This window comes from Diplotaxodon limnothrissa, linkage group LG4 (assembly GCF_057381915.1).
Source record: "Diplotaxodon limnothrissa isolate DT_005_m linkage group LG4, D_limnothrissa_male_GT1.1, whole genome shotgun sequence".
NCBI classification, from domain to species: Eukaryota; Metazoa; Chordata; class Actinopteri; order Cichliformes; family Cichlidae; genus Diplotaxodon; species Diplotaxodon limnothrissa.
Genome location: NC_140599.1, coordinates 14,828,253 through 14,953,474, shown reverse-complemented (window position 1 = coordinate 14,953,474; position 125,222 = coordinate 14,828,253). Strand labels below are relative to the sequence as shown.

Below are 125,222 nucleotides of genomic sequence, written 5' to 3'. Positions count from 1 at the left end.
TTAATGCTGTTTTAAACACTCTTGTAAAATGTTTCACAGGTTCTAAAAACATGTAGATACTTGTTGTTGTATAATAACTTCTTCGTAGTCTTAAGATAACAAAGGTCATTATTGTGAACTCAGATGTGGCCACCCACTCTCATAAGTCATACTTATGCAATACTCCCCTACTTCCTCTTAACTCCCATCTCTCTAATCTTTACCATCTTTTTTCTCTTTCTAACCCTACATTTACAATCAGTCTTGCATCTGTCTATTTCCATCTCCCCTGCAGGCTGCGGTCTGTGTTGGAAACCCTCCTTTGTGTGCTACACTTGTAACCCTCGATGCTGTTGTGGGCCCGGCTGTAGCAGTGCAAAGCTCAAGGTGGCTCACTGACATTTAGCTCAATCTCCCCCAGGGATCAGATTACTGCGCCTCGATCTAAACACTGTGCTCTAATACTAATAAAACACAGCGGTGATAATGCTGCACCGCCTGCGGAGAGGCACACACGCACACACTTGTGTGTGCTTGAACAATGAGAATGGGATTTCTAGAAGACACGTTTAAGATCATTACGTGGAAAGAATGATTAGGCGTGTTTCATGCGTGTAAAATCTTTTTACCCGGCTGTGTTTGTGATGAGATTTTAATTAGAAAGAACATTTTTACTGCAGAGACAGATTACGCAATTTGTTGAGCTATTTTTGGATAACGACTCAACTTGATTACACAAGCACAACTCAGTGGTGTAAATGTAAAATGCAAGCTTTTCTTCCTATTATTTTTTTAAAATAAGATTGAACAATAAGATTTACTTTGGTTGAGTTCACGCTTTCAAGGTGCAAGCACCTACGGGGTTTGAGTGGCACGACTGTTGACTTAAGGATATTTAAGTCCTGCAGCATCACGGACAAACAGGAGGGGCACAGTTCTTCTAAAACAGAATGTCCTTCACTGTCGACCCTTCAGTGCTCCATAGTCTGTTAAAAATCTCACCCCGAGACCTCTGCTGTTATCTCATTTAGCTAAAACAACATTTTAAATATGAAGGTAGTCAAAATGTAAGAGTATAATGATAAAATCAACATTGTATTCATTTAGCAAAAGTTTGCAAATCATGTTACGAGTGTCTGTGATAAAGAAATATAATCAAATCCTCGTGTTTGATGCGCTAGATGCAGTAAATTTGATTTGAGTGCTGTACACCCTGGTGCTAAAGTCATTGTTCAGTGATTCGCAGGTCATACAATATCACGAATATACTGCATTAATACACACTTTGATGCAGAAAACTTCAGAGTGGCTCAAATACCAATTGGTGGGTTGATGGTTCACCCCCCATCTCCTCGGGTCAGCATGTTAAAGTATCCTTGGGCAATATACAGTTGCCCCTGATTGTGTGTGTGTGAATGTTAGATAAGATGCTTTGGTATTGAAAATACTTGTATGAATGTGTGTGTGATTGAGTGTTTGAGGGCTTTGATAAAAAGTGCTTTGAATCCTCTTTAAAAAATTTCATTTTCCTCTCTTAAACATCTGTTTTATTAGCTTGTTTGTTTGTCCTTTCACCTGAAACAGTTACGTGCTTAATGATTTGTAGCTGGGACCGGTACAGTTTAGGTCGTGATGTAACAAGTGTGTGTGAGAGCTCGTTGGCAGGCGGCTCGGTGTGGGAGATGGGCACGTCAGGGCTGCCTGCCTGCATGTGGCTGCTCATCACCATGATACATACAGGAAGCACCAGGGAGGGAGGATGATGAGGGCCAAAAGTAGCAGCAGCAGCAGCAGCAGCAGAGTGTTGTACGTTTGTGTGTGTAGGTACTGCATCGTATTATTAGCTGAGGAAGGGCAGCTGTGGTTTGAAGTGCCTCACTGTAACTGTACCTATAGCAGCAGTTGTGCTGCTCTGGTATAAATAGTGCAGTGGGCATGTGGGCAGGCGGCTGTGACACAATGGCAGAAATTCGGTGTTCTTTCGAAGAGATTTGAGAATGTGACATCTTGCAAGCGAAAATCCCCCGCTCTAGATACTACACTGGAGCTTGAAGGTTGACTCAAGGTGGAGATGAGCGTGAAGCACTTTTTTATGCATTATGTTATTAAATTAATCTGGTAATATTCACTCTTACACCTGTGTAGAAATGGAGATGATGCGGAAAGAAACCAAGCAAATCAAATATTGCAGTGCTGCCTAAAGAACACAAAACGTAGCACCTTTTATAGCGCAGTAATTTGGGATTTTAATAGTTTTTCTTTACGCGTTACACACATAACGCGTCGTTCTTACACAGCTATGGAAGCTTTTTTCCACCACTGAAAAAAATCACCACATCCAATTTTGGGTTATTGTCTCAAAATTTGAAATTGCTAACAAAAACATCCGACAAAGAACCCAAATCTGAAATTGTGAGACATTAAGGAGAAATTTCGATATAATAACCAATAACATCTAAAATCAATTTTTACAACATTTTCAGCTCGTCGATCTCCAACGTTTGAACTTTAGCTTTATATATCAAATACTTTCCACACCTTGAAATCTGAGGCTGTTTGTTTCAAAATGACTCTCCCAAAAACTATTAAAGATAAAAGCCTAAAAAAATTAACTGGTCTTCCTTTACCATCAAAATGAATCAGACTCTGTCACTTTCAGGCCTTTTGTTCACACAATGAGATCTGAGGCAATGTCTGTTTTGTATGTATCTGCCCCAAATGACAGACACTTGAAAACATCAGATAGTGTATATCAAACACTTTTGATATAGCTTCACATATCAAAGTGTTTGATATATGAAGCTATAATAACAGAAACCAGCCCACTGAGTGAACAATGGGCTGTGAGGTCAGTTCCTTGATCATTAATATGCCAATTGTCATGACCATTGAGCATGCATCAAGACACATGAAGTAAAAATTCCACAGCATTCATGATATATGTCTAAACTTTATCATTTTGGACCAAATTCTTATGTAAATTGGAAATGTTTGAGCAGGTACTTCATGCTGATTCGATTTTTTCTCCAGTGGCAGAAACAAGCATCCATGCACAGGATTTTAGGACTTTAACCCAACTTTCCCAGGTGTAAGGCCCTCTGTAATTCATTGCACTATTCCAAGTCTCAATTTTTGTATTTTCACTCATTTTACTTTTTTCTGCATGTGGAGCGAAGTGACCTGTAAGTGCGGGAGCCCTGTTTGCTTTATGATAAGAGTAACACTTTACGATCTCTGGACTGAGGCACAAAACTAGAGACATACCAATGCTATTGTAAAATTAAAATAAAGACAACAACAGACACAATGTTGATTTATTTTTTTAAGCTGCTTCAGCTAAATAAATCAATAACTTGCCCTTCCAAGGCATCGCTAATTTGGCCTAAAATGATAGTTTTTTAATATTTTTTTGGGCCAAACAGTAATCCCGGAGCAGCTGGTCAACGCTTTGTCCAAATTCAAACCAAACAGTGATATCATTTAGAAGACCGACCGCTGTATCCCAGTTCATGATTGTGAATTTGCTTCAAACTCCTGCCATCTCAATAATCTCCAGTCTGTGATTCCTTCCCTCTCCTGCATCCACTTCCTAACTCCTCTGCCACGTGCCCCGAAACCTGTCCCTGGAAGTAACTCAGCGTCAGGCGCTCTCTTAACTGAGTGTGTCCCTGAGAACGTAAAGTGTGGACGCTCTCCAGGCTCTCGTGTTGCTCTCTTATGTCACCAAATCTCCGAGTGAGCCCCTCGTCCTCCCACCTCTTTAGTCCAGGGAGAGAAGGAGCCACTTCCTTCTCAGAAGATCTGTTTGGACTTTGCAGTGAAGCCACATAAACACACACAACCAGACACACTCTCCACTGTGCCTCCAAGATCTGGTTGTGATTTGTTTACAGAGGCCACTCCACTCTTGCATTAGATTTATGGCATCAATTAATAGCTCGGTAGCAGCTACTGCTCTGCTTGTATTACACTTTCAAATCTCCATGACTTATGATTTGATACATCTTCTTACAGCTTGTTTACAACAAATGTAAATTTGATTAAGTCAGAACGGGCAGTGATGCTCTCAGATAACTACAGGATAGTCCATCAGCTCCTCAATCACACAGGGTGAGGCCTTCACTTTGAAGAGAAGCGCTGTTCACGCTTACAGTCGTATTTTAAAATGTAATCAAGATGTCTGGGATTTTCAGCGTAACGCGGCTGTAACACTGAGGTGGCGTTTTTATTAAGCAGTTTTCCTTGTGAAAGTAAGAAAGTGCACTTTCCCCCATGAAGATGACCTCTGTGATTTTAGTGGCCATTTTTGACGACTTTTAGCTGATTTAACCACAATTTGAATAGTTTCTGGGTTTTTCCAAGGGTGGCTGCATAGGCAGAGGCCGCCCTCACTAACCTGGCCTAAAATAAGACAAAAACCAATAAGAAAAGAGCTGAAAGGGCTATCCCCGAATGATCAATAGTATCTGAAAAGTGCATAATCAATTAATTACATTGTGATTTTGCCTTCATGTTAAAAAAAAAGGAAAATATTATAATGAATAAGTGCAGTGAAGCAAAAACGTGGGGAAAAATAAATAAATAAATAATCTATAGAACTGCTTTCTACTTCTCAGTTAATAACAAAGAAATGTTTATCAAATTACTGCTGTTATTATTTTCTTTAATGAGTATGAAGACTTTAAATATTATATCTTAATTTGTGTTTTTTCTACCAGAAGAAGAGAAGAATTTTCTGAATGGGCCTCGGAGCTGTGACTTCAGCTCACACTGCAACAAACAGAAAATGCTTATGCTAATGAGACAATGAGCACATGTGCCCATTGTGTGCCCGTTGGAGCAGTCTGACATTCTTGGAGCTTGGGAGTATATTTAACCCTGTGGCTCCCCGGCCAGGATGGCCCCTCCATATACGGCCCTGAGTGCGGGCAGGCCGAGAATGTCTGTGTGCAAAGGGTTGGAGGAACGGCGGCGATGACAGGGTGACGGATGAGATTTGAGCAAAGATGGAGGGAGCCCGCTGTGAAGGAGCCGAGAAGGAGAGCGAGGACAACAGAGCACGGCGATGTACAGAGTTTAACACTCTCTGCTCATTTTTTATTGAATACCTGTGGCAGACTCATTGTTTCTGCAGAAACAGGGAGAAAGCCACTACGCTGAAGAGTCCTACTGTTTTTTTATTTAATAAAAAATAATAGAATGCACAGACCGCACATTACATGCACTCCCTTAACTATGAAACAAAGACAATCCTGAAAAATGTGTGAAAGAAGCTGTTTGAAGGATGGATGCAGACTGTGATACACATAATACCCCCCAAATGAAACAACAGGCGTGTGAGAGAAGGTATAAATGTGACCTTGCAGACACAAGTGTCAACTTTTCTGAGCATGTCACAGTATGTTCAAGTGTGAGTGAGGCAGACAGACAGACAGAGTGTATGGTATGCACTGGACAAGTGTGCGCACCAAGATGCAATTGCGAGTGCACAAACAAGCGTGTGTGTGTGACAGGTGTTTAGCTGGAATGGTGCTAAGCTTTAAGTACTCTCCCAACCCAAGCCCTATTCCTGGTGTACACAGACACACAGCCACAAAGACACAGGCACAGACACACACACTCTATTAAACTATTCATCAGTTGCACATTATTTTAACTATCCCTGGAAAACAGTCCAGTATGTATAGTATTTTTGTTGAGCTTTGTCTTGTTTATAATCCAACTAACACGATGAAGCTGATCTCTCTCAATCATCCAAGTGAGCTAACACAAATGGGACAATTTCAGTTTCAATATTTCTTGAATGTCTCACAGAAATTCTTTGAATTTGGCATAAAGGATGAACTTCTTAAGTCACCATCGTCTTATCAATCAGGTTTCGGAGATATTTCAATAATTCATACAGTAACAGTAATTACGAAAAAAGATCAGAGATGTGAAAAATTAAGAGCACCCTTACTGTTTCCATGGGAATTAAGAGGGTCAGGGACAGCCAGGTGCTGCTAATCAAATGCACCTGATTAACTGATCATCAGGAAACGCGAGCACCTCTATAAAAGCAGCAGTTTTGGAGAATTCAGGTGTGTTTTAACAAAATTTCAAGGAGGAAAAACATCAGCAATGATCTTGAGAACAGCAGATTTGGCTGCATGTTAATCTGGGATGATTATAAAGCCACTTGTAAATAAACTGAACAACAGTACAATTAGAAAAACACTGAACGAGTATGGCTTGTTAGGAAGCGTTGACAGAAGAAAGCCTCTTCTCTCTAAAAGGAACATAGGGGCTCAGTTTAGGTTAGGATTTGGGTTTGTTGTTTAGCCACAGGATCTTGCAGTCTTTGAGTCATCCGTGAACTTCTCTGTATCCCAAAGTATCCTAGAATCAAATGTGAGGATATCTGTCCGACAGCTAAACTTACTTGTTTATGCCTCACACCCCTCTTGGGATATAAGCAGTCGACAGAAGTCCTCCAAAGTGCTCAGTCTTGAGCCACGACCTTAATCTGAGGCCAAGTGTATCCCAATTTCTCGGTATCCTTTTGGTGGTCTCCCCACTGTGTATGCTTTGGCCTGCCTCCATGGCCTGCTTCCATGTCAGGGTTTGTCTGGTAATCTTGTTGCCTCATTCCTCAGCTTATGTCCTATCCTTTGCCATCTACTTCTTTCTATCTCATCCACCACAGGTACTTGTTTTGGTTTTCCCAGAGGTAGTGATTGCAGATCTTGTACATTTTTCTTAGGCAGCTATTGATGATCTTAGAGATTCTGCACCACAGAGCAACACTGATTTCACACTGGAGCTGAAGATGATCCTCTCGGTGTGTTGCCGACATCTAAAGCTTGACTAAAATTGTGTTGCGCATCAGGACAATGACCCAAAGCACAGCAGCAAATTTATGGCAGAATGGCTGAAAAATAAAAGAATCAGGCTGTTGCAATGACCCGTCAAACTGACTGAAATGCTGCGGTACGACAATTAAAACCATTGACTGCAAACCTCACTGATATAAAGTAATGCTGTGAAGCAGAGTGGACCAACATTCCTCCACAATGATGTGAGAATTTATGCATGGGTTGGTGCTTTTCCACTTTTCTTTACTCTATTTGAGCTCTCAAAGCACTTCCTTGCTACAAGCTTCACTCACACACACATTTATACAAGAGCCTTTTTCTATGCCTAAGCACTTTTAACTTAACATTCACACGTGTGCATTGGTAACAAGGGGTTATGTATCTTCTCCAAGAAGAGGAGCTAGAGACTGAACCAGATTGGTAGATGACCTGCTCTACCTCCTGAGCTACATCCACATAGAAAAGTTTACCTCAAGGCAGTTCTTTTCTGTGATAGTCATCCCAGTTTCAGGAGGATACAGCGTCAAACATTAAAAGTAATCTGGACGTGGGCTTTTAAGCCTATCTGCATGTCACTTGTCTACTGCTCTCATACACCTCAAAGAAATTAAAAGACAGACGACAAATTAAATCAGAACTTTCTCACACGTGGTTTCTTGTCAGCGGTGAACTGCGGCTTATTTACTGTACATGCAGTCAGCACCGGGGAATAGCTGAATGCGGGATCACTGGATGTCGGTGCCGAGGCCTCTAAATCACCTGCAGTATGCGTGGAGCTCAATTACCGCACTGGTGATTGAATCAAAAGAGCCCAGTGATGAAAGATGAGCCAAGTAAATAATATGAGCGTCCCTCTGGAACAGCTCACGATGATGAACAAAATCATAATAATAATAAAACACGTGCCATATTTAAGCATTTTGCAAAATAACTTTTGTTTTTAAAAAAGTGAAACAGGTTATAGGGTCGTTAATAATCTGCATTATTAAGGATGTAATTGACAGTGCAAGGGGTCACCACTACAAAGGACTGCAAAAATAGTTAGCTGAACAGCAGGTCCCATTTCTCCAGAGCCAGTTGACAACACTTCCTATTAATAGTGAGGATTGTCCTTGGGTATTTTTATAAAAGGAGTGTGAGTGTGCGTGCATGAGGAAAGTAAGGCAGAAGGGGATGAGGCTTTCTCGGAGAAGACAGATAGGAAAAAGCTCGTATTACAGCAGCCTTACGCACCGCTCTGCTAATGCGTCAGACTTCGCTCATCCCAAAACCACCTCCTCCTCCATCTTCCTCCACACAGCTAATGTCACTTATTCCATGTAGCTTACTTTTTATCTGTAATTTTCTCCACTGTACTCTCTCTTACACACACACTAAATCCGAGTCTATTTTTAGTGTGCTGTGGGGTTTGAAGGTAGAGTTGTGTTGACCCCTTGTCTCACCCCAGCTCCAGGCCTTACAAGGACCCTCTGGAGGACACGGTTGTCTAGCAACCAGCCTGTGTTTGCACCTAAGCTGTGAAGGTCCACCGCTCAACCCACACCTGCCCTTCATCATCTTAATTATCGCCACCCCCCATTCGTCTTCATATCATCGTCGTTATCTTTATCGCGGTGTGCTAATACAGGAAGAGCGGCGTAAAAGATGTGCTATTATTTCACCGGTTGTTGTGCGGAAATCGGAGAGTTTACAGCTGGCAGCTGGCTTGTAATGATCGCCCGAGGCGCTTGAACGTTTTATGCGCCAGCTGTAAAGATGCATGTAGTGCTCTCTAGTGAAATTAAAATGTGCATCTGGCTGTGAAAAAGGCAGCATCACGAGAAGAAGATAAATTCTTCCAAACACTCTGCTCAGCTCACACTCTGCCTGCAGTACTGCACAATAAACCTCCATGCTTGCATCAGATGTAAGATGCTGCAAATTTTCGTATTGACAAATATTGTCGATACTTTAACTTACAAAGGTTGCTAATGTAAAGGAGAGCAGTGCGTCATGATTTATGAGATGAATCATCATCACTTTGCAGTTTCTGAACACAATTAACCACTAAGTCAAGGTGCTTTTTATTTTCCATAATAATTTGTTAACACAATAAAACACACCTCTCAGCTTTTTTTTGGGAGGGATTTGTGAACTTTGCTTCTGTTGTTTAAATGTACTGTACATTATAAATAAAATGGACCTGACAGTCAACACAAAAAGCTTCAGACATTTTTTATTGCATGTCTGAAGTATATTTTTTTCATTTCCACAAAAAACAACAAAAAAACCCATAATTAACACAACTCACCGGGCAACATACTGAACTATGGGGACAGAAAAAAGTATCAATCCTGTTGCACAAGTACTGATCTGATACCAGGCTTGATATCAATACTATTGATATCTGGATCTATCCGCCCACCTCTAATGCCTGCACTAACCTCAAGACAACATGAACACCAACAGGTTACGCAGCCTTCAGATGCTGGCTTGTAAAATATAAAACATGGATTATAGGAGTGCGGTACACTCAGTTCTTTCCTAGTCCTCGGACTCAACCAGAAGTAACAAAAGACAAGTTATTTATCCGACTCTGCTATTTAGGAACTGAGCGTCTGCGTTTCAGTGCTTCTGGTGCATCTTTGGACAGAGGTGGCAAAACTACACACGGGTGTCAATTAGGTACAAATACAGATACTCTAGAAAGGGTGTCTGTACATTGATTCAGTACTCTATCAAATAAAGGTGAAATTCCTTTAAACAAATATCGTAGCAAAAGTTGAAGTCAAGATTTGACCTTCTTACTCAAGTAAAAATGAAAAAGTAAAACCTCTGAAATGTACTCAGAGTAAAAAGTAGCCGATTGGAGGAGATTCTTACCAGCTATTTTGTACAAAGCTCACTGAAACTCACTGTTAATGTAAATATAAAATGATACTAAAAGAATAGAAAATTTTTTTAAGTTCCATTCTGATTCTAATGAAAACACTCAGCTTCCAACATGGTTATTTAGAATACCAGCAGAGGAAAACAAAGGCAGCTAAAAAACAACAAAACAAATTAAAAACAGCTCTATTTGCTGTTGCATACATTATAGATGGGTGACTTACACTGGGTTTTTTCAGGTGGGGGTCCCACAGCAGCATTAACAGTCCTGAATGTTCATTTCGACTACAGCAGAAAGTTTCTGGTGCCAAAAATCCGTTTTATAACTATTATAAACTTAGCATTAGTAAGAAAAATCCACTGTTTTTGTTGAGAGTGCTATAAAAGATTTGTTTTAAGGTAAACTAGAAACTGCTTACACGTGTATCTGCTTACTGTTTAATATATTATCCTTTGTTTGTTTAATTGACACATACACCAGTCTACGTGCTAATGCTAAGTTAAGCACCTGCTGGCTGCAGTTTCATACAGCGCTATAACTGTCCTCCACTCTCAACACTCACAAATAAAGCGCTCTCTTATTACGATTAGTGTAAACTTTAGCATCAGAGTGGATATCAGATGTCCTTAAATTTAAATTCCTAATTTTTGTTTGCACAATAAAGCTATTTAGTTGCCCCCAAAGGTGAAAGAGTTCTTTAATAGAAAGTTTCACAAACATTATGTGGGTACTCAAAGTATTTCTAGTTAATACGAGCAGAATTCATACTGTCGCTGTAACAATCACCCTTCTGTTTAATCTTAATAGGCAATTATAACAAACATCATCATTATTATTATGTATCTTTACCGAGTCATCATTTTACCTAATTTCACCCTCCATCAGTGTCATGAAGTCCAATTAGGTTAATTGAACCCTAGAGACAGAAAGTGTACAGCTCGGGGTGTGACAGTGAGATGTGATAATGATGGTGGGGTTATAAAGGAAGAGCAGAAAGGTCGAGGCCATTAGTAAGAGACAGCTGCTGGAGACACAGTGACATGATGGAGGGTAGACGAGTGGCTCGGACACCACTCTGCTGTCCCGACTTGTAGGCTATAAAAATCTCAGAAAACTTTATCTGAGGAAATGAGGACACTGAAAGCGTCACACGTATATTTAAAATTGTGTTGTATTTTATTTATGTATTTTTAAAATATGAGTCTTTCTGATTAAATGCCAAAGGCTTGTTTATTCACATTGTACACATGCAATTTTATCTCTACCAGAGTGTACATGTTTATGCAGATGACACTATTTTATATGTTGCTGACTCCTCCATTGATCTAGCTGCTGGGGTTTCAGTATTATATAAACAGTTTACCAGTTATAGATATTTTACACACAATTTTACAAACACTCTCTGGTTCCTAGAGTATTTAAAAATGGTATGCGAGGAACCAGCTTCCAGTTTGGATTCAGGAGACAGACGCTAGCTCTACTTTTAAGATTAGGCTTCAAACTTTTCTTGTTGCTAAAACATCTAGTTAGGGCTGGATCAGGTGACCCTGAATCCTCCCTTAGTAATGCTGCAATAGGTTCAGGCTGCTGGGGGATTCCCATGATGCATTGAGTGTTTCTTCTTCAGTCACCTTTCTCACTCACTGTGTTAATAGACCCTCTGCACTGAATCATACTTGTTATTAAACTCTGTCTCTCTTCCACAGCATGTCTGTTGTCCTGTCTTCCTTCTCTTATCCCAAATGGTTTGCGGCAGATGGTCCCGCCCCTCCCTGAGCCTGGTTCTACTGGAGGTTTCTTCCTGTTAAAAGGGAGTTTTTCCTTCTCACCATCGCCAAAGTGCTTGCTCATAGGGTGTCATATGATTGTAGGGTTTACCTTACAATATAAAGTGCCTTGAGGTGACTGTTGTTGTTCATTCAAAGTGTTGAATTTGTTGAAATTCAACGCTCCTACTGATGAAGTAAGACTTCATCATTAGACTGAAACCCCCCCCAAAATGAACCCTTAAATCAAGGAGAGAAAATTCTTTCAGCAAATGAAAACGAAACCAAGATGATCTTTTACCAGACGATGTGGAGGGGGAAGTAGGAGAGAAACGGCTGATTCAAAGTATACCATAACATGGTGGCGGCATCGTTGTGGCCTGCTGGAGGTCGAGGTCCCAGTCACCGGCGTTTATTCACTCACACACTCTCTCTCACACACACACACACACACACACACACACACACACACAGTGTATAGTACTTTTATTTATTCTCAAAGACCAGGATAACGCTGAGATGATCGACGCATTACAGAATAGAAATCTCTTACTGCTTACACAAACTACAAAAACTCTTCATATAATTCAGTCATTAAAATGATAGCCTTTATCAATACTGGACAAATGCATATAGTTTAAAAGACACGCAGCCACTCCCCTCTTATGAACATCATCCAAATCCTACACAATTATAGCTCTTTACACAGAAATAAGTAAAAAAACAAAACAAAAAACCTCACAATTTCTAATTTCCAATAAAAATATTCAGTATGCTAAAAATGTGAACTGTGTGAGCAGTCATTCACAGTAACAATAATGGTTATACGGGCGGTATAAGTTACACTAATAATATGCTGCAGTTCACATTTTATAAAAGATAACGTGGGTATCGTTGAGTGGCAGGACGACACTGTAGCAAAGGGTTAAAGTTGAGTTCGTTACGGTGTGGATTTAAGTCATATGCGTAAAAAATATACATGATATATGATGTATGTACATATATTATAATAGAACACACTTCAAAATACAGCGATTTCCAGTTTTAAAAGGCATCAGTAAGCATTTCCCAAAATGTAAGAAATAATTAGAGAAGAAAGAGCTCTATGGTGATATCCGCTAAAAGAAAAGAAATCCAGTGAAATTAAGGACATGAAAAGCAGTTCAACTCTGTCTACTGCCAGAGGTTTGCTCCCGAAAACAGAGAGAAATGTATTGATTGTCGCGCTGTTTTATCAGAAGACACTTCAGTGTTTTAAACATTAGTATAAACTTTTAAAAGGCGGATAAGGAATCTTAGCGCTCCTTCTTGGATCCACACAAGCTCAGAAAAACCTACGCCCGCATACACACATGGCCATGGTTGCACATGCAGTTCTCTCTCATTGGCATATGCACTTTTCTTGGTAGTAGGACATTTTATAGCATAATATCTGGGTTATAATAGCATGAAGAGCATAATAAAAGGAATAATTTACCCAAAGGCTGGAACTTTTCTTTAAGATAATAATAATAATTTTTAAAAAATCTGTCTGATTGCTTTGTGTGTGTGTGTGTGTGTGTGTGTGTGTGTGTGTGTGTGTGTGTGTGTCTGTCTCAGGTGAGGCCCTATAGGTTGCTGAAGAGTTCGTTTTTCTTGGTCCAGTCCATGGGCGGGGCTCTCTTGTTGGAGCGTTTCTGGTGGGCGAGCTCTTTGACCTGCTGCAGCGTCAGGTTCAGAGCCGGGATGGTGTCTGTGATTGCTCCCTGTTGAAAGAAAAGCAAGCGAGTAAGAAAACCAGGGAAACTCTAACAAGAGTGAGTGCTGCACTCTGTGTTGTCTTGTGTGGCGTTACCTCAGGCGGGGTGTTCGCGGGCGGGGTTGTGAGCGAGGCGTTAGACGAGGCATTGGACGGGGAGGGGCTGACGGACACCTTCGAATCCCTCGTTGCTTCTTTCGCCACGTTGCCGTTCACCTGCAAACACAAATGCCAGTGAGCATCACTGATGAAGATTTGTAAAATTCCAACTTTTTCCCAACATTCCTGTCAATACCAAACCTCTCCACCAGGAGGCAGCATTGGATTAGTTATTTTTTCCCTTATTAAGAAAAAAGGTACTTTCCGCCTATGAATGACAAACAGGTTGCAGGTTTTTCCAAGACGATTTTCACACATCAAAAATGTTTCATAAAAACAACTAAATACACTTCACAGCTCTGAGGTCCCTTCTTACTGTTAAATGTGTTCAATTTAGTGACACACACAAGATGCTTTTAATACTTCTGGAAATATCTGAGGGCAAAAAGTGTTATCTAATCAGTAAAATCTCAAAGTTAATCTTTGTTTTGATAAGAGTGGTGACAGGTGAAATCTGAGAAATTCTTCCTGGTTAAAGCTTTCAACGCTCCCTCATTTTTCCAGCAGCGTGCAGGAGTTTAAACCCTAACCTTTCCTGCAGTGTAACAGGAAGAATCAGCACTAAGCCTGTAAATCCTGACTGCATTTAGGTTTTTTAGGCCACTAAAAATATCTTTCACCTCCGTGACGATTTCTCTCTGACCTCTTGCTCCCACGCCCCCCCCTCCCTCTCAGCTCTTCGACCTTTTGTTACGCAACAATACGTGGAACATGCAACTTCACCGCAGCACATGTAGATCCTGACTGGCGGGAAGTCCGGGGTCAGGCTTCACTTTGAGCATTTTTGGACAAAGGCCCAAAGTGAAAGGCTGCCGCTTTTAAACACAGTAGCTGCTTTCAGTTTGTGCTCTTCATCCGAACCCGGCCATTATCTCAAGTCATCGCCTGATTTACATAAAAGTCTAAGGTATTCACACGGGAACGAAAGACTCGGTTACTTGAGAGGCCCTCAGAAAGCATTCCTGTGACGCAGCCCCCCCCACACACACACACACACACAAATTTGCTGGAATACTGAAACCACTCATTTACACAGCGGCAAGATCTTTTCTCCGTATTATTGTAGGATCTTTACCTTACAATGAGAAGCCCAACAATCAGACAACCCTTTGAGCAAACACCTGGCAACAGTAGGGAGGAAGAACTCCCTTTCTAAACAGGAAGAAACCAGAACCAGGCTCAGTGAGGGGCAGCCATCTGCCACGACCAGGTGGGGCAGATGGGATGTTTACATGACAAAAGAAATGATGTGAAAAGGAGCCAGAGATAGTAGTTCAGTAAAGCAAGTTGCTGATTAGCTTAGCTTAGCGTAAACACTGAAATCAGGGAAAAAACACCTATCCTGATCTACAGCTGGCAGATCTGGTTTCCTTTAGAGAAAGTCAGGTTAAATGTCTCAACCCAGCAGCAATAAAGCTAATGCCAGAGGTTGAAGCTGGTGCCACCACCCGCTGTAGCGTTTGCCCAGAGAGGTTTTCTATAAAGTGGGAGTAGTTGGTCTGTTTTCAGTGGCTGGAGCAGAAAGACTGGCTCCAAAGAGAATTTTAAGATTTTGCAGAGCTGGCTTGCAAAACCAGTCTTCATAGCGCATGCTCACTCAGATGACACGATGCCCAGCTATCTATGTTTAATAACGTCTTTAATTTCTGAACTTTTGAATATATATAAATATATATAGAATATTTAATATAACATATATACGTATATGTACACACACACACAGTATAAATGGCATTTAAGGTGTCTTGATTGCTTCTCATAACATGAAATGCCACAATCCACCTTAACAGTTGGTACCTGCTAGCTATGTTCAATGGCACCGTGACTTCAAATTTCCTTTATTATTCGTCACAACAGGATTTGAAATTTTTAAACAATAAAAGTTAAAAGACTAAGAACAATGTTCATATTTCCTGCTTCCCATTTCTTATTCCTTGTGGTGGCGCTTAATTACTTTTGATCCGAGGCCGCTCTGTTAAAGATACCATTTATAAAAGACTCAACATTTCCTGTTTCCACTTCAAATTAAAAGCTCTCCAGTGTTTCAGTGGACAGAAACTGTGCGCCTGTGAGGAGTTTGAAAGTTCTTCCTCCTCCTGTGTCATATGTGGGTGGTGTAGATGTTAGATAAATATAAGGCAGGTACAACAAAGAGCTGTGTGAGTAAGCAAACGTGGCTTTCGGTGTAAAGCATAACGTTTTTTCCTGCGGTAACAAAGTGAGTAACGGATTTCTCGTCTAACTGGGAGTGTGTTCGCTCGCCTCCTGCTGTAAACGTCGACTGTTGTGTCTCAGCGGCATTACACCCAAATCCTCCGGCGGGATTTGCAGGAAGCTGCGACATTCTCCACGCCTCAGCCCAAAGTGCGTAGGGAAAAATCCTATTGTCGGATTTTTCTTTTTTACATTACTCTGTCAAACTTTTGCAAATAATTTCAAGTTAATGGCTGACTGGGTGGAGTTTTCTACAGGAACTACACACACAATTACAGGAAAGTGCGATTAATAACTCATTTCAGCAGCCTATCGATTCTCTCGTGTGGCGCAGCACTCCAAAACAAAAGCTGAATGCTGCTTTCCTTGCCTGGCCTTGGCCCGCTGGGTTAAGCAGCACATGAAGAGCAACAGAGCATTTAAAGCAGGAGCACTTCTTGTTTTTGAGTCTGAAAAAAAGACCTTTCCCTGCTAAAGCAAACCTCTAAGTGCTTCTGGTGGGTCTTACCTTCTCCTCCATCCCTCCGTTAACGATGGGCTGTGGCAGCGGACCTGTCAAAAACAAAATGAAGCAACTATTAGTCATCAGCATCAGCTCTCAGGCTCCCTGCCGTGGCACTGTCATGATACCTTCTGTCCTTCAGAGCTCCACTTTCCTAGATCAAGAGTTCCTCTTAAGCTCAACTTTCATCTCGCCAGCACCTGCTCTAGATCATCTATAATTCACCAGTGGGCCATCTCTTCGATGAGATGGTCCTCCTCCGATCAGCTATCTTTCAAAAAGCTCAAGTCAAAAATTTTCCCCATGTTTATTTATTTTTCCCACAAACAAACAAACAAACACATTCCCATCTCTCACCGTTACCTTCCATCCCTCCCTCGGTTTCTCTGCACAGCCAAGAATTGCCTTTTTGTTATTGTAGCTTCTATCAGCTGCTCCTTCAGAGCTAATCTGAGATTTGAGCCCTCAGGTCTTTGCTGTGTGTGAGCGTGTTTGCACCCCTGAGTCTGAATGGAGCCTCTCCAAGTCCTAATACAGATCCAGCTCCAGGCTGAGAGGCCACTTGGAGCTGGCACCTTGGAAACCAAACAAAAGGTGCTGGCCAGCAGGGCTGCAGAGTGTGTGTGTGTGTGTGTGTGTGTGTGTGTGCGCGTGTGAGAAAGAGTGTGAGAGAGTGTGTGAGCGCTGACACGGAGAGTCGGTGTAGGCAGGTGCCCTCTGAGTGGGCAGCATGTGAAGAGAAGTGCAGGCAGTTACCTGGGAAACACCTCACTGGAATGTTTCTCCTGTAGAGCGCTATTATTTTAATCCTGCACTAGGTCTGACTGCAATAAACCAACTACGATTATTTAAGCATTGTGCTAATGTACAAATTTGCCCCTTTATGCTTTTACTCAAGTTCATTTTACAAAGAAACTCAAATAATCATGAGACGTTTAATACAAACATCAAGTACAAAATATATTTAAGTAATAAAACAATCATTTAGGTCATTTTTAGCATAAATATCAAAGACTTGTTTTGGTTTCTCCCTCTTAAATTAAAGTTTTCCTTTTTTGCTGTGATGCACGAAAGTAATCCGAGTATCGTTTGGATTTTGAATCTAGTCAGACTAAACAGAATCTGAAACAAGCTTTGCTTCTACTAAACTAGATGATGTACATTAATCTATAGCAGGTTTGTTGTATATACCAGCAGCTCAGGACCTGGCAACTCAGGACCTTGGCCCTGACAGCTGACCCCCTCCCCACTGAGCGTGCCCAGGCTTTTGCCATGCCAACAGCTGGTGGCATCATGTTAATATGGGGGGGAACTCCTGTGGCAGAGTGGCACTCAGACGCTGCACCACAGCCAGCCACACACCCACACAGAGGACCAGCTGTTGCACCATGGAGGGACCCCGAGTCACAGGCTATGCTAGTGCTCCCCCTGGGGGCTGTGGTGGGTACACCCAGTCCTGAGAAAAGTTAGAAAGTCTTCGAGCAAGGAATTAGAGGCATCTCTCGTGCCTGTAATTATATTTAAATATTATTGCTATTACTCCTCTGATTAAAGACAAAATGTGCTGACTTTTTTTTGGGTGGGGAGGGTCAAACTATCCACTTGTGGTTTATTAATGTGCTGCTTGTTTGGGAAGACGGAAGGAGAAGGCTTGTGTCCATAACATGTCTGATAAAGCAGCTAAATGCACTCATTTGCTCCACCCCTTCTGCACAACTTGTAAAGCCTCACAATGAGCATGAAATTGTGCTCTCACCAGTCAGGTGCTCAGAGGTGGGGGTGACCCGGCACCTCTTGAAGAAGGCGTCTGTTTCGGGGTCCACCACCAGCAGCCGGGTCTCGTGCCCGCCGGCTTTAATGGCAGCAACAACATCTGAATGCGTCTTACCCTCCACCGACATACTGTTCACCTGAAGAAGACAAAAAGAGGAAAAAAGACAGAGAGAGACATTAGACATGAATGAGATATTTAAACTTTGCAAAACCGTCTGCAAACCCTTCAAAACATGACCAAAAAAAGTCCTCATTGTTGCTTTTCGTGGTTGTCCATCTTCATTCCCACACAGAAGTGAACAAACTTCATCACTGTCAGGAATTTTTTTTTTTTTCCTGTATATTATCAGTTTGTTTGCCAAAGGCTCCAGGGCAGGAAATCCTGTGTGTCCACACACAATTGCACACGCACAGACTTAACAAAGAATCCTGAAACTTTCCATTATCTCTCATATATATGTCTGTATACATTTATAAACTCTGTTTCCTACGTCACTGTGACAGTTGCCCTTTAAGTCTGGTATAAGTGTCACGTGTCTCCCAGAAGACCAGCTGACTCCTCTGGTGTAAAATCTCTATGGGAAAGCATGTGAAATATGAAGGGTGTGTGTGTGTGTTTAGGTCACAGGGTGGATCTGCACGTCAAAGCCAGTCCTACAGAGGAAGCCGGACAATAGCTGCTCAGCCAGTAACAGCAGTAACAATGGCTGTCGGCTCCTCACAAAGCCCCGGACCTCAGTGGGTGGTGTGGCTGTCTGGGGCACCTCTCAGGGACTGGAAGCCCCTCTAAAGACTCCCAGCAGACCCTGTAGTCCTTTGAATCCTCTCCTTTATAAATTCTATTCACTTTCAAAGGGAGAGGAGGCGTCCTTCACGTCAGAAGACGATTCTTTGCTCTGATTACGTTTTTAAGTACTGCACAGAAAGAGTCCGTTCACTCGGACCAGATGTTTGTTTGTTTTTCCTGCTTGTCATCTTTTTTTTTTTTTTTTTTTTTTTAATTTATATATATATATATATATATATATATATATATATATATATATATATATATATATATATATATATATATATATATATATATATATATATATATATATATATATATATATATATATATATCTTCCCTCCTAGATAGGTCACATAGGCTCTGGTGGCTCAATAATTGCATAGTTTAAACCCTCCTGACATTAACATCAGCACAAAAAACTGTACTGGGAGCTTCATGGCAAGGGTTTCCACAGCTGAGCAGGCAAAGAGGAAAATGATACTTACAAAGATTGCAACACATATGACAAACATCTTAAATATAAATGAGATAACTTGAATTATTGAATGTGAACAAAGGTCTCCATCTCCAACCAGGCTTTAGGTGAGGCCTGATTACAAGCTACACAATTATTCTCTATTTTTATCCAACTACAAAGAAAAACAGTGGAGGCTGTATAGAGCGGAAGTATGGCAGACTAATCAGGATACAATGCAGGGATATTTTTAGGGAGCTTGAAAGGCTCATAATAAGCTGCTTCTCATGAATAATGAAGCACTTTGTAACTATTTGGCACCTCTTTCAAAAATTTTAAACTTTTCAAACTAGTCAGATAATGTTTTTTGTTCCTAGTAGATAAAAATGTTTTAGGTTACTGAGATCCAGCCCGCACGCTCTCACTTTACCTCTACGATCCTGTCTTTGGGCAGCAGGCCTGCCCTTTCTGCTGGAGAGTCTTCATCCACAGCTCTGATGTACTGTCCCGGCCGCGCCCGCTCACTGTGCAGGTTGAAGCCATATCCGCTGGTGCCTCGCTGGATCACGCAGAGACGTGGCCGCAGTTCAGCGCGCACCTCTTGCTCCTGCAGGGAGAGACATCGGATGTAAACAACATGTATGTGACATGCACAGGGTATAGCAACATGTTTATAAAAATACCTCCACCGTGGGTGTCTGTTCAGCAAGAACAAGAGGCACAAAGATCACAGAGAGCTCCAGTGAGTCGTTAACCATGAATATAGAGCCCAGGTTGAACATGCAGCTGCCTGCTGCATGCTGCTTTGTTGTCCGCTGTGTTTTTGATAATCGAGAGTAAACTACAGCCGCTGTTTCAGCCCACGTGACTCTGTTTGCTCAACAGGAAGGAAAAGGGTCTCGGAGGCATGTGATTGGAGGTCTGCTGGGAAGGTTTTTCGAGAAAAACCGAGAGAGGCAGGGGGGTGGCTCTAAGGAAGGGACCGGTTCCGGTCCACAACCTAACTCATTTCGGGGTCTGCAGGACAATGGAAGCTGGGTGTTGACCTCTGACCGCCTCCCCTCTCTCCCATGTCCTGTCCTGTTTCTGGGATGGCAGGAAGAGTTAGAGCCATATTGTCATTCAGGGGAAAAAAACAAAAACCTGGAGCTCGGTCCCAGAACCTCCCTTCCGCTGTATGGATGAAGCAGTTTCTTTATTTAGCAAAAAGAGAACTTTAAAGGCTTTGTCATCAAAGAGGTCAAAACAGCAACATACAGGAGCACTGGTCAGGGTAATCTTTGTCACCGTGACCAAATCTGACCCGACACTCCCTCCACATCAGAGCGGCTGTGCTGTGCTCCCCTGCCCTTGATCAACTGTACACTGGAAGACAATGAGCCAGCTCCATAAATAAAAATCAGGTATGAATGACTCGCTTTTCTGCAGGAAGTTCTTGCAGAGGCCTTATTGATTAAAATCCCTTTTAAACATCGCTGAACAGTGGACATGATAATAACCGAGGCAGTCTGACTCAACAGTTCCTGTCGTAATAAAACTCCACAACAGAACCGAATGACTTCACTGCATTATATAAACCAATCCTCCGCCACCCCGGCATAAAGCGCCTGAAAAAAGATAAAATCGATTTTCCAGGTGGGAAACATGTTTCATGTCAAGAGACACATGTTTCCTATTAAAACCTAAAGGGAAAAAAAAAAAAAAAAAAAAGGAACTGAATGCATGTAAATTATATACAAAATAGAGGAATTAAAAAGGAAACTATGAACACTGGTGGCTCCAAAACAAGGAACTTCCACATCCTAGAAATCACGTGATCCGACAGCAAACCTCCTGCACCGCACTCGTGTTCATCAGCACAGGACCTTTGCCCACTTCAGGGAAACAGGCGACGAGTACAACAAAGACTTAATGCATCGTCTGAAAAATGAGTTTCATTTGAGGGGGGAGTAATGCATAAAGATGCTCTGCCTCCTGCGAGCTGTTTGTGTACTGAAGCAGAAAAAGGTTCATTTCTGCAGAATTATACCATTTATATTACAGCGCCACGTCTGCCTTGAAAGCACAGCTTAAACTATTAGGGGGAAATGTTCCCTTTTTATTTCCATCATAACATTAGATGAGAAGATTAAGAGAATCTTGTATGCATGTGAGCTGTAAGAGTTTACGATCATAAATAGAAACAATTGGAGCTCAAACTCAATATTTACCACCGGCGTTCCACGTTAAACTAATAGTCTGGCAGTTAGACCCAAACATACATATTTATCATTTCCTTTCCACTCCATTAGTAATCGTTTTGTATACACGTTAAAGGATAATGTTCACTTGAATAATGCAAGAAACTGTCCTCCACAGGATGTGTCTACACTGAGCAACCAAGATACAAGATAGTGCAACAAAAACAGGATACGTCACACCACGCACAGAGTTGCAGATACAGAACGATGTCTTGATTGTGAAGGCACTTCTGTAAACTGCGCTGTCTGTTCTCATCAGTGATGCAGACCGGCCATCTTTGTCTCTTTCGAGAGCCCCATCGTGCAGCAGAACGTGCACGCTACCGATCAAATGTGCTCCCGATAAGAGCAACAGTTTCATCACGCTGCGAACCAATTGCACAAAAAAATTTTCGCGCATTGCTTAACCTTTATCTTCTGGAGTTACACCCAAGCTAAAAGGAAAAGGGAGCCCTCCCTTGCAAGTCCTATAAATTTAACAGAGGCTTTTAAAAGTAGAGACTAAAGGGAAAATTGGAGACAGTGTCTGAATTGGTGGCTCGGCGTTTCTTATTACTGACCTTCCCTCATTCTGAAATCCTGAATAAGAACTCTATGCACTGTTCTTCTGTGCGGTGGTAGAGAGAGGCTTTATCTGTATAAAAAGGCTGGCTCTCACCACAAATGTGATTACAAGTTATCATCTACTGGATGTAAGAGCTCTGAGTCTGTGTGATCCACAGTCACTCAGTTCACCATGTGCCATTTAAAAGAAAAAAAAAAAAAACCCAAAAGTGGGTGAAAATATCGAGTGTCATTCAGACACATCGAAGCGTCAGATGGGCCTGAATCTCATCATCTGGTGCTCTGGCTGACATTAGCAGTTCCTGCTTAGGGAAGAGAGGGTGAGAGAGTCTCTGGCAGGAACAACAAGGGAGGATTTGTATCAGAGAGGAGTGGAGGGCCGAGGAATCTCCACGCGGGTCTGAAATCTGTGGAATCTGCTGAACACACACGAGCCAGGAGGACAACTGAAGATGCCAAGTGTGTGTGTGTGTGTGTGTGTGTGTGAGATTATGCTGCTGCTACGCTTTACTCATATTACTTGTTATCAGTTTCACTACTGATAAAAATCTGATGATCGGTTACAAAATGAGGTGCAGATACGTTGGGCCCACAGGACTTAACATTCATGGCATGTTGTGTAAACTCCCTCACTCTCTCATACCGCTGCTCTTCCTGGTATAACCAACTGAGACTCGTGGTTAAATCAGAGTGATATGCTGAACTGTGAAGTTGTGTCTTCCCCTTCCGGCAGACTCGCTCTTGGCCTGAGCTCAGCTTAGATTAGGAACATCTGTGTAAAACTTTACTCGGATTAGGGCACTTCCCAGTCCAAGCGCATAATATGTGGTAGGAAAAATAAATTAATCCAATCAAAGAGGTGTCAGACATAAAGCCTGCTGGCCAGAATTGGCCCTGTAAAGACTCCAATCTGGCCCACTGCACGGCTTTAGAAAAATGTGAAAGCCGGGATTAATTGAGGACTTTTAACTGTATTTTCACAACTTTAACAGCTTTGCCTACTGTTACAGACCTCCTCCATGACCATTCATACTAAACCAAAGTAAATAAGTAATAGATAAAGAATTAGATGACAGAGAAATTACTGTTTTCTTTTTTACCGTCTACTAGAAAAAGCTTCCAGTAGATGGTGGCATTTCTGTGAATTAACAAACAATTTGTGTTATACCGTAATTACAGGACAGTCTAGCTTTCAGATCTTTCTCTGTAATTTTACATTTGTTTCTTATAACTGAGCCCAAAGTGCTGTAAATGATAGTAGTAAGTGATTACTTTCATTTACTACAGCAGTTTTTCTTTATGAAGTACAGTTTCAAAGGTTCTGAGATGTACTGTTGAAATTGCATTTTTTCCTTATATCAAGATATCTCAGGTTCAAGTTCTTTACACTAAAGGAATGGAGAGTTTCACTATTACAGCCCATTTAAGTAACCTCCATGACAGGAAAATAATGCCTAAGTAAAACAGTCGCTCCAAAAACAAGTCAATCCCAATATACTGAAATGTTAAAACACCCAGTTTCACAGAAAAATCCTCATTTTCAGCTCAAGTGAATAAAAAAAGCAAAACAAAAAGCAAAAGTACTCAGCCTCCTAGTTTTCACAGCTGATGTCCCTGTCGTGACTTTTAAACCTGTTTACACTGAAGTATTAATGGGAGTGTGACAGGTTCATGTCCAGGGTTTGGTTGCACCATCACACAGTGGATGGTGTTTTCTTGTTCAGCATTTGATTAAATCTTTTTCACCTGTTACTTTACAGTCAAGTTTTTCTGTTGTGTAAACAACTTCTCTTTGGATAAAAAAAAAAAAAAAGAAGAAAAAGTTTGTCTCAAGATGAACACACACTCTCCAAGTGACACACACTTTCCCTTCAAGGAGAGAAGTGCCGAACAGGAAATGTTGACACATCTTTCCTCAGTATGCTTCCCCCTGTGCTGCCTTTACTTCTCAGAATGAAACAGAAATGCTACCAGGATGTGCCGCCGTATGCTAATAAATGAAACCGCTTTCATTAAAATGCCCAGAAGAGCCAGTCTGACCTCGTGCTATCTGTGTAGAAGCAACTGGCTGCAGATCCAAACTCTTCAGTCTGCAGTCACGTGTTCCTATGTTCATGTATGATGGCTATGTGGCAATGCAGGCAACTGTGCTTATCCACTGCATCAGTTTGTCACCTGCAGTGTGCACACAGCATAGAAATCAGGAATCATGGAAAAGCTGCACACATATAGGAAGGCTGTGGAAACCATTTCAATAAAAGCCTAATTTTTCTTGTTTGTTTGTCTTTTACTTTATACTTTTACCTGTGCTGAAAAAAGAAGGAAGAAAGGAGGGCAAATAGGAAAACCTGACAAACATGCTAAGTTTGTACAACACAGAGGTGGGACTGATAAATCCCATGATACCAGGGTTATTCACAGCAGCTGTGACGTCGTATTGTGATTTCCAGCAATAAAACACTGACATAATTTCTGATAAGCGATCGAACTGACCATAAGCTGACTTTTAAACGTGATAAAATAACACGTTACTTCACAGAATCTAGTAGTTATTAAACCACTTGTAGCCGCTGTTACTGAAGCAGCATCAACACTCGGTTAAGTAACACTGGGCAGTCCGCACAAAGCCAAACCATTTTTTGTTAGTAGGAAGGTAGTTGAGTAATATTTGTTTGCATCTAGAGAAATCTCTATTGAAAAAAAAAGAAAAAAAAAAGAAAGAAAAAATAAAACCTGCTTCCCAGCTGCTGCCGGCTGGTTTTCACTCTCACACACCTTCTTCCGGGCGACTCGTGTGTGCGAGTGAGCAGCTTCTATCTTGCTTTGAATAACAATAACTCCGAGACAATACGAGGTCCCATTTTAATATTCCAAAACCACACTTCTGAGTCACACGGCTGCCTCACAACGCAGCAGCTTTTAGAGGTTTCTTATTGAGCTTTTTTAACAGATCCCCCAACCCAGATTTGTGTGGCCCTCTTTAAGACTTGTTTCTGTCTTTCCTCAGGAAGCTGTGATAACCATGAGATAAGGCATGATGGCAAAGTTCAACTCACAGGCCTCTGAGTGAACAACAGGCAGCACTTAAAAAAAAAAAAACCAACAAAAAAAAAAAGAAAATCACATGGGGAGGAGATGATGCTGAAAATGAAGCTCTCTTATCTATAAGTTTTATTTAGATATGAAGGAAACTTAAACTGGCACACGAGACAAGGGATGAAACTGCAAACTACCGCAGCAATCTTATGGTTTCGTGCTCATATTTCTGTAGAAGCAAACGTTATATTCGATGTTAGCTGACGTTAAGTAGGCAATAGTTACGTACTCAAGCAGCTTAAAAAAAAAAAAATGACACAAACTGCAGTTCCTTTAATGGCCACTTAAATCCGGCTTAAAACCCCAAAGTTTAAGGTAGAAATAAAAAAAGTTTATAGCCACTGTTTTGCTATCTGAAAGTAATTTTTCACCATAATAATTAAAAAAAGTATATGAAAAGCGCACTTCACTCATATAAAATTAACTCTTTAAAGGTCACTCGCTGGAGCAGTGTGTTATTGGAGGACATTATAAGACTTTTGTTGGTCTTGTACAAACTCCTTGTTATGATTCAAATCGAGCCCTATAATGGGTTTAGGTAAGGGATGACTCACAGGATGACATATACAGTATCACTTTTTGCTGTAATTCTAGTCAGTGTGACAGTAGTGGCTTTAGAGCCCTTTCAATGCTACTATCTTACAAATATTATTGATTGTTGTGACGTTAATAGAGTGCTCACGAGAAGTGTGTGTGTTTTTATGAATGAGGTTTTCATGTTATATTATGCCCCAGTCACACAGGCCGACTAGTTAGTGCCTGGTAACCTTCAATCACTAGGAAAAAAATTAGTATTCCCTGTCTGGCGTTTGCTAGAGTTTAGGTGAAACTGGTTGGAAAGGGGGTGCTGCACCACAAGATGATGATTGCTTATGGTCACCCGTAGCTTGCACGGATGTTGCCGACACTCAGCTAGCCACTGAGCGGTAGTCAAACTTGAAAAAGTGAAATGGAAACGGCACTTTTTCAAGCCAAGTTAGTATCTTCCATGGAAACTACAGGTGACCGCAGCATCCTACTAGTGATCAAGCCAATCACGCTTACCAAGAGGCACTTTATACCTCTTCGCAACCAATTTCATGCCATGACTGCCAGCAACTTTCAGCAGCCACTCAACTAGTCAGGGAATAAATATTATTCCTTAGTAACCATTGGTTGCCAAGTAGTTGCCAATCAGTTTCTAGGACTGTCTAAGCAATGCACTCCTACAGTTCGTGGATGTTCCTTGCTAACCAAGCTTCTCAGCATTAGCCGACACCTTAGCATTCCACCCTCCAGTCCAAATATGGTCGACCTCTTGCTTCAAAACAACAAACAAATAAAAAAAAGCCTGTGAAGCTATAAATCTGCGGTTTGCCTCTGCTACGGTCAGCATATTGTAAAGATGAGTGCGATGGGAACGACATTAGTTTTACAGTGCGTAGCCATAAAAACAAAGCACTGGACAAACAGGAATGTTTACCTGATGATGACATTGGAATAAAAGTCAGGGGATCATCAGAGTCATAACGATTCAACTACTCTTCTTTTTTTGTTTCACATACCCAGGACAACCAAAAAAAAAAAAATAAAAAAAAAATAAAAGAAACCCTTCATGTTGAAATTTCCTATTACATAAACTGTTCTCCTACCCAAAGCAGCTGCTGTCGACTGCTGACGACATCCAATAAAACTCAAGTCCTGCAAATCATCAACTGCAACCTGTCACACTCAGATGGGCTCTGAATGCAGATGTCATTTAAAGCGGTCACTCTTTCATCTTTTTGCCGATTGCTTCATACCCCCTGTCGTTTTACTAAGAGTGGGGGAAGCTCTCCCATGAGTTTGGCCTCTTTGATCAGCATAACTAATAAGCACTAAAATGACACGCTGCCAGGCATCGTGGTTACACAGTGACGCGACAAACTGCTGACCTCCCGGCTCCTTGTGATTGCCATGTGTAGTTTCTAACAGATTAACAGCCTCAAGGGCAGACTTAATTAATGTTTGATGCAAACCTGGTTCCTTTTTAACCACGGCACAAGTTTTGCCCTCTTGAGTGTATGGAGCGCACCACTCTCTCAGGCGGGATAGGGGTGTTGGGTTTCAAGCTGGATCATTAAACCAGCTGGGAGGCAAGCGGAGAGCTGAACAAAGCACCCTACTGTCCCCCCCACTTCCATTTGAGGATGGGACAAACTAGCTGTACAAAAGATAGCAAAGAAAGGTTTTACAGAGGGTTCCCGTTACGATGAACTCTTTGGGGGAAGTCCTGAACACAGAACGGTAATGTCAGTCAACACAGCAGGGGTACACGCACTGATAAGATACCAGAGGGGCCTAGACTTCACTTCAGCGTCTTTGAAAATGTTAAAGTGAAGGTTCTGGCTTTGCTCGAGAGGTTTTTGTTGTTCGTCCACCCTTCAGTCCTTAGTTTTAAACTCACAGTTGCATCAAAACAGCCAGATGGTTTGTTCCATCGCAAATCAACACGGTTTTATCTCCTCAGCCAGTCTTCCTGTCCTTGACCCTCCACCCCTGCGGACCTGAGTGCCGCACGAGCCCAACAAACCAAGTCTGACCTCTCACGTACAAATACGCACACATACACAGCAGTTGATGTGGTTATAAGAAAATGCACCAAGAGGAAGGGAGGAGTAAATATAGAACATGAAAAAGGTGTCAGAGGGCTTTGCTTTTAAATTTGGCTCTCACAAAGCAGAACATGCAGATGTGAGTCGAAGCCATACGATGATGAAATCACCTTATATGGTACATATTGACGACAGCCTGCTAGGGAAAATATTTTGAACTTCATTCTCTCATCTCGTGTATTCAGTGTGTTGTACTTTTGCACACTACTATACAGTCTCACATACAAAAGTCTCAACCCACCACTAATCTCTTTTTATTTTGCTGTAGGAAAATGGGAAATAGGTCCAGTGATTTATTGAAACATGCGCAAACACAACGAGTTTGAAGGTCAACATTTGGCATGACCACCTCTGTTCTTCAACACAAACTCTCTCGTGCAGTTTTGTCATTTTTTAAGCAGTCGTCAGAAATATTTCTCCAAGCTTTTTGAAGAACATTCAAGAAACAGGACATTTTTCCTTTTTCTTAAAGACATGACTTTTAGATGATGTTCTAGGTCTGCCAATTCTTTTTGTTTTGTTGTGTCCTTCTCCAGTGTCCACTTTCCTCAGATTTTTCAAGCACACAATGCACACCCTGCTGAGATATGCCAGGTTTGCAGCTAGGAGCTCTCTTGGAATCACCTCATTGGTGCTAAAATGCTATTTTAAGCCCGTGAAAGTGTGTTATCTTTGATATACATATCAATCGTAGATTGAGCTAAAGAAATGGGAACAAATGATGTGTTTGTGTTACACTTGAATAATGCACAGGTTGTTGTTAAGTGGCTTAATAAATAAATGAATAAATACAACAACAAAAAAATACACACACACACACACACACACACACACACACACACACACACCTGAAAATGGTCAGGTACAAGGACTGGACTGAAAATGAGTGAAAAAGCATCCAATGTATGAAAAACAAAACAAAACAACAAAACCTTTGAAAGACCTTCAGAAAGCCTGCAGAGCTACTGCTCAAGGCCACATAAAAAAGTAAAGAAGAAATTCTGGCTCATTGTTATCACTCAAAACATGCCAAGGGGCTGCGTCACATTATTAAAGCCACACTTAGTTAAGAAAAGCAATCTTCTAAATGCATTTCTCTCCCCTCTTGTCTCTCCCTGACAAGTAAATGTAAGCAAACTTTAAAATTAGCCCAGGAAGGGCTGTCTCTCGTCAGAGCTGCACAGGAAAGGTCTATTGTATTTTTGTCATGTGTGCTAGCCACAGAAACACTATCACCATCATCATCACAAGTAACCAAAATTGACTTTGAGCCTAAAATGTGAAAAACGGTTCAGAAAATTGGAGCCAACTTCTTAAGATGACCTCACCAACAAGATATATTTAGGATTTTATTAATGAAAAAGACAGCGTGAGATTGTTTAAATGGATATTTGTGCTGCTTAAGTGTATTAACGCTCTCTGAGGGTGGCGAGGGTGGAGAGGACCTTGTGCTTTGGGAAGGGGGGTTATTTCAGGGTGCACAACGAGTCATTTCCCCCCCGCCCCCGGCAGGGCGCGGCGCCTCGGCTCATTGTCCGGCCGGGGTGGTGAACCTTCGGCAGAATGGAGAGCGAAATGGAATGTGACATTGTAGAGTCTCCATCCAGTATCCCACGGGACCCAATCGCCAGGCAGCGACCAAACCACCCACACACCCGCGCAGTAAGGGTTCAGGTTCCACCCCTGACCTGGGCCACAGTGGCCTTGGCTGTCGGGGACAGTGGCGTCGTTGTTTGGCTGGTGTCACAAAGGTTTCAGTGAAACAGAGCGCCGTTAATTGCGTGATACACTGACGCCACTGATTATTTATTACCTCCACGATCAATACAACAGTGTGCTGCTGATCCAACTTGACTGCAGACGCTTACACCGGAGTGCTGCCTGACAGTTTTTTCCTTTTACCAGTTCATGATTATCTGACATTTAAACAATGGGGTATATGAACATGTGCTGGCATTAAGAAAGCTAATGTTCATTTACCCTGATGGCCTGTGCGTTAAAAAAACGAAACCGTGGCAATTTCCCAGGTTGAGGAGTACCGACGGGGCCTTTGTTGCACGCCCTCCAATCGCTGCTCTCTACCATCATTTCCTTTCCTTGGGCTGCTGTTTGCTTTCCTCGCCTCACTCTTAAACAGATATTGCAACAAACTGCAATGTGACTGCCTTGCAAAACATTCCTGATACTCTCGTCATCTTGGGCAGCATTATGTGATAAAATACTTTCGAGTTTAATACGATTCCCACCCTTAAATTACACAAAAACAGCGTCTCAAATGAAAGCTTCCTGATAATAGATGAGTGGGTAAAGTGTGCTCAGTGGTAGCGCCCAGCAGCGGTTACTAAAACACTAAATGGATCCATATTGCCATTTTTGGTTATTTGCTTTAACAGTTTTACTTAACATTATAGAGGCAATTAACCAAGATATTAATACTAGAGTGCAGAAATCTGCAGTTCCTTGAATGACCACTGGAGCTCAGCTGCGAAATAAGAGTCGGAAAACATAGAAAGTATGTTTGGTTTTTTTTGCTGTCTGTCTTAAATAAAAAGCTTAAAACGATCAGTTACTCAACTCCCTTAGTTATGCGCTGCAATAGGCTTAAACTGCTGGCGGCTTTCTTTTTAACTCCCTATGTGTTTATATAGGACTCTGCATTTAATCATTACAGTGGAACCCTGACTTACGAAATTAATTCGTTCCCGAGCAGCAATCGCGCCTTTTGAGTGAATGATAGGCTATGGGCTAGTTGCTAACTGCAACAACAATACGTCGTTCAAGTGGAACAGCGAAGCGCAAGTACGAAAGCCAAGGGGGTTGTCACATGATTCGGATTTGTGGGTATTGTGGGCTCAGCCAATCAGAACCAGCGGATTTCGTTACGCGGGCATTTTGCCGTAACAGGGGCAGAAATATTGCCGTTAAGTGCCTTCGTAATTTGAATTTTTCGTTAAATGGGGTATTCGTAAGTCGGGGTTCCACTGTAGTTATTTCTATTAATTATTTATTATTACTGGCTCTCTTCCACAGTGTGTCTTTTTTCCTTTCTTCCTCCCATCACCTCAGATGGCCCCGCCCCTCCCTTAGCCTGGTTCTGCTGGAGGGTTCTTCCTGTTAAAAGGGAGTTTTTCCTTCCCACTGTCGCCAAAGTGCTTGGTCACAGGTGTTTATTGTTGGTGTTTTATCTGTATTATTCCAAGGTCTTTACCTTACAATATAAAGCAATATGAGGCGACTGTTGTTATGATTTGGAGCCATACAAATACAACTGAAGTGAACTGGATTGACTAGATTTGACTCAATGGCTCCTTGGCAACTGCCTGATACAATTCTGTGGAGTGTGGGTCATTTATCTTTATGTAGCTGCTACAGACGACCATAACAGGTCATGAATGTTTCTGCTGCTGTGTCCACATTATTAATGATTTGTTGATATTGCACTTCTAGTTTCGCATAAACAAACACGCAGCGGGAAAGTCGTTAGGCTCACAAATACAGAGATCTCCGAGATGAAACATGATGAAGCGCATGACATCCTCCGCCCCACATATCTAGCAAACAAAAGGGCAGAGAAGGGTGACTCCCGAACTTTCTCACACATGGGCGTGAAAAACCAGCTTGCGCACACACATGAAAGCACCCACACAGAACAAATAGAAACGCAAAGACATGCCCGGGCGCATGAGCAAACGTCAGTCGGTCAGAATGAATCACGGAGAATATCTGATCCTGTCAGACAAACACAATGACGCGCAATTCATTGGCCAAACACAGCCTTGAACAATACCTGGCTTTGTCACAATGATAATCAGACTGACTAACATACAACTTATCAGCTGGACGCACTGTTTACTTAGAACCACAACTCAGTGTCCACCCCTGGGAGATCCCTATTCATCTGGGCTGCATTAGCACTCGTAATGTTGCATGCATTTGCCCTTTTCACTGCCGAGCAATGGTGAGATTGCTTCCCCAGCATTTAGACGACAGTTTACTCTGCACTAAGCTGCTAAGAGTCTTCTTGCTGCCCACGAGGAGGGGGGGGTTTGGGTGGACAGAGGATCACGATGACGAGGTGGTAGAATCTCTCACCAACAACAATGACAGGAAACCAGCACAAACTTCCCAGGAACTGAGCACAGGCCAAGACTCCACTAGACGCCCGCAAGCAGCCAGAATCACAGCCCTAACTACGCTGGCTCAAAGAGCCAGTGTAGGTGTGGCCGTTTCAGCCTCAACTGCATGACAAACGATCACAGCAAGCTGACTACTGATCTATTAAGAGGAAGTTAAATTTACCCAGCATCTGCCTCTGAAGGCGTTACATCACATGTCAGCGAATGAAAGACAAATCACGTCTTTTAAATGAGTATATACAAATCAAAAAACCCTTAGTGGAAGTTCTGCTGCTGAGGGCGGAAGCGAGAGTTTCGTGTCTTTGCTGAAAAAAATCTATTAAAAAAAGAGCTATGCAAATCCAGCACTGCAGGCCACACAGATTAAGTCCTCCCACACAACATGTTATCCTGAGAACTGTGCTTTCTATGTACGGACTGCATTAAAAAACAACACGTATGTTCACGAAAGGTCTTTAATGAGCAGGTTTTATATGAAAGTTCAGATTAGAGGAGAGAGAAGTGACAAACAGCCAGCACATCAATAGACGAGTCCCTCAATTTAGGCTCCTGCAGTCTGCGTGGTTTCTGTCGGCTGTACTTACACACACACACACACACACACACACACACACACACACTTTCCTCTGTATACAATCTCAACTAGGTTCAGTCAATTACATCCGACACTAGCGGTCCTGCCTCTCCCTCTAATTAGTGTTTAAAGTCGGGCTTAAGCAAGCAGCAAGCAGTCAAGTCCTCAAAATATCCCACTCCCGCGCTCTCTCTCCCTGCAGTCCACGTTAGATAAACGTCATCTTAAAACACATTCTTAAAAAAGAAAATCTCATTTTCCCACAGCTCATGATTGTATTCCAGTGAGTAGGAAAAATGACTAAGAACATCAAATTGTCAAAAATACAGCAGGTGCTAATAAATCTTTGTGTTGACTGAGCAAATAACTGGCTGATAGTTTCAGCTCCAGTTTTGATGGCATGTTATACAAACACCTCAATCGCTCAAACTCCGCCAGAAAAAATACACTCATCCCCACAAGTCTTGCAGCAAAAGCTCAGAGAAGAGCGTATCGGGCACACTTCACTGACCTCCACAATAGCAGGGTAAAAGTTTTACTGCCCGGTAAACAAAACGACGACCTTTGGAACGGCTGATGTGTTTTGCTCTCCCCCCCCCCCCCCCGTGTGTTTTGTTCGCCGCTGACGACAGCGGCAGAGCTGATCACTTCGACCTTCATCTCTGCTCATCCAGTTTTTCACACCTCGCTTTCTCACTCTCGCCTACCTCCATCCTCGCACATATATATACACACGCACCAACTTCACACAAACTGCACACAAGCACCATCAGTGTAACCATGGAAACCAGGGCTCCTCAGCTTCCGGGGAGGGCGTTGTTCTTCGAACCCTCTTTTGTGTCGCTTCAAAGATGAAGCCAGACAGGCGGAGTGTCCGTGTGGCCGCTAAACCAACACTGTGTTTTTCAAGGCTGTGTGTGTGTGTGTGTGTGTGTGTGTGTGTGTGTGTTATTGGCTTGGCAACGGGATTCGAGACAGGAATGCCGGACAGGATGTAGGAAGAAAATTCCAGAAACAGTAAAGTCAATGCCAAAAACACCCTGAGGGTGCCTGTGAATGCAACGTAGAAGCAAGCAGACTTTAAACAGCATCCCTCAAGTCCAATTTACACTCTCATACTCTCTACTGTGTCCCCAAGTTACTTCCTCAACCTGTGGTTTGTGCCTTTACACAAAAACAGAAATTCCCAGCTAGGCTCCCTACTCACTCCAGATCCTCCGTATGTTAAACTCTGGGAGACAGCTGGAATAAAAGATCCGAGTGGTGAGAATGAATTTGTTAGGAGTGCTGTCGTTTGTTTCCCGCTGGTTTGCGTGCCAGCGTGCACCGCACTGCCACAGCTCCATTAGGCCATCTGTGGAGACTATCGAGAGTAAACACAGGAACAATCGCTGTATATTCCTAGGACAAACAACATAACTGAGCAGTGCTCGAGTGCTGTGCACAAGCGTAGGCTGTTGCTATTTTCATGTGAGGGAAAAAAAAAAAAAAAAGAAGCTTAAATAAATACCAGAAACATGTTTCCAGAAAAGTCCTGCATGCTCTGGGTATGTGAATGCTGTCATTATACTGCGGGTACAAGAGAAAAAGTTTATATACATACACATGCATTATGATAAATGCAACACTGTGTCAAATGAGCATGAGCGTCAGATTTTTGAGAACAGATGACTAATTTCACTGATTTCATCTAGACAACCGATCGCTTTATGCTCCACTTGGTTTTGTTGCTGCATCTCTTCGGGTTTACTAAGCAGTGTAACTGGACGGCTCTTCTCGTGAAGGCATTTTTACTCATTTACAGAAAAACATGAGCCATCTATAATCAAAATAACATGGTTACCAGATCAGGTTACATATTTTTCCTCTGGTTTTGAGTGCTGTTAATCAGTAAAACAGGTTATTTTTTTTTTAATCACGTAAAAGAAGAAATCTGGCCTTGACGCAAAAGTTATCTTTTATAGCAAAACCTTTCCCGAAGACTAACAGTGCTCCATTCTCATAGCGCTTGAATTAAGTGTGGCATTTGATATAGCAGGCCATAAAGTTTGGTTTGTGAGGCTGCAGCATTGGGATGCAGTGATTTAGCTCATATCTGACCAACTGAATTGGTTTTTTGTTTACACTGGTGACTCTGGAGTCCTTACGGGTCTATTATGGGGCCCATCCTTCTTTCATCCCTTCATTACGTTGATGACAAACCGCTCTATCAACCAATCAAGTCCACAGACTCAACAAACCTCTCTGAACTGAACAACTGTCTAATAAACACCAAGAAATGGACATGAATGCAAATATTATTGACTTTCAACTCAGATAACAGAAATTCTTACTGTTGGTCCAGACAAGTTGTATCCAAGCATCACCATACTACATCAGGTTTAATGGCTCCACTTTAATTTTTGCATTTTAAGTTTATTCCAATTTATTCTTTACTCGAGATTCTTTGTTGAATTTTTCGTTTGTTTATTATGTGTTTTTTAGAAACTGTTTATCACTGGTTCTGATAAGTATTATACAAATAAAGTTTATCATCATCATAATCTACCAACAAAAGACGGGTGGAGCTAGCTAAACTTGCAGTCCACATGCAGTTGGCATCTTCTCACACTGTCACAGCTTCGTCCCTCTGCAGGGCAATATGGTTGGCAAGTGAAGTTTGTTAGCAAGAAACTAGTTCCTACATGAAACTGCTGACAACAGAGTCTGGATTTTTTGCTTTTTTGTTTTGTTTTTGAGTAACCAGGTCATGATTCCTGAAAACAAGCATTTCTGGTTAGTTTCTGAATTTGTTTTTGGTTCCATAAGGTGGAAAAAGAGGCAGACATCGGTACAGCTGTGGCCAACTCACAGCAAAACAACCTAATTTCAGTTTGCAGCGTCATCGCCTGTTTGTTTTATCTTTTAACACCTGTGAAGGAAAAAGAAAGAAGCCGTCTCGCAATTAAGTGTTAATGGAAACATCTTCCAATTAATCAGCACTTAACACTTCACCCGCAGAAGATGATGATTATTATATTAAGGAAAAAATGAAAGCTTAGCCGGTCCCTCTCTGTCTCTTTGCGACGGCTGCTGGCTATTATGACCCTTCTTTCCACCCACAGTTAAGTACGGAGGATGAGCACCGCACACAGACGCAAACAGCCTCAGGGATAAACATCCGAGACGCTGCAGCGAGGGACACAGATGTTCCAGACTGCAGGGACCCTCGTCCTCTTGAGTGCTTACACTCGGGAAACAACAAGTGGCTGACGCAGATTGAGAACATGTCCCTAATTTTTAAAGAGAAAAAGATCAAAGGGTGAAAAAAAAGCACTTAGTGGGCTTCATTTTGTTTCATTTTTTTTTTTTTTAAAGGGGAGTGGGAACTAAACTATTTCCTGGTGATTGTTGTGGATGGCTCACAAATGTAAGTCATTTGTTTTTTGTGGTTTTCTACATTGAGGGTACATTTTTTCCTTTTTTTAAACTGCTCAGCTTCAATGTGTCACTGTCCTCACATTTTCAAGTAAATTCTCTTTAACGCCAGAAAACAAAAAGATGATCAGATTGGTACGAATATCGATCGTTGGTATTGGTATCGTAGCAAAGCTGAAAGGTTTGTTTTTTTGTGTTAGATAACACAACAAAATGAATTGTAGAAAGTAAACATCACAGTGATTTAGTGGTCATGAAATGTCTTCAGACTGATGATGATTCATCTCATGACACACTGCTCTCCCCTACATAAGCTGCCTTTATAGCTTAAAAATATTGGCATTGGCAATATAAGTCCTGTATCTCTCAGCACTGTGAAAAACATTAGGAAATCAGTTATTTGGGAGAAGAAAGGCACAGGTTTGAGGCCCTGTTTTCGTGATCTCAAGCCTTTCACCCACAGCAAATGCCCTGCCAGCAAAGCCTGCCCACAACCTGGCAACACGTGGATGCAGCTGACACAGAGCACCTATTATCTGCATGAAACAGTACCTGGGTAAAAGCAGGGAGCTTTGATGCAGTTATCAGCACTTATATCTAAGTGCCATCATTGGCATAGGCATAGATTGTGGGTGGGGATGCTTGGAATAAAACCACAGAAAGAGGGGCTTTTATTTTGAAAAGTTATGGGGGAAAGTTTTGATCTGTGGGAAACCTGGTGCCTGATTTTATAGTGAAACATTTGCACAACGCAGAAATGGCAAAACTTGGTGCACGAAAATTCTCGTGAAATGCGGGAATTTACCAGTTTCATGTGTCTCACCTTCTCAGAGCTGATGCTCAGCTTCTTCTCCACGTGTCCGTGGATTTGCCCATTAGTCTCTGGGATCGGCGTGGACTCTCTGGGCGTCTCTTCAGGTGTCTCCTCTGGTGTCGTCTCCTCAGGTGTCGTCTCCTCAGGTGTCTCCTCCTGCTTCACCTCCTCCACCACCTCTTCTTCTCGCGGCTCATCTCCGTTTTCTGTCCCGTTCACTTCTCCATCCTCCTGCTTCTCCTCCACCACTACCTCGTCCTCCTCAGTCTTCTCCTCCTCCTCCTCAGTCTTCTCCTCCTCCTCCTCCTCCTCTTCCACCACTACCACCTCCTCCACTTCTTCCTCCTCGAAGGGTAGGGGGACCCCGTCGGTGACAAAAGCTTTCAGGCACTTCAAGTTGTGCTTCTTCAGCAGCTGCTCCGTGTCCGGGTCCACCACTATGAGCTCCAGCCAGCCCACGGTGGCTCGTATCCGGGACACGACCTGCTGGTGGCTCTCGTTCTCCACGTCCTCCCCGTTCACGTACACCAGCCGGTCGCCGGCACGGAGCCCGGAGGTCTCTGCCGGGCTGTCGGGCTCCACTAACCGGATGAACTGGCCCGTCTTACCTTTCTCCCCGTGGAGGTGAAAACCGTAGCCGTTGTCCCCCTTCTCCAGCGTGCACAGCCGGGGGCGCAGATACTGGCTTTTGCTCGGCATGTTCGGCTTCACTCGCATTCACGCTGCTGCTGCTCAACCTGTTGCTGGTTCACTGTGGAAATAACTAGAAAGCCTCCTCAGGATGCTGCCGAGGAAGATTATGTGTGAATGAGAGGAATCCTCTTAAAAAATTAAAAAACACCCACCCCCCGCCCTGCTGTGGAGACCAGTCCGTGAGAAACGCTGCTGCTTTGCTTCTTCCTAATGTGCTCTTTGCAGCGGAGGTGGTCTAAATCCTGAGCGAAGCCCCTGCTCCTGTGCGCACTGAAGGTCCTGACCCGGGGACTGGGCTGAGGCCGATTAAACTCAATCAGCAGACGCTCCCTTTCAGTGTTGCTGCACAAAACAAGTGGAAAATCCACTCAGGAAGAGGGAGGTGCGTTCACTGAACGGCCCAGCTGGCAGCTTCATGCAAACTAGGGGCCAGTGGAGGAGCAAATACAAATCGAAGCGCGATGATTTCCGAAAAACAAGAAGAAGAAGAATTTGAGGAAAACAATACATATAAAAAACACACACAGAGTAATCCTGGGGATTTTAAAATCTGAATCAATTAATTCTTAGTTTTAGCTTTTACCTTTCTGAAGTCACAGGTAAAACATTTGTTTGTCATTAGCATATTCACTCCACACGCTGCTGTAGAAACAGTCATTCCACTAAGGTAGGGGTGGAGCCCATAAATTATGAACTTTTAACTGGATTTTCTTCAGTTTTACAGCTTTTGCTAAATTCATACTACATCAAAGTAATTAAGTAATAGAGGAACAATTAAATCACTGAAAAGTTCCTGTAGAAATTTGTTTGGTCATTGAGCAACTAAATTAATTTTTTCAACTTATTTTCTTTATTTTTTCCAAAGAATCATGCTGACACATTTAATTATTTTTAAATTTGCTTTTAAGTATTTCTATTTTTAATTATTTCTTTATTGTGTAGACAAATCAATACATACTGTTGAAATCACTTTTTTTTTTCTTATATTAGGATATTTCAGGTATTGAATGTTCAGTTAAACTTCTTTACATTGAAGTAGAGGGAGTTTTACTGGTCTGACCCACTTAACATCACATGGGCTGTGTGTGGCCCACACTGAGATGAGTTTGATGTCCCTGCAGGATACCGTATACTGTTTTTAATGAGAGTGTTTGGGGGGTTGATAAAGACTTGCGACCTCAAATTAGTAACCAGACAAGACCTAGTTATGACTTTCTGACTCACCAGATCGGACTTAAGGGGACTTTCCTTTGGCAGACTCAAATAATGAAGTCTGCATATGTGCAGATAGTCCTAGAGAGCAAAGATTGCTCTAAATGCTCAGCTTCAAATATTTTGTTTCCTGCTTTTGTCTCTGTATGACGTCAAAGAGAGTGAATGTACTCCGTATGGTCATCTCATGCACACTGCTCTGTCTGTGAGCACAGATGCCCCACCCACCTGCTGTTTGCGAGGGGCAACCAATCCAAAGAAAGTTAAGTCATGCTAAAGTACCCGAGTGGAATCCAGTAAAAACAGGTGAAGCTGGAGATGACCGTGATTTAAATGATCAATGTGAACAAACTGGGCATTTTAGGAGCCCTGCATCGACTTTCAAGTACTCCTAAAGTCCAACTTCTGGCTATGCGATCGTCTGTCAACAATAATCAGCATCAGTTTTCAACTCCACTGTCACCCCAAACTCATCTCAGAGATATAAGTGACATGGCAGTGAAAATAAATCCTGACAGGAAGCTGCTCAGCTAAAACCTCGGGCAGGATTTGACTTCTTAGCTGAGAATGCTGCCAGCCCTGATAAGAGGACAGACGCAGAAGCTCTCAGCAGTATGGTGACCACGTGCAGCAGTGGGTTCAAGTTGGTGATGGAAAGTCGCTCAAATAATGCACTTTTATTTCCACAAGAAAGGACCGAAAGCCTCAGTGGGTCTGCTAAGTGAGTCATACTGTAGATGGATGTGAGCCGCCTTCAGGTGTACAGTGAATCACGACTGTGTTCTTAAGTATTTCATGTCTTCTCGCATCACCCCAGTGCACTAGTCCATCTAACCTGTGCAACCACACAGATCCTGAGCATCCTTTCGCAAAAAGCTTGCCTACATACAGTAACATCATAAAACACACTCACAAATCCACAGTTATTAACATGTGTACAGTTATCTACCTGATTGATAAAACACTTTATTTTCTCTAGCTGTGCATGTTGGAGAATAAACAGGGCAGCTGCTGCCACACAGTGGCTCATTAACTGCAGCACATCTTGCCGTTTGTCAGCGACTCAAGCACACACACACACACACACACACACACACACACAGACACAGAAATGCAGACGAGCCAGACTTCAATAAAGCAGCAGCACGTACATTACAAAATATATATATATTTTTATAGATCGTATGACAACAAAGCACTTTTTCATGGCACTTTGTGATCACCGTGACAACCTCTCAAGAGAGGACAAATGTGACACAGAGCAAGTCTGACGAGCAAACGTTCATAATGAGCAAAGAACAGCGTACAAAGAAAAGTGATGCACAAATACAGCTTCGCTACAGGCTACACACACCGACATCCACCACCGAAGGGGACACGACAATAGTTGTGTGAGGGGGAGTGCTGTTGCTGTGTGTGAGTGGTGCATGTGGAGGGAACAGTGGAAATAATCCCACTGTCTATAGTTACACATACAGTACTCGGGATGGCGTGTCACTGGCCCTGAATTGAATGTACAGACAGACACAGAGTGGGTAAACGCCCTCCAAACGTTGGCTTTATTCTATCTAACAGCAGTACAGATGTGAACAGATGGGATCATTTTAGCTACAATCTCATCGTGAGACTCAGACTCACTTAAAGATTTAAAAGACTGTAAGGCCAAAAAAGGATTCTGTTCACAGCCTGATATAACTGGGATTAAACAAGCTCAGAGTTGTGCAGCAATGAAATGCTATATCCACGCTGGCAATCGCCGGCACCAGCGGTTGTTTAACCTGTTCATTCGTCCCATCCCTGCAGATGGATATAGCGTTTCAGTCCGCAACTTCTGACTGGTAGCTTTGATACAACTGTCACCACAAAAAAACCCACAAATATCTCTACACGTGACATAAAAGGTAGAAATTCACATTTCAAATAGGGGATGGCAACCAATCCAGATTCACTTTCATTCAGCCGAAAGCTCGGTGGAGCGAAGACGAGGACGTCTGCTTCTCAGGTTTTGGTGCAGGGATTGGCTTTCATAAGAGAGACCAGCCTTTTTTTTTCTTTTCTTTTTTTTTAAACTTTCCCTCCCTCCACATTTCTTTATCTGTATGTGTCTCTCGCTGCCAGATTATCAGCATCAGCTACGGGCCACAACAGCCAGTCTTGTGCTTCTGAGACTCGATGTAGTCGTGTATCTGGAACTTGGGCTCATTTGGCTGCTGCGTCGCTCTGTGCTTCAGCTCCCTGATAGAGAAAGAGAGAGATGCAGGAAGTTAGATGCAGAGGTGGCGGATGTGTGGGATAGAGCACAGACAGGCTGAGCAAATAAAGAATATGAGAAACGAAGAGAAACGTATCAGGATCTCCGTGTTCTGAGATTTTATCAGAATGCCTCAGGCGTGCTATCATTTAATCTGACATCCACTTAAGACTGCCATCACATCAGCATTACAAATCACCGGCATTAGTTTCATTTGCAGGTCTGGAAGCACACGTTATAAGCCGTCATTGCAGACTTCATGTGAACCTTTTGTAGATTTGCTTCCAGTCAGTAACTCATTAAAATACAGCAATCACACACTTATTATTTAGAGTCCAGAGGAAGCCTGACATGCAAAAAGTCTCATACTAATAATAATTATAGACAACAGGAGCAAACAACAAACTAAACAAAAACCAGTGGTTTGCAGTAGTTGAAGAGGAAGGCTTGATTGCATCAATTTAAAGTCTGAGACAGAGAAGAAAAAAACAACAACCACATAACCGAGAGGAGAACATCAGAGTAAACAACAGAGGTCAGGCGTATGCATGGAGCGGATAACAACCCTCATGTGAAATCTCACCGTTCATTATTCCACAAGCATGACCCGAGCTGAAGAGAATTCATTAGTTTGTTACCTTTGTGGACCGAGCACAAAAACATGCAGAATTTAGTGCAATTTATATTCAGTTCGTACTGCAAAGGGTTCTGTCTTTAAAAGGAGAATAGCTTTTGAAGTCTAACATACGAGATGTCATCAGCGATGATTTACCCTGCGACTTCATTTTTTATTCAGAAAAGAGAAGTAAGCCAAATGTTGATTGTGTTTGCAAGGCCAGCATTGGTCGTCCAGCTTTCATGGCCACTAATGATCCTCAACATCAAATCTGGGCCTGTTTTCTTTGTTTTCTTCTCTTTTCTTAGTTTTTGCAAGTTTGAGGTCGGTGGTGAAATTGACAAATAGGCTACTTCCAGGCAAGTGGTGGAAGTGGTGCAGAGGCACACAAGAAGGGGTATAGTTGCAAAATTTAAAGGTATGGTGTGTAAAATCTCACCACTAGATTTCAGTAAGTTCCAGATTGCAGTCAATTGAAGTCTGTTTTCTTACCCCTTCCAATTAAGTGCATATTCCTAGCTACGGTGGCCCCTGTGGGACAAACACCTCTGGCTGGTGTTTATCTGTAGTGAGTGTGTTTACCTCAGGTGTCAATATGCTGGGTGTCCACGTGCATTTACTCTGGTAGCTGTAAAACTTTGTGAAAGGGGTCTGATGCAAGCGAGTGAGTCACTAAAGCTCACTGCTGTCTGATGACAGCAAAACTGAGGTGAGTTTTTGAGGATATCCTGAACTTTTCTGTCTGTAGGCGTTTCTGTTAGCTGCTGTTAGCGAAACAGTCTTCGAAGTGGATCTAACAGTGTCGGCTTTGGACACCCTGACAGACGTTACACATTAATCAGTGTATATTTATGAATACAACATTCTCTTTGTTCCATTAAATAAGCTAAAAAATGACTCATTTTTTTATTTAGGTAATCAAAAGTGTTATCTACAGACTCCCCACATGGCAAAATGAATGAAACAGCTATGAGACCCAGAAATAAAATGTATGACTGATAAATTATAGCTACAAAAGTAAAAACTTTACAATAACTAGATCTACCTTTTTTGCTGATATGTATATTCTGTGCAGTGTCTTTTTAGTTTACTTTTTAGACTGAGTACAAGGTCGTTTTTTAAATAAACCTTTAGTCCATTCTGAGATCAGAATACAACACTAAATACACTAGAAGGCTAAAAGTGTATTGATGCTCAGATATCCTACCCATATGTGGCCATTAAAGATGTTATTCTAAAACTATGGACATTAATAAGCTATTACATGAGCATAGACTCTTCTGGGAATCGATCCCATTAGAGTTTATAAACTGGCTGAAAGGATTCAAATTCAGCCACAAATACCACTGTAGTCTATGATCCAGTTTATCCCAAAGCTACTGGATGAGGTTATGGTTAAACTCACCCCACAACGGCAGCATATTGTTTAAAAAATTAAATGTTGTGGGATTTCTTTTTCCCATATTGCAAACACCCTGTTCCAAAAAAGACAAAGAGCAGCAGACCAAAAGTATTCAAAACATGCATCTCATGCTCATAACTGCAACAGAACTCTGACTTGGTATGTCCAAAACTCCCCATCACCCATTTAATTTATTTGTTGGCTTTGCATTATTTTCTTCTTGGGTTAGGGTTAGTGATCAGTGATTATTTTAGTCAGATTATATTTTTCTTTTAACTGGAAATTAGGTGGAGTTTAGGCTTTTTTACGCATAGTGGGGGAAAATAAAACACAATTATAATATTAACATTAGCATTCGATCATACATCTCTTAAACCTGCATTATTTGCTCCTTTTAAGACTTGAGGATAGCCCGAAAAATTTAAAAAAGAATAACATAATTACCCTACTATGCTACCATGGCAACAAAACTGCCTGTTATCACATTAGGCAGACATATTGGTGCTTTACCTGGTAAGATGATGCTATGTGCATGCTGACAGCCAACTAAATCTTCAAAGCCACATTCTATAAAACCAAAAATTATCAGCTGACCTACACCGAAGTGGGTTCTTCGCTTCGGTCAACTAATTTCCATTACATAATGTAATCTCATCCATTGTGTACACATAGGTATTGATTACAGGAGGTTTAAAACTTACTTTCCTATAGCTTGAAAAGCCAGGTCCACATTGACTCCGGTCTTGGCACTGGTCTCCATGAATGGTACTCCATATTCCTGAGATGGAAAAAACATTAGAAGAGTAAAGACTCTCCTCTGCTGTGGAGAACATAACCACTTGAAAATGTCACGCATTACCTTGGCCAGCTTCTCCCCGTCCTCCGTCTTCACGACCCTCTCTGCAGCCATGTCTGACTGTAAGACAGCAAACGGAAAAACAAGTCATCACAGTGTAGGTGACGGGTCACAGATTCACCATGCCATCCGCTACATCTCGTCAGCCGGCACGTCCTGTCTCTTATCTGGCAGCCGGGCCGCCAGCTGGTGAGCCAGATCTCCTTCAGACTGGTGAAATGTTAGAATCTCCACCTCCAGCAGAAGACCGATGCCACCAGTCCCGCTGCTTTCACAGTAAACAATCTGAGCTGCTGCTACGTGACATCTAAGACCCTTGAGACGAGTGAGTTTTCTCTGAGCCACCAGAGGGAGCTTTTAGATATATTAGCAATGACTGCTGTTGCAGTGAGACAGGAAAATGTCTCTTTTCATCACCAGAAGCGCTTTGCAGGAAATATTCAATGCATCGGCCGCTTGAAGCAAAGCAACAGCAGTTTAGTGAGGCACTGTTTTTGGATGAATGTATCCTTAATAGTCATGATGATGGAATAACACCGGATGATGGATGAAAGCGACAAATTTGAAAACAGGCCGTCTCTGTGTGCACAGGTGTGCACATTAAAAGCACACAAATCAGAGGAGACACACAGCAACACGATCAGGACATCAATTTGTGCGCTTGTAAACGTTATGTTAAGAGATTAAGAGTTTGCATTCGTGCATGTGTGACAAAATGTGACAACGGCGTGTTAAAATTGTGCAAAGGACTTGTTATGCTCCTAATCTTTTATGTAACACTAAACGGAAGCTATGCTCACCTTGTTGCCGAGCAACATGATGACCACATCCTTCTGGGCATGCTCGTGTATTTCAGTCAGCCAAGCCTTCAAAAGTAGAAAAGATAGACAGTCAGAGGAGGAGGAGGATATTGGTCAATTAAAAAAAAAAAAAAGCAAACACCACCAGATGAAGCAAGCGCTCTGCTGTTCCACCTGAGCAGTGCGTTATTACCACCCTCCAATCAATCATGGCGTCACTGAGTCACTCTTGTCCTTGAATGTTTTTATTGCTTTTCATTATTGAAACTGTGTAACCAAGCAAATGATAACATCTTGTCATTCTAAAGAGAGAAGACGCTACGGGCCCCCGCAGTACTTTGCATGTAAATAGAGTTTAACGTTCAGCTTGAGGGGGCTTGGGAGCAGGAAGTGAAAATAAACACAGAGCAGAGAGGAGCAATGAGAGGCAGAGGCAGCGAAAGCACTAGGGGGAAAGTAATCTGAGAAAGTCTTACCCTGATGTTGTCAAATGATGGCTTGCTGGTGATATCATAAAGCAGGAGTAACGCTGTGAGAAAGGAAACATTTAAAAAAGGGCTACTCTTTCATAGGTGAACACACACACTGCTTTGCTTCATTACCTACTCTAGACCTTCCCCCACACGGAGAGCATGAGGAAGTAAAATACATAAAAATGCAAAGGTTACCTTGGGCATCTCTGTAGTAGGCGTGCGTTACACTGCGGAATCTCTCTTGGCCGGCTGTATCCCAGATCTGGGTAACAAAGCACACAGATACATGGTATGCAAACACTGGTGTGCATCCTGATCCACCCTCACGAAATACAAGACAGCTTGTTGTCAGCAGCACGCACTGCGAGCGATAATACCTCTCCACAAAGCTCTAACGCAGTAAAGCGTGAAGATTTGATTCAAATCCAGAATCTGAGTAGTTGAAGTTAGAAGTTAAAGCTTGCTGATAAAGCTAAACTTTGTATTTTTGTAGCTTTTTGCTCACTGGTCACTTCATTAGGTACACCTTGCTATTACCGGATTGGACCCTCAGATCTGCCTCAATTCATGAAGGTGCTGCAAATATTCCTCAGAAGTTTGGATTCATGTTGACATGATAGCATCACACAGTTGCTGCAGATTTGTCGGCTGCATGTCATTGATGTGAGTCTCCCCTTCCACCACATCCCAAAGGTGCTCGGTTGGATTGAGATCTGGTGATTGTGGAGGCCGCTGCACTACAGTCCAGCCCATCTGGCACCAACAAACATACCACGTTCAAAGTCACTTTTAAGCATCTATCTTCCACATTCTGATGCTCGATTTGAGCATGTCGCCCTAACCAACTCTACATGCCTAAATGTTGCTGCCATGTGATTGGATGATTACATATTTGCGTTACAAGAGCAGCTGAACAGGTGTACCTAATGAAGCGGCCCGGGAATATAATTATAATAAATGACCAGCTTGGCCATTTAGCTCATTGTCTTGCAAAATTACTGGCTCTAGTAGAGAAACTGCTAAATTAGTTGGCCTAGTGTAGCAGCTGTTTTCTTGAATACATCCTTAAATAAATCCTGCATTTTTACTATATTTGACTATATTCTAGGCATTTCTCAGCATTTAGTTCAATATCAAATGAAATTAATTTAGTTGTTTGTATATAGACATGTGGTGTTTCTGTTAATTCAGCATGTTGGCAGGTTGTAGGGCTGCTTCTGAACTTCCTGAGCTACTATGTAGGTTAAAATATAATATTAAGCTATATGCTTTTTTTAAAAACCCCAGTGTTTCCAAAACACAAATCAAAGAGCGAAGCACGTCACAAATGATTTGTAATGTCAAATAAATGGTATGAGGAAATGTTGAATACATCCTATCCACCTGCTGCAATTCATCCAGCCCCTTTGAAGTCTCTGAACCTTTCTGAGACTTTAGATTTTCTGCTGTAACTCATTACGTCTATTTTGGGATTAATCACAGGATTTTTTTCCCCTAATGTATAATGCTTGCAAAAGAAGAGAGGCTAAGATAGCAGAGGCGTCTAAATCTGTTGCCTCCCACTCAGTGTTGAATGAACAGGTCATAATGATAGACTGCCATGTTTTGGGGGACTGTGTGCCAACAGCATGCTGCCGGAATAAAACCCCAAATCCCTTTTTACTAACACAATATCTTTAACTGGATATCTTTAACAGTGGTTAAAATCACAGATTTCATTTAAATGGAGAAATCACTTTTTCTTTTCCAGGTAATTTTGGATTCTCTATCATCTCCCACCCTGGATGAACTGAGGTGAACCTAAAGCTGAGGCCATTAAAGCTGCTTGAGGGATGAAAGAGGAGCTGTCATGCGATGAGGTGAAATGCAGGCAGACATCGACAAGGTGCAACGCTCTCACCTGTAGCTTGACTTTCAGGTTGTCGACATCCACCACTTTATTCTAAGAAAACAAGGAGAGTCTGCGTGAGACAAGTCACCATATGTTTAGAGACTGGAGTGCTGCGGAAATGGCACAGAAATGAATGACGAACATCACAGCGGACCAAAAAAGCTCATGGACTCAGCGTGTGACAAAAAGAAACAGGGCGACTAAAAGTGGATTTGAATGCTGGCAGGGAAAGTAATTTGCAACACCCACACAACAGCGAGGTCTTTGGGATAAGAGACTTAATTACACAACAGTGAGAAAGAGGACTGGCAGCAGAACAACGGACTCCCCCGTTAATTTCCTGCCGCCCTGTAGGGGTGCCCTCTGATTTCCTGTTTTTAAAAAAGAAAAGAAAAGATCTGTCTAAAATAGTTTAGGCGACCCGGCTAAAAAAAATAGTGCTGTGATTAAGATGCTGCAAATTTTGGTACTGATCCAATAACGAGTAAATACAGGGCCATTATTGCAGATACCAGTTCCAGTATCGATACTTTTAACCCATAAAGACAGGAGGTGAGAGCAGCGTGTCATGATTTATGACATCAGTCTGGGAACACATTTTAATGAACGCTAATGAGTTTTGTTTTCCACAATAATAGATTGATACAACAAAACACACATTTTACACTTTCATCTATGTGAAATCTGTGAATATAGTGCATCCTTGAAGTTGGAGGTTTATATATATATATATATATATATACATAGTGGTGGTAGACAAACAGAAGAAGACGGCCGTAGTGATCGATGTAGCGGTTCCGAATGACAGCAATATCAGGAAGAAGGAACACGAGAAGCTGGAGAAATACCAAGGGCTCAGAGAAGAGCTCGAGAGGATGTGGAGGGTGAAGGTAACGGTGGTCCCCGTGGTAATCGGAGCACTAGGTGCGGTGACTCCCAAGCTAGGCGAGTGGCTCCAGCAGATCCCGGGAATAACATCGGAGATCTCTGTCCAGAAGAGCGCAGTCCTGGGAACAGCTAAGATACTGCGCAGGACCCTCAAGCTCCCAGGCCTCTGGTAGAGGACCCGAGCTTGAAGGATAAACCGCCCGCAGGGGCGTGCTGGGTGTTGTTTTATATATATATATATATATATATATATATATATATATATATATATATATATATATATATATATATATATATATATATATATATAAATTAATTATTTAAATAAAATTCAGAGGTTTTAATACTGAACTGAGGCTAGAAACAAAATATGGATATATCGATCCTGTTGCACTAGTATCGATCCAATACCAGTACCAACATTCGTATCGATACTATCGATGTTTGGATGATCTGGCCACCTTCGCTAAAACAAACAACAACAAAAAAAGACTACAGATTTTTGAAATCTGTAGAAAATCTGTTGAAAACAGATTTTTGGGAAGGGTGCAAAAGAGGAGCAAACAACAAGAGTTCTGCAGTGCGTTGCATCATGGGGGTAAAGGGAGAGTTTGAGGGGGGTTTTCATGCCACCGTGACCTGCAGGACGAAACCAGGTCATATGCATATTTCAAGCATGTACTGCAAAAACCACCACGACACGAAGGAAGTATGACTCGCGAGTGCACTTCCTTAATCAGTCTGAAACTTCATATCAGTGACAGGTCATCTCAAACGCTCCCTGCCTTTCCTGCAAAAGCACGGAAGTACGCACGTCAAAAAGAAAAAGAAAAAAGACAGAAAAACATAACACAAACGCCGCACAGAAACACAAATAACGAAACCTCTATGACGTGTGCAAGGCTGTCACTGGCAGCAACGAGCTGCCACCTGCTGAATCGTCTGCTTTTGGCGGAATGGACATGGTTCAACCCCTGCATTAGTTGCCATGGGTTTCCATTTTCTCGCCCCCACAAAATTATGACGTGAGAGGAGCCCGCATGCTGAGTAACTGCTACAAGAAAGCATGCCGAAAATAGACCGGCCATGTTACAAGCTACAACAACACACTGCCTGTCTGCCTGTGCATGCGTATGAGACAACCTTTTCACCTTTCTCCCAAATGTGACAGCAAAAGGTGACTCTCTGCCAGGCCCTCAGTCTGACACTACAAACGAATGCAAGTGTTGATCGGTGTTGATGCATTTTATGAATTGGCTGCAGCACTTGTTGCTGAGCGAGGGGAGGCAGAGTGAGAGATGCTGATGCGTCGTGTACCTGTCAGACATCCATTACGCTCCTTCGTGTCTGCACCTCTATCCAGAGAAGACAATACATCACTTTGGCTAATGCAGCACAATTTCCTCCTCGAACCACCCCCACCCACCTACCCATCCAACCCCCTACTTGACTTGCCATTAGTGAGAGTGCTTTGCTCTGATTGGAGGATAACTCGGATGCTGAGGGTGAGCCTGTCCACTCGGTCCGAGCAGCACATTTGCCCGTTTGCATCAAATCCAGCACTGTGTGGGTTGTGTGTGTGTGCGCGCACACGAGGTGTGTGTGAATAAGAGCTCGTCTGTCAGCATGGTGACTCCTCCAGGACTGAGCTGAGCTGCAGCCAATCTTTCCAGGAGACAGGGACGTGGGCAGGCATCTGCCAAGACATTTATGAAGCAGTCCGCAGCCTAACAGCACAAGTGGTCTGTGAACTCCACTGATATTTTTTTGTACATTTGGTGCTATCAACGCAGAATGACGAAGTGTTCCTCGCAGAAACTGCAGGGTGATAATTGGGTCGATGTCGCTCGTTAACAGACAGATTACTGTTGTTTTTGTTGCTTTGCGGATAGTATTAGGTTGTTTTTGCACACGTAAGTTATTGCTTCATATGATTAACAAGAATACTGACACACACACACACACACCCACACACACACACACACACGGAAAGGCTCATAGAGAAATTGAGCATCATTATGGTTTATTGGGTGACTTCTACAGAATCTCACCCTAAAGTCTATTCCAACGGTGGCTATAAAGTTGCCTCCCAGAAATGCCCCATCTTTGAAGCGCACCAAGAGGCATGTCTTCCCCACGGCCGAATCTCCCAGCAACATCACCTAGAGCAAACCCACCACCAAAGAAGAAGAAGAGGGGACAACAGGTTACAGCTGATCAAAACAAACAAACAAAACAAAAACCCATTGACACAAAAATAAACCGACAGATGTGCGTTGCATTAAACACACTGCATGAACATTTCACAGCTGGAATCATACAGTTTGACACCCACGACCACGCTGTGCAGTATATCATGTATCAAGCCACAGTACACTACAGTGTTGACTTAGCCGCCACCAGGATGTGACACTTTGCAAGTACTGGGGGGGTTAAGATGTGATCAGCCAACTCTGTAATTTTACTCTCGTCATTTTTTTTTTTCATTTTCTTTCCAGCAGGCACCCCTTTCCAATCAATATTGGAATTACAACAACGGGGGTGCGTAATTGTACAATCAATCCAGCAGCATGAAGGTGAAAATATTACGCATTGCTTACACCGAGTCATGGCTGCTTCAATAAAAGAAAAAGCACGCCATGCAAATGCGCACGGGCTAACAGAGTTGCACTTGAATGCAAGTTTTGCTGCCGTCTCTGTGAGTTGATGGAACAGTGTGAAAAACCTGGGCGGCTCTCATTCAGCAGAAGCTGTGAGGAGCAACAAGTACACCCTCTGCAAACATCTGGGCGGACGAGGATTTAGAGCCTCCTCAAAGAAAGGCTTATTCAGCACCAAACCGGGTGGATGACTTGTCTGCTATGCTGTCATTATGCAAACTGTAAAAAAAAATAATGGCCTGCTAAAAGGCAGAGCCTTCAGATTGCATTTCTTTTCTCTCTCTCGCTTGTGATCACCAGTGAGCGCTGCACATGTGAAAAGTCAATAGTCGTGTCGCTGCTGCTGAAGGTACACCCAGCTGTCACAGTGCAATAAATGTACACACCTGTTCCAACTGTAGCACCACAAAAAAGGCAAAACAAGCCCCCCCCCGAACACAGACACAACAAGACGGAAATACACACCTTGAAGGCAATATCGTAATACTCGTTAATAGACGCGCATCTCTCCAAGACATATTTTGATGTGCCGTTTTTTGCCTGCTTCTCCGTCAACGATGCCTTTCTCGTGGACATCGCAGTGCCAAGGGAAAGAGCGCAGGCTAAAGAGCCTTCCCCCCTTCCAAAATTAAAAATTAAAAACCCCAAACAGTTCCGATCTCCGAAGGTGTCCAAGAAAACAAAACAAAAACAAAAAACAGGAAGAAAGACGCGCAAAGAGCCTCCAGCGAGATCTCCGCCAACTCAGTCCCAGTGTCCGCCAACCTCCACCTCTGCTCGCATACTGCGTGTGGCCACGAAAGGATCACCTTCCCAAGTGAAGAAAGGAGGAGAAAAAAATCACACCTCAACTCGCGCACTGTGAGAAGACGCGGAAGAAGACGGTCAAAACTTAAACATCAGCTGCAGCGGCGCCATCCAGCAGTCAAGGAGAAGGCAGTGATGACAAGCAGGCGGAAACATTAGTGTGATTGTTCAGAGCAGAGCGGTGCATCGTGGCGTGGGCAGATCATTAACTGAGCAGCTATGCGAGGACGTCGACGGCGGCTCCGCGGACGATGGTGTGTCTTTCACGCTGACATTGGAGCCGCGGGGGTCAGACGCGCTGACGGCTGACTCATCTGCCACAGGTGGTGGTGCTCGATCGAGAGGATCACCCCCCCCCCCCCCCCGCCACACCCCACTCCATCCACACGCACACGCACAGGTGAGAGGTGGACGGACTACTAGTTTAAAGATCCACAAATCATACTTGGCTGTTCATTTACACCACCATCAACATCCCTGCGCACACACCAAAACCTAATATGTGCCCAATTTTTACAAACATCTTTTTTTGTTATCCTGGGACATTCTATCGAGTCTTGTTAAACTGGTTTGAGTCTTTTGTTATTCTTGCGCCTTCTTGATCGACCAGTTGTCCTCCCAGTTTCCAGCTACAGCAGCAGACAGTGTTTGTCTCCACCTGCCGTTCGGAGAGGAGACTCTCCGCGCTCAGACGGGACTAAAGGCGGCACGGTCACAGATCATTTATGTTACGTAACTGACATGCGATCTGCCGCTCACACATATGAGCTCATGAGTCCCCGTCAGCGGCAGCAGCGTCTCCCCCTCTTGCATTAACATAATGAGAAAACATGGAGCTGGGCATGTCGTGGTTTTGTGGTTGGCATCCTAGCCGTCTGTGTCCGCATTTGTTTCCTGTTTTACTTCCGAGTTTCTTTTTAAAATGGAGATTTAATTCATTTTTTGGGGGGGGGAAGCGACCCCAATCTTCGTGGCTGCGTGTGATCCTTTGTTAAATCATGAGTTAACTGTGGTTAACCACATTGTTTTTTCTTGGAGAGCTGAAAGCCACACCCAGGCCTGATTACTGCCAGACATGTTGGATAAAGAAATCAATGAAACAGAAGCTGTCTGACAAACTGAAGCAGGCTAAAAGATTTCAAAACGCAATATGTCTGTCTGGTTTGTCAGTCATCCAGGTCACAGGACTCTAAGGAGCTTGGAAAGAAAAGCAAAAAGTCCAGTCACTTTCCTTTCCAGGCTCCTTAGATGATGCAACAGATTTCTAAAAGGAACAGCTGAAAAACAAAGTCACTGACATGTATCAGTCTGTAAAGGGTTACAAAGATATTTCTAAGGCTTTGGGACTCCAGTGAACCACAAAGGGGGAAAACTTATATTGAATCTTCCCATAAATTTCTTGCCAACAAAAACGGACTGCAGGAGCGCATCAGCGATTCATTCAGGTCACAAAGAACCCAGAACAACATCTAAAGAACTGCAGGCCTCATTTGCCTCAGTTAAATTCAGAGTTCATGATTCAACAATACAAAAGCGACTGGGATCTATGGAGAAAACCACTGCTGACCAAAAAAACACAAAGTTAAACAACTTGTTGCAAATGTTGGAACAATGAATTCTGCTCTCTACTAGAAAATCCTGAAGGATATTTTCTGACCATGAGTTTGTCCCCTGAAGCTGAAAGGCCCTTGAGTTCTGGAGCAAGACAATGATGTCTTAAATGTCTTAAAATGTCTTAAAAACATCAAAATTAAGCTTTTGGATTGGCCTAGTCAAAGTCATGACCTTAAATAGGCTGTTCGTGCTTGAAAACCCTCCAGTGTGGCTGAATTAAAACAAATCTGGGCCAAAATTCCTTCTATTGTGTGAAAGATTCACTGTCAGTTATCACAAACACTTGATTGCAGTTCTTGCTACTAAGAGTGGCACAGCCAGTTATTAGGTTTAGAGGGCAATTACTTTTTCACACAAGGCCAGGTAAGTTTGGATAACTTTTTTTTCCCCTCCACCAATTAAATCACCATTAAAAAAAAACTTGTTTGATGATCTGAAACATTTAAGTTTGGCAAATGTACAAAAAAAGCTAAGAAATCAGGTAGGTGGCAAATACTTTCACAGCTCTGTGCAAGTCTTCTTTTTTTTTTTTTTACCTCGTGCCACTTTTGTCGTGTTGCTTTATTTGCTCAGTTATAGTAATTTAAATCAAACCTGCACAGTTCTCATCAAAGAACTCGCGTCTCTCACTCTCAACAAATTACTCCACGTGGAAAAAACACTCACTAACTGACATGACGGAGCCGTGTCAGAGCAGCACGTTGGAGGTGCAGCTGAGGAAAATGAGTCAATTTAACATTTCAGATCGTATCAGATAAACTGTCAGTTACCAGTTCCTGCGTGCCCGTTTTCCCCCCCGGTTCACTGCTTTACGGCTTATGAAGAGAAGACATGTCTAAAATATCTGAACGCAGAGACTGAAAAAGCTTTAAATCTCAATTTGTTCCGGCCAGCTCAGCACAACTGCCTGAATTTCCACCTTGCTGATCATCTCAGCCAGGTCCTTTCAAAGTGTCGCCTGCAGACACCCAATGAAAGGCACTTTTTGCACACCCTGTCTCACCCCTGACTTTAATCCAGCACACTTACGCTTCCAGGAGATTTATTTATTTATCTATTTATTTTTGTAGTGCATCTTTCTGCAGGGCGTTTGAACCTTAGATCATACATTTCTGCAAACTTATGCAAATGTGCAATGCCAAAGCCAGTTTTCTACTTTCCCGCAGATTTTCCCCCTCCTTTGCGCTGCACTAATGGCAATGACACAAAGCCAAAGTTATCATCAGTGTGGCAACAAGGGGGAAAAAATCCACCAGACTAAGCCATGCATGCCTCCTGTTTGTCTCTTTTGGCCTTCACTTGTCACCCTCAGCCACAAAAAAAAAAAAAAAAAAAAATGTCACAAAGCATCAAATCAGTCTTGTTGGAAGCATCTTTGCAACAAACATCCAGCAGCAAATAGCCTGCACGCCTCAGCATCCATCGCTTGTGCTCTCCTGATAGTAATTTCAATTGTAGCATTGGCATCATTGACTATAATCCTTAACCCCTGCAGTGTGGTAAGGATTATAATGAATGCAGTGATAAAATGCAACATTGGTGCACTGGAGAAGCGCCGCTGATTCACGTCGCACTTCACTGACACATACCGAAGGAGTCAAACACTCCCCAGCACCCAAACAGAGAAGATTTGCTTCGCAGCAAATGTCACGACTTTAGTGCAAACAGCCCATCACGGTGACATCTCCCTCAACACTCGGGTGAAGTCAGCGGCTTAATGAGGTGGGAGGAGGAGGGAGAGAAAGCATACACATATATACACACACACAGACACACGGGCGAGCAAGGCAGAAGTATGAGTGAGCCAGAACAAAGAGTGGGTGGGGTGAGCGGTGGACATGAAAAGTGGACTCACCGTGAAGCCGATGCCCACGGTGGAGGTGAAGGACCCTGCGATGAACTTGCCCTGGTCAAACTGAACCAGCAGGGAGGTCTTGCCCACTCCGCTGTCCCCCACCAGGATGGTCTGCAGACAGATTTACAGAGAAACAGGCAACATCATGCAGGCTTCAGCGCTGCAGCTTCTACTTGTCGCCCGAGGCCCTGCGCTGTGTGGGCACAGGCGGTGTAGGACAATGCGTGTGTTCATAGGCTGCTCAGTGTGGAGCTCTGTGCTCCATGATGCTGTGTGACAGCCGGAGCTGGGAGTCAATAACAGCAAAAAGAGGGAAGCACAATGGGCACCGGTGAAGCGGGAATGTAATCGGGTTATGTGTGCGAGATCCGTGCTCACGTCTCAGACTGATGCCTCACATCTGCTCCTGTACCCTTATGGTGCCACTATCTCTCTGTTACTCCCATTTTTCTCTTAGACATCACAGATTCACTTCAGTTCTAACTGTTAACCTAAGTACAGCTCATCAAAGTAAAGAGCTTTGGATACAGAGGTGTTAACCAACAGGTAACACTTTATAATACAGCCCGTGACTAAAGGTGTAATTACCCTGTAATTACATGGTATTTTAGTGTATTTTATTTGAAACTACAATATAATTATATTTACCTACAAATACTTACAGGTAGCTACACTAGAATAAAGGGGTAAAAGGTCAGGTGTTTACATGAAATAAAGAAATGACTATGCTGTGAGTACATTTAAGTTGTGTATAACTCATTTTAAGTAGTGTGCAATGTGCCAAAATAATTTGATTAACTTTAAGTATTGCATACCTACGGAAATTTCACAGGAAACAAACTATTCTTTCAGTAAAGTGTTGAATAATATATTAATTTTGTGGAAAAATAAAGTGTATTTCCCCATCTTACATTGTAACTACACTGTACTTTTCAGGGTGCAGGTCATATTATGGAGTGGCTTAACTTTGGCTCTCTAATAGGTCACACACATTTATTTTCACTTTAAGCTGGTCAGGGAGAACAGTCTTCGTCACATTTGTAGTATACATAAAAGGACTGTTGAGTAATAAAACATCGATCACGTACATTAACCTAACGGATATTCAGGTGAGATGAATGCACTTCATAATACAGCCCGTGCCCTGAAAAGTACAGCATATTTAGGATGTAAGATGGGGAAATAATTTGGTTTTCTTGCAAAATTACCATGAAATTGCACTTAAATGTACTCACAGCATACTAATATCTTTTTGTGTAAAAGCCAGACTTGTTATCCCCTTATTCTAGTTCATCTAACTTTAAGTATTTGTAGGTAAATATAATTACATCATAATTTCAAATAAAATACGTTGAAATTTCTTGTGTTCATGCGCCGCTTTATAAAGTGTCACCAACTAATTTTAGTTCAGGCAAGTTACAGTTTAGCAAAACAACTTCTTAGCATCAGGTTAGGATATCTTAAAAATAAGTGGAATCTATTAATTTTCTTCTGCTTTTCCAAATTAGAGTTTGGAGTCTATCCCAGCTAACCTGTCCATCACAGGGATTACACAAACAGACAACCATCCATTCAAACTGCATACAGAAAGGCCCCAGGCTGGATTTGAACCCAGGACTCAACATCAATTATCCCCCCCACTGCATCATGTTACATATGCATTACAGATTACAGTGGATCTATAGAAACACCACAAAAATGTCACATGTGGAGGTTTTAAATCTAAATATATTCTAAGGTTCTGGGCAGCAGAGTCATCATAGTTTTGTATTTTTTCATATTTTTGAACTTTTATTTCATATTGACCTGCTAGTTTTAGTTCGGTTTAGTTTCAGTTATTTTTTGATTGTTTGTTTTAGTTCATTGGTTCAAAATCTTTAGTTTTAGTTTAGTTTTTATTACCTTCAGTGTGAGTTCTAGTCTTTTTAGGTGTTGTTGTATATTGTAAATCATACTAGAGGTAAGATTTATTAAAATCAGTGCAGGTATTACAATAAAAACACATATTTTAAAAGCAGTGGACTCACAAGCTGTAATATAAATATGTTTTTATTTATAAAATCTTGTTTCCCATTTAGTTTCAGTTTAGTTTTAGTTAACTATAACAACCTTGATGTGTAATACTACCATCATCTCACCAGGAAGATACAGCAGGTAAAATAAGAACTGAACACGTCAGCGGTTTTCTAAGTAAATCTATTTCTAAAGCTGCCGTTGAAATGAAATTCTCAGTCTTAACAACCCATCCAATCCACGCATGCAAAGAAATCAAACCACAGATGTCCATAAATTATGTGTAATAGTTTGCTCTTTTAAATTTTACTATTTCTTTGCAACATAATGTTGATTTAAAAAAAATATGCTTCGGCAGCAGTTTCACCAGAAGCTCAGGTGGGAAGCACAACTCGTTAACACAGTAGTGATTCCCAAAGAGAGAGCCAGGGCCCCCTGATGGCCTTCCAAGGTACTGCAGGTGAGCCAACGTAATCTCTCTTGTAATTTGATTAGAGTGAAGATTTAATATTTGGGTGGAAGGATTTTCAGGGTGTTGGCTTTGAGAATAGCTAAATTACCACATTAGGGTCCTACAGGGGACACGTTTCTTTGGAACAAAAACATTTTGGTGGTAATACTGCAGTTTTACTTGATTTGTTATTTTACTGCCAGCTTAATTTAACTGAAAAGATCTCACACAAACATACTTTAAGATGTCATGCAGGTGTGAAATGTTCTTGTACACGTTTCAGACCGAGAATTTGACGCACGCACAAAAGCAAGACGCAGCGCCACAGAAACGGCCGCTGGCTCTGTTTGCTGAGGGTCATCCATCACCCCAGCTGCCATCTGACTTGCCACCGCAGCTCTGGCAACAACTGGCCTTGTCGCCATGGTTATTGTCTCCCTGGCTTCTAGAGTACCCAGCCTTGAGGTCCTTGGCAGCAGATGCTTGCCTTCTTTATTGACATTACTCACCCCACCGCCTCTCCATACACAGAAGTCCTCCTCACCCTCCTCCTCCTCCAGCAGGCCAGACTCCACCGCCTGCTTCTTATCTGCAGTGTCAAGGAGCTCAGATAGAGTGCAGCGTGACAGCAGGCAGCCTCTGTACTCCTCACTTTAAACACCGATATTCATGTTCTGCACATTCAATTTGCTTCCCACATTAAAAATCTAACAAGGTGACATGCAAGCCGAACATCTGAGGCTACGTGGCTCCCTCGCTCTCCAGCGTGCTTCCTTTTGATGGAAACTCCGGAGCAGGATGCTTTTAGTCTGCAATAGCAGATATAACATAAAGTGTTTGCTTGCATCCCTTTCAAAGAGAGAGCAGGTATGAGCACCTGAAGTAGAAACAATGCAGACCAGGTTAGATGTAGTGTGCGGCCCCCTCGGAAACCATCAGATTACTATTTCATACCACCTACATGAAATTTTGATGTCAGCATGCTGGCAGCATTTTCAGGACTGACGCTGGAGACGAGAGCAGCCATGAAACAGAAGTCAAAGCACAGGAGACTGGTGGTGTGGATGTTATAAAGCGGGAGGTGGGGGGGTAACTACAGCTTTTTCAGAGACCTGTCTGAACCCTGACACTGAGGAGACCCAGGACAGCTTTAGAGGCCAGCAGAATCCCACATACGTTTCGGCATATTTGGTGCTTTTGCCGGAGCCAAATTTGACATTTTGTCAAACTAGTTGTGACAGCGTTGCTACACTGCAGAGGTCTTTCCATGATAAGATAAAAATTCGAGCTCAAACTGAACATCCAAAAGAGAGAGCACATCACCCCACGTTCCTTCTGGTAAAACGCTGAAAAGACTGCAGGTTTTTGCTTTTACAGTGCATATTTTATTTTCTACTTTCTCGCCAAAGCAGTTTCTTGTCACACGTTTTCATGTAGGACTTCAACATTTACTGGCTCAGTGCAGCCTGCAAACAAAATTGGAACCATCAGTATGTAGTATGTGCTGGGGCTGCTGGCAGGCTAGAACTCGGCAAAACAGCAAATGCATCCATGAATTCAATTAGTGAGGAAGCAGGAGCTTGTTCTTGGCTTACCATAATCAATACTTGTTTCACACATATCCAGTAATGGAATTACGGAGCATTCAGAGCGATTAAACCATTAGACTATCTGCAAGAAATGCCCACAATCGGAGACAATAAACAGGATTTCACTTGCTTTGTCTTTAGTTAAAACTGTGCAGCTCCTGTGATTGTGACAAAGTCCAGAAGTTATCCTGCTGACTAACGCGAAATTGGTGGTGAACATTAAGTGATGTGCTCTTTACAGTTCTTAGACAGCGCTTTTAGTTTTTTAATTTTATCCAACATCCATTCACACTCATAAATCATGACACACTGCACTCCCATAACCCCCTAGTACTACAGGGAGGTTATATTGGGTGGCATTAGATTATTGTTGGGTACAGATGTTTCCAGAAAATGACACAGGAGTCACTGTGGAAAGAATAGTTAATTATTTAAAAAAGCACATCCTTTTGAAAGTTAATTTAAAAGTAAATTAAGATTTTATATTTTTTTCTGTGGTAATCTGTAATTTCACTTTTTATATTGTTAGTTTCCCGCATCATTTTTAATATAGTTACATAAATACCTTGTGTGTTAGTTCTTCATTATAAGGGTAGGTGATGGCCGTGGGCGTCTGTCCATCCTCTGTGGATGACATGTACGCGCTGTCCGAGGAAACCATCTTCCCCCGCTCATTCATCCTGTGCGTATCCCAGCTGTCGTCCATCCACTTTCTATTAAATAGTAATTATCAGCTCCTAACCAAAAAGCAGGTGAAGTCCTAGAGGTGAACTAAACGTTTATGCTTCCTCTCCATCCTTTTTATCGCCCTGTCTTAATTCCTCCACCCCACCTTCTCTGCATGTCTCCTTCACCCCTGGATGGTTTATATCACCATGCTACGATGTATAATTATGTTGAAACTAAATATTTAAAAGAAGGAGTTTTGGTCAGAGATGATAACGGAAGTGTAGCTTATACAGTATTCATGATGCAAGTCATGTTGAGCTTTTTAACAAGGAAGGGAAAAGGAAGTGTTCAGCGCCCCGGAGAGAGAGCCTCATAAATATCTCCCATCGTGTTCTTGTAAGAGGGAAAACCCCTCGAAATGTAGCGGAAAGGTTCATTTAAGACTTTCAAATAAGAAGCATTTCCTCTCTATTTCCACCTGATTCAAAGGCATGTTAAGAATGAAAATAAGGAAACATCTTAATTTTTTTTTTTTTCGTTTTATTGAGTCAGTCAGATCTGTCCTATGAGCTTTTTCCAGATAAGAGCTCTGGATGACTCACCAGCCGGGCTGCTGCATATCACAGCGGCACGGAGGGAGACCTCAACTTCCCACCCACCAAAAACAATAAAGGTCTGTATCAAATGATGCTGAACAGCTGGACAAATGTAACACGATTGGAGAGCAGCTCTAATAGTTTAGAGTGCTGAGAGATAAACAGACAACAAACATAATTCCTCCCAAACAGGATAGAAAAATAACATCTGTCACACCCATTCATCTGCTCCCTTATCCCAATAAAACTGGGGCTTCACTGAAGCAACTGTACTGATCGAGGTAAACAAGGTCACTTAAAACTCACACGGTGGCCAACTGTTACTTAACAAACACGTAACGTTGGAGTAAAAAAGAAATCAAACAAACCAAATCACAGACATGGGTTTCACTATCATCTGAAAAGGCATTGATTGCACATCTGTGGAAGCTTTCATCCCGTAGTAAACAATTCAGCTTTGTGACATAAAGGCATCTTAGAGTCTCGATCACACTGAAACAAATGGACGATACACTCGTGACCACTCTGGGTCGGTGGACTCAAAAAGAAAAACAAAACAAACAAAGAAAACATACAAAATTCAAAAAGTTGAAATTAAATTCACCGTAACAAATTAAATGTGAACGTGTCGTGACAATACTGCATACAAACAGATACACGGCAGGTGTGTGATCTAAAAATCTTGCATTTAAGAGAACTTTGACATTTTGGAGAACTGTGTAAGCTTGCTTACTCTGCAGAGAGAAGACTGACAACACGTGACAGTCGTTAGTGTTATGGTGGGGTTATACGTCCTATACCTTGGTTGACACATGACACGGAGTAGCCAGGGTACAGACACGAGGGCCTTACAGGTCCCGACAGGTAAAACAGAATGAATTCTCTTCCACTGACATTGTTGTTTAAAAAACAAACAAAAACAAACAAACAGCTGCGTTTCAGACGTAGAGTGTCTTGGCTTTTGCCCGCTTCTTCCTATTTCCAGCCTACATGCTGAGCTAACATATAAACAGAGTGGTTTCAATTCTCCCAGTGGGCCGAGAGTAATCTGAATAAACGTTATTTTTACCCACATTTCCTTCAGCTCAGTAGAGTCGCTTTAGCAGAGTGGATAAGAAACAGGTCAAACAGCGGAAGTAAAAGTCCTGACTTAAGGTCCACAGTCTGTTGTTCTGGAGCTTTCATGCACACTGCACATCCTTCCTTTTCAGTTAAAGACGTATTACAAAGATGATCTCAGGGAAACTGTGAATGCATCCTCGCTATCTGCACCAGCAGTCCAGGCACTTCCTTAGACCAGACGTTTAGCTCAGAGCCTTTTTTTGCAACAACAGAAAATTTAACTCAATTTAGCAGCTAGTTCTGCGAATTAACAAACAAAATGTGAAAAAATGACACAAATAATATATTAAAAAGAAAAAGCACAAGACTCCTAAGGATACACAAGAACCCCACTCTCTTTACTACTCTTCCTTCTCTGTGTTACAGTCCAAAAATTTTATGCGTCTGTGCAACAGGGAGTGGCAGTTTGTTCCTATTGTAAAAAAGAAAGAAAGAAATGACCTTAACCGTTACCTTCTAATCTTCACATTGTAACCTAGTGACCTCTGTGTAAAACCAAAGTCTTACAGTAAAGTGCACTTCATCTATCTGTTCCTTAATGCTTACATAATAATGCTTCAAAATAAGCACAATAACATGATTCACAGGTTTGATTCTCCCTCGAAAAGAAGACGGAGCACGGCACTGAGCCTGTTGATTCTACCGAAGTGCAGGAAAACTGTGCACCTGAACACTTCTTAAAGAAACTCCGGCACAGACGGATCATGACCGCAAACCTGTGCGACAGCTTAAATAACACGTTACACCCGGCATCCGTGTACCCATTCAGTAAGCGGTGCTACAAGACTAGGCGCTTGCAGTTTCCTATGTGCAAATTTCCAGCAGTCATGCTCTTGTCTTTCAAGCCTGTATTACTGTGGCGCTGAGAAAGACGCGGCTCCTCGGTGGAGGAAGATTCCTTATCGTTGCTTATGTGCCCTTGAGCTCTTAGCCGACCTCGGAGACGTCCTGGTTCACACAGGTCTCCTAGCAGTCTCCGGTTTTCTCCGCACGTCTGCAGTCTCTCTTCTCTGAGGGCTACCTGATCCTCCCATCGCTTTTCACTGGGCCCATATCAGATTTAGGGTCTGGGGACAATGGGCTCCAGGCAGTCTTGGAACAAGACCCCAAAGCTGGGCATGAGGAAGTCTGTGTTGCACACAAGTCGCCGATAACCCAGAAGGACTCAACAGAAGTGTCCACCCATGCATCAAGGGCCTGGCCCACCAACTGGGCATTACGCTGGGCCACCTGCATGGCAGGTTCTTGGGGAGGCAGTTTAAGCACTGAGCTCAGCTGCTGGAAGCTCTGCTCCAGGTACAAGTTCCCTGGAGGTCCTGCATGAAGCCAGCTGTCCTCTTCTAGAACAGAAGGAGAGAAAAAAAATCAGAAGAAGATGACATGAGTGTCTGAAAAATCCACCAAAGTTTTCAGATTTGAATGATCAAGCACTAATGTACGCCCGGGGACATTCTGCATGTTTTTATTCCCAATAAATCCAAAGCAAAGATTAAGACTAACAATGAACACCATCAACTGTGCAGTCTGACATAGCCGATGCCATGTTTGCCCAGGTAGGCATGGTCATTGATTACAGCACACACCAGCATTGTAGTTTATTTACTGTAGCTGATGAAGCTTGTAGGCAACACCAAACTTCTGTGTGTGTGCGTGTGAGAGAGAGAGAGAGTAGTTTTGGGCACTTTAAGGGGTGCGTCTACTTCTTAAAACCTTTATATTGCCATTTGTTTTCCAAATAAAGCATGCTGGAAACAGAAATCAAAGGTGAAAATCATATTTTTTAAGTTGATGTAATAATATTGGTTTAAAATAGTGGAAAGTAGAGAATTTAATAGCCAACATTAGTTTCTTGCCGATATATCAGCATGGACTGGTATGATAAATGAGTTTTAAAAAATAAATTAAATAAATAAAGGGGCAGGAAAACACCCAATAAATAGCGTTATGAGTGCTGACATCGTTTACCTAAAAACACATATTTGAATATTAGGAAATTGGTTTTAATAATGTGAAAACAAAACAAAAATATAATGTCCTGAAAAATACTTTCAGCACAGCATGCTTTTTTGGTGACTGGCTTTATTCACCAATAGCAATCAGTATTAGAAAAGCTTCTGTCATTAAACCTGCATGCTCTCTTTTCCATAGAGTACTGATTGGGACAGCTATTTAAAAGTGGTACTGTAAAACTAGCAAGGCCTCCTTCTTCTCTACCATCTTCAGCTGCATCGTCTTCCAATTGGGCCTCAGGGATTCTTAAGATGTTTGCGGACATAAACAAAAACTTGCTGTTACTGTTAACCATTTGCATTCACAAAAATTGACCTGAAAGGGTCAGACAAACTATAAAGAAGCAAAAATAAATGCATTCACCTGATACCCATCCACTTACATTTACCAATTACAGCAGACTGAACAACAGTATGGCTTTAACTTCTGTGTGAACCAAATGTGTGAAAGCCTGAAATGGTGTGTCACAAAATGTTGGAATGACATGACTGAAAACATTTGAAGTTCAAGACTTTTAAAGGGCACAGAGACGCCCTGTGATCGCGACAGACAGGACTGAACAAGTATTTAGGGAAAATGTAGTGCTTGACTGATTTGGTGTTTCATCATGTGATTCTGTCACAGAAAGTGAAATAAAGAAAAACATCAGCCTTATCTTTTCAAATTAAAAATGAAAATAAAGAGCTATAAATACATGTCTCACCTTTGCGTAGCGGCTCCTTGTTATTAAAAGTTAACGGCATGACAAGAAAGTGAACTTCTGCCACACGCTCCCATTGTTTTAACACCCGTACCGTCCAGGTGCCCGGCCGCAGGGGGTGCTGCAGTGGCGGTTTGTAGTGTGTGTACTCTGCATCCAAATCCACTGTAATGTCATAAGATGCCGCCACCACCAAAGCCGGGTCGACCCACACAATAGTGGCGGTGAGATTCGGACCACGTGCCCACTTCTGGACTGCCAGAGGTTCATCCAAAGGGCCGATCACCCCACCGAAGTTACGGAAGATCCTCTCTTTGGGATCCCACTCTGTGCCGATCTTAGGATAACAAAAAAAGTCATTTTTAAAAGATATTTTTAAAAATTTATGTGACATATGTTACGTCCCTCTGCAGCCCCTAATCATCTCAATGGTGCTAATTGGCCACACCTAGTCAGGTGTGGATAAAAGCATACCTTAGGCAAGCTTCCTGGGGGAGCTCACTTGCCTTTGCGGCACTAGCCATTTTAGCCAACCTGCTGTGCATTTTAGGATTTAAAACCTCTTCTCACTAACACTCTGGTATTCATCTCCTTTTTTATGTTGCGGCTTTGAGCCAGGTTGTAACATAAGTGGGGGCTCATCCGGGATCTTCGGACATTTTTGTGGAGACTGAATATCAGTTTTTTGTATTGCTTTTAAGTGGGTGAGTGAAGGTGTTCACTGTGATTGAGCTACGTCCCTTTAGTAAGTGTGTTTCAGCTGGGTGGCTGTGCTGCCCTTCCATCGAAGCACTTGTTTGTTGTTTTAGTTTATTGTGTTTGGTGGTTATCCTGGGTGGGGGTACAGAGTTTGGTAGGAGACTATATCTCTGGTCTGCTGCCTGCTCTCAAGTTGGCGTTTAAAGTTGCCTCGAGTCCGGTACACCACTGAAGACTAGACAGGTAAACTTTTATTGTTTTTAGCATCTTAGGTTGGGAGTTGTGCATAGTAAATCAGTGGCAGCAAACTTGGCAGGAGGTTTGAGACCATTCAATAATTATGGTCTTGTGCCTGAGGCAGGTAGGCCGTTTTTAAGTTGGCATAATGTATACTGTGTGTGCATATGTCAGTGTTGATGGATGCTAATGAGATCCTTGTGAGGTGAGTGCTTTGTGCTGTGACCTTTAGTGTTGTGGTAAATATGGCTACTTTTGTTGGATCACTTGTGAGTGTTGTTGGCCAGGTGATGGCAATAACACTGAGGGGTGCTGAGCAACCCTTGATGTGATCGTTGTGTGGCCATAGCTCTCCGTTTTGTGGGTGGTCACTAGTATGCTTGCTTTACTGAACCTTGTGGATTAAAGCCTTATGTTACGACCCGGCTCAAAGCCGCAACATAAAAAAGGAGATGAATACCAGAGTGTTAGTGAGAAGAGGTTTTAAATCCTAAAATGCACAGCAGGTTGGCTAAAACAGCTGGTGCCACCAAGGCAAAGGCAAGTGAGCTCCCCCAGGAAGCTTGCCTAAGGTATGCTTTTATCCACACCTGACTAGGTGTGGCCAATTAGCACCAGCTGAAAACATTGGGATGATTAGGGGCTGCAGAGGGATGTAACACATAATACAACAACACTGACAACACTACAAAAGAGACCCACTCCTTTCTGTCTGAAGAAGGTGAGTGAATATTCATTTCTTCCAGTATTAACATACTTTTTGTTAAACTAATTAAACTTCAGTTTAGCTTTTGTCAGATCACGCCTGATACAGCCACCCTAATTTTTAGATATCAGCTAGAAAATCTTCCTCATGTTGCAGTTGTCTTGATCTTGAAAGTTTGTACAAAAAAACCCTAAAGAGTGCTTACTTCCAGATTCTTGAGCCTTTCAAATTCTTTAAGGTTCTTCTCAAGGACGAGTGTAGCCTGAGGCACTGCCCACATCTCCAAAGTCTCCCTGGCCTTTGACTCCACTGCCTGGACTTCTTGGCGAACCAGGTACCCTTGGAAACGGTCATCATAAAAGTATACATGCACAGATAGAGGGACGCCTACTGGTTCAAACCTGGGAGAAAAAAAATAGATAAATTAAACATGACAAAGAAAATAGCTTATGTGCTGTGTTAGTGACAATAACAAAGCAAAGCAGAACAGACTCTCCACCTGCAGGCCTTCACGTTGCTCTGAGCAGTCACCAAACTCTTCAGGCCCAGGCGAAAGAATGACAAGTACGCCGTGAGAGCCACGTCACTGAGAGAGCCCACGCCATCCAGCTGCTCAAACAGGCTCTCCCAATATGCCTTGATAGCAACAGTTCCTGGAGCATACTGGCCATACAGGTGAGTGTCCAGGATGTCTATGGCCTCCTGGTTCACCGAGGACTCAAACTTGCGGGCAAAGAATGTTGGACGGGTCAGTTGCTGTGGATGAGGAAGAGAAAATAGCAAAAACATATTTGACAAAGAATTAGAATTTAGTTAAAGTCAGTTTGATTTAGCATTAAATAAAGCCCTTCTTCTGGAAAGTATCTGCAGTTCTGCCCTTGTGCTTATTCAAAACCACCGGACTCTGTTGACAAAAACAGTGATTTCCCATCTTCCAGAAACAGGGCTCATTAGTCTACTTTGTGTGCCTTTCCTTGCTTGCAGTCAGAACTAACCCCAAAGAACTCCAGGAGCCAGATAATAATACAAACTAATTGATTGAGGAAAGAAATATTTAAAATGTTTTTAAATATAACCTAGTGCTAGCAAAGTGTACCTAACAAAGTGGCCACTGAGTGTATATGGCTTCTGTCTATATCACCCAGCCCTGTTTTTTGTTTTAAAGTGGCATCCTCTGTTGAACTCACCTGGATTCGAACGAGGTCTTGTGGTTTAAAATCATTGGGAGAGCAGCCACACCAGTCAACAATGTGCTTGTACTGACATTTACAGCCCAGCTTACGGTTCCAGTTGGTGACGCGCAGGTTATTGTCCACCAGGGTGTCACACATGAGACTGTTCCCGAGCACTGTGTGGAAGAAAGACTGGGAAGAAAGGGTAGGAGTAGGTACGTTATTTCTTCACTGTGTGAGAAAACAGTGTGGCCAAGTGTTGTGTCCAAATTAAGCTTGTGTAAACCATCAAATATACCTATGAACTGTTTCTAACCACACTCTAAATTACAAAAAGGTCACAGCTCTATAGCGGTGAACAGACAACTCTTCTGAGACCAAACTACACAGATAAAATATAGCGAAGCCTCCTCATCTTGCACTTCTGCTGCACGCTGTGCCAGAAAGCTTAAAGTATTACATTATCTCTGCTGCTAGGCTCTTCTGACTTGGCAGGGGACGACGAGCCTGAGACAGGCTTCTATATGAAACTGTCTCAACAACGGGAGATAAACAGACTGCCTACAGCTCGCTTACCTCAGCAGGAAGCAGAGCGTAGGAATAGAACTGCTTCAGCCCCGACACAAGCTCGTCCTGGGAGTTGATGACGTACTCCACAAAACGGCGGGTGAGTGCAAACCAATCGGAGCCGCCTGAGACCTCCAGGCCTTCGGGGATGTTGCGCTCGCCTAGACGCCACATGTGGTTGTCACACTCGTGGAAGAGACGGTCAAGGCCCTGCTTCTTAATAAACCTGGAACACAGGACACAGCTGAAAATGATGGGTGGAAGAGACACGGGTGAAGGTATTTGCACCATTCATCGCAGTAAATGATAAAGAACTGTAACACTGCATTAAATAATGGATCTGACAGAGCTCTCTGCTCCCCAGCTCATCTGTATCTGCAGCAATATTTAAATACACTTCTATTTGCTGAGAATTTATAGAGCAACTTTTTGTGATTTCATTCATTAACATTGTTCAGTTACAGTTTTTCTGTAGTATTAAAAGGTGTGTCAAATGTAATTTATTATAAGTCAAAATGCCATCCCGATGTCAGTATTTGCAGACTGTGCTGCCTTTATGTAGCAAACTCACCGGGCATTCTCTCTCCCATGGGACTTGAGAAAGTTCTTATCTCTGTGCAGCGACAGGAAAGCCACCAGTTCATCATTGGTCCTGCAGGAGGGCATTATGGTGAGAATTGAAAGGAGGAAAGGTTATGTTGAAGCAGGAGACCAAAAAAAGGGCCATCTACAGGGTTCTTTGGACTGTGTTATGAGTATTGTGCTAGCTGAAATAAACTACTCTGGACACAGCACAGAAAACATTGTCTTTCTGTGCTGTGTCCAAGCAAGCCTTTTCCCCTTGAGATGGTTCAGGTGGACTAACAGCTGCTTTGTTAGGGGTTCAAAGCTGCCCCAGAAACAAGCCAGCCAAAACTGATTCATGCCCAAAATAATTCATTTGAAGCTGCCACTAGATTCTCTTATCTGCCAACTGTTAAGTTTCTTTGTAATGTTGCTGTAAAAAGCGCCGTAATTGTAGGTGCAGTTTTGCAAAAGGGAAAGAGGCATTCAAAAATAATGAAAAATGGCTCAAGATACAAACTTTGAGGGAATACAACAAACACAAAGTAGGTTAAAGAGGTAGTGCACACTAAAATGCTTTTTTTTTATTTTTAGCTCTAAAATAAACTTCACTGTGACAGAGTGAAAATGGCTCAAGACACCCTTTTCTGTTTGGGATTATGAAAGATAAGTGGTGTAACCAGCTGTTAAGTTTCTTTTGTTTTAACATGGCGGTTCAGTGATTTTGACAGGAGCAGAAGCAACACCATGCTGCAATGTTTCACTACACACCCACACGTCTCAGCACTGCTTTTGATGGCAGGACACTGAACTGATAGCAAGAGGGCGAGAGAGAGTCAAAGACAGCTTTGGGCATTACTAGGGCTTCAGGTAAAAGCTTGAATTTATACAGTTTATGACCATCCTGATCTCCCATGACCCTCTGTGGCAGACGTTCATTGACAATCTGTCTAATCCTCTTTTTTTCACTTGGCCTGAGATTCACTGAGCAACTCCTGCCTCACATATCTATGTCCCCTCTTCAGTAACCCATCTAAACTCAAAGCATCTTTTTTTAATCTTGCACTGCATGGATTTAGGCTCAAATGTGGGAGTGAATGTACACCTTAGGTAAAGTGCAACAAAGATTAGCTGTTGAGTTTATTTCTATGTATATATGTGTGTGTGACCAACCTAGTTGGAAAGTCTGTGGCACTAAGATTGATGAAAAAATCCCACTTCCAGTCCAGCATGGAGAGCAGATCCTGCATGCTGCGTAGGTAGGCTTTGAGAAGGCTGGCTCCTCCCCAGATGGTGACCATGCGCCATGGCGTGGCTCTCACATTTGGGTACTGCTGGGCTATCTGCAGGACCTCCCGATGCATGTAGCCAGACCGCTGTCAGAGTTTTAAAACCAAAAGTCAGTTAAAGAGTTAAATGAGGAGAGGCTGCTTCTGAAACAAAAGCATAATCTACTTTTAGCTTTGTTCTCACAGAGCTGCAGCTGCCACTGTGCCAAGACCATCACACAAAACTGGCTCCTGTTGAAAGAGAATTTGATCTGAGAAGAACAACAGCCACATGGTGCTCTGTGCTGTGGGTCATAATGACGAAGGAGGAAGAATCAAAATTAGTTTCTGTTGCTGGCTGTTCCTCCTTTAGGTGACTGCAGGTGAGACAAAAATAAATGAACTGAGCTTAAAAGATAGTCTGGAACAAACCACAGTGCGGGGATTAAAGGAAGAAATAGAGGCTGCTGAGCTGCCAAGCTTTATGCAGCGGTATTAAAAATTGAGTGAGTGAACATGTGACCACTGCAAGTGTCTAAAATATGCAAGAAACCAACAACTGAAGGTTCAACAATTCTTTTTATTATTTCTACTTGGAACTTAAACTGATTAATTAGAACCTAATTAACAAGGGGCCTGTTCACAAATAAGGAGAGCTAATAAACGTTGTGAAGCAATAAATGGGCAGTTTAGGGAGACACAGACACTTCGAAAGTGACTGTTTGGGGACACAAAGTCCAATTGTGTTTAGCAAAGCATGAATAAAGGGTATCGATTCTGTCTTGTATATTTAAAAGAGGACATAAAGATTGTATGAAAAGGGTATACAGTTTTTTTGCAGAAATTAGAAAATAGGAGAACGAATGGTCAAAGAGTAGTCTGAACTCAGTACTCGCCTTTAAACAGGAGAAGAAGAGGACAGGATAAGAGAGAGCAGAGCAGTTGGCAGACATTTTCTAGGACAAACCTGACCTGTTTTACAGCCTCATCTCTCAAACAGGCTTTTGCCTCTGAGATGGATGAGGTTAGGCAAGCAAAGTATCTAAGACTGTCTGTGGTGTGATTGTCCTACTGACGTCTTATCCATCATTGCCTCCGGTGAGCTGCTCTGCCGTCCCTTGGCAGCAGAACAGAGCAACTCCCTACGTCTCCACAACCTTTCCGGCAACACAGGTGCACTGAGAACAGGCACCTGTTTCTCTGCTGTCTCTGCTGAACGCACCTGAGGTCCCTGCCTCAGTACCAGCCGTGCATTTGTCTTTTGCCTTCCGGCTGCACATGACAGCAGACCTTTCCTCCACTAAATCCAGCCCCTAAGAATAACCACACTTTGCTCTATCCAGGCTAATCCCCTTTACTACACTGTGAGACCCGTGGGATAACTTTAACCTTCATAATGCAAATAAGATCTAACTGGGAAAAGCATCTGTGAGTGCACCAAACACATACTGTTTAATATAATATTTAAGCACCAAAAATAATACTGTCTAAAGAGACTGCATGGCAGTTGAAGCTCTGTAATTACCTTATCCACATGGATGTAGTAATAGTGGTCACGGTGATAAATGGCTTTGATGAGACGTTTGAGCTGCCGTACAGCACGGCCGTGGACCATCAGAACGAAAGCCACTCTGACGGGGTTCTCCACTTCGGATAGGCTGTCTTCCAGCTCACCAACAGCCTGAACTGGGTGTGACACACCTGTCCCAATAGGACAGACAAATATGACTCAGTAGGCTTGGGGGCACCTCTAAGCTAGCTGTTTAACAGGCACTATTAATGGATTGAAAGAGATTTAATTTTACCATGTTACATATCTGAAGTATTCAAAATCTAAAAGGGTTTTCTATTACTTTCCTTTTTGACAAAGCGTCCAACTCAGCAACACTGCAAGCTGCATTTACAGTAATGGCACAACTGAGCCAGAGGCGTGGGTTGAGTCTTTTGGCCCTGTGCAACCCCTGCATTATACTGCAGTTGCAAACAAGTTCCCTAAATGTGGCTATACAATCAGAGACATTTGACGATCTATAATGTATAACCCTAAAACTAAGCATAGCAATGGGCAAAAGATGGAAAGATTCTTCTGAGTTAAGGACATGAAACAGCTATTTGTTGCTGTTTATCATAGTGGGTCAAATCTTTTTGTTTTTAGTATTTGAATTTAGTACATTTTTAATTATGTACCAAAGAAAACTGTAACAGCTACAACATTGTTAGACTGAAAAATAACAAAATCTATAAAACAAAATTATCCTATAACTGTCAAGGAAATTTGGCAACAAAGAATGTCTAGACTGAAAATGCACTGGTGAGTAAAAATTACAGTAAATGTCAAAAAGTGTCATTTTGTTCATTTTTTACATTCATCTCCTTTCACGTTGAAGTTTGTAGACTACACGTGATTATAAATACTCATGCAAACTTTAGCGGGTTCTCACCAAGCTGAGGGCAGAACTGAGGGAGTGACTCTGGCATGAGCTGCCCGGCCTGATGCTGGCACACGATGTTGGCGATCTCCTGTCTGCACTGCTGTGACGCGGCGCGGTGCAGAGCAGACAGCGCATCCTTTCCTATGATATCACATTTAGGCACAAAGTCACTGTTGGGGGCTTGGTGCGCCCCGTCCACGCTGCCTGGCTCTCCTGGTATGGCAGCAGCAGGTAACTTGCCTGCCCCGTCTGGGCGGATCTCGCTAAGGTTACGGCTGCTGGAGAGATCGTGGGGGACTACACCATCTACTCCAACCCCTGTCATTCCCCGTTCCTGGGGGGTCTTCAGCCTGATGTTGGGCTTCCCTCCACGGCGGCTGCTCCCTCTCCTCAGTGCACTGGCACCATTGCTTCCCTTGTTTCTCCCCGACAATGAATTCTGTGCGTTGTCTTTCTTGGGGTCCTGGTTGTCGTGGTCAGGCAGCTTAGACTGTCTTAGTTTTCTCTGAGGAAAGAGAGAGAGCAGAGACATATTTTAAATCCTGCTCTGTTGCCAGTCATTCCATAAGGTTATCTTGGACAACCACTACTGAGAGGAGGCGTTATTTCTTTGGAGTCATAATGAATCATAATGAATCCACAGAAATGACACATAAGGTAAACAAAGACCTCGACTAGGGCAGCAGTAGACAGATCCCCAGAGGGAAGGATGTGTTTACTTGCTTTTGTTTTTTTCATTCTGCCAATCTGGGTTATTTTTAGCTGAGCCTCTGCCTTTTTATGGAGCTAATCTGCAAAAAGTGGACAGTCACACATGATTCCAGTGATTCACTGTACCGACCTGAGTTTCCTCCCTCTGGCCGAAATCACAGGCAGGAAAAATGCACACACATGCAAGTAGGTCACATGTTTACAGCCCCTTCATACACACATTAAGAAGTGACAATGTGGCAAATTTACTTGCACTTTAGTGCTAAAATTATCTCAAAGAGCTCAGGGGGATTTTGTGACAAATTAACAACAATATTCTATCATTTTAGTTTATTATAATAAAAAAAAATCAGTAAAGCACTAACTTTGATAGTGTTTGACTGTAACCTCTTAAAAATCAAACCAGGGCTTGAGAGCTTCCTTAAAATGTCAAGATAAGACCTTCTTATAAATGCTTTGACATAATAAAATCAGTGAAGTGTCCCACTGCTGCAGTCTCTGGCCGTAAAATCTCTAAATGTTAAGTCCACCCAGTGTTTGTCATATAGTTATACTTTTGTGAAAATGTCAACATAAAAGGGAAAGATCAGCTTTGGGGCAGGTGCAGAGCTGCCCGTTTTCCCCAGCAGGAAAATTATGTAAACACTAATGAAAGCTAGAAAGGTCTCTTTCCTCAAGTGCAAAAAACAAAACAAAAGAATGCATCATAGAGAATAGTGTGTTATCATCTAAACTGATGTTGTATCAAAATGAAAGAGGACCCAGTTTAAGTTTTACATCTAAGGCTCGGTTTCAAAGCAAAAGCTTTGAGTGAATCAGTCTCACTAGAGTAGAAATCACACCTCAAAAAATAAAGGCAGAGGACTTTTTTGGAGGGAAAGACACTCACACGCACACAGTTTAAGCCATTTTAAATCTTCTAGCCAAATAACATCATAGTTTTGGCACACTAAATTACTGGTTCATATAAAAAGTCCCTTCAAAATATTCATTTGGAGAAGAGAAAGAAGAGCGAGTGGGTGAGAGTGTTCTGCCTCTGTCAGAAGTTATGGTAAAACGTGGGCCCGCTCATTCGCCTCACACCGCTGGCACCCCGACAGCCCAGAGATTGTGGGAACAGAAGATGGACCGGGCCTGTGCGGTGGGACGAGGAGCCAGATAATACATGGCCAACACACCAGCTGCCAACCAATAAAGCAAAGTCAGCTACTGGCTGCCAACTGCAGTCTCAAATCCAATACAGTAAGAGGGATTGTGAAGTAAACTTACACAGCAGTCAGTGCAGTGCAAACCTACTGGAAGATGCTTATATACATTTAAGGAACCTTGCCATCTTTCTGAGAAATTATGACACCATACATGTCAACTCATCAAGAAAGCTTTGCTTCCTTTAATCGGTGTAAGAGCGGGTGCTTTAGTTACATCTTTATGTCAATTTCACAACACTCAAAGGCCAAACTAAACACAACCTCAGCTTCTGTGGAAGTGCTGGGAGGAAATCTGTGGTCTGACCAGCTGCACGACACTAACTCAGAATAGGCCTTAGAGAGTGACTACCCATGTTGCCTTACTTAACAAAGATTTATCCTTTTTTGTTGCCATTTCTGACCTTTTCATAAACCAAATTGTATTTGATGCAAAACGCCACAGCTGCAAAATGTGGCATTAATATGTAAAAATGCCAACAAAAACTTTTTGTTCTGAAAATCAAATTCCTGTAAAATTCAATTAAATAAAAAAAGAATAATAATAAAAACATTAATGGCATGATAACAACAAGCATGATTGCCAGCAAACATTCATAAGAAAGCTTAGTTTTCAGCTGCCAGCTGACATGTTTTTTGTGCAGAAAGCCAAGCACGCAGCACGGGCTAACATTTCAATTTTCCTTATCACTTGTGTTCACAGCTTTTAATTAACACCATCATGTCAAAAAAAAAATGTATTGATTCAAAGGCAAGCCAGTCAGCCTCTTTACTTTCCAATTAAAGTCGAGTGAAACCATATCAGCGTTGCCATCTGCTGAAGCGTGAAGCTGCAGCAGCAGCGAGCACTCAGCTCTGCAGGAGAACCCGGGCGTGCAGAGGGTGATACGAGGATGACAAGCGTCATGTCTTCTTCTGTCCTCGCAATCCTTTCGCACTTCTGCCCAAGGGATTTAATATAACGCATGTGACCGTGTTCACACATGCACTGCCAGACGCTGATTAGAGCAGATGCAAGATAAGGCAGAGATCGCTGAGCACGGGGAGACCGTTCAGAGGTGAAGTGATGATTAATGTGCACGCTCAAGTCAGAAATTTGATTCTGCATCTGCGAGAGTGCAAACATGCAGAGACCAAATGCTGACATTTGCATAGATGTCTGCCAACATAGCTGCATATAGAGCTGACATTTGTGCTGAGTGGTAGTGCCACAACTTCAGGGCCCAAAGATTAAAAACAGTCAATAAATAAATCTGATTAACAGTGAAGCAAACAACCAGTGCAGCTCTTTTCCCATCCACCTGCACACCTTTTAACTTTAAGACCATTATGCTTTCACCTGAGACACTCAACAGCAACCCCCGAGGTGCAGTTGAGCTTCTATAAAGCAGTGTGCACTTCTGCTCATTTAGAAACACAGAAGAGCTGCATTTAAACACAGAAACCACAGCCCTGCACACATTTCTCTTATCTTTGCTGAGGCATGTTTAAGCATGAATACAACTGGTGAAACAGCAAACAGAAACAGGTGATGAAAGCCGGAGCCTCTCTCAAAATCACTTCAGCAAGAAAAGTTGACTCACTTGCTGCATTTAAAGGAAATGATTTATTTATTTAGTCTAACATCACCATCTGACCGATTAGCTCATGGTTTAAACTGAAGTGGTCAGCAGCAAATCATTTCCTTGGCAAACAGAGGCTACTGTCCGCAGAGTAATGACCCATCTTTTTCCCTTTCTCTGAAGGAACAGCCAAACATCTTTCCCTCCCCTCCCACTCGGCCACTGTTACATCTGTTGCCTGCCTTAAACCTTGCCAGGCACAGAACTTCAATCTATCCACATTGGAAAAAATTACACCACCACATTGCTTGATACATCACAATAGTGAGCTGGCAGGGCTCCCACCTCAGTTTTCAGTGTGCATTCCTGTGGCTCCATCATCACTGGTGTGTCTCAAAAAATGAGTCCTGTACACGCATGGTTCACCTATCTATGTTAACAGCTCAGGTTACCTGACTTAGAGGGAGAACTGGAACAGAAACTGCCTCAAGGTAGCGCACTCCAGGTGTGCCAGGGAGACCCAGGGAAAAAAATTCCCACACAAGACTTGGCTACTGTCGAAGAAACGGTTTCAGTGGTATGTAGGAGAGGCAGCTCTCTGCTGAACTTTTTGGTATGACTCAAAGCTAATTGAAAGTCACAGAACAGCCACAAGCACATCACAATCCACAGGTTGATATAAATAAGTAGGAAACATAAAACAAAAGAGATCCAAGTCATCCTGGAACTACTACATGAAGGCGGTCCTGCTCACACTGATGAAGTGTTTGGGATCAATGAATCACCAGTCTGTTCTCATGCTCCCTCAAACTTACATTACTTCATAGCATACTATTCGTCTTAGATATTCCCCTCAGTCTGTTTTTCATCACATTTTAACAACGCCATGGTTTCCAAAAGAAATAAACATGAGCGGTGGTACCCAAGCTCACCGCTGTTCCTTAAACAAGTTAACTACCACTTAACTACTCCTCTGGTTTCATGGCTGTGACAGTCTAGTAACGAATACTTTCTCACCAGGTAGTGTGGTCAATGAGAGACTGAGGAACAGACAGACACGCAGGCAAGTAGGTAGGTAGGAGGGCTGGACAGGGCTGGTCCGTTGTGCTGAAATGTTTGGGAGCAGCGCTCTTCCCCAACTGCTAACAGCTAACATCAGCTTTAACTCACAGGGGGCTAAGTGCTAACGGCTAGCTCTACAATTAAACCAAAGCGAATAGCTGTCACGCCAAATACACCCGGAGGATCGGTTCCTCACCTCTGCCTCGCCTTCTTCCAGACTTCTCAGACTCCATACCACAAGCCCTTGAATCAGGAGGATAGTTAATGCGGCGGCAATCGCTAGTTTATATCGTCGGAGCAGCTTCTGCACTCGAACGCTGGCCACCATTTTTCCGACTCCGGTTGACTGGGAGCGCGTGCAGGGCTCATTCTGAGCGGCGCGCCCACGCGAGGTCGCTCAACATCCCGGTTTGCTGGAAAAAGTTATAAAGACGATTAGAACTGCTTATAATAATAATTAGTATTTATTTATTTGACTGTATTTTATAGCGTTCACTCACATTAGTTTTTTATATTTCCAATGACCTGAAATAAAAATAAATAAGTAAACGTTCTTTTTTAATTCATTTTCTATTTTCTTATTTCTTCAACATCAGTGTAATGGTATCAGAAACAAAATAAAAGAATAAATAAAAATATGCATTATATTTTCCTTCAACTTCCAGGTACAGACATAACATGACACTGACAGGTGACATATTAAAGGAAAATCTAACATACACTACACTTCATAGCATCTTCAGTTAGCATTGAGATTCAAGTTTCAGGAGGTCAGCCTTTACATTGGAGCTCAGTTTCCCCCCAAAACATGGTCCCTCATTTGGTGCTTTGATTCAGAACTGAATCCACCGTAGGTGTTCATTTGGGTTGAGTTACTGCAAAACCATAAGTCAGACATTTACATCCCCAACAGGTCCCAGAGCTCATATGACCCCCCCCCCCCCCCCTTTTTTTTTAAACTTTGTTACATAAGTGCGTTGTAAAAATGTTATATTTAATGAAATCTGGCAAATCTGATGAGGTGCACGGTGATATTTTCTTGAAAGTGTGATATAAACAACATTTTACTTTACTTTTATAAGTAAAAGTAAGCCAAGTCAGTCAGGATGAGGGCATTGTTCTCCTGAAAGAGAGACCGTTCCCTTAAGGATAGCAGTGTTTCATCATAGAACAAAGGTAATTAGGCAGAAAAGCTGTGTATTGATTTGCAGTCACCCTTCCCTCCAAGGTGGCGACGAGACCCGCAGCATAACAAAGGCATCAGATCACCTTCAGCGTTATGGGTCAGGATTTTACTTGAATTAGGCATTTTTTAATTTTCTGTACTGATTAGGCCTGCCTATCAACACCCATTCATATGCATTTACATAAATAGTAAAATTCAATACGTGGTATAACACCCCCCCCCCCCCCCCAAGAAAAACACACAACAACAACAACAGACAAACAAACAAACAACAACAACAACAACAACAACAACAAAATGCCACAAAATATCAGTTAAGAAAACGAATTCAGAAAATTACTTCATTATAAAATGATACACTAAACTGTATGTTTACGGATTTGTTATTTATGTATTTATTACTGTGTAAAATACGCTGACTCGAATGAATACTTATTACTTAAAAAGCTTGCTGGAGTTTGGCTTTTCCAAGTTTTAGTTACTTCCCTCTCCCTGTAAGGATGGCCAGTATGCAAAACTAATTTCTCCTCGCTGTCTCGAGGGCAAAGTATAATATACTGATTCAATTCAGCAAGCTTGGGCCACAGCCAGATATGTGAAGTGCATATTAAGAGATCTGTTTTATCCTGTCTACGGGATGTCAGTGCCTCTCTCCACCTTTAAGATATAAAATAATGAAAGTATCTGGGGTGACATACTTTATGAAGTTTATCTAGTAAAAAAGGAGAAAAAGGGCGGGGGCGCATGTTTTCATAGTTTCCATCTATGAATACTAATGGTACATTTTGGGTCTTTGTTTGTGTAGAAAGCCTCTAAGGATGGGACACCCGCGGTTGCCAGGGTAACGGGACTCCAGCTCAGGAATCCGGGGTGTTAACTAACTTATACTGGTCTGGATGCCATTAGTTAAACAGCGGAGGAAGCAGCAATAGCAACCTGCTGTAATATTTATTCAGCAGCACAGACGCTGCTGTTTTCCGTGTCCGTAGCCTGGTGTCCTCCGCACATAGAGAGGGGTCCAGCTTAAAAATGCCTATTAGCCTAAGTAATGAGTCTGTGTGCCCGTGCGCTGCTGCTGCTTCCAGTCAGTGTCAGTCAGACCATAAACAAAACCAATGCTGCTGTCCGGCTCCAAGCCACAGCGACGTCACGCGCGCTTCGGGGAGGGCGTCAGTGCGCCGTCACGGGCTCTTAAACGCTGTGTGGCGTGTTTGACCGAGTGGAGAGAGTTTGAGATCCCCACTTTGCAGAGCGCATGTGGACTGCCAGCCTGTCCGGGACTGAGCGCACGATGAAGACGAGCGACAGGAGGACAGTTTCCTTTTCTGATCTGTAAGATGAGAGCCCCGGCGCTGAGGCCGAAGAGTTCAGGAGGATTTGTAAAGGGAAGATTAACAGTTCACGAAGGAGAAATGTCCACAACTGCAACTCCAACCATCCCCTCCTTCCAGCTGACATCTGATCAACTCACAGTGGTCGCTGCGTCCTGTAAGTAAAGCTTTAAGGATGTAATTCGAGTAAAAATCGTTTCTTTAGAGGGAGACATTTGGATACAGCATTTGGATTTAATCTAGCCACACATGCAGATAGCTATATATATATATACAGGCTTTTAATGTCTCAGCTTTGGCTCTTATGTTTACCAAGCCCATTAAAAACAAGCTTAGACACTTGAGTTTGTCATTTTAAACACACCAGAGAAACTCTGGACTGACATTTAAAAACAGTGAATAAGCACATTTTTATTTAAAAAAAACTCATCACAGGCTTCAAATGTGCAAAGTGAGTGGAAAGAAAATGCACAGTGTCTGACTCAGTGTGATTAAGTGACTTCTCATTCTCTCCGGCTTCAAGCAGTTTCCTCTCTGGTGTTCTTCGTGGTTATCGTGGTGCTGCTGTCCATCATCTACCGCAAGGATCCTCAGTGCTGCAGACTGTTTTCCTATCAGGGGCCACATGCAGATATGGTAAGGAAAAACAAACCACATGGCAGAGAGTGTATGTGTGTGTGGGTGGGGGTGAGGGTGAGGGGGGACAAAAAAAACGCCCTGATGCTGAGTTTTGTGGGGGGTTTTCTTTGTAAGGTGATCTGTATGTTCAGTTTCTCAGCACAAACTGTTGAGATTACACTCAAAGACAGGCCGGCACGCAGACATTAAGGCGTGTCAGATTGAATTTGCATAGCGGCACAAACATGGCCTACAATAAACTTGATATGATCAGTGTCAGTCAGTGAATTTGCTCCGGTGGAAATAGCGCGCTGCCAGAAATATCTCTTGAGTGCTGCACTATCTCTCCAATAGAATTGGACAGAATTAGCACTGATGCTACTTCAGCACCATAGTGGCCTAATTAAATCACTGCAAATCAAATTTATTTTTTTTCTGTCCCAGCATTGGCAGGGTGAAGCAAATCAACCCAAGTCCTTGGGTCTGTTTTTAGCTTGTGTGTTAAAAATCATACCTACAAAATAACATAACTGTTTGCTCACTAAAGAGAAACACTTGACTATCCTCAGTGCTGCAGGTGCTGGTGCAGGATAAACTAAAGAGGAAATGCAAATACTCCCAAAGAATTATACTGTTTATTAGTCGTCTGTTTCCTTTTCCTGACCCGTCTCTCCCCTCCATTAGTCCCCAGGGGTGAGGTTTGAGTGTTATCTTTAGATTGCAGAGACACAACTCATGCCTCCCTCCTTCAACTGACAGGAAGCTGTCTGTTCAGCTGTGTCTTTAATGGAGAGGCTCTGTTGTGCCTGAGTTTAAGGAACTAACAGACTGTTTCACTTGTACAAAGTGGCCATGCTGACCTCTGCTTACAGCTGTACCGTGTTGCTGATAAGAGAAGCACATGATGGTTTCTATTTACCCACAGGTCACGTACAGTGAACTGCACGTGACAGATTAGAGAGTGATGAGTGTCGTTACAATTCCTGCGATTAATTGTGGTGAAAAAGAGGCTTTCACTCTTTTGACCACAAGCGAGAGAAAGTGAAGATTGAGCAACACACACACACAGGCGCTCTTTCATTGTGTTTCATGTCTTCGACTTCATAGTCACATACCTTTCCCTGCTTCAGTTTGCTCCATGAATAGTGGACCGACCCCACGGTGGGTGTTGGAGGTGGGGGGGAGACAAGAGGGACAATGGGAGCTCCTTTAGGCTGCGGCGGAGGAGAAAAAAAGCACACTGCTGCTGGGGTCCTCCCCCGACTTCGACACTGATTTTACACGGTTGTGCTTTTTTCTTCACGCTGGCTGATTCAATGGCAGGCGACAAAAGCTCCTCTCCTTTTTTTTTCCTTTTCTCTTCGACGTGGTGACGTTTCTTTCTTTTTTTTTATCCTCCCTCTCAAAAGTACAAACCAGTGAGGGGAAAATGACCTTTGACATCACCTTTTCTTGGTGCCATCTCTGTGTGTCTGTGAAACGTAATGAGGGTTATGGCAAAGGTCGACAGATCGCGTCACTTTGATGGTGAGTGATGTCATCGTTTAAAAAGGCCTGGGAAAATAATAAATCTGATAAACTGATGATATGTTGATGTGACCCCGTGTTAGTGCAATCTGAGCTGCCTTTGTTGCTTCTGTGTGAGAAGAATCTCTATAGTATTCGCAGCAACTGCTGTTTAGCTCATATCTCTTGTCCTCATGCTGGATCTAAATCTCAGTCAGGCAACAAATTGACTTTGTGGTAAAGGCGGCTCAAATGACATAAAAAGGCCATAATGTGTATTGGAGTGTGCTCCTTAACAGGTACCCGCCGGGGCTACACGGGCAATAGAGGGACGCTGAAAAGACCACACGGTGTGGTTTGTTGCCTAGGGACCTTGATGACACAGTAGGACATCACATTGTTCTCCACACAAAGGAGACTCATTTAGACGTGAGGCAATTACCTCGTTTTACTAACGGCCTTTTTTCAGGATTTCTGCACCTCATACAGTGAGACACTGACGGGTCTTGTTTTATAGGAGGAGGAGGCACGGAAATCTGAGGGTGGTCGTCTTATTGATTAGATAATTTATGGTACTGCTGAACCAGCCGGTGCACCAAAGTGACTAAACAAGGCATGAAAATTGGTCAATTGGGCTGAAGTTAGTGGTTCTCAGCAACAAGAACCAGAAAAATGCTTCACCTAGTTAAACTCTAAAGGTGAAATTCCAGTCCCGTGTTTAATTAATAACTAAGGGGTTTTTTTTTCCTGTCCCGCAACTTCTTGAATTTATTACTGTTTGTTTTACAGGGTGCTCCCTCTCAGTACTACAGCAGCAGGCAGACGCTGGTGCCATCTCCTTTTCTCGAGCAGACACAGATCACTGATGACAGCAGCACTCAGGTGAGAGAGCCCATCATCTGCTATTAAGCCAAACAAAGCACCTCTCTTCCCCTCTGTGTATGCTAATGGTTAAGGCAGGGCCTTCATTCACATGCACACACTCTATAATACACATAGGCCGGAAAGTCCTCGTCTCTGAAGTGAATGTTTCTGATGAGATTTATCCTTTAACGTGGGTATCTGGGAATAATACCCATCTGGGGTATATGATGGGGGAAATAATTATTTGATACCTGCTGAATTTGTAAGTTTTCACACTTACAAAGAAATGTGCAGTCTCTGATTTCTATATAACATTGTATATTATAATATATATATAATATACATATATTATATACAGAATATCCATCAGAAATCCAGTATTTAACACATTACATAAAAATAATAAACTGATTTGCATGTCACTGAGTGAGATAAATATTTGATCCACAAGCAAAACATGACGTAGTACTTGGTCGAATAACCTTTGTTGGCAAAAGCACAGCAGCAAAACGTTTTTTGTAGTTGGTTTTTGCCCACTCCTCTTTACAGAAGCTCTTTAAACTCATCCTTTGGGTTCTCGTCTAAGATTTTACATCCATTGGCCTCTCAATGTGCTGAAGCCATCCTGCACCCTTAGCAGAAACAGCCCCAAAGCATAATGTTCCCACCTCCTTGCTTAACTCTGGGGATGGTGTTTTCTGGGTCATACTCAGCATTTGTCTTCCTCCAAACATGGCAGGTCAAGTTGATGACAAAGACCTTTTGGTGTCATTTGACCACAGCCTTCTCTGAATTATTTAACCTATAGGTGTCTTCGGACGGGCCTGTACATGTGTCTTCTTGTGCAGATCCGTGTGGGCTCAGCAAGATTTCAATCCACTAGTGTAGTGCGTTACCAATGGTGCTCTTGGTGACTGTGGTCCCAACTGCCTGCCTCCTCCGGTATAGTTTTGGGATGATCCATCACAATTCTCATGAGAATGAGGGTAATTGTTAGTCATTTTATAAATTTTGCTTCTTGCTGACAGTGTTGTGGCTCCTCCTAATGTCCTCTGACAACTTTTTGGTCATGCCCGTGGTGGTGGAGAGGTTAGAATGGTAGAAAGTGATTATGTGGACAGGTTTGCTTTATACACGTAAAGAGCTGAGATGGTGAATGTCTGCAACTGACTGACTGATTGTAATTTGTATGTCACATGGCCACACAGAATTCTGGCTGGTTCAAATGCCTACTTCACTCATGCAAATCAGTTTATGTCTTTTATGTCATGTGTTTGGGGTTTTTTGTCTGGATTTTTGGTTGGTATTCTGTCTTTCTCCATTAAAATGAACCTAACATAAAAATCTATTTCATTTAATTTCTTTTCTTTTCTTTCATTTCTTTTTAAGTGAGCAAATCTATAAATTTAGCAGGGCTCAAACACTTATTTCCCCCACTAAACTTCAGACCACTTTTCACAAATAACATAAAGACACCTGCTTCTTGTCCCACTGTGGTCTGTTTACGTCTCAGCAGGCAGGTCAGCTGTTCTACGTCGGCCTGCCCTCCAGCTACAGCCTGCCTGTGCTGGAAGGCCCCCTGCCGAGGCTCCCCTCCTATGAGAGCGTCCGAAAGAAGGACCGCCAGAGGCAGATCCACATGATGATCGCAGACCGTTTTGGTCTCAATGGACCCATTGTGACTGAGGTGGGGTACACTAGAGACTAAAACTGCATTACACAGTTTGGTATTGTTGTAAAGCCTTTGGAAATGTAGCCCTTCAGGTGGTTTTGTTAAGCATGGGATTGTGGGAGAACATTAAATCTCCAAAAAAAGTCGGCTTTTTATTGAAAGCCCTCATTTCTATTGACACAGTGGGTGGAGATAACAGAATGAGACTCTCTTTATTATTGTTAATAGAAAGATGTTGGCACACAATGTTGTAACAAGACCTTAGACTGCATTCAGAGCGCAGTAAACAGGATGCAGTATCAGCTCATCTAATGCCTGCTGCCGAATTGTGCTGGCAGCTGCGTTTCGAGGTTTTACCGTGTTGATCTTTCGCTTAGCTTCTAGTTCGCACAACGCTTGCGCAAACAAGGTAATGAGAAAAAGGAACATCAAACATAATTAAAGCCTGCGTTCTGAGTGCAAACAGTGCCCAAGAATGCAGCTTTGTGCTCCCATCTTCCACCGTTTTTTTCTACTTTGACCTCCTCTCCGTTTCTTTAATTAAACACCCCCTAGCATGACTGCTCATCACCAAAGCACATTCACACACAATACTCTTCTGTCATCCCATCACTAGTCACTGACAAACATTCCTCTACACAATCTGAACTCTATCTTGCAAGAGTTCAGATGATGGACCCCTTTATTTCCCCGCCTGCCCTGCGTGGCCCGAGGCAGGACGGCAGTAAAACTTTGCAGCCTGGTATGCGTGCACGTGTGGTGCGGGTATCAAACGGGGGGCAGGGTTGTGGGGTTGCACTTGTCGCCTGAGGGTCCCCAAGCAATTAAAAGATAAGAGGACTCAGTCAGGAAGCGTGAATCTGCTAGATGTGATGAGAAAGATAATATATTTGGGGGAAAAAAGTAACATGTTCCAGACAGCCAGGATGGGGATGGATTAATTGGTAATGTAAATACAAACACGTTCTGCTTCACCACAGGGTCAGATTTCAGTTCTTTCAGGCCTGTGGATGCTCTCAGATTAACTCAGTCCTTCCGGATTGTTCGAGGACTTTTAATTTTCCTGAAGAATTTTGTGGTCTGCAACCTCGGTGGCATTACTGTGCGCTCTCAGACAGCTATGGAGAACAGTGCCCTTTGGCAACTTGGGAAATGTTTCCCAAAAGTCTTCAGAAGTCTCATCACTGCATACAAAGGCAGCAGTATGACAGTAACATGTATACACGTGCATCTCATTACTGAATGATATTCCATGTCTTTCCTTAAATCTGTATTAAGATAGCAGCTGTAAACATAATATTACCACTTGATTAATGCTATATTATAATGACCATGGAGTTTGCATGTTCTCCCTGTGCCCATGTGGGTTTCTTCTGGGTTTTCCAGCTTCCCCATCCACAGTCCAAAGACATACAAATTAGGTTAACTGGTTATTAGGACATAGATGTGAATGTGAGTGCAAATGGTGGTCAGTCTCTCTGCGTTGTATTTAATTCATGCTACTCCAGTTGTATTTGTTTGTGAAAGTATTTGCCTACAGAAAGCTGACAAAGCAGGGTTTTCAACCACTGCAAACTTTTCTCTGAGCAGTCGACCAAACTATCAACTATGTGGTTGACAAGTGGGCCAGAATAGGGAAGGAGTGACAGCAGAGTTAACCAGGAGTGAGAGAAGTGCGATCAAAAAAATACAGCAAGAAAAGTACCAAAAGTGGCCATTTCAGCTCCCTGTGTGTTATAATGGTGTGAAACCAGCCCAGTGAAGGAACAATGGGCTGGTTTCAGTCATTATGCAAATGTACTGTTTATAAGATTTGGGGAAACCTGCAGTCAGCCGAGACTGAAGAAGTCACTTGGATGAGTGACGAAACGTTTCTCCCACAAAACGCTATGTCCAGATGAACAGAATCAACTTTTGGAGATTTACTTACCTGGATGATTGAACATGCATCAAGACGAAAGCAAAATTATGAATTCCTGAAGTCCTGAATAAGTCGGAAATCTGAATTTCTGACTTCCCAGTCAGAATTTGAATCTAGAATGTTCCTTCAACTTGGATTTCTTACTTGGAAAGAGAATAAAAAACAAACAAACAAAGTATTATGCTGTATTGCCAGTGATACAAGAGTTAGCTAACTTAGCTAACAAATCCTGTTTTTACTTGCTTTTGTTCCGATATCTGAGTTCGAAGGTATCTAGAACACGGTGGAACACCAACGACAGCACAATCTAGAGTAGGGCACAGATTAGTTGTACCACATGTTTCTGACATTGCCGCCATCTGACTGCAGGCAGCTGGGCAGTCTGAGCTGCCCTAAGCTGCCCAACGACTCCCAATATGCCACAGGTGTCGAACTCCAGGCCTCGAGTGTCCTGCAGGTTTTAGATGTGTCCTTCATCCACAGCTGATTTAAATGGCTAAATTACCTCTTCAACATGTCTTGAAGTTCTCCAGAAGCCTGGTAATGAACTAATCATTTGATTCAGGCTTGTTGACCCAGGGTGATATCTAAAGCTTGCAGGACACCGGCCCTCGAGATCTGGAGTTCGACACCCCTGCAATATGCTGTCACCATTGAACTGTCATTTCCCATTAGCCCTACGACAGACTCATGATCTGTCCAATCACAGCTAAAATAGGCTCCAGCTCCACCCCACACATCCCGCAAACCTGAATTGGATAAGCAGAAATAATGAATAGATGTCAGCAGCCTATTTTTTCACTCTGCAGAGATTATGTTACATTAGCATTTTGAGTCTGAAGAGCTGATTAAGTTTATTTTTCCATTAAGTTCTGTTAAATGCTTATCTTGGTCCACCTGCTGGCTGCTAACTTTATCTGAATCAGAGCAGTTAACCTGTGGATCTGAACACTCCACAGACCCTTCAGTTACTTGCTAATTTTAAACAATTAGCTATTCTGACCGACAGTTCAGCTCATAGATGTTCGTGTAATATTTAGTGTAAAATCTCTTCTATCTTTTTCCCCCATCTCCTACAGCCTCCTCCAACATACGAAGAGAGCATCCGTCAGTCGGTGGAGCTGCCGTACGACATCCTCTCATCCAGCCTGGACGTCCCCTCTGCTCAGAGTTTCTACACCAACACTAGAGCCGTCGTTCAGACTGACACAGCGCCTCCAGCTAACTTTGAGGCCGCCGACAACACCGTCCTACCCATGTGACGCCGATCAAGCCATCAAGCTTTCTGGTGAATGTGAAGCAGAATTGCGATATTTAACGTAACGCAGATGCAGTTACTAAATCGACTGGATCCTTAACACTTGTGTACAAGATGATTCTGATACCTCAAAACTGACAGAGCTAATGTTGATCATGAGCTGGAAGGCAACCATACGAGGAGCCGCACACCCTGCAGGGAAGGACACGTTTGAATGTTAAAAATACTTTGTGACATTTACTGTGCTCTACCGTGCCCGTGAGTTTGAAAACAGAAACACTGAATACTCATAAAACTAAGGTGGCTGGCACATCTCGAACAGGAGAGGGCAGAACTGAAACATACCAAAAAAAGGGAACGACTATTTACTTTGTTGGTTACAGTGACGTGTATTAAATTCTGTTAATGGACTTATGTTTTCACAGTTAGCTCTTCTCATTTATTCTAATGTCCCCGAACTGGAAACCTCATTGTGTGGTTTTTAAAGAGGTCTGTTTGTTTAGTAGCTGCCGCAAAGCGGGCTTCTTTACCCCGCTGAGGCGATGCAACGCTGCTCTAGCTTGAGAGGGAGAATAAAAAAGGTGCTAATGAGAGTGCCTTTCATGGAATCGAAACTAGACATTCATTACAAAACCTTTGTCTTTACCCCATCTTTTGATTTTTTTCTATTTACACACCAGATTTTATGTCTTAATGTTCTGTGCGTTATTTTCTCTTACTTTCCATGTGCACGAGTCGTATGTTTGCCCTGCATATGTCTCGTACTGTATTTATTGAAGAAAGATAACTGACATCTTGTTATTTCTCTGTGGAAACAAATGTAATAAATACTTTTATTGCTTTGTTCGTGAATGTTTTTCATTACACAGCCGCAGTTTATGTATGTGGACCACATCCAAACCACTCACAGTGAGGTAAGATTTTATATGCGCGTTTCTGAGTGCATGTTGTTTTGAAAACAAAGGACAAATCAGGAAAATTTCATGGGAGATTGTTGTCTAATTAGTATTTCCCAAACTAATTTCCATGAATTTTATTGAATTCTGGAGTTCAATAAAAACTGGAATATTTTCAGTTTTTAGGTCCTAATATTCAAAAACAACTTCCTATGGCGAAACATTCCCATTATGGAAAAATAATGACCAGTCTTTCGTTTTTATTGTAGCTTCACAGAGTGGAAAATCCTGAAAAAAATTACATAAAAGTTATAAACTGACTTTTTGTCATTGACTTCAATAAGGATTTGATACTCTATGAAGCTTGGTGAGAAGGCGACAACTGTTGGTGTCATTATTCAGAAATGGAAGAAATATAAAATGAATTCAGGCTCTATGCAAGATCTTGCCTCAACAGTGATCAGCCCAAAAAGTAAACAGGTGGAGCTTGTTAATGATCTGAAGGCAGTTGGACCAAAGTACACCACTAGTAAAACACGACGCTTTATTAAATTGAAATCTTGCTGTGCCACAAGGTCTACCTGCTCAACAAGACACGTATACGGCCCCGTCTTAGCTTTGCTAGTGAACATCTAAATAATTCAGAGAAGGCTTGGGAGAAAGTGCTGTGGTCAGAAAATCGACCTCTTTGCCATCAACCTGACCCAATACGTTTGGTGGAAGAGGAATCCTGAGTGTGTCCCAGAAAACACCATTTTTCCAAACCTGGTGACCAACTACGAGAAACGTCTTACCGCTGTGTTTGCCCACAACGATTTATCTACCAATACTAGATCATGTTTTGCTTGGGAATCAAATTATTATTTCCACTCAGTGACATGAAAATCAATCTATAACTTTTATGTAATGTGCTTTTTTCTAGCTTTCTGGTTGTAGTAATATGAACCGCTACTGAGTTCCACCATATCAGTGAATTACTGTTTTCTTTATATCACTTGTTTTCACCTTTGGCAATATAAAACTCCTTTCTGCTGCAGATCGTGTTCAATGATTATGTCGACTGAACTGTGTTTCATTCCATATAATACATGCAGTAATCTTGTCTCTAGGATATTTAATTTAGATCTCATTGATATTAGTTCTGTAAAAGCACTGCAATAAAGAACCGGCAGCTTTATTTTGCACTACCTGCAAGGTTTTATTTCTATTGCTGAAGCACTTGAGGGGCTCACACAAGAACAATAAAGCTGAGGCAGAACTAATGCAACCAAAGCATCAAGTCTGAAACTCTTCTGACCACTGACAAACCTTTAGCAGTTTACTTGCAATATCTCCTGCACTTCACCTGGAGTACTATTAACACTCAGTCTATGCATTTGTGACTTAGCAACATCTAATACCTGTTTATTAACCTTTTACAACCTTCAACTACTTATTTAGTATTTCATTTATCAATCGATGGTTCAGCTGCATTGTTTAGTCATCAGGAAACACTGATGACTTCCATTTGTATTAACAATCCGAGCCATTGTTAATACAAATGGAAGGTCTTAATAAAGACTGAAAATTACACAAAATATCTAGCTTGAGGTATTCCATACCTTACATTCACTATACTGACAAAGGTATTCAGTCACCCATCCAAATCATTGAATTCAGGTGTTCCAATCACTTCTGTGGCCACAGGTGTATAAAATCAAGCATCCAGACATGCAGACTGCTTCTACAAACATTTATTAAAGGATACATCGCTTTCAGGAGCTCAGTGAGCTTTAGAGGTGTACGGTCATTGGATGTCACCTGTGGAACAAATCCACTCGTGAAATTTCCTCACTAATAAATATTCCACAGTCAGCTGTTAGTGGTATTATAACAAAGTGGAAACAACTGGGAACGACACCAACTCAGTCACAGAGTGGTAGCCCATGTTAAACCACAGAGCGGGGTCAGCAGATGCTGAGGATCATAGTACGTTGAGGTCGCCAACTTTCTACAGAGTCAGTCACAGACATCCAAACTTCACGTGGCCTTCAGGTTAGCTCAAGATCGGTGTGCAGAGAGCTTCATGGAATGGGTTTCCATGGCTGAGCAGCTGCAACAAAGCCTTACATTACCAAACACAATGCAAAGTGTCAGGTGCAGTGGTGTAAAGCATGCCGTCACTGGACTCTAGAGCGGTGGAGGTGTGTTCTCTGGAGTGACGAATCATGCTTCCCCATTTGGCATTCTGATGGACAAGTCTGGGTTTGAAAGGACAACACTATTTGTCCGGCTTCATTGTACTAAATGTAAAGTATCAATCAATCAACTGATTTCACTTGCAGACTTCAAAAGACATGCAAATGTTTTTGTGAAATCATCACTGGGAACTTGTTGTTGTATTTGATATGACTGTGTGAATTAGATAAATTTAGCTATTTTATTATTTCTTGTATTGTTGTAATTTTAATGTTTGTCCGGAACAGATCTGCCTTGTAAATGAGACATTGAGTTTCAATGGGACAACCTGTATAAATAAGGGTTAAATAAATTAAAAAAAAAAAAAAGGTTTGGTGGAGTGGGGATTATGTTCTGGGATTGTTTTTCAGCAGTTGGGCTTCAGGCCCTTAGTTCCAGTGAAACATGACTGCACACCAGTGCACAAAGTAACATCTATAAAGACATGGATGAGCGAATTTGGTGTGGAAGAACTTGGTCTGCGCAGTCCTGACCCCAACCTGAGAGAAAACCTTTGGGGGAAATTAGAGTGGAGACTGCGAGCCAGGCCCATCTCGTCCAACATCAGTGTCTTACCTCACAAATGTTCTTCTGGGAGAATGTTCAAAAATTCCCATAAACACTTCTAAACCTTGTGGAAAGTCTTCCCAGAAGAGTTGAGGCTGTAAATCCATATTAAACTTTATGGATTAGGAACGGGATGTCACTCAAGTTCATTTGCGTGTGAGGGCAGACGAGGCAAACTTTTGACAATATAATGTGCCTTTTTAACAATAGACAGCCGTTACACAGTAAATCAAATGTTACGGTGATACATGTATAATCAGAGGCAGCAGTTTAAGCTGATGCTGAGATGACAGTGAACTTCCAGTATGCAAGGATTAAATCTAATATATCTGCGCTTCAAGTCTTGCAAGTGTGCCCTTAATAGCAGAAATGATATCAGGTTTATCAGATTTAGTTAGTCTGTGTGCGCTGAATGAACCTGTGCATGTAAAATAAATCCAGTGGCATAAACTGATTTGCTGCAGTGCAAGCCATATAGAAGAAAATGTAAATACACAAGTGAAACAGTCGCATTTTTAAAACTTGAATCCAAACTACAGATTTGCCTCTTTAAGACAGCATAAAATACTGTTACCTTACCAAGATGGTCGCGAGCTCTGCCCATTAATGAGCCGCTTTCGTCACTCACGGAAAAAAACGAAACTGCACGAGCAGCCGACTGTCAGTCTGGTATGTAAACAAGGTCAGACACAGACTGCAGAACAGAGACCAGACACTTTTAGACCCGGCAGCATCTCGCTTAAAGAAAGAGGCAAGAGGAAAACCGAAGAGCTTCAACAAAACTCCGCGGATCCCGGTAAGCTGCAGGTCAGCTGGCGCCTTATTACTAACCGCGCTGTTTCGCAGGACGCACTGCAGGGGACGAATTATAGGACAACAACGCTATAAATGCATGAACCTGTCATGTTGTTGTGTGGACATTGGTGGTAAAAATCAGTCTGCAACGTCTGCAAAGAGGCATCTTTGCACATGTGATGCAAATCTGCCGCAAAGTCACTCAGCAGATTTGTGTTTACCTCCTGCGCAGTCATCAGCTGCCTGCGAACTGGGCCGCTCTCACTCTGCAAAAGCTGCATGGTCATGCTTTCCCACAGCATTAATACAAAGCGAGCACTTCCCCATCGTTAGACGTGTCGTCTAAAAAAATTGAGTCTTTCATTTGATTTTATGTGTTGTGATTTCTGTTGTTGTTTTCCTGTGTGACGCAGCATTGACGTGTATGTACAGGTGCGTGTTGTTGGTAGATTCCTGAGTGGTGCAGCTTAGTTTTGTATATGAAAGTGGGCCTAACCAGCGCTATTTCGAGCCGTCTTCAAGCTGCACAGAAACACAGTTTATTCACATGAAACAAGGGGTGATATTGCATGCAAATACAGGCTTTATTAATTGCATTGTGTTGTGTTTTGTTGTGGGGGGGGTTTTGTACGTCCTGCTCAGCCTGAGAACCAGTTTTGTCTGGTCATGATAATTGATGCAGTGCCAACCAGACACAGACTGAGCTCACACTGTATTCTTCTGCAGATGATGAGGGAGAGAAAAAGGCCAGAGTGAGTGACATACAGAGTAAATAAGGCAGGGAGACAGAAAATCTGGGCCTTTCCTGCCTCAGACTGCTTGTTTTTATCGCTTTACTGCTGCTCAAGTTAATAATCACTGCTGTTCTCTGCTTCTGCTCGATGACCTTCTTAAAGACTTTGTGCTCTGCATGCGTGTGGCATCTATGACTTCATTAACTTTGTTGATCCTTTATATAACTTGCCAAAACTCCACCGCTGCATCCCTCACCTTTTACTGTTATTGTTATGTTCTGATCTCCAAAAGGCCGTGTGATGTTTCCATCATCATCATGTATTTACTGATTTACTTGACCTCCCAGTGTTTTGGAACTAAACATTGCCCATTTTCCACTTCAGCATTCACCTCCTAGAAGACACCAAGGACAATAACAAGTCCTTAGGGGTTTGAGGAGCAGCAGTGAGATAACTCACTGCTGTTTTTACCGCCATGGAGTTGCCATCAGATTTCTGAGATGTAGCAGATTGTGCTTAAATGCTTCATTACCACGTAATGCTGCTTGTCAGGATGACACATGGTCTGGACAGGAATGAATGAATGGGTAGTTTGCTAAAGCTAAATTTTTTGTGTGTTTTGTGTGTCATGTTAGGACAGGCCAGCCAAAATGATGCAGTGTTTTCACTTCATGGTGGAGCCGGCCAAAAACCTGACGGCCAAGATCAAGGTAACCCATTTCTGTACACTCTAATAAAAATATTGTGTGTTTAATGTTCAAACGTGGCCCCTGGCAGGAGGTCACGTTTATACTCAGGTAGACAGCTGACATAATACATTTTTTTATAATCTTACCTGTTTGGTGTTGGTGTTTGGCTTAATGTAAGTAAAAAGGGGGGTTACTCTATGCAGGGAGTTGATGAGATGAAATGAGACAGAGGCTGTTTTTTTCTGCTGACAGGATCAGAGCCCCGATGTGCATTTTGATTAGGCTAAGTGACCGCCCCCTTTCCCAGTTGGCCTTATTACTTTCTAAAGCCCTTGTGAACCAGCACTAATGCTGTCTAAATGTCTTTCTTTGTGGCTCGAACACTCGTCTTTACTCCAGCATTTTCTCACGGAAAATCCTTTACTTGTATTTTCCTCGCAGGATTCGCACAAGAGGGCAAAGAAAGAGAAGAGGGAGCCTCTGGATGAGGACCAGTTGTTCGTTGTGGAGCTGGCTAGAGACATCGGCCGAGTGTGTCAGGTAAAAACGTCTTGTGAACCTGAACTGATGCTTGCATTCCCTCACTGTCTTAGTGTGCGCTTTCAGGATGAATGGGATTGTGTCATTGTAACAGTTTTCTCTTAATGCCAAAAGTGACGCTGATCATCACTGTTGTTTACAGCCTAATGAAGGAATTATTAAACTCTGAAATAATTAGCAGTCTTCATCAATCCACTGTTTTTCTCTCCATTTTACCCTTGCAGAGATCAGCAATGCTGGAGCACATCTGGAACCAAAATGACATCTGGCCAACTCCTCTCTGCAGGGCCTTCATCCTACAGTGGGCCTCCATGCTGGAAAGCAAGGTGTTTAACTGAAAAGTACCAAAGCATCATTTGTGTGGGAAGTGATATACTATTGTTTTGCCATTGATTGGCTGTATTGCACAAGCCAATGATAATTCAAATACACTGTGGAGTCAAGGATGGTCGCAAACAGTCATATGCAGGACAAATTATTCTAGTTCAACCACAGACAGTAAAGATGAATGTAGCTTCTGAAAAAATAAAGTCAATGTGGAAGTGGAACTTGCATTCTAAGTGAAGGCCACCAGATGGCGATAGCTGTGTTTGCAAAAAGACTGAGTCCTATTGAAGTCTCCCACTTGACACCATGTGCCAGCCATGTGCATATTGTGTGAGACTTGTCCAACATATTGGACCTGATACAATCATGCAAAGAAGAGACTTCCCCAAAACTTTGCAGTGATTGCTTGAGCTAGCAGACTAGAGTTGCCTGCGGTTTTACATGCTTGTCTACAAATATTTGCTAACCACTAGCTTAGTGATAGTAAGGCTGACACTTCTGGTTTGTGTCACACTTTTACAGTTTCCCTACAGCCTTACTGTAGCCTTACTTAAGTCCCTTACTTTCATCCAAACTACCACTGCAGCAGTCACAAGGAGGTTTTGCCAACCAGTTGAGGAATACACATTTTCCCCAAAGTAACACGTGGTTGCTAGGGGGTCACTGATTAGTCTGTAAGACTTTGCTAATGGGGCTTTAGCAGTCATTTTCATGTAATAATTTCCCCCTCATGACCAGGTCTCTAGTACTGTGTTACTGGGACTTTAGTGGTCCTACACTGTCAGCATGATTTTTGCACATCCATAATGATTGCAAAACCTCAATAGAAGTCTATGGGAAGATTTCTGTCTTGAAAGTCTTGGTTAAATCATGTTTTAGGAAGCAGGATTATCTGCGGTATTATCAGCTCATTCACTGGCAGTGAGTTGTCAGTTGCAAGCAATTAGCCAGCAAGCAAGTGGTGTCACAGGTTGATCTGTCTTTACATTCAGTTTTTTGATACCAAGATGGTGCCGGTGAAATCGCTCACCACTTCAGAAAGTCGCCATAGCTATGTCCACCTTTTGTACTTTCTACAAGTTCTCTACAAACAGCAAATGAGAAATTTGAGCTCAGAAGTATCATGACTACATACAGTAACCAGCAGTAATCATTGCCTTAAAAAGCTTGAAAATATATTTACATGTCAGCATTGACCATACTACTGATGTTAGCCTCAACTATGCCTTTCTAATAGATCTGGACAGGAATGAATGAATGGGTAGTTGATAGAGTTGGATGTCTCGAGACCACTTTTATGTGGTCTTGGTCTCGGATCCCTCGGTCTCGTCTTGGTCTTGCTGTCTCGGTCTTGCTCTCTCAGATCGACATAGTGGTCGGGAGATTTGGAGTCAACAGTATCCATGACACACAACGTAACGTTCGATAATGTTTCATACGCAAAAGCATCAGCTCTAAGAGCTGTGCTTACAGAGTGCTTTGTAGTGAATCAGAAGAGTCGACTCCCATTGAGCGAGAGCCGGCTCCTCACTTAATTTCCTTAATTTCCTTTCGCTGGTCAGCTTTCACACAGTGGCCCAGCTATGCTCCAATCCCTCCATATTGTGGCCAATCACATGCAAGGATATAGGATAATATCATTATGTGACAAACAGAGAGGGTGAGAGACGCGGCAGTCAAGTGGAGCGTGCGTCTGTCCTCTCAGTAAGTGAGTGAGACAGTAGACAGCGGTGAGGAGGGCTGTGCGAGTGCATCGCAAAAACACATAAATATGCCTGACACCTGTAAACGAACCAGCATCTGGCTGCAGTTTAAAGACTTTTTAGTCTCGGTCTTGGACTCGTCTCGACTTTGTCTTGGTCTTGACTCTGTCTGACTTGGTCTTGGTCTTGTCTTGGTCTCGATGCCCTCTGGTCTTGGTATTGCCTTGGTCTTGGTTTAGGCGGTCTTGACTACAAGTCTAGTAGTTGAATGGCCAGCTAATAGGATGATCAGTAAGATCATGGTCGTTACAATCTAAAAAGATACAACGTGTGACAGAGCGATAGTTCAAGCTATCACATGATTTGGCATTCCAGGAAGTTCTCACTTTATTATTGTATGCATGCACTGGGAACCTTGTGTTAATGACTTTGCTGAAAGGGTTGAATTGAATATTGGTGAGAGTGTAAGTAGTGTGCATGAAGGTTATGCTGAGAAAATGGAAATGTGCCCATAAAATGACAAATGTGACCTTGAGCAGACTTTGGAAGAAGTAAGCTGAATTAAAACCTGACCAAATCTGATCAAATCTTATGAATTGTGAACATGTGGACAGTCAGATGACCTAAAAGGAAACATCAGATTCCTGCAGAAAATTAATAGTCACAGTAGAACTACACGTCTTTTAGGTATAGAGGTATATTTAATAAATGTGTGTTTTTCTCTGTGCAGATGAGACCCATGCAGACTGATGGCTGGCCAGAGATGAATGAGGGCAAACAGCCCGATGTGACGAGTGAGAAGGACCTGCAGCAGGCCAAAGCTGTTATTCTCGAATGGATCAAGGATATAAGAGCCCAGCCTGAGGTGGGAGGTTCAGACATACAACTAATATTTCCTTCAAAACAAAAAATAAGTTTGCTCATTGTTTTTTATTGACATTGATCATTCTGCAGCAAAGTGTGTGGCCCGGAGAACCAGTGGTGAAGAATCTGGAGGACGTGCAGTCCGCCTGGCGCTGGGGCCGTGCTCCCAATCTGCTGACCGCCATGGAGCTGCTTATGTGGACTTTAATGTTACAGCGGCCTGACAAGGTAGAAGTTCTTTCTGTAATCCACAGGTCAAACTTTACAGCTTGCATGACTCGCTGCAGTTAATCAATGAGGCCTCTTTGTTGTTTGTTCCTACAGGACACCATCCCACAGCAGTGGCTTCTGTGGAAACAGAAGACTCAGAAGATCGGTTTGTAAATCGTAACTCAAGCTGACTTTGGTTGTTTCTTTGGAAATATTTACCCTCTTATGAGTTTATCATTCTCTTTTTCCAGGTGCCATATCCTACATCCCTCAACCAGGTGAGATACTGTAGACCACGAATCACACATTACTATTCCCATGCTGGTGCATTTACACTATTAGATCCACTTACTTTTATTTTCCCTTTTTTTTGGCAGTGTGGGATTGGATTGCAGATGCTGCAGGTACAAAATTAAATATTTAATCAGCTTTTTTTCCCCATATAATCTTTGCTCAACCTGTTTTGTAATTTAAACCTCTTCACATTTCCCCTCTAGTGGAGGTGACCCTGGATCTGGACACGGCCAACCCTGATCTGCTCATCTCTACTGATGAGAAAAGGATGCGCTGTGGCTTTGAGAGAAAAGATATTCCCAACTACCACCAGCGTTTTGACGGTTGGTGGTGTGCCGTTGGAACGGAGGGCTACGGCACTGGTCGCCACTACTGGGAGGTGGAAGTGGGAGACCGCGACTGGCGGCTGGGCGTTGCTAAAGAGTCGGCCCTGAGGAAAGGTTTTAAGTCGCTGAACACAGATACGGGGTACCTGACCTTGCGGCTGGAGAGGGGCACTGAGCTTAAGGCGCTGACGGTGCCATTCACCGCGCTGCCACCCGGCCTCATCCCCCGCAAGGTGGGCGTCTACCTCGACTATGACAACAACCAGCTGTCCTTCTATGATGTGGACAAACATTTCCACATTTACACCTACAACGAGAGCTTCGATGAGAAGCTTTTCCCACTGTTTGGCACAGTGGAGATCATCAAGGATCTGGTTATCAGGTCTCCAGCAGCCAAAACCCAGTGTCTGTGCTCCACATCTTGCATGTGGGGTTGAGTTTCCCTCCGTGGGCATTTCCTTTAAAAAAAACATCAGTAGACATCATAGTGAAGTATAACAATCCCAAATCACAGGGAGGTTGCAAAAGACCTTAAATGTGCTACTGAATAGCTTCACTTTGTGACCACTCTCTATGCTGCTGCTTTAATGTGATTGTTGCTTCCATTTTCTCACTACAGAGTTATAGTGCAACCCTTTTGCTCACATACGTGATGAAATGCCATCTAATGAAATGCCGTCATCTTCTTTCAAGAGAAACCTATAGTGTTAATGTGATGTATTGTGCATTATTAATCCAGCAATAAAATGCACTCGTGTGAATAATAAATAAACCAAATCTATGTCTTGATGCTTCATGTCTTTATTGATACTGCTGATATTCTGTTTGGTAATGTATTTAAAATATATACAGTTATATACAATTTATACACTCATCATTGGCATGAATGTCGTGTTAATTTTGGATTTCTTATTATTTCTTTGAACTGTCCTTTTTCCAGAGTGCAATGATTGTACGGCATATGTTTTGAATGACTGTAAAAAACAAGAATTGAGTGCACAAGTTTGAATTTATTATCCTTTCTTTTATTTGACGGGCATGGATTAGTATTTTTTCACCAACAAGGAGGTTCCCAAAAAGCTATTAGCAGAAAACTTAGCACATCTAAGTTAAGGGAAAAGGCTGAGCCATTCCAAATGACAAAAGAACTGGATTGAAAGTCTGTGACAACAGGTCTTATAGAGTGATGAATGTGAGTTTGAAGTATTTGGTTGAAATTGTTGTCAATATGTATGGGAGAAGTCAGGAGAGAAATACAATAGTGAGTGTCTACAGCCATCTGCAAAATGGTGGAGGCCCTGTCATGTTTTGGGGCTCTATTTTAGCTAGCAGTGTTGGGGATCTAATCAAGATTGATAAAATTAAAAGCAGAAAGAAAAAAAAACTGAAAAAAAGAACTAGATTACATTATAATCTATGATGCAACAAAACCTTGAAAACATTTGATTGGTAGTGGCTTCATTTTTCAACATGACGATGATCCTAAACAATGTAAATGTACGGAAGAGGATTAGGGCCACCATAAAAAAGTGGGCACGTCTTTTTTCTTCTATTCCAGAGTTCTGAGGAAAAAGTCAGAATTCTGAAAATAGTTCTTTTCTTTTTCCCTCATTTTTTGACTGACTTTCTTTTCTCAGAATTCTGACCTTAATCTCAGAACTCTGACTTTTTCATCAGAATTATTTTCAGAATTCTGAGGGGGGAAAAAAAGAAAATTCTGAGAAAAAAGTCAGAATTCTGAGATTACAGTCAGAATTTTGAAAATAATTCAGAGGGAAAAAAAGTCAGAATTCTGAGGAAAAAAAAAAGAAAATTCTGAGAAAAAAGTTTGAATTCTGACCTTTAATTTTCCATAGAATTCAGACTTTTTTTCTCAGAATTCTGGAAAAGAAGAAGAAAAACAAAAAAACATGTGCCCACTTTTTCCCCCCAGTGGCCATAATCCTCTTCCATACTAATCCTCTTCAGTACAACTACAGAATTTTTCCATAATTTGCATGTGACGTTTGTATGGTTTAAAGGTCCTTATTTATTTATTTATTTATTTATTTTTAGGAAATTCAGGACTTATTTGTTATCGATAGAAGCTGAAAGGCGTATCAGCGGGACCAATCACAGAACTCTAACTCTTTCACCATGACAAAATGCAGATACAAAATAACGCATACAATTTTAATCAAAAAAATTAAATCAAATAATTCTATAACAAATATATTCAAACTGAATTTAACGCCGTTAAAAGAAGCAAACAAACAAAATATTTCTTTACATTTTTTTTGTGTTTTACGCGCCCGTGATGACGCAATCACTGCGCGACGATGCCTAAGAAGATTTATATGAGTTCCCAGCAGGTAGTCAAACGATGACAACAAATTTAAAACAGGCCTTAAAAACCCACTTTGGGTTCGACACCTTCAGGTCTAAACTGCAGGAAGATGTTGTTAAAGCAGTCCAAAGAGGTAAGTCGGCTCATTTTTCCTGTCTGCCTCTCTGTTAGATGAACGTTAGCAAGCTAACATAACTGCTGTTTGTCTTTAGTTTTGAATGTGAGGTTCAGTTGGTTTTCACAGACAGTGAGAGACAGAATAATGTGTAACACGGTGGTCTCTGTGGTCTTCCTGCAGGTGACAGGGATGTGTTTGTGTGCATGCCTACTGGAGCAGGAAAGTCGCTCTGCTACCAGCTGCCTGCAGTGCTTGCTGAGGGCATTACTCTGGTTATATCCCCGTTAATCGCTCTCATTCAGGTTAGCGTCTGTCTCTAGCTCCTGAGCTCCAATCCAAAACCTTCGAATAAGTTTTGCAGTATCAGGTTTGCTTTAACCCCTGTTCGTGTTTCTATCCAGGACCAAGTGGATCACTTGAAGGAGTTAAACATCCCTGCCTGCTCCATCAACTCTAAGCTCCCAGTGAGTGAGCGCCGGTTGATCCTGGCCGACCTGGGGAGCAGCAACCCGAAGCTAAAGCTTCTCTACATCACTCCAGAGATGGTGGCCTCGCCCGCGTTCCAGCCCTGCCTGATGGACCTGTGCTCCCGTGGCTTGCTGTCTTACCTGGCTGTGGATGAGGCTCACTGCGTCTCGCAGTGGGGCCATGATTTCCGACCAGACTACCTCAAGCTGGGTGAACTGCGGGCTCGATTGCAAGGAGTTCCCTGTTTGGCCTTAACAGCAACAGCACCCAAGAATGTACAGGAGGACATCATTCAGTCCCTGAGGCTGTCCTCGCCGCTTTCTTTTCTTACACCCGTCTTCCGGAGTAACTTGCACTATGATGTGATTTTCAGGGAGCTGCTGCCAAACCCATACGTCCACCTTTGTGCCTTCATTAAGAAAACATTATCACTTGGAGGTGGATCTAACGGACAGGTTTGTAGACTGTAGGCTGTCATGTGTTATCCTTTTTACAAACAGAAATATTCAGATAGAGTAGCGACAGTTTGCCTAAGGGGTTTACATTTTTGGCCACAAGTTTAAAAATACTCATCATGGGCATGAATGTCATGCAAATTCTGAGCTTTTAATTACTTTTTTTTAAACTGTTCTTTTTGCATTGGGGAATGATTGTATGTGACTTTAAAAAACAAGAATTGGGTGCAAAATAATTGACTTGGGATTTTCTCTGATCCACACAGTGTCGAAAGTGTAGATACAGGCTCCATAAATAGATACAACCCCTATAATTAGATTAGATTAAATGTCCCTTAGCAAGTTGCATGTTGACCAGATGCTTTTGGTACCCAACAGTTAGCTTCTAGTTTAATTCTGGATGGATATTTGAATACTTATTGTGGCAGAATTGGTAGAGTTCTTTAAAGTGGTTGATTTCCTATCAATTCCCATCCTTAAGCATCACTTATAAAAAGGTTTAAACGACTTTGCCATTTACATAAAAAAATAATAATAATAATAAAATAAAAAAATAAAATAAAAAAAATAAAAAAAACAGAACAAGTTTTTAATTATTGAAGCATTTTAGCAGCTGTATGTTTTACTTCTAGAATGACTTTTTGTTAAATTTTATTTCAGGATTGTTTGTGTGCCTTTTCTCTGTTTTATAACATTTCTGTTGTTATTAACGGCTTGATTGAGCTCACACAGCATTTTCTTGTGTGAATACAACTGATTTTGTTGCCTAGAGTGGAGGAATAACACTCTTTGCCATTTTCTTTCATGCAAACTCTGGCTTAATCAAACTGTCTGATGTTCGTAAACAGGGATGTGGGATTGTGTACTGTCGGACCAGGGAAGGTTGTGAGACGGTAGCTCACCAGCTGACGAAGCTTGGAGTCGTAGCTAAGCCGTATCATGCAGGTAAAATTATTTTATTTTATTTTATTTTTTACCTCCTTTTTTTTTTGTTTTGTTTTTTTACATCTATATAAACTGATCAGGCATAAGATTATGAGCACAGACAGGTAAAGGGAATAACACTCATTAATCCTTCATTGTGGCACCTCATAGTGGGTGGGAAATATTAGAGAGCATTTTGTCCTCAAAGTTCATGTGTTAGCAGGAAAGGACTGGATCAGAGCATCACCAAAACTACATCTCTTGTGCGGCGTTCCTAGATGCAGTTGTCAGTATCTATGAAAAGTGTTCCAAGAAAGGAGCAGTGGTGAACCGGGGGTAATGAAGGCTGGCTATCCAAGAGATTAGCTACTGTAGCTCAAATTGCTGGACCAGAGAGCAATGGAAGAAGGTGGCCTGGTCTGAATCACATTTTTTGTGGATGGTCAGATGCTTAGTTACCTGGGGAACAGGATACCAGGATGCACTATAGGAAGAAGGTGAGCTGGCAGAGGCAGTGTTGTGCTTTGGGCAATGTTCTGCTGGGATCCCTTGGGTGACTTTGGGTTACTTTGACTTGTACCAATTACCTAAGCATTGCTTCAGACTATGTTAACCCCTTCATGGGACTTGTATTCTCTGATGGCTGTGGCCTGTTTGAATGGTAAATGGCCTGTATTTGTATAGCGCTTTACATGTTCAGTCATCCACCCATTCACACACACATTCACACACTAGTGATGGCAAGCTACAGCCGCCACAGCTGCCCTGGGGCGCACTGACAGAGGCGAGGCTGCCTCCCACCGGGCCCTCTGACCACCACAAGTAGGTAACGGGTGAAGTGTCTTGCCCAAGGATGTGCTGGACAAACAAGTCCAATCCACGGAGGCCCAACCTCGCAACTTACAGGACTTAAAATATCTGCTGCTAACATCTTGGTGCCCAACACCACAGCACACCTTTCTGGGTCTAACGGAGTCCCATACCTCGATGGGTCAGGGCTGTTTTTTGGCAGCAAAAGCAGAATGAGCACAATATTAGGCAGCTGGTCATGATGTTATGCCTGATCTGTGTATAGGATGTGTAAAATTGAGTGTTTGAGCTCTACTTTTGTAGGCTTGAAGGCAACAGATCGGACAGGGGTACAGAATGAGTGGATGCAGGGGAAAGTGCTGGTTATTGTGGCTACCATCAGCTTTGGCATGGGAGTAGATAAGGCCAATGTCAGGTGAGGCTGCAAATGCACAGTTATCACTCGCATTCTTCTTGTATCTAGTTTTTTTTTTTTTTTTTTTTTTTCCCCTGCCATTGTGTATTCAAATGTTTCTGCAGATTTGTAGCTCACTGGAACCTCGCTAAGTCTCTGGCCAGCTACTACCAAGAGTCTGGGCGAGCGGGGAGAGATGGCCTGCCCTCCGCCTGTCGCACATACTACTCCCCGAGAGATAAGGAGCAAATTAATTTCCTCATTCGGCAGGAAGTGGCAAGAAAGCAGGTCAGATTAGCAGCAGAGCAGGATGGAAAGCTCTTTGCTGCACAGTTTTTATATGTGTTTAAATGTGTCTGCAGGAAAAACGGGGCTTTGCAAAGGACACTGACAAAACCGCAATGACTGACTTTGGAGCCATGGTGTCTTTTTGTGAACAAGAAGGGTAAGTAAAGGATTCACACATGCGGTGACAGGTTATAATTATTGTTATTTTTATTATTATTTACATACAGATCAAAGCATAACTGACAATAAGTGCAGGCTTAAAGCATTACATCATAACATAACGCCTTCACCTGTTCCACAGTATGTAACGTGCAGTTTTAGATAAAGAGTGCATTTCTGTTTCTGGACAGCAGAGGGCAGATTTCCTCTCTTACCATCCTTTGAAAGCTGCTTCCTGCTTGAGGCTCTTGACTAACTCAGAAGTCTGACTGCCAGTTCTCATTACTTTAGAGTGACACATCATTATGTTTAGAAAGCTCTGAGAAAAAACAATCCAATCGGGCATTCCCAGTCATTTCTCACCGTTTGCCTAAAGTTAGTTTCATACACGTGTTCAGTCCTGTATGGTCCAAGAAGTTTCTGCCTGATTCACACACAGCTGGAGTTGGCCCTGCCCTGTCCTCAGGGATCGCTGTTGGGAGTGCAGTGATGCTCCAAGGAATGTGGACTCTCCTGAAAGCCTGTTGACTCGAGCAGGTGTGTTTGGCAGCGTTGCAGGACATCCTTTACGGTGTTTGGCAGGTGTTTTGTTGTCCAAGGGTTGAGGTTCTTTAGTGCTGCACAGCATGCACCCTGTACAGTGTGTGTGTGTGTGTGTGTGTGTGTGTGTGTGTGTGTGTGTGTGTGTGTGTTTCTAAAACACGATCAGGACTCGCTGTGTGGAGAGCTTGCAGTTGTGTCTGTTTTTGCTCAAAGGTCGGGACCCTTTAGCTTCCTCTTGCGACAGCAGCAGCTGCAGCAGCCGCAGCAGAAGCTCGCGCAGGTCACCACTGTGATGAGCAGGACTACAACTGTGGGAGAGCAGCAAATAAACAATGTCATGACCAGCTTATTGATGAACAAGCAATGTGGGGGAAAAAAACATATCGACCAAAAACTCACGAATAAAAGTTAGCAGGACGAAGAAAGCTCCCAGCTCTATGGGGTTGGCATTGGGCAGACCTTGAAGCTTGACCCAGATTCTGCCAAGGAGGTTCAGCGTCTGTTCTCTGGCATCCATCCTAGTGAAGACAGGTATACAGCACCTCTTTTATTTCCCTTGCAATCTAGGTATTTCTCCTGTTGCTCACTGGTGACACTGTGAGTGGGGCGAGGTGGAATTGCTATTTACATGTCAGAGCTAAGCAGTTTTTCAGCCTGTGGTTTAGTGGGCGGGTTGTCATGAGAAGGCAGGAATCTCACTGCCCGAGAAGAAACGTGTGTCTGATAGAAAGCGGTAAATGCACTGGTGCTTTTTCTGTGCCTGAACAATTTTAATCCAACCGGGTTTAAAAGTGTTCTGGAGGAACAATATTCTGCTCTGTCATGCAGGCTGTAAGAGGTGGGGATCGAACCGCCGACCTTCGATTAATAGAGAAGCTGCTCTGTTTACGAGAGTATGGTAAACAGACGGGCTGATTCACATATGGGTTGAGTTAACAAGAGGAACAGAACGAGGCCCTTCTCTGTGATAAATGTGTTAATCAGACGGCTCTGCAGACACTTCAGTGTGTGCAATGGGCGGTGGTAGGGTGGCAAGTCATTGAGCTGGTGCTGAATTGCTGGAATGGGTGTGACAGCGTGTGGCATTTCTAGTTTTGAGAGTTCTTTGTAACTAACACTTGCAGTACGAAGCATAAAAGGATAAAAACTATTGAAAATAACTACAATATGAGTTATTACACTGGCACTGAGGACAAAGCCTGGAAACTTGGGGGTCAACATGACGTCTTGATAATTCAGAGGAGTTATGGTAGTGTATCCTCCTTCTGATCACATGCTTTTGAGTATTCTGGATGTAAACATCCTGGTTCCAGAAGTGTGGATAAGGTGGTAATACTATCCAAAGTACACTGTTAGAAATCAGGATACTGTGGCATACCTTAGCCAGGTTTCACAGCTTTCTTTGTTCTCAGTGGCCGAGCTGGTGACAGATCAGATCAGGGATCAACTCCACCCACAGGATCTGTAAACCTGCACTGTGTAATTTATGCAAGTGTATGTGTCTCGTGTTCCTTGTCAGAAACCTGTATCACATATACTCAAAACCAGGATGAGATCGGGGGAAGATTTGCATGATCACAAGCTAACTTGTCCTTCCTGGCTTCGAAAATTTAAATGTGGGGAAAGGTTGTGCTGCATTGCTTTAACTGTGTATAAGTGTAATGTGTTGTTTCCAGTAAAATCCAGTAATACATATCTGCTCTGCTCACTGGAAAAAAGCCACAGAGCTAACTCAGTACTTTTATAAAAACAGCTTAAATGGGCCACATGTATTATAGCTATGCTACACACAGTGATGTGGGAAATTAATGCTACAAAATATTTTCATGCTATTTTTTAAAAATCCTAGTATGAAAGTGTAAGTCAGGAGAAAAGGAAGGATTGATTTTCCAACCATGCGGGCTGTTCCTACCTGAGACTAGGGCTGCCACAAACGATTATTTTGATAGTCGACTAGTCAGCGATTACTTTTGCGATTAGTCGACTAATCAGATCATCATCCATTGAACATACAGCATACAGCTTATTGCACCAGCAGCATCTGCTCTTATATAACTATCATTAGCTTTCAGCTTTAAGTGTTTAAGGTATGTGCTAACTAAAAATAAAGACAAGATGATAGTTTATTAAATTTTAATGACATTTGCAGAGTGTTTCGGTGGAGTTTAATAAACTCCTTGCTATCTAAAATATAACAGGACACCGGAGTAAATTCTCCAGCATCTCACACTTCTGATGATCAGCTGTCTGCTTGACGTTTATTCAGCTGTGTAAAAACTATAACTTTAATCTCATCCAAACCGATTTACTCAGGAACAAATAAAACACTGAAAAAAGCCAAACAACATTTTGAAGTTATCTAAGTGACTTATATATCATGTTTAACCTGAGTAGTGAAAGACGGCGGTGGGTTTGAAAACGATCTGCCGGGAGTCCGGTGTTCTCACGGCTCTAGTTAGCCTAGCCCCCGGCTAGCTATCGAGCTAGTGGGTAACAGATGCCTCCGAAAACGTCGGAGCGCTTTTGAAAATATGTGGTGTCTTGATAAACTGAGCAGATATTTGAGGTTTACACAGCTACATTCTCGCCTGAAAATATGTTAAACGTTTATTTTGTGACCCAGAAAGAATAATAAGAATAATATTAAAACTAACCAGCTGCCGCCATTGTTGGAAACTAAGCTGGGCCGCGCTATGAATTCTGGGACACAGTTTCTTCTTCTTCGGGGTTTAACGGCAGCTGGCATCCTTGGACATGCAGTGCTGCCATCTTCTGTTTCAGTCCATTATTACACTCTTAAATCCTACTACTGATTCCTGCGTCTTTTGTGATCTTACAAAGCTTCAAACGACGCGTCGACTATTAAATTAGTCGTCGACGATTTTGATAGTCGACGTAATCGTGACTAGTCGACTAATCGTGGCAGCCCTACCTGAGACCGTGAGCTTGTGTGGAACGCGATGCTGATTAATAACAGATTTTGGAGCTGACTGTATGTTCGTTAAAACGATGAACAGTATTTACAGATCACATGCATGTGACTCTGAGAAATTCTCTATTTTTAAACACATTTTACACATTCGTCTGCTTGAATTGTTTTTCTCACGCTGCGCTCGCACAGAAACATTTAAAAGCACTTACCTGCTGATCGGAAACTTCTTGTCGTTTCTTTGTTTGTTTGTTTAGTTTGGGGGTTTTTTTTGGTTTTTTTGTGAAACTTGGCCGAGCCTAAACTGTCAGAAATCGCAAAACCAGTTGGCAATTAGGAGTCGGTCGGAAACGTGTCATTCTCTTCTTTCCCCTGACGGAGCTGCCAGCTGAGTGCCTTTGCTTTAGGCTGCGTGCTAATTTGTTTGTGGGGACGTCATCCGGAGGAGGAGTGGTGCTCGGGCGAGCCTGAGATTAGCGGTGGAGGTTGAGATATAGTTAAGAGGGTTAATTCCACTGTCACTGATGACAAACTGCACGTGAGGGGGGGAAAGTAGACGATAACAAATTTCATCCGGCGCTCTTCTGCCCTCTTTCACGCTGCTCTGACTCCTCAGTCGCTTTGAGTCTTCTCATCTCTTCCCCTCTTCCAGGCTTCTTGTTGCTCCCTTTGTTTGTTTTCTTTGGTTTTTTGATTTGTGGCTGTCTCATACGCGCACATACAGAGTAGTTACTGCTGTGTCTTACTTTTCTTTGTCTGCCTCAAAGGCTGTTTTCTCTTTGATAGTCCTGCTTCACAGAGCTTTGTTTGCCTCTCTGTCGTTCCCCACCTCTTCTAGTGCTTCTCTTTGTTTCATGAAAGGGAAGGTGGCAGCATTTCCACTTCTAGCAAGGTAGCTGGTATGTTGCTGAAATGACTCGTCTAATGGGCTGTTTCCCAAGTGCTGGTGTGTGTGTGTGTGTGTGTGTGAGAGAATACTGGCCGTTGCGTAATGCTGGATATGATAGTGTGATACAAGAGACCTTTTTTCTGAAAAGAAAATCCCGTCTAAAGCAGGGATTGTGAACAGAAACATGCTGCAGAGGAAGCGGGTGACCTGCTGTCAGACATTAATAGTATTTATTTATTTTTTTCAAAAACCTTGAAATTGTAAGAAAACAACGCTGAACGACTGTTTCCAAATCCAGACTTTGTGCCTCTGCATCCATCCTTCATATCCGTCGATAACAGTTAGTTAGGGTTAGTGTTGATGCAACTGCGTTGTGTTTTTCATGGGACAAAGAGTGGCGCTTGACCTATTTCATAACAAAAGTATTGATTATGGGGATTGATATGGTGGTTACACAACAACTAAAAGATCAATATTGTTTCTAAAACATTATCAGAAAGATGAGATGATGCCTTTTTGCAACTGCAAACTGCAGAGTGTGTTTTCTTTAACTCGTCTGTTCAACGGTAGCTCTTTTCTCGTCCTGCCACCAGTTGCCGCCATGCCACCATCTCAAAGTTTTTCGGCAACACGGCGCCGAACTGCGCGGGGGCCTGCGACTACTGCCGTAACCCCAAGTTGGTGCGAGCGCAGCTGGAGAGAGCGGCCACGCTCAGCACCAAGATCGGTGCGGCTCAGAGCAGCGAGCCCAAGGGAGCGTTCGGGTTCCAGTCGGACACTTATGGAGGAGGAAAGAAGGGTTACGGCTTTGAAAGGCAGGACGATTTTTAGTGATGTTGTGTGAAATGTCCCGCTTGCATTTATGACTTGATGGTTGATCCTGTAGGTTAACACCGATGTTTTGCTTCGCAGGTATGATGAAGGGGAAGGTTATAGTGAAGATGATCCTTTTAAGAGGAAGAAGGAGTTTTCTGAGCTTTTCAAGAAGCAGATGAGCATGCGCAAGGTGATTACCACAAAAAAAGAAATAGAGAAAATCAGCTCATACTCTTTGGGCAAAATATATACGTTATTTCTAAATGTAAGGACAGCATCTCCAGAGTGTTTGTGTTGTGCCTCTGCACATCTGTAAGCCATCTGGGGCTATCAGGCCCTGTAAATGCTGCTTTTGCTAAATGGCTCCCACATGTTCAGTGGAATTTTTACAACATTTGAACTAAAGTATTCCTCATCAGGTCCAAGAGGAGGTTGGCCAAACTGTTTATAACATAGCATAAAAAGCAGGAATGCCATGATTATTTAAAAAAAGTAGAAACTGAGCAGGAAGAACAAACAAGTCATTATAGTGTGTGGAGAGTTATGGAGGTTATTGATGCCTCAGGGCTTCGTTGCTCAGAGCTTCATTTAAATGTTGCTAGCTTAAAACTATGGTTCTTTTATCTTTCTTTCTTTACACATTAAAGAGACATTCTGCACTTCAACTACAGATGCACAGGCTTTTGGACGATGATAAAATGTTGTTAATTGTGGTGGATATTAAATCAAGCCATCATGATGCGATTGAAGTGCCAACTTTCAGCTTTAACTCTGAAAGTTTTTACAAAACTGTCGCATTAGCTGTTTGGAAGCTACAGACATTTGTACACACAGTCCCCCGTTATCCGTCTTTGTGTTATTTTCATGAAATGTTAAGCAGAAGAATATCAGAGGTGGATTCCAAGTGTTCACGGGAACTGTGAATGTGAGCTCCAAAGACACGCTGGAGCAAGTGAGGGAGGCATCATTAGACTGAAAAAACAAAGTAACTATCAGAGAGAGAGAGTGGCCAATCACACAGTCATGTTCTTTCTTAAAAATGCTGAATGCACTGACCAGCTCAGCAACATCAAAACGCCTGAAAAACGTGGATGATGACAGAATTATTTCTGTGGTTATGAAAAACATCCTTAAAATGTCTAAAAAAAAAAAAAAAAAGTCCTTAACAGTCATCATTAACAACGTCTAAAATGGAGATTGCTCGATGAATGGAAACAGAAAGGCTAGATCACAAAATATCCAAAAGAGCCTGAAAACAGTTCAGCGCTGAGAGAAATCTGGAGATGGAGAGAAACGGCTCGTGATTAGAAGCATACCACATCACCTGTCAAACATGGCGGAGGCAGTGATATAGATGGGCATGTGTGGCTGCCAGCGGATATAGATCACTAGCTTTTATTGATGATGGTGACTGCTGATGGATGTGCACAGGCCTATACTCTCTGCTCAGATTCAGAAAAATGCTGCAAAACTGATCAGAGCTTCACAGCACAAATGGAAAATGACACAAAGCAACTCAAGAGTTTCTGAAGGAGAAGAAATGGAAGATTCTTCAATTGCCAAGCCAGTCAGCTGATCTCTAACCAACAGAGCATGCTTTAAAGTTATTAAATACAAAGCTAAATGCAAAGAGACTCACAAACAAGAAGCAACTGAAGGTGGATGAAGTCCAGGCCAAGCAGCTCAAGGGGGGAAACGGCAGTCTACGCTTCATCCAAGTATTAAAAACAATCTACACTCAACAAAAATATAAACGCAACACCTTTGTTACTGCTCCCATTCCCCATGGGATGGACGTAGAGACCTAAAATTCATTCCAGATACACAATATAACCATCCCTCCCAAACAGTGGTCACAAATCAGTCCAAATGTGTGGTAGTGGGCACATCTGCTATATTGAGATAATCCATCCCACCTCACAGGTGTGCCACATCAGGATGCTGATCTGACATCATGAGTAGTGCACAGGTGTACCTCAGACTGCCCACAACAAAAGGCCACCCTGGAATGTGCAGTTTTGTCTCACAGCAAAATGCCACAGATGCCACAAGCAATGAGGGAGCGTGCAATTGGCATGCTGACAGCAGGAATGTCAACCAGATCTGTCGCCCGTGCATTGAATGTTCATTTCTCAACCATAAGCCGTCTCCACAGGCGTTTCCGAGAATATGGCAGCACATCCAACCGGCCTCACAACCGCAGACCTCGTGTAACCACACCAGCCCAGGACCTCCACATCCAGCAGGTTCACCTCCAAGATCGTCTGAGACCAGCCACCCAGACAGCTGCTGGAACAATTGGTTTGCACAACCAAACAATTTCTGCACAAACTGTCAGAAACCGTCTCAGGGACGCTCAACTGCATGCCCGTCGTCCTCATCGGGGTCTTGACCTGACTCCAGCTCGTCGCCGTAACAGACTTGTGTGGGCAAATGCTCACATTCGATGGCGTCTGGCACGTTGGAGAGGTGTGCGCTTCACGGATGAATCATGGTTCACATTGTTCAGGGCAGATGGCAGCTGAGAATGTCCCAGTTCTTGCATGGCCAGCATACTCACCGGACATGTCACCCATTGAGCATGTTCGGGATGTGCTTGACCGGCGTATACGACAGCGTGTACCAGTTCCCACGAATATCCAACAACCTCGCACAGCCATTGAAGTGGAGTGGACCAACATTCCACAGGCCACAATTGACAATCTGATAGACTCCATGCGACGATGTGTTGCACTGCATGAGTCAAATGGTGGTCACACCAGATACTGACCGGTTCTGGGTCCCCAGACCCCCTATAGCGCAAAAAACTGCACATTCCAGGGTGGCCTTTTGTTGTGGGCAGTCTGAGGTACACCTGTGCACTACTCATGATGTCAGATCAGCATCCTGATGTGGCACACCTGTGAGGTGGGATGGATTATCTCAATATAGCAGATGTGCCCACTACCACACATTTGGACTGATTTGTGACCACTGTTTGGGAGGGATGGATATATTGTGTATCTGGAATGAATTTTAGGTCTCTACGTCCATCCCATGGGGAATGGGAGCAGTAACAAAGGTGTTGCGTTTATATTTTTGTTGAGTGTATATTAGTTTCTCCAGTTCATTTTAATAAACAGTTAATGCAGAATTATTTGATAACCCCTTGAATTAAATGAGAAAGTCTGCACATTCAGTGATGTGATGTGTACAGAGGCAAAACAACAAAAAATTGCGTCGTGGTCCCAAAGCCGTATATAATAAATGCTCACTGTTGTCTTCTATGTTCTGGCTTTAATACACGTGTGAATACTGAAGGCTTCCCTTCTGCCTGTGCTCGTGTTTATTTAGGGTAACGACAGCAGTCAGAGGGAAGAGTTTGTTCCTCCAGGTAACGTGTAACACGAACAGTAAAAATGATTGTGAATAACTCTCTCTGTCCTGTTTTGTAACCGGTGTTATTCTGCTGTGTAGATATCGACTGCCCGCTTAGAGAGGCCAGCAGCCAGAGAATTCCCAAACTCAGTGTAAAGGTACAAGACAAAACTTGAACACTACGCACACATTCCTCATATCTGCTGCATTTATGAACACGTCCTTCAGCGACTCAGGCCATGTGATGAGAAAAGCAGCGTTAAAAAACCCAAAACGCAGCAGCTTAAAAGGCTGTGGCTCGTTGGTGTTTGACATTTTGTACAGTAAAAGCAGAAAGTGAGCGTTTTCCAAGGCGTTAATAAGATTCATATTGTATTTCAGGCCAGAGAGCACTGCCTGTACCTCCTGCAGGAGGCACTTCAAGGCCAGCAGGGGGCAGAAGATGCACTCAAGTACTTATCTAGATTCATTCAGATTTTTTTTTTTTAAACATTTTTCCTCAAACATAAAAATACTGCAAAAAAAAAATAAAAAAATACATATAACTAACTTTTCTCAAAGTGTCGGCATTTGTCTCTCAGCTCTGACAGTCTGTCCTTGGCGGTGGATATTGAACACGAGGTCTTCAGAAACAGCAAGTCCTCTAACTTGTACAAAGCTGTGGTGCTAAAGAAGGTAAGTGCAGGCTTTTTGTTAATGTCTCATTGCCATATAGAGGGAAATGTTTATGCTTAGCTCTATTATTCTGTCAAGGTAACAGAGATGAAGAAAGCGGCACCTGCTTCAGCAGGTCGAGATAAAGCAGAAGGTGCTAGGAGCAGCAGCGGCAGCGATTCCAGAGAAACAGAACTCAAAGAGGCTGGATCCTCCTCTTCATCCTCGTTTTCTGATGAGCCGCAGGGGTTCACGCTGGCATCTGAGGTGTACTCGGTAACATTGCTTTTCTACTTTCCCAGATTTTTATTTTTTTTTTATTTTTTAAAGGAAAACTGGAGGTTTTTGTGGCTGCAGAGTATTCAGAGGAAAACATGTTTTCTTTCCCCCCCAGCTGAAGCGTAAGAGGGTAGGGGCAGGCCAACGGGGCTCTTCTAACCCCTTCATAACTGCTAAGGATTTAATAAACCCCTCCATGTTGGAAACAGGGGCTAACAAAGGTAGGACAAGCGGCGGATTTTTCAATGGCTACTCAGGAGAAACCATTATGCAGGGAAAAGAAGCCAACACAGATGCATCATCGCCCATCAAAGCCAAAGCAAATGCCGTCACGACCTCCCTGAGCAGCCCGACTAAAGGAGGCAGAGCCATGAGCAAGAAGCAGCAGAAGCTGGCGGAAGCAGCAAAGAGTTCCCACAACATTTCTCATTTTTTCATGAAGAAACATACTCCAGAGAAAAGCCAGGATGAGGAGGAGATGCCGAGGGAGCCCGAAGCCACTTTATCTCCCGCTGCAGCTTCCATCTCCCAGGAATACATCAACCAGGAACCACACTCACCTGCTGCGTCAGAAGGAGAGAGCAGTGCTGCACAGTCAGAGACTGAGGATGTGATCCTCGTAGAAAGCAAATCTGAGATAATTGTTATACCTGATGATGACGAGGAGGACGGAGCTGATATTGCAGAACCAGTTCAAGAGACATCTGAGCAGGACCTGACGTCCATCACAGAGTATTTGATTCTTAATTTGATCAGAAATAGCGGAAAAAAGCCTTTTATTGACTTTTAACTGCTTTTTCTTCCCCCTGTTCTCCCACAGACAAAACAAAGACGAAGAAGAACTTAAACCAAGTGAAGAAGAGGTTAACACAAGTGAAATTCCCGGGGTAGGTGTCTGTACACCCACAAAAGTCCTTCTTGAAACAAGTCTTTCCGCTCAGCAGTTTGAAGCTAGATGAAGTGCTCCAAAGGCTTTATAAGTTTGTCCAAAAATAAGACTTTTGGACAAATGTATAAAGACAAAATAAGACAAAGTAAAGTTTTAAGAGATTAGAGTTTGAGCATGATAATCTGTCTTACACTCAGATTGGGGTTTTTCCACAGGAAGTCAGTTGGCATACAATTTTAGCATTCACTGTATGGACAAAAGAACTGGGCCACCTACACATTCAGCAACTGCTCGAGCAACTCATGGAAACTCATGACATGAAGCTCCTGGCGCACAGTTTCTGTGCTGATGTTAATGCCAGAGGTTTTGAGCTTGTCAGTTATTCAATCAGTGGAGCTTTAGCAACTTTTACGAAATACCAAATAGCGTGTTCGACAAAGCACCTGAAGTATGCAGGAGTGGGTCGAAATCTGTCACTCTTCAGTTTTCCTTATAATTTCCTGCATAGCTTCAGACAATATTGAATTATCAGTATAGAAAAACACATTTAGCCTCTTTCCACAATCCACACAATCTAAATCCAAAGTCTCGTTTTTGTTCAGCATAATTTCTCTTTTCTATAACAGACTGAGCATCAGCATGATGGGGATAGATATTAGTTTTAATAGAAAACTCCTCATTAAAGTCCATGTTGTAAAGAAGGGATGTCAAACTCATTTTACATCGTGGGCCACGTACAGATCACTTTGATCTTAAGTGGGCGGCCCAGTGAAACTCCTTTCTGATAGTGTAAAGATGTTTAGCCACACATTTAATCCCCTATATTTTTAAATATATCTGTTCTGTGAACCATCTGTAAAAATCATAAATTTCTCTAGTATGTTGTGAAGGAACAGTAACACTCTGTTATTTAATGGTTTATCTCTTACTTAGAGATATCTCTTAGGACCATGGGGGGAAAGCCATTAAACATATGAAAATACAGTTAAAATTCTAAAATTTATACCATCCTATACATTTTCCAAAGATATCCAGATTGGAGTCTTTGGCAGGCCAAACCATAGATTTCAGTTCTGCCTGGAGTCCTGAATCTGACTTTATGCTTGTGAACAATCATGACATGTGTGTCCAGGTGACAGATGACATGAAAACCATGACGGAGTCTCCCCCTCCGGCGAAGCGCAGCCGGCCCGGGAATGAGAGCAGCAGGAGAGTAACCTTCAACCCCAACGTGCAGGAGAGAGCCCTGCACCCAGCCACTGACTCGCCCAAGCCTGTAACACTTAAGGAAGCAGCTGATATCGTGGTCCGCTACCTGGACCCTTTTTACACTCAGGGAAAGTTTGCCACAAAGGTGAGCGAGTGCTGTGTTTGTAAAAAAAAAAAAAGTAGGTTTGCGATTAAAAGCAGAATGATTAAAATTCTTTCTTTATTTCGCAGGAGCTGTTTAAGTCTTTCGCTCGCTACCTGTCTCACCTTCTTACAGAGGGAAGGAGCAGGGGGAAAGGCCAAGGTAAAGGGTGCATGGGAAATTTCTAACTTGCAGTTTGCTTTGTGTGCTGGTCCTCTTTAACTCCAGCCTCTGGGTCCACAGTGAAAGCAGAGGCCAAGGCTCTCATCAAGAAGTTCTTCAGCAGCGTCCAGCGCTGTGAGAGCGAGGCAGACTGGAAGCACCTTAAGAGACCTCACAGCTGTAAAACCACAGCCAAAAGTGAATGAATGGGGGGAGGAAATATGTAGCCCTTCCTCTTTGACAGTGCCTAAACTTCTCCGGTTACGATGACCTCAGGCTTTGTCACAGATGCCTGCTGACGAGGTTTATGGTCCACTTGCTGCTATTTTGTTATTCTTTTAAAATGTTTTCCAGGATGGTTGCTGATACTGTAACTTGGGTTAATAAATAGTAAGCAATAAAACAGGGACAGTTTTGCAGCCTGAGAGATCAGACAGATGCATGTGTGAGACTTCTTTTTAAACTGCAAACTGTGTGTAATTCACATGGTCTTATTACATCACAGTGCAGAGTTATGCAGACCCAGTGGTGCTTGGAGCAGGAAGCCAGCTGAGGTTTTTCACAGGCTTCTCATAGCAGGAAAAGCAGAGGTGTAATTATTGGCATTCAAACAACAGCGTGCGATTTTGAGCAAGCTGGTTTGGGGATCTTCCGATGTTGCCATACTGGAACATTTAATCCCTTCTCTTTTTGTCTGGTTTTTTTTTTTTTTTGTTTGTGTGTGTGTGTGTGTGTGTGTGTGTGTGTGTGTGTGTGTGTGTGTGTGTGTGTGTGTGTGTGTGTGTGTGTGTGTGTGTGTGTGTGTGTGTGTGTGTGTGTGTGTGTGTGTGAGTGACAAGTAAAGGTGTGTCAGAAAGCTAAAATACTGGTTTGTTGTACAGTGTCTGCAGCTCTCTGTTCAGGAAACATTAAAAATGCTGTCACAGTTGTCCTCTGATAGCCGTCTGTCACGTTTAAGATGACATTCGTGGTTGGGTGGTGTTTAAAGATGGGGTCGTGAAGAGCAAAAAGACTTTGAAGCTGTTATTATTTTCTTTTTAATAAATTTTTTGTGCTATTAAAAAGGGAATAAATAAGCCATGATTTCCTTGTTGTTTCTCTGACATTAGAAAGTTCAAAGTAAGTCATTGAGATTTATTCTCTGGGGACGGGGGAGGACGGGGGTTGCGTGTGTAAGTCAATGGGGGAATAAAATGCACAAAACACATGTTTTAATGCTTCTGTTTCTGGCAGACTATCTTACTTGCTCTTAAATTTTATGTTTTTGTTTATTCGTCTTAAATACTGGAACCAGTTTTGTTTTTTTTTTATTCATGCAATCTACTGTGAAACTGTCCAGCTTGAATTTTCCTGTATTTAAAAATATTCTGTCTCTCAGCAGGGGGAGAATCTGTGATGCAGGGCTTTTTCTTTTTCTTTTCATTTCCTAAAACATGGTTTCCAATGATGAAAGCATATAAAAGGCGACTGTATCAGTCCCCACAGTCGGGAAGAAACCAAAAGCAAAGATGGCCACTGAGGCCCAGCTGTGGGGAGTCCTGGTGGCCACAGTGGAGCCAATCTGTGCTGCAGATTGTTCACAATAAAGTCTGTGTCGAATACAAAGTACCAAACAGTGTGAGACGTCTCTTATTATTGTTGTTATTATTAACTGTACAGGAGACGTCCCTGGTGGGGACGCTGTCAAGTAAACGATGATGTCATCTTTAGTAGTGCTGCTTTCAGGAACTCCTGCTAACGTAGGACTCAAGAGCCTCCCACACTTTTTATGAGTAATGTCATTGCTTATGTTGGTAAATACACAGTAGTCAACATCATTTACGAAAAGGGTGTGTATATATTTTAATCTTCATGATTATGTGTTAATTTACCTACATTATAAAGAATCCGGCCCTTTTTGGCCACTTAAAATGTGTTTATAGTACCATTATGTTTTACTTGTTTCAATTTCCGCTGGCCCTTTTGGCCAGATCTCTCTTTTGTAAGCTTTGGATAGTGGCCGGATCAATCCAAATATCAATAGTATTGATACGAACGCTGATATTGGTATCGGCTCAATATCAATATTTGCAGTACTGCACAGTAAAATGGTCTGTTAAAAAAGTCTATTAACCTCACTGATAGGGTAAAAACAGCACTGAATTCTTTAAGGGAACAGTAGAAGAAGAATCTCAAAAGACTAACGTTGCAAACAGCACTTTTCTCCCACAGCACATAAACGCAGCACCAGCAGCGCTCGGTTACTCGGTTGCCGCCAGGCTGCCAGTCTGCGTCCGCTGCTGCTGCTGCACATCAAAGCCTGATGAGACACCGAGGAGACGCTGTCAGCCTCCTCCAACCTGCTTCACGTCGAGGCCGCTTGGATGCGGGGTGCTTCATATCTGCGGACGCTTCGAGAAGAAAAAGGAGAAGGAGCAGGTGCACCGAAGTCCCCGCCGCCGAGGTTTCCTCTCTCTGAGTGATTTGGGGGGGGGGCTGTTGTTCGTTGTCACTTCCGGGCGAGCAGTCGGTACCACCGGCAGCTCACATCGCCGGCGGAGGAGGAGAAGAAGAGGAAGTTCGGCAGCATCGATGCTTCGCGCGGGGAGGATGGAGGAGTTTGTCACGGAGGAAGAGGAGCCGTGGTACGACCAGCGGGACCTGGAGCAAGGTGAGCCCACTCCTCCCAACCCCACCCCTTTTCTATTAGCAACCGCTGGCCCCCGGGTGTTCATGCATTTAGAGGTGGGTGGAAAACCGGGAGGAGGTTGCACCTCTTAAAGGCAACTCATGCACGAGTTGGAGCTGCCTGCCCTTCATCTCATCAATTACTCCGATCCTGTCAGCGGTGGTTCGGACAGCAGTCCTCCTGTCAGACTGACTGAATGTCTTCCTCTCATCTCAAGCTGTTTTTCTCTCTCAAATCCATCAGCCCACTTGCTGTGGAGCTGCATGACGTTATTTTGAGTGTATGTTCCTAACAAAAAGGTCAGCACAGTGTGTGCAACAAATCCCCAGAACTTTGTAGATTTTTGAATAAAATGAAAGAAGCAAAGAGCAGCAAAGGCAGCTCAGACTGTTTATTGTTGCTCCTCCTTGCTGCTGTGTGACCAGCCCTGCCAGAAAAATGGCTTTAAAAGGCTGCAGTTTCACTGAGAGTGCGTCTGAGGAGAGCTGTGCTCTGGAAAGCCTGCGTCCTCCTGCAGCAGCATCACCCCATCTCCTGATTACCTGCTGACCCAGAGAGCTAAAGCAGCTTTGTAGCGTCATTGTGCAGCATGCATGGAGAGGCAGGTGGATTTGACTCCCTGTGTGTGTGTCCATCATCAGAATTTCATCTCAGCATTATTCAGCATACAGACTAAAGTCATTAGCCCCCCCAACCCCACTCTGTCCCCATCCCGCAGGCTGATCTCCTTAGTGGAGATCAGAGATTTGAGGCTTTTCGGGGTCAGACTGGAAGCGTAATTACCGTCAAGCTCTCACTGTGCCACACAAATACACTGTGTGCACTTTAGAGCCTGGCATCATTTTGCCCCAGAAATGATGCTGCGTTATGCAACTTTTCTGCTGCCGGATCTACTATTTGGTGACACCACCCCCCTCGCCTACCCACCCCCTACCTCTGTGTGGTTATTAGAATCAGGCAAACATGGAAAATGAGTCCTGGCAGATGGTGTGGTTAGTCCTGCAGCTTCATCTGACCTGTGAGGGGGGGCCTGTTGCATGAGGAGTTAGAGTTCAGTCCCTGTGATAAGGATGACTTTCTCAGCAAGGCCTCCTGCACAGAACTCAGAAGTTATATAACAGAAGACTCTCGGCACGTGCCCGCCACAGGGACAGAAGCGGCGCCGTGACTGTGAGGTGCCGTGCGAACTCTCCTCCAACGCCTCTTCCTCAGCTCATTAGCGCTCTCCGGTTCAGGCTGGAGTTTTGCTATCTCTTCTGTCTTGTTGAAGCATGTCCTTGCCTCCCCTCGCTGCGTTTTAGGCGACAGAGAGGATGCACAGCGTGCACAAATGGAGCTTGTTAAATATGTTAGATAAGGCAGAGGTGTTACATGCAAATGAGCCCAATCGGATCTAATCTTTCGGGTTTTACACCTGCAGAACTGCATGCATGCAGGCTTGTGTTTTTATCCTCTGCGTTGGGTTGAAAAAACACTCCATTCACTGCTCAGTAATGGATGTCAGTGCCTCTCTGTCTCCTCCCGTCCCTCCACTCCCCCATGTTTGTTATGAGCTCCAAGTATACAGAGCCAGCAGGATTCTCCTCCTCCTCCTCCTCCTCCTCCTCTTCAGTCCAGCTTGTTTTTATCCACCAGAGGAGAATGAATAATGGATGCTTCACGCTGTGTCAGAAAATATCAGCAACTGTTAAGGTGTTGTCAGAGCTCAGGCTCCTGCTGTGCGCACAACTGCAGGCTTTTATCAGCATGATGTGAAGAGAAACCAATCTGCAAGACAACTATTGTGATCTTTAAAATAAATGCACGGTAATATTTGGTGCCTGTTCTCTTTATCTTGGTTTTCATTAAGTCATCCACAAACAAGCCTGAACAACTGGTTTTAGCCGTAAAGCCCTGAGAGCGAACTCTGCTTATGTCTGTCCTTCTCTCCCATCTCTCGTCAGACCTGCATTTGGCAGCGGAGCTCGGCAAGACCCTCCTGGAACGCAACAAAGAGCTGGAGGACTCTCTGCAGCAGATGTACATCAACAACGAGGAGCAAGTGCAAGAGATTGAGGTGTGCTACTCCTGGGCTGCTGCCTGTCTGTGTTCCTTTCCTACTCAGTTATGGTATAAAGTGAGGGGAAGAAATGGCAGAAAGCAGCACGAGTGTGTGAGAAGAAAAAAACACGTGCAGAATGCGTCAGCCTCTTCACAGCTCAAAATCTGCATGTGGTGTTAGCGACGAGGCTCACCGAGGGTAAAGTAAACACCTGATGAGAGCCTCTGAAAATGTATTCTCAGTCTTAGAGATAGACACACAAAGTCAACGTATCGAATTTTGGCGAAACCTGTATATAAACTCGCTAGCCACTATATTAGGAACACCTTACTAGTACTGAGTTGGACCCCATTTTCCTTCTGCGCTGTCCTAATTTTTTGTGGTACATATTTCAAGTCAAGTCAAGTGGCTCTATTGTTATTGCAACCATGTGCAGTGATACAGTACACAGTGAAACGTTCCTCCGAGGCCATGGTGCTACATATGACATATAACAGACAATCTACACAGCGCTGCATAAAGTGCAATGTGCAAAAAAACAAAACAAAGACAGTGCAACACCAACCTGAACAGAACGATACAGACACAACACAGTGCATGCACAACAGGGCAATAGAAATGTGCAAAAGACTGAGCATTGTGCAAAAAGCCACTTGGTATATGAGGGTGTGTGTGTGTGTGTGTGTGTGTGTGTGTGTGTGTGTGTGTGTGTGTGTGTTCGGGAGTCTGACAGCTCGGGATAAGAAACTGTTTCGCAGTCTAGCAGCGAGGGCCTGATTACTCCGGTATCTCTTGCCCGAAGGCAGCAGGGTGAAGAGTGTGTGTGGGGTGTGTGGGGTCCTCCACAATGCTGTTGGCTTTGCAAATGTACCAAAGTGAGGTGACTGTGGAGCCCATTTAAGTACACTGAACTCAGTGTCATGTTCAAGAAACCAGTTTGAAATGATTAGTTTTGTGACATGGTGTGCTGTCCTGCAGAAGGTGGATACACTGTGGTCATAAAGGGACAGGCATGGGCAACAACAATACTCTGGTGTCTGTGGTGTTTAAACTATACTCAGTGGGAACTTATTAGTGCAGTGTGCAATTTTGTGACCTTGTGTAATTTGTAGCCTCAATTTCTTGTTCTTAGTTGGCAGGAGTGACAGCTGGTGTGCTCTTCTGCTGCTGCAGTGTTCAGAGATGCTCTTCTGCTTACCTTGGTTTTAATAAGTTGCTGTGGACTTTCTATCAGCTTGAAGCTCTATGGCCATTCACCTCTGACCTCTGACATCAACAAGGCATTTTCTCCCAGAGAACTGCCGCTCTTTGTTCTGACCATTCTCTGTAAACCTTTAAGTTAGATTATTAGATGTAGATTTTCCAGTGTTCTGGCTTAGATGTCTCACAGTTTTGACTGACACTACCCACGAGATGAACTTTTAACCCATATGAACCCGTGTGAACTGTAATTGTATAAACGTGTGTATTTGGGTTAGTTTGCATTCTTTAAAGTACTTCTACCCTGTGCTCCCAGGACCAGTCTGTTCTCCAGATGTAAACCATTAAGATCCTCTCATTTTAATTGCAAACATGCGTCTCTTGCAGTACCTGTCCAAGCAGCTGGAAATGTTGCGGGAGATGAACGAGCAGCACGCAAAGGTGTACGAACAGCTGGATGTGACGGCCAGAGAGCTGGAAATCACCAATGAGAAGCTGGTGCTGGAGAGCAAGGCGTCGCAGCAGAAAATAGACAGGTGACCCACAGCTGCTTTGAGCCCACGCTTTCACTATACGTGGTTGGCCTCTGTGGGAAAAGCAGCGAGCCTGATGTAACAGTCACTTCGTAATCAGCTGAAGAATGTGAGCCTTGCTGCGCTGACAGACCACTCCCTCCACCTGAGCAGCTGGTTTTAAAATAATCGGATTTAAATAATCAGGGATTACATTATGTTATGTTGGTTTGTAATGCTGAGTCATTCCAGCATTGAGATAAAGGTATGGTGTAATCAAAATGGAAAAAATCAGTGATCTGTGTGTGTGCATGCCTGCAGGTTAACCAGCACCATGGAGACCCTACAGAGCCAGGTGGACAGTCTCACAGCTCGGGTTGAGGAGCTGCGAACTTTGGAGGAGCTGAGAGTCCGCAGGGAGAAGAAGGAGCGTCGCAAGACCATCCACTCTTTCCCCTGCCTCAAGGAGCTCTGCACTGCTCCGAGGTCACTGAGCGTCAGGAAATGATTGGTGTCTTTGCTGTCTGTAACATAGAGCTAACAGTAACTGTAACATGTCCTTTGTATGCAAAAAAGTATTTCATTTCTTAGTTTTTTTGCATATTTGTCACTTTTTTCCAGATCATCAAACAAATACTAGACAAACATAACCTGAGTAAATGCAAAACATAGTGTTTAAATCATGATTTCATTTATTAAGCGAAAAAGGTATCCAAACCTACACGGCCCTGTGTGAAAAAGTAATTGTTCCTTAAAGCTAATAATCAGTCATTGTCAATGAGTCTTTCACATCTTTGTGAAGGAATTTGGACCCACTTTTCCTTTTTTTAAATTCAGCCACATTAGAGGTTTTTTAGCATAAGCGGCCTGTTTAAGCATATAAATCTGATTGAAGTCCAGGCTTGGCTCCAAAACTTTCACTGCTTGTTTCTTAGCCATTCAGAAGTGGACTTGTTGGTGTGCTTCAGGTCATCGTCCTACTAGATAACCAACCCAGTGAGGCCTTGGTATGGCGAGTGAAACCGAACTTTTTTTCTTTCCAAAAGATGTTGTTAATCACAGTTAATTCCTGACTTAACAAGAGAGGCAGTTACTTTTCCACACAGTGCCAGGTAGGCTTCAGTAGCTGTTTCCTTATAAATGATGAAGTCATCATCTAAAAACTGAATTCTGTATTTGTTCAGGTTATCTTGGTCTAGTATTAAAATTAGTTTGATGTAAAACAAAAAAACCAGAAGGACTTGAATGCTTTATCACTGGACTGTATTTATAGTGTGACTGTGCAGTGTTTGTACATGAAATTTGAATGAGATTGGCCACAAACGCAGCTCACTGAGTGTTTTTTTCCTGTAAGGTATGAGGATGGTTTCCTGCTGGCCAATCCGGGTAGCGTGGACCTGGCCGAGCGACAGCCGCTGGATGAGGAGAACGACCGTCTGAGAGACATCGTGTCGTCGCTGCACTCGGCCATGGCTGCAGAGCGGTCCAAGCGGGAGGGTGCAGAGAGGGAGTGTGCTGCTGTGCTGCAGGAGTTTGAGCGCCTGGAGCAGCGTCTCCTAGGAGCAGAAGGATGCCAGCTGCGGGTTCAGGAGTTGGAAGCTGAGCTCCAGGAGATGCAGCAGCTCAGGAAGTCCAGGGTGTGTCTGATTGGTGACATGGAAGACAGCCTAGAGAATCTGCTCAATAACGGCCCTGAGACTGACACTCCAGAGGAGAGCCCAGGGCAGGAGGACGGAGGCGAGGGAGGTGCTGGAGAGGCTGGGCAGCAAGGAGGACCAGTGAGAAAAAGCTGCAGCGACACAGCCCTGAACGCCATCTCAGCTCGTGACGCAACCGGTAGACGGCAGGGGAGCTACGCCCTCCACGCCAATGGCGTGCGCAAACGGGGCATGTCCATCCTGCGGGAGGTGGACGAACAGTACCACGCGCTGCTGGAGAAGTACGAGGAGCTGCTGGGGAAGTGCAGGCGTCACGAAGAGAGCCTGTGCCACGCAGGGGTGCAGACCTCGCGCCCCGTCTCCAGGGATCCCTCCATGAAGGAGTACAACATGGCCGCCGCGGGGCCTTCCACCTCCGGAGACGTCGTGATCGCCGCCGCCCCTCCTACACCCCCTCAGACTCCCTCCACCCCTGAAGCCCTGGAGGGGATCAGCAGGCAGGTGGAGCAGGTGGACAAACGGCTGAGCCAGAACACGCCAGAGTACAAGGCGCTGTTCAAGGAGATCTTCTCCCGACTGCAGAAGACAAAGAGCGACATGAACACGAGGAAGAGCAGAAAGACTAACAAGTGAGGCAGAAGCATTTCACTACATATCGTACTGTGTATGACTGTGTACGTGACAAATAAAATTTGAATTTGAATTTGATGAGATACTACAAACATCTCAGTTTACCAAACTGTTTAAAGGCTTCCCATTTAACCGTTTGGACACCCTTCACTGCTGTATCCTGTTTCACATGAAACTGCCAAAGGGATGGAATGCTTCTCCTGACTGTAACTGACAAACTATCTAAACGGAGGGTTTTGTTGTGACGTCGTTTGTAACTGATGCTAAAAAAAAAAAAAGATAAACACTGAAGCCAAATAACAGGCCAACTTTCAGAAGCTTTAAAACTTGCAGCATTTACAGCATGCATCTGGCTGATAACACAAAAAAAGCTAAATCTGTCTTTGAGAAACAGGAATCGCAAGCTTTTGAATGGCTCAATGAGCTTAAAGCTTTTTGAACTCACCGGATAGCACAAAAGTGTACCTCCTGAACAGGCAGCGATGCTTCTGCATCTTTTTCAGGGATTTATTTCATCATTTCCACACTGTGCTGTCACATGATCCAACTTGTTCCTGTAATAGGCTGTTTTAATGTTTCCTGTTGATTAAAATAACTACTGCATCAACCATGTTCTCCTTTTTTGTTTTTGTTTAAACCTCTGCCAAGGTGGTTTAAATACATGTTTTTGTTACTGCTTGCATGTGTGCTGCCAGTCTGTCTGTAAATGCAACAGCTCGGAAAGTTTTGAATGAATTCTGATAAAACAGATCCATCAAGCTCAACTTTATGATTTATTAAAAATCAACAAAAAGCCTTGTAACTTAGAAACTACGATTCTTAACATGTACAAAGTAGCCTGTAAAGATTTCTAACGTGTCACATTTGACCTCTGACCTCTCCTTCAAGGGCAGTAGATGATCCAAAAGTCAAAGTGATAATACTATTAGCCGATTTTTTTCTTACTGCCATTATTTGCATCGACAACATATCCCCAATGATATATGAGGATTGTAAATATCATGGTACTTTGGACCTCTGACCTCTTCTTCGAGGTCAAACTTTTAAAAATAAGACATGTTAAGAAACCCTGCTTAAAACTCTGCTGCCTTTGTTTGTACAGTGGGGCAAAAAAGTATTTAGTCAGCCACCGATTGTGCAAGTTCCCCCACCTAAAATGATGACAGAGGTCAGTAATTTGCACCAGAGGTACACTTCAACTGTGAGAGACAGAATGTGAAAAAAAAATCCATGAATCCACATGGTAGGATTTGTAAAGAATTTATTCGTAAATCAGGGTGGAAAATAAGTATTTGGTCAATAACAAAAATACAACTCAATACTTTGTAACATAACCTTTGTTGGCAATAACAGAGGTCAAACGTTTACTATAGGTCTTTACCAGGTTTGCACACACAGTAGCTGGTATTTTGGCCCATTCCTCCATGCAGATTTTCTCGAGAGCAGTGATGTTTTGGGGCTGTCGCCGAGCAACACGGACTTTCAACTCCCGCCACAGATTTTCTATGGGGTTGAGGTCTGGAGACTGGCTAGGCCACTCCAGGACTTTCAAATGCTTCTTACGGAGCCACTCCTTTGTTGCCCGGGCGGTGTTTTGGATCATTGTCATGCTGGAAGACCCAGCCGCGTTTCATCTTCAAAGTTCTCACTGATGGAAGGAGGTTTTGGCTCAAAATCTCACGATACATAGCCCCATTCATCCTGTCCCCTTGGCAGAAAAACAGCCCCATAGCATGATGTTTCCACCCCCATGCTTCACAGTAGGTATGGTGTTCTTGGGATGCAACTCAGTATTCTTCGTCCTCCAAACACAACGAGTTGAGTTTATACCAAAAAGTTCTACTTTGGTTTCATCTGACCACATGACATTCTCCCAATCCTCTGCTGTATCATCCATGTGCTTTCTGGCAAACTTCAGACGGGCCTGGACATGCACTGGCTTCAGCAGCGGAACACGTCTGGCACCGGAGTTTGGAGTCTGACTGTTTGAGGCTGTGGACAGGTGTCTTTTATACAGATGATGAGTTCAAACAGGTGCCATTCATACAGGTAACGAGTGGGGGACAGAAAAGCTTCTTACAGAAGACGTTACAGGTCTGTGAGAGCCAGAGATTTTCCTTGTTTGAGGGGACCAAATACTTATTTTCCACCCTAATTTACGAATAAATTCTTTACAAATCCTACCATGTGGATTCATGGATTTTTTTTTCACATTCTGTCTCTCACAGTTGAAGTGTACCTCTGGTGCAAATTACTGAC

The 125,222-nt window shown here is 42.8% G+C and overlaps 7 protein-coding genes across 12 annotated transcripts; 4 read left to right on the top strand and 3 right to left on the bottom strand.

The window, feature by feature from the left end:
• Window positions 1–11,975: 11,975 nt before the first annotated feature.
• On the bottom strand, window positions 11,976–37,602 carry nherf1b (NHERF family PDZ scaffold protein 1b). Its single transcript, XM_085351509.1, has 6 exons — window positions 36,582–37,602; window positions 19,529–19,705; window positions 17,838–17,991; window positions 16,088–16,131; window positions 13,303–13,422; window positions 11,976–13,213 (listed from the first exon to the last, which is right to left on the bottom strand). The coding sequence occupies exons 1-6, from the start codon at window positions 37,287–37,289 to the stop codon at window positions 13,076–13,078; spliced, it is 1,341 nt and encodes a 446-aa protein (XP_085207635.1). The 5' UTR covers window positions 37,290–37,602; the 3' UTR covers window positions 11,976–13,075.
• A 2,839-nt stretch (window positions 37,603–40,441) lies between these two features.
• On the bottom strand, window positions 40,442–59,349 carry LOC146633468 (ras-related protein Rab-37). 2 transcript variants are annotated; one of them, XM_085352267.1, is made up of 9 exons: window positions 59,209–59,349; window positions 54,591–54,701; window positions 46,776–46,817; window positions 45,071–45,137; window positions 44,879–44,931; window positions 44,403–44,468; window positions 43,606–43,662; window positions 43,448–43,524; window positions 40,442–40,712 (listed from the first exon to the last, which is right to left on the bottom strand). In XM_085352267.1, the coding sequence occupies exons 1-9, from the start codon at window positions 59,347–59,349 to the stop codon at window positions 40,610–40,612; spliced, it is 717 nt and encodes a 238-aa protein (XP_085208393.1). In that variant the 3' UTR covers window positions 40,442–40,609. The 2 variants fall into 2 exon arrangements, with proteins under 2 accessions (XP_085208393.1, XP_085208392.1); XM_085352266.1 differs by lacking the exons at window positions 54,591–54,701; window positions 59,209–59,349 and adding exons at window positions 49,706–49,816; window positions 50,780–50,911.
• Window positions 59,350–59,975: 626 nt separating this feature from the next.
• Window positions 59,976–76,253, bottom strand: xylt2 (xylosyltransferase II). Its single transcript, XM_085352265.1, has 11 exons — window positions 76,122–76,253; window positions 71,395–71,890; window positions 70,479–70,654; window positions 68,859–69,061; window positions 67,693–67,773; window positions 67,131–67,347; window positions 66,570–66,746; window positions 65,882–66,138; window positions 65,588–65,783; window positions 63,744–64,077; window positions 59,976–62,370 (listed from the first exon to the last, which is right to left on the bottom strand). Exons 1-11 carry the CDS (start codon window positions 76,251–76,253, stop codon window positions 62,048–62,050), a joined length of 2,592 nt encoding a protein of 863 aa, XP_085208391.1. The 3' UTR covers window positions 59,976–62,047.
• Window positions 76,254–78,369: 2,116 nt separating this feature from the next.
• On the top strand, window positions 78,370–86,312 carry LOC146633466 (uncharacterized). 3 transcript variants are annotated; one of them, XM_085352261.1, is made up of 5 exons: window positions 78,370–78,599; window positions 78,969–79,078; window positions 81,356–81,448; window positions 82,944–83,117; window positions 86,103–86,312. In XM_085352261.1, the coding sequence occupies exons 1-5, from the start codon at window positions 78,449–78,451 to the stop codon at window positions 86,283–86,285; spliced, it is 711 nt and encodes a 236-aa protein (XP_085208387.1). In that variant the 5' UTR covers window positions 78,370–78,448; the 3' UTR covers window positions 86,286–86,312. The 3 variants fall into 3 exon arrangements, with proteins under 3 accessions (XP_085208387.1, XP_085208390.1, XP_085208388.1); XM_085352264.1 differs by having other exon boundaries at window positions 78,966–79,078; window positions 82,947–83,117; XM_085352262.1 differs by having other exon boundaries at window positions 78,966–79,078.
• A 4,309-nt stretch (window positions 86,313–90,621) lies between these two features.
• On the top strand, window positions 90,622–97,211 carry LOC146633465 (uncharacterized). 2 transcript variants are annotated; one of them, XM_085352260.1, is made up of 10 exons: window positions 90,622–90,757; window positions 92,126–92,200; window positions 92,621–92,719; window positions 92,944–93,045; window positions 95,480–95,614; window positions 95,704–95,841; window positions 95,938–95,989; window positions 96,075–96,101; window positions 96,201–96,227; window positions 96,321–97,211. In XM_085352260.1, the coding sequence occupies exons 2-10, from the start codon at window positions 92,141–92,143 to the stop codon at window positions 96,878–96,880; spliced, it is 1,200 nt and encodes a 399-aa protein (XP_085208386.1). In that variant the 5' UTR covers window positions 90,622–90,757; window positions 92,126–92,140; the 3' UTR covers window positions 96,881–97,211. The 2 variants fall into 2 exon arrangements, with proteins under 2 accessions (XP_085208386.1, XP_085208385.1); XM_085352259.1 differs by having other exon boundaries at window positions 90,622–90,768.
• A 1,584-nt stretch (window positions 97,212–98,795) lies between these two features.
• On the top strand, window positions 98,796–114,834 carry recql5 (RecQ helicase-like 5). The gene is made up of 19 exons (XM_085352256.1): window positions 98,796–98,902; window positions 99,068–99,189; window positions 99,289–99,810; window positions 100,659–100,755; window positions 101,848–101,959; window positions 102,064–102,226; window positions 102,301–102,383; window positions 107,340–107,561; window positions 107,659–107,752; window positions 110,896–110,935; window positions 111,019–111,077; window positions 111,301–111,371; window positions 111,501–111,594; window positions 111,673–111,849; window positions 111,968–112,584; window positions 112,673–112,739; window positions 113,874–114,095; window positions 114,182–114,254; window positions 114,336–114,834. The coding sequence occupies exons 1-19, from the start codon at window positions 98,806–98,808 to the stop codon at window positions 114,458–114,460; spliced, it is 3,057 nt and encodes a 1,018-aa protein (XP_085208382.1). The 5' UTR covers window positions 98,796–98,805; the 3' UTR covers window positions 114,461–114,834.
• A 1,991-nt stretch (window positions 114,835–116,825) lies between these two features.
• cdr2l (cerebellar degeneration-related protein 2-like) lies at window positions 116,826–122,966 on the top strand. 2 transcript variants are annotated; one of them, XM_085352258.1, is made up of 6 exons: window positions 116,826–116,904; window positions 118,866–118,978; window positions 120,551–120,699; window positions 120,997–121,161; window positions 122,030–122,759; window positions 122,820–122,966. In XM_085352258.1, exons 1-6 carry the CDS (start codon window positions 116,826–116,828, stop codon window positions 122,964–122,966), a joined length of 1,383 nt encoding a protein of 460 aa, XP_085208384.1. The 2 variants fall into 2 exon arrangements, with proteins under 2 accessions (XP_085208384.1, XP_085208383.1); XM_085352257.1 differs by having other exon boundaries at window positions 122,030–122,966.
• Window positions 122,967–125,222: the final 2,256 nt, after the last annotated feature.

Excerpts from the sequence above, each read along its gene's own strand:
- nherf1b (XM_085351509.1), bottom strand. The coding sequence starts at position 37,289 with ATGCGAGTGAAGCCGAACATGCCGAGCAAAAGCCAGTATCTGCGCCCC. Across the intron at positions 16,132-17,837 it reads CACCTCTGAGCACCTGACTG|GTCCGCTGCCACAGCCCATC; the intron begins GTGAGAGCACAA and ends TGTTTTTGACAG. Across the intron at positions 13,214-13,302 it reads CCGCGAACACCCCGCCTGAG|GGAGCAATCACAGACACCAT; the intron begins GTAACGCCACAC and ends TTCTTTCAACAG.
- LOC146633468 (XM_085352267.1), bottom strand. The coding sequence starts at position 59,349 with ATGGACGACAGCTGGGATACGCACAGGATGAATGAGCGGGGGAAGATG. Across the intron at positions 45,138-46,775 it reads ACCTGAAAGTCAAGCTACAG|ATCTGGGATACAGCCGGCCA; the intron begins GTGAGAGCGTTG and ends TTTGTTACCCAG. Across the intron at positions 43,525-43,605 it reads ACGGGGAGAAGCTGGCCAAG|GAATATGGAGTACCATTCAT; the intron begins GTAATGCGTGAC and ends TTTCCATCTCAG.
- xylt2 (XM_085352265.1), bottom strand. The coding sequence starts at position 76,253 with ATGGTGGCCAGCGTTCGAGTGCAGAAGCTGCTCCGACGATATAAACTA. Across the intron at positions 66,747-67,130 it reads ACGCTCTGCTTCCTGCTGAG|TCTTTCTTCCACACAGTGCT; the intron begins GTAAGCGAGCTG and ends CTTTCTTCCCAG. Across the intron at positions 62,371-63,743 it reads CAAGGAGCCGCTACGCAAAG|AAGAGGACAGCTGGCTTCAT; the intron begins GTGAGACATGTA and ends CTTCTGTTCTAG.
- LOC146633466 (XM_085352262.1), top strand. The coding sequence starts at position 78,449 with ATGAGAGCCCCGGCGCTGAGGCCGAAGAGTTCAGGAGGATTTGTAAAG. Across the intron at positions 78,600-78,965 it reads CACAGTGGTCGCTGCGTCCT|CAGTTTCCTCTCTGGTGTTC; the intron begins GTAAGTAAAGCT and ends TCCGGCTTCAAG. Across the intron at positions 79,079-81,355 it reads AGGGGCCACATGCAGATATG|GGTGCTCCCTCTCAGTACTA; the intron begins GTAAGGAAAAAC and ends TTTGTTTTACAG.
- LOC146633465 (XM_085352260.1), top strand. The coding sequence starts at position 92,141 with ATGATGCAGTGTTTTCACTTCATGGTGGAGCCGGCCAAAAACCTGACG. Across the intron at positions 92,720-92,943 it reads ACATCGGCCGAGTGTGTCAG|AGATCAGCAATGCTGGAGCA; the intron begins GTAAAAACGTCT and ends TTACCCTTGCAG. Across the intron at positions 95,615-95,703 it reads ATATAAGAGCCCAGCCTGAG|CAAAGTGTGTGGCCCGGAGA; the intron begins GTGGGAGGTTCA and ends ATCATTCTGCAG.
- recql5 (XM_085352256.1), top strand. The coding sequence starts at position 98,806 with ATGACAACAAATTTAAAACAGGCCTTAAAAACCCACTTTGGGTTCGAC. Across the intron at positions 99,190-99,288 it reads CGTTAATCGCTCTCATTCAG|GACCAAGTGGATCACTTGAA; the intron begins GTTAGCGTCTGT and ends GTTTCTATCCAG. Across the intron at positions 110,936-111,018 it reads GGAAGAGTTTGTTCCTCCAG|ATATCGACTGCCCGCTTAGA; the intron begins GTAACGTGTAAC and ends TCTGCTGTGTAG.
- cdr2l (XM_085352257.1), top strand. The coding sequence starts at position 116,826 with ATGCTTCGCGCGGGGAGGATGGAGGAGTTTGTCACGGAGGAAGAGGAG. Across the intron at positions 116,905-118,865 it reads CCAGCGGGACCTGGAGCAAG|ACCTGCATTTGGCAGCGGAG; the intron begins GTGAGCCCACTC and ends ATCTCTCGTCAG. Across the intron at positions 120,700-120,996 it reads TCGCAGCAGAAAATAGACAG|GTTAACCAGCACCATGGAGA; the intron begins GTGACCCACAGC and ends GCATGCCTGCAG.